The sequence below is a fragment of the Helicoverpa armigera genome, chromosome 27, assembly GCF_030705265.1.
Source record: "Helicoverpa armigera isolate CAAS_96S chromosome 27, ASM3070526v1, whole genome shotgun sequence".
NCBI classification, from domain to species: Eukaryota; Metazoa; Arthropoda; class Insecta; order Lepidoptera; family Noctuidae; genus Helicoverpa; species Helicoverpa armigera.
In genome coordinates, this window is record NC_087146.1 from 7,661,302 (window position 1) to 7,805,480 (window position 144,179).

Sequence of the window (144,179 nt, forward strand, 5' to 3'; positions counted from 1 at the left end):
CGCTCCCACACTCGAGACGTATTTCTACTGCTTGATAAAAATATTTACAATCAGACCCATGTATTAGCTTAATAAGACCTATATACGTTAAACTGTAGCTCCCAGCTGTCATTGAACATCCTTGGCAGACGTTACGGTAGTCAGAAGCCAGTAACTCTGACACCAGTTTAACCAAGAGGTATCGGGTTGCCCTGGTAACTGGATTGAGGAGGTCAGATAGGCAGTCGCTTCTTGTAAAGCACTGGTACTCAGCTGAATCCGGTTAGACTGGAAGCCGACCCCAACATGGTTGGGAAAAAGGCTGGATGATGAGACCTATCTACTCTAATATAATGTTTATATTTCTTTGTATACTTGAAGGCTACGAAACTACGGCACCGATTTGAAAAATCTTTCCCTGTTGAAAAGCTACACTATTCCCGAGTAACATAGGCTGCATTTTAACTGGGAAAAAAAGAAAAGCAGAAAGAAATACCTCCAGGACGTGGTGGAAACTGTGGGCAACTGCTAGTAACTAATAAGGAAGCAATTTTGCTTCTAATAGGTAGTAGATTCTATGCGCTACCTGGGATAATTAATCAGGTAGATATTTGTGCACAAAAAGAAAACAAGAAAAACTTACTCTCCCAAACAGAGATCAAAACGGCTGCTCCAAGTTTAAATGCTCGCGAACCGAGTGCTTTGAATCAAACTCCTTAGTCAAAACCTTTTTAGAGTATTCGAAGAATCCACGAACTTACACATGCACTCATTTAGAGTCTGCATTTTGACTAAAACTCATCTTTGTCACATTTCTCTATAGGGTACTTAATTAGCTTCTCTAACTCCTTCGTAATCATACGACAATTGTCTTTCAAATCGGGTATATCCGTCCATTGTATATCCGTATTCGTTGAAGCATGTTTCAAAATCTTAATTTTTGGTGTTACAGTTTCTATAACAAACTCCCCTTCTTCGATTATCTCGTCTGGGGTTTATAATAAGGTTGTCTGATGCCATAAATTGAGGTATTTGGATTGTCTTCTGAAAGACCGTCCTTTGTTTTTGCCATGACAAGTTTCAGTAAGTTCTCGAGACCTATCTTGTGGTCGTTTAGAAGATGCCTGTCTAAAACTGTTATTCTGAAAAATATTATGAGTTAGAACCTCATTTTACAGTACTAAAAACTAAATTGTAAAAGACAAGATATAGGAAGGTACCAAAGTATTATGCCATGGACATACAAAATGCATTTTTCTCAATTTTATATGTATGTATCATGTAAAATACTTTGCTTACGTAGCAAAACATAGGAAGTGGCAAAGGGCGTTTTGGGGATGTCTTCTATCAATGTTTTGCAGCATAGTTTGAATAAATGTTTTTGAGTATTAAGTCTATTTTAGTTGCCACCTGTTTTATCAGTTTTAAGACCAAAGATATAAAATTGGTGTACCTAATAGTAATCTTTCTTACCTGTCAGCATCAAAAGAACATAAATGACATCCAAACGTTTCTTTCACTTCTCTGATGGCTGTTATACCGGTTGAATGGGACACTGAGGGCTCGGCTTTAAGACCTTTGGAGGTACATTCACTGGCAATGGAAGTATCCTTAAATAAAGAACAAAAAATATTACAAGTTCATGTCTAGAAGTTAGAAAAGACGAATAACGATAGATTAGAGTTGAGCTGTGTTAATCACATTGAGTCGGTCTATCAATATAAAGATTACGAAAGACTGACAACCTATTGTCGTGAAAAGGTCTCCTTTGTATCGGTTTAATACCCTACTTTAATGCAATTTCTTAGCTTAGTAAGCTGGGTAGGACATGAGCATGAAAATGTATGTCTATAAAGAAATAGGACGACCAAAGAAACAGGAGATGGGTGATGTGAAAGACGATATTGCTGAATGTGGAAAGACAATCAATATCTGACATCCTAGGGCCAAAATAACTGGGCGACTCCACTAAACAGAGTGGAGAAGTTCTTAAACAACCAATAGAATTTCGTTATTATCTAATGGTTGCTTACAAATTTCTCCGTTCTTTGGCTTTGGCGGCGATTTAAACTTATTTCAGTCAAACTACACTTAATTTCATGTTTTCTTACCATGTTCATACTCACAATACCACTGCCTTCGTTCAAGTTTGCGTCAAAGTTCTCCTCGGGGTGAGAGAACAGCGTCCTGCTGCGACATATGCGCGCGCGCAGCTTGTCTAGCAGCCGCGTCGCTGATGATGTTCGACCTATCACTGGGGAAGAGTTTTATAGCAATGTAAGTTTGTGAATTAAGAGTATTTTCTTAGTTCTTTAACTACGTCGCGTTTTAATGAGTTGTCTAATAATATATTTTAAGTGTTATTTATATGCAGGACCTTGAGACATCTGTCAAAGATTGGTCTTGATTAATTGTTGCTTAGTGCTTGGGCTTAAAAAGGGCGGATTCCAAAGAAGGCGAACGAGAGCGTAACTTTCCTTGTTTCCCGAGTAAGTAAGTAAAGAAGATATTTAAAGGGAATACATGTTTATATCGGCCCTGCCCTGATCTCTCCTGTGATGTCGGTTTGCCATTGGGCTATGAGAGTGAAGGAATAGTGAGTGCACTTGTATCTGCGCAAATGCTTGTGCACTATAATATGTCCTGCGCAGCTGGCTGATCTCCTTACATGAGTACAGCCGCCGTGGTTGACAATCGGCTAGGACGCCAATACTTACACTTAGTTCCTTTATTCTTGTTGGAGTAAGTGGAGCCCAGTGTAGAACCTCTGGGTACTGTGTTGCATTTTTCCTGAAAGTTAAAAATTTCAGTTTTCAAAGTTTTCAATCAGTTCTCCTCAGTTCTTGTCGGGAAGATTTACATGTTAGAAGGTAGATAATTTTGGCTTTATATTAATCAAAATATACGAACAAAAAGGTTTAAAGTTATTTGATGCCATAATCATGAAGATGCCTTATATAATTTGTATATCTCTGGATCTCCTGAACCAGTTTTGAACATGATTGAATACTAATAATTTAATAAAAGCTACATTAATTGGCAGGGTATATTTTACTGGTGCGGGCTGTAGTTTAATAAGGGTGCAGGCGAAACCGTGCAAAATATTATATGTAGACTGTAAACAAGTCACTAACCATGACCAGCTTAGCGGCCTTGTTGATATCAGAACTGTCCTTAGTCTCATGATGCAGTTGCCGGTGCATCATCAGCGCACTCTCGAACTGCGCCGTGAAAGTGCATTGCGAGCAGCTGAAAATAAACATATTAAATTTATTAATAGATATAATGACACTTTTAAGGAAATAATCAAATGACCCCTCCCGCTATGCGTTAGCAGCGTAAGGGAGTGTCAGACTCTTACTGACTAAAAACATCATGTGTTCCTTTCAAGGCCTTTTATGCACCAGGACATACATAACATACACACCAAATAAACATAAATGTTGACTGTACCGGGAATCGAACCCTGGACTATCAGTTCGGTAATAATACATCCTACCGTTTACTGTATAAGATCAGCTCCTCATAAAATTATAATAGTCTGATTTGCATGAATGATACTAAAAGGCTTGCTTGATCATATTTTGGGCAGGCGGTATTCACTAACTAGGAACTTAATTTTACAATGTGTCTTTTGAAAGAACCGAATTCGGAAGGCAAGATAAACTGGAGGTCCCAGCTGTCATTGAACATCCTTGGCAGTCGTTACAGGTCGTCAGAAGTCAGTAAGTCTGACAACCAGTCTTATTTAATTTTGACCAATTTTATAAGGGTATTGGGTTGCCCGAGTTCCTAACTGTGTTGAGGTCAGAAAGGCAGTCGCGTCTTGTAAAATACTGGTACTCAGCTGCATCCAGTTAGACTGAAGCCGACCCCAACATAGTTGGGAAAAGGCTATGCAAATGAGGAATATAGTAAGAAACTAAGTCAATTACACTTAACCGAAATTGTTTTAAAACTTACCAATGCGTCATTTCTATAAATTAAATAGTTAAAATTATTTTGTAAACCTTCAAAATAACGTTTTCACTATGACAGAAATACTGAAAGTGACATTTAGTATGTCCATAATAAACAACAAGATGTGTGAGAATAAACAATTGTTATTCTATGACGACCTCGTTGGCGCAATGGTCACCATACTGCCGAGCTGATGGTCCCAGGTTCGATGCCGGGTACGGTCAACATTTGTGTTATGAGCATGCTTGTTGGCTGAGGAAGAATAACATAAAGTCGCTTTTTCTGTCCCTATATTCCTACATCCTTTTGTACGCTTAAATCTTCAAAACTACGCAACCGATTTTGATGCAGTTTAATAGATACAGTGGTTGCAGAGGAAGGTTTAATAATATAATAATAATAATAAAGTTTTTATTGATCCACAGTTACATTAATGAGTCACGTTTATAAAATTAAGGTAAATTATTACAAATGTTCGCTGTAACTTCTATTGGAGACATTTTCTTAGGTTCTGTGGTCCCCAAACCAGGCGCTGCCTGTATCTTGGGGACCTAACCTAAAGGGTTTATATTATAGTAACATACATTTAATAGTAGGGACATGCTGTTATCGATATATATGGTCGTATATATGTAAAGTATAAGTATGTAGTTTATCAGTTGTGTTAGCTAGCATACACAACACATGCGGGTAAAAACTCGTGCGAAGATACACGTAGCCTTAGAAAGAATTAGCCTAAACGAAATGAGTACCTACTCATAAAATTATTTCATTCAAATCGTTTCAGAAGTTTTGACAACAACCGGCTGATACTGTGATGCTTTAAATTTATCGTATCAAGAATTCGAGTCTCCTTTCTTTGTGGTTCACCGTGACATTTTACCTTCCGCGTGTTAAGAATGTGATTACAACAATATAGTGCCATATTGAGCAACTGTGGGTCCGTACCTAAATTATATCGAGACCCCTTAAACCTTAAAAGGAAATAAAGTAGTTGTCTGCTAAAAAGAAGTCAAATAGCGAAAAATTAATTCGGTAGCATATTTCAATCCTTTAGTTAGAACTAGCTGCTCTCCAGCGGTTACAAACGCGTCCCGAGACAACTACTGTCCGTGCCCGGATAAAGATAGCTTATGTTACTCGAGAAGAGTGTAGCTTTCCAACAGCGAAAAATTTCAAATCGGTTCAATAGTTTGAGGTACAGCAGGATTAAAGGCCTTAATATGCCTACAGTCCTTCTTGAAAAGTAGGCTACCCTATATACTCGGAAATGGTCCAGTAACTCCTCGCCAATGGGTCCTGAGATTAGCGTGTTCTACCAAATAGCTTTATTTCAGCTTTTAAGTTCGAGGAAACCTGGACTATAAAGTCTGAAATCAAAACCCGCATTGAGCAACCGTGGTGATTTATGCTCAATCCTTCTCCGTGTGAGAGGAGGCCGCAGCCCAGCAGTGGGACGATAAAAAGGCTGTACAAACACTAAATATATTTAAGTCCAGAGGTAGCATTGTTTCTTAAAACCCAGTGAGTTTTGTCCAGTAGGCCAAGGCGTGTTTCTCACGCTTTCAAACCTCTTGCATTGTGTTAGAACTAACAGTAAATTACTCTTGATTGCTTAAATCTAGCTTCAAAATCTTTTACTTATTTAGTACTAAGCGTTTTCCCGCGGTTTCACCCGCGTCCCGTGGTATTTTCTGCTGGTATTCAGATAAAACATAGCCTATGTTATTCAGGAAGAGTGTAGTATTTATTTCTAATCTGTCCTGCAATTCTGGGTACAAACAAAGAAGCCTAAAATGTTTTCTGTATATAATATTATAAGTTGTTTTGCGTAAATGCTCTAATTTGAAAAAACATACAGGGTCAAACACAAAGGAGGAAAAAAATGTTCATACAACTTAAAACCGTTTTTAAATATCATATCAACATTAAATCTCTTTAATAATTATTTCGTCTGGAAAACTTTTTCTGCATCATAAAACCAGCTTAACCGAATTTATTTAATTTTTCTCGCTTTTGAATCTGAAAAGATCTCCTTCTGTAGACTGTTCGGATGGCAAGTAGTTGAGTTCCAGTGATAATTAAAAATATATACAGATACTTTTGATACTTTTAATTCATTTTATTACATCAGTCATATTATCAAATATTCATAACATAACGAATAAAAAATATATAAAACTTAATTTTGAATTACACGTTATAAAAATGTTGTTCACAAATTTTGGGTCTACTTCTGTAGACAAATAAGATAAGCCTAAATTTGCTAAAGATGAACGCATCGTTATTATTTTGTGTCTTGTGTTGGTAGCATTGCATTCTCATTTGCTTGGTTGTAATTTTACGTAAAGTGCGTGTGATAAGAGAAACTCTTTATATTATTCAACTACACAAGTTTTCAGTCGAGATCAGTGTGTCTTTCCTGTGACTAGGAAACCTGAGTAAGTAACCTTTGCAAATATGTAAAACATAGATAGTAGGTGCATATGTGGGCGCGGTTTGCAAATATTATATTGCTTAAATTCTAACCTCTAATGGAAGGCTACCATCTTTGATTAATAAAATTTGTCTCTCCTGTAGACATCCTTACTGTAGACGTAGTGTCTACAGAAGGAGTTAAGTCAACAGAAGTGAATAATAAAGAACTTTCACTACCTACTTTTGAAAAAAGCAATTGTGTTAATCACTTTTAGCTGATTTATAGATAAGAGAGGTTCATCTTAATTCAAAATAATTCATATTATACACAGGTTAATTGCTCAAGATCTGATGATGATTTTTAAGATCATTTAAATAGGGTTTTGAAAAATATATTTTTGTGTTTGATATTAATTTAAGATTTTAAAATAATTTATTATATAAATGCTAATGTATTTGTGATCAAAATAAATGATGGTTTTGCACTTTTGTCTTCCACTTTAATTTATGTTTTGCTCTGCATTGTGTTGCTTGCTTGCTCTTAGCGCATGATGGTCCTTGTTTTTGCTCCAGTTACTATGCCACGAACAAGTCGATCAGGGAAGCTTTCGGAAGAAGAATAAAAGGAACGCAGACGCGAGCAGAAAAACTTAGTATATGCCGTGCGCGGCCAAAATGGATGATGCAGCTCTCGAAGAAAGAAGTAGGAAGGGATATTAGGGATTCAATAATGCCTGGCACATCTAGAACGATAGGCACTCCTGATTCATCCTCGTACAATTTGTCACCTGATTGCCTCGAAAGATCGGGATCATCAGGCTCCTTATCTGAGCGTGATTTTGAAATGGCTCCAGCCACACCTGATGCTTCGACTGAGCCAAATTCACCAGGACTTTCAGATAGACTGACACCAGACCTTTCTATCGAAATATTTAACCAGATGCATAAACCCCAGAAGAAAAGAATCTATTCAGATGACTCTGAAGCTTCTGAAGATTCACCACAGAGAAACGGCCGATGAATTTCATGTGGGACGATTCTGATGAATAAAACATTTTTAATATTCTGTATACTAAATTATGTTTTCCTATTATTGAAACATATTTTACTACACATAAGGATACGTCCACATCTGGCGAATGCGCAGTTCGTGAAAGAATCGCAATGAGATGTTAAATATGTTTTCATTCTAGTACGTCTACAGAAGCTGATTGTCTGTTCTGTGGACAAATGTCAAATATTTTTGTACTGAATTGGTATACGTTTTATTATGTTTTGTTTAGAGATCGAGGAGAACTCCATTTTAGTTTATTTTTCTATTTTTCTATTCTTGACCTTATTAATATGATTATAATAAAGTCACATTTTGTTCCCTTCTGCAGACAACACAATCTCTTCTGTGGACATGAAAAACAAAAACGTGTTTTTTCCTAAAATATCCAAGACTGATCTATAGTGATATTATTGTAAGAATATTAATATGGAACTTTAAATAGATACAAAATTTTATAAAAATAGTGAAGTTTTATTATAAATATTTTGTAATGTTCACTTTTGTGTATGACCCAGTAAGGGCATAAGCCAGCGGGCCCACCAGGGCAAGGCGCGAACAATCCCGCAGCACTGGGATTGTTCGCGCGAATTACCGCGGCCCTGGTACATAAAGGGCTTAAGAAGGAACATGATGGGTGTAGGTCAGTAAGAGTTAAGAGTTTGACACTCCCCACTCTGCTAACCCACAGCGGAATTGGATATTAAATGATTTCCCATCAAAAATGAATAAAGTTATTACATATAGGGTTTTATACAAATGCGGAAAAACCGCTGGCGGAAGCTAGTACCTACCTACATTACAACATTGAGAACGCGATGTCAATGCACTCTATTGTTGATACAGAAGCTTAACTTACATCTACAAACTATGTTAATATGTTATGTAGTTTCTTAGTAAAAGATAAGATAAAACTATACAATCCTGTGAAGTTAGCTTTGTGATAAGAGGCTTAAAGGACCCCGTGACTATATATGCTTAATTACATAGATCTGTTACTGTTACAGCCTTTTTATCGTCCCACTGCTGGGCTGCGGCCTCCTCTCACACGGAGAAGGATTTAGCGTCAATCACCACGCTTGCTCAATGCGGGTTGGAGATTTCAGACTGTAATTTGTTTTTGTTTTGTGTGTTTGTTTTGACTGTGTGTTTTTTTGTAATTACATCTATTTACACTAATATTGCAAACTACTGAACCGATTTGAAAAGTTCTGTCACTGTTGGAAAGCTACACTCTTCCCGAGTAACATAGGCTGTATTTTATCCCGGTACGGGAGTAGTTCCTACGGTGAAACCGCGGGCTAACAGCTAGTGTTTTCTAAGTAGGATGGTATGTGATGGTAAATGATTAGTTACCTCCATAGTGATCTAAATCATCCTCCGAGCCTTTTTCCAACTATGTTGGGGTCGGCTTCCAGTCTAACCAGATTCAGCTGAGTACCAGTGCTTTACAAGAAGCGACCGCCTATCTGACCTCCTCAACCCAATTACCGGGCAACCCGATACCCCTTGGTTAGACTGGTGTCAGACTTACTGGCTTCTGACTACCCGTAACGACTGCCAAGGATGTTCAATGACAGCTGGGACCTACAGTTTAACGTGCCATCCGAAACACAGACACACTCCATAGTGATCTAAATAAACGTTGAAAAATAACTACATTGTCTTTTCCTGCATATAAAATGCATATTACTAGTAGCATATAACGTGGTTCGTACATATAGTTGTATCCGTTACAAACCTTTACAGTTTATGCAACGCTAGGACGAAGCTACCTGCATGCCACACCGTTTGCCACCTGTCTGTGTTGCCACGTTAGAGCGTTGCCCCTGTTTGTGGGAAAAGTTGTAAGGAGAATGTTAAATGTTAGTGGGTATATAAGTTAGGAAGTATTTTTGAATGATAGATGATTGAGGTGATTTTAACTAAAAGTGTATATAAAAAATTGTTATCGTAATAAATATAATACAAATTTGACTTCAAATACTACAGCAATTTACCTACTAAAGCTGCTGTATTATTTAAAGTCTAGTTTGGTTTTATTTAGGGTTGATTTCATCTTCTTTTTATACGTATAAAATCTGAAAAATTTATAAATCGTTCCTATATCCAGAGCCCCATTTCGGTATTGAGGTTTCAAAATTAGCTACATCTGTTGCCTCTAAAACACAATTAAAATAATGATCTACAAAAAGTATACGGCGAGGAACACACTTGGCTATCATCTGCCTAGACTTTTCCGAACTATGTAGAGGTATGTTGGGGTCGGCTTCCACCAACACCAACCAGTGTGTCACATAGAGCGACTGCCTATCTGACCTCCTCAATCCTTATATACTTGTAATAAATATACATAATTTCTACATTGTTTTTCAGTTCACAGTTATGTAAGCAAAATTGAATATCTGACCGACTGAACAATATTTAGGTATTTGATTTAGACATAATTTAAAAATGGTTCGTTACTAAAAACTGCCAGCTATTAGCTGATACAGTTTTTATTGAGTTATCTTCTAACTAACTAGTTTAAAGTTGCAAAACATGTTGTTTATTACAGAATCAACGATTAGGAGGAAACCATTTTGCATCTAAATCATAACAAATCTCAGACTGCCACTTACTGATAATAATAATTATCGATTCTCAGTAAATTAATCTAACATTGTATCCAATAATTAACTTATCAACACATAGGAACATAAACGTGTGAAATCTTCATATTTTTTCCCTTTAATGTCATTCAATTATGTATTTTTATTCGTTTTCAAAACGATAAAATAGTCTTTGTACGAGTTCTATCACGATTATGATTAAATACAAAAATCTATTTTCTCAATAAACATGATTGCACACGATTTTGTACCTTACAGTAATCAATATAAGAAAGTCTGACAGTTTTCTTATGTGTATTGTTAAGTTGGTTTAGAAGCAAAACCTTCTTCGTGGGCTGGTAACACCGCATTGAACGAGAAGTCAGTTGTGTGCGGGGGTCGGAAGCTACGCCCGTCGAGTGCCTTTCTTTAACTCAATTTCGACACGCCAACAACATTTTTCATTGTAAAACAAATAAATAATACTGACACACTAATTCTAGTTACTAAACAAACTTACCTGTGAGTTGCTCGAGCTAATTTCTATAAAATAAACTCGTAAAAACTGGTTCAAACTATAGGAAGTTTATAACAGTTATATAAAAGTTGGTTTTCTTTACAAGTTTTAAATAAGGTAGACTACCGAGTTTTTGTGTGATTTTTGTAAAAGTTCTTTACCTTATTGTTGTTTTCAAGTGGTTTTTGACGTGAAATCAACGACAATTGATACAGGTGAGTTTTTTAATCTAGAGCGGTTTCGTCAGCTTTCTCTTGTAGGTTGGATATTTATGTCTTACTTTTACTAGTTAACTACTTATACACCGTTGATGCAAACTTGACTAAACTCTGTTTACTTAACTGACTTCTGCATATAAATATTGAGTAATCATTTGTATAATCAACCGGTTTTTGTATAACTAAACATGCGTGTTTTCGACGAGAGATTGGCGTGCAAAAGTCTATGTAGGTAGGTGGGTAATTATTTTTAGAAGGCTTCGCTTCCGGTAAGGGGCCCACGGCAGTAAAACACATAAAACAACAACGATTTATCATGACACAAAACAGCCATTGGAAATACAAGTCGTTATTCATTCGCCAAGTTGTACTAACTTAAGAAAAAGTTTGGAAGGTGATTGAAAACCTTTTTGAGTACTGGCCAGAAATTTGAAATGTCACTTTTTGTCATAGACAAAGAAAACAAAATCGTTAATGGCTGCATATTAAATTCGTTTAAATCAAATAAATCTTAAAATATAAAACAGCTTTGTTAGTAACCGGTCAAATCTAGATGTCCTAACTGTAATTTACAGTTATTTTAAAGAAAATTTAATGAGAATTCACAACTTAGGAACATTAGTTGTTCATTATCAAAAATATACCTACGTTTTGAGTTTCGAATATCGTCTTCCCAAAACCCTTGCACGGGTAACTGGGTTGCGAAAGTCAGATAGGCAGTCGCTCCTTGTAAAACACTGGTACTCAGCTGCATCCAGTTAGACTGGAAGCCGACCCCAACATAGGATAGCTTTGAAAAGGCTGAATGGATGATGCCTTCTAAAAACCTTACCAGCCATTATAATAGTACAAAAGAATTCTAGAAAACTCCATTCTTTTTCAAATTACGCGCCGTTCTAATGTTTTTGTTTTCATCGCCGCCATTTTATGAGTCACAGTTGCTGTGACTGTCAATTTGTGGTGAAAACTTAAATAGGTAGTTAGGTATTGCAATATAATGGTAGGTTGCCAACCCATCGGTTGCCTACCGGCTTTGCGGTTACTTTTCACTGCGTATTTATGATTGACTTGGAATTATAAATAGCTAGGTAGATAGGTATGTTCAAGTTGGGTTCATCGTCTTTGCAGAAACTGAGAATCTTGAGAAAATCCCACTAATGTTATTAATGAAATAGTAACTCTCTGTTTTGGTTTCATGCCAGAGATTTGGTAGGTACAAAGATAGTAAGGAGCCCAAGAAAGGACATAGATTCCTACTTTTATCCGAGTACCTGCTGGAAGTACTTGCCTAGGGTCTAAACTGGGGAAAAGCTAGCTCAATACAATGCTTACAACCTACTTTAAGTTTTTCTGTTTAAAATACGTTTCTTTGCGGCTGATTCGTTAAGGCCGTCAGGATTTGATAAAACTCTAAAGCTAGGGCTTGTTTCGTAAGGAAACTTTAGTCACACAATAACAAATATGTAGCCTGTATAGTTACCATGGCAACCAGTCATCAATCAAACGATCAAAACACCAATATGGCTTCTACAGTCAAAGAACGCAACAAAGAAATGATTCCCTTCGTAACAAAAGCGAAACCAGAAGACTGCATACGAATAATTGAATAAATCATAAAGTAAATGCATTTATTTACATGCTGTTATAGTCAGTAGTTAATGATTTTCATTCGCTTCCTGGTTATACATCTTTAATACTCTTTATTACCTGATTCTTAATCTGGCTTTCATCATCATTATTTCCAGCCTTTTATCATCCCACTGCTGGGCAAAGGCCTCTTCTCACACAGAAAAGGAATGAGCGTTAATCACCACGCTTGCTCAAATTGGATCGCCGATATCAGACTTCAAGTCCAGATTTGCTAGTTTTGTTTGGGTAGCCAGAAAGTCAGAACACCAGTCTTTCAAAGGGGTATCGAGTTGCCCCAGGTAACTCGTCTGAGGAGTTCCAAGGAGCAGTCACTCCTTGTAAAACACGGGTACTCAGCTGCATTCAGTTAGACTGTCCACATCCATCCTCCGAGCCTTTTTCCCAACTATGTTGGGGTCGGCTTCCAGTCTAACCGGGTGTAGCTGAAGTAGCAGTGCTTTGCAAGGAGCGACTGCCCTATCTGACCCCTCAAACCAGTTACAAGGGCAACCCAATACCTCTTGGTTAGACTGGTGTCAGCCTTACTGGCTTCTGACTACCCGTAACGACTGCCAAGGATGTTCAATGACAGCCGAGACCTACAGTTTAACGTGCCCTCCGAAACACAGTCATTGGTGTCTAAGATATACTTAGAAAGTACATACAAACTTAGAAAAGTCGCATTGGTATTACGCAGATCCACAAGATATTATTTCTCTAGGCTCAATTTTATATCATGAACAATTGGATTCCCGTTCGTCATACTTAGACCTTTGAACTAAAGAATGAGCATATAAGTATAAGCATTATTAGGTTTTATTTACTTATTTGATTACCCTCATCCATTTTCTTATTTATTTCGTATTGTTCATGAAAACAATGCCTGCTTAGGTCAAAGGTTTATAGAAAGGTATTTCAGAGTAGAATATAACATTTCTATTGATATTCCTGAAATAATAATATAGATGGATTCTTTTATGTAAGTATTTCATCATTTCATTCATTTGCGTAGCCTTTTCTCAACCATGTTGGGGTCGGCTTTCAGTCTAATCGGATGCAGCTCAGTACCAGTGTTTTACAAGGAGCGACTGCCTATCTGACCTGTTCGAGCCAGTTACCTGGTCAGTTACACAGAGCGACTGCCTATCTTACCTCCTCAACCAAGTTTTTAAGCAACCCTTGAACTAGTCTTACAAGTTCTCAGACTTTCTGGCTTCCGACTTTACGTAACGACTGCCAAAATGTGCAAATGACAGCCCCAATTTAATGTCCCTTCCGAAACACAGAGAAACTTTTCTAAGCAAGATGGTGACCCATAGACTTATTTTAGCTTGCTTGAAGTAATTAATATAATAGATTTATAGACTTGTACAGCTTTTACCCGCGATCCAAATATCCAGTTTTACTAAGACTTTTACTATTTCAAAGATCCATGAAATACTGCAACTAAACTGAACATATTCGTGTCCCTATAATCCTAAACTCCTAAACCTCTAAAGAACATATACTCATCACGCGCTGACATCTTAAATTACAATCAGCTGGCTACAACAACAAAATAGCTAGAACCCACTTAACGGTAAACTAGAATTACTGCGAACGTGCGCAAGAGACGGACATATAACTTAACCTCGAGGGAAAGAGACGACGAGTAGCCGCCATGGAGTCGAGTTGAAACTGTCATCTCCGGTTGTTTCACTGATGTCATGATCTTAGTTATAGAGGGACAGGATCTATTCATTTTGTGGACAATTTACTAGATGTTGAAGGATTTTTGGTCTATATTTGGAATATTCTAGAATGGTTTGCTTAGGATTTGATTAAAAAGTTGATATCGTCATGATGTAGGTTATAAGTCAAATCAAATCGTTTTGTGATTCACAGGTATTATAAGGTCCTAAATAAAAGTATTGTTCATGCCGTGATCCGCTAAAGAAGGCATACCATTCCAATATGATATGATGATCCATCAGTGTTTTTCGATGAGAGATTGGAATACCTAATTTACTATATGAAGTGAATGTCGAATTTCAATTTGTAATAGCAAAACCACTATTGGATCGGTTATTGAAATCTGCAGTAAAGATTTGCATGTAACTACCTAATTAATAAAAGATTTATTAACAGCTAATCGTTGCCAATATTAATAAGTTTTGCCGTCAATACAAACAATTTTCCACGTTTATTATACTCTAATCATTAACATATTTTATCTTTTGACTATTTTGACCTACTTGACCTAAACTATGAAAGGGATGGACAGCTATCGATGGTGTAATATACTCCTTAACACGGTAGGTCATTTTAGCTGAGTTCTGAGACCAAAAGATGATGATAGTTTAAACAGTTCTAAAATTCTTCTTCTTCTTCCTCCTGCCCTGTTCCCAATTTTACTTGGGGTCGGCGCAATATGTCATCTTCTTCCATTTTCCCTGTCACTCGTCATACTGACACTCACTCCCTTCCTATTCATGTCATCTTTCAGGCAATCTCTACAGTTCTAAAATGAATGCTACTTAAATAAGTATCAAAGGTTGAGATGATCATAATTTACGTATCGAGAACGTTAACGTTTGCAAAAGTCACACTAGGCAGTCTGGTCTCCAATACCCAGGAATTTTGAAGTGGGGAAGATATAACCTACTCAATGAAGTATTAATTTACTCAACTGCCAAAAATAATAAAGATCCAAAACTGTTTAATTTAAATAATGGACAATGTTGGAGGTCGTGAAGATTTCAGTAATCTTAATACCTAAGATGCTGGATTGATCGAAAGAGTTACCGCGGCCCTGGTACACAAAGGACACTAGAAAGAACATGATGGGTTTTAGTCAGTAAGAGTATGACACTTATAAATCTGTATACATATTATATTGAAACTAATTTAGACGTGGAAACGCAACAAAATTAGGTACTTACTTTCGTTTACATTTACAAAGTCAATATGTAAGGTTAACCTGACACTAAATCCAACTAAACTCAAACTAACCAAAAGCCCAACCAACAAAGTTAAAAGCCAATTGAGTGCAATACTCGATGACGTCAGTCTCACCGTGAGTCCTGCATACAACATACTTTAACTATGAGTCATCACTAGCTTTGTGTACAAAGGTTTTAGTTAAAGCTTTAAAGCCTTTGATTTCTTGAAATTTTGTAGTTATATTGTAAGGATGTTTGCTGGTTTCGAACGTGTTTTTAGATGTCTCATTTATCGAGAGGATGTAGGCTACTTTTGGATGGGTACGAGAGGTCTCATCCTTACACGAACATCGGTATATAGCTGGTATTAAATTAAGATGTATTTCAACGTTTATAGTATGTTCTACATATCTAAAAGGTTTAACTGAGTACATATTTCATAAAATTCTATCATTAGAATGGAAATCTCGTCTATGACTTATATTATCATCTTCTTTGCCTTTGCCAAACTATGCTTGTTTGCAGCTGAGTAGGTACCAGTGTTTTATATAAATATACTGCCTATCTGACCTCAACCCAGTACCCGGGCAAACCGATACTCCTTCTAAGACTGGTTGTCTGACTTTCTGACGTCTGACTACCCGTAGCAACTGCCAAAGATGCTCAAATGACAGCCAGGGCCAGGACAACTCATCATGATTGATCGGCCACGGAACTTTTTTTCCGACGTCAAAAATCATCAATGACCCTCCCGCTGTGTGTTAGCAGCGGTGAGGGAGTGTCAGACTCTTACTGACTAAAACCGTCGTGTTCCGTCATAGCCCTTTTATGTACCAGGGCCGCGGTAACTCTCAAACCGACCATCATCATCCTCCTCCGAGCCTTTTCCCAATCACGTTGGGGTCGGCTTCCAGTCTAAGCGGATTCAGCTGAGTACCAGTGCTTTACAAGAAGCGACTGCCTATCTGACCTCCTCAACCCAGTAACCCGGCAACCCGATACCCCTTGGTTAGACTGGTGTCAGACTTTCTGGCTTCTGACTACCCGTAACGACTGCCAAGGATGTTCACTGACAGCCGGGACCTACAGTTTAACGTGCCATCCGAAACACAGTCAATGGTGTCTAAGATATACTTAGAAAGTACATACAAACTTAGAAAAGTTGCATTGGTACTTGCCTGACCTGGGATCGACCCCGCGCCCTCATACTTGAGGTTGGTTCTTACCCACTAGGCCACCACGACTAACTCTCAAACCGACCATGACAAACTCATATACTTCAAACAAAGCGAGTTGATTAATCGATCAAATCATTCATAAGCAAATCAATGATGATAGTCAGTCAATAATTACTAAGATTATATTGCTTGCATGCAATTGAGCTGTGTATTTAGAGTTTTGACCTCTATGATAACCATTTATTTCTAGACAAGGTCGGTAAGCCTAGATCGTGGTGTGATGCGTTAAAACATTGACCTGAGTATATTATTGTTTCTGTTTTACATGACTTCATTTGCGAGGATATATATTGTCTGTACTTCTATGTCTATACAAAATAATAATGAGAAAAAATATGAGTTTGTTTGTAACCCTTAAGACTGAACCTGTTGAACTGATTTAAAAAAATATTTCACGCTTGAAAACTACATTATCCCCGTGTAATATAGGGCTATGTTTCCCCACGGGTAGCGAGTGAAACTGCAAAATATCTTGTATTTTATAAATTAGTGTTAAGACACCAATGACTGAGTAAAGGTGAAGGAAAACATCTTGAAGAAACCTGGACTTTAAAGTTTTAAATCGCCAATCCGCTTCTCGCGCACATGGTGATTAACGCTCATACCTTCTCTGTATGAGAAGAGGCCTGTGCCTTATAGTGGGACAATAATAAGGCTGATGATGTATACGTAATTAATTTGAGTGTAAGCGCCTATTGTAAACTACATATTTTTCTTGATAACGCTGCATTTCAGTAAAATATAATTATTTTTGTAGGAGTTATCTAATAGCAGAAACTCACAATCACGTTTACAATTATTGATGATTACATAAGAATGTTACATTTAAAACTGCAATTATACATCTCGAAATCTTTAAACAACGTGCAACTTATTTATTTATTAATTTATTTAATAGTTCATGTACACAGATACACACACAGAATACAGAAAAGAAGAAAGATAGAACACATAGTACATAGACACAGCTTACTTCAAGAGAAATTTCTTCTTTGTCTAAATCTGTGAAAAATTATTTTGATTATGCAAAAATGAATTAATCTATATTTCTATACCTACTAATATAATAATCTCGACCCCGAAAATACTGAACATTCTTTCGCTGAAAAGCTATAGGCTATATTTTATCTCAGTACGGGCAGTAGTTCCCACAGGACGCGAGTAAAACTGCGGGCAGAAGCTAGTTTAAAATAAAATTCATAGCTATACAATTAGCAAGAAGACCAAGGACGCTGTGAATACAACAACCTTTTAATTTCAAACCAAACGCATTGAATAAATCATGTAGATTACTTCAAATGCTATGCACGACCTACTCAAAACTGCATTTAATGTACCCTAGTACTTAAGAGAATGCATATTGTTCAGCAATGGAATATATCTGACTAATTTTGACTCGGAAACTAGGTCACGTCTTAACAATTTTGTCTAACAGTCATTTTATCGTCCCACTGCTGGGCTGCGGCCTCCTGTCACACGGAGAAGGATTGAGCGTTAATCACCACGCTTGCTCAATGCGGGTTGGTGATTTCTGACTTTATAGTCCAGGTTTCTTCATCTTTTTATCAGCCATTGGTCCAAGCAAGATATACTTAGAAAGTACATACACACTTAGAAGAGTTGTATTGGTACTTGCTTGACCTCGAATCGAACCAATATAGTACATAATACATTACCTTTGCTTTATTTACCCACTAGGCCACCACGACTTTTACAATTTTGTCTAACGGTAGTAAAAGAAAAATGGGCGACCTAACACAAACAGCGAAAGTCATAGACAATCAGAGAAAGCGCAATTGTCGTACGCCATTACGCTTTTGAGACTGACCAATTACGGGTCACGGTTAGTTTGTTAAACCAATCACGTGCGTCGAAAGTGAGTAGCGCTAAATTTGGCGGCACCCGATTGGTTGCGTTTTCAAATTTGAATTTCTATTCTTTTTCGTAGTTTTTAATTGTGGGAACGTTGTTTTAGGCAGCCTTAATAGGACCACCACAATGGTTTTAGAAGGCACGATAAACTGTAGGTGCCGGCTGTCATTAAACATCTTTGGCAGTCGTTACCGGTAGTCAGAAGCCAGTAAGTTTTAACCAGTCTTATCAAGGGGTATTGGGTTGCACTGGTAACTGGGTTGAGGATGTCAGATAGCCAGTCGCTCCTTGTAAAACACTGGTACTCGGCTGCATTTGGTTAGACTGGAAGCCGACCCCAACATAGTAGAGCAAAAGGCTCGGAAGATGACGCTACGTCAAGAGTGTGTTAAGTATGAATGTGGATGGATGTAGCGAAAGAGGTAGATAGAGATAGAGAAAAGATGGATTGATTGTCTGAAAGAAAGTGAAATGAATAAGAAGGGAGTTGATATTAGTATGACAGCTGACAGAGAGGAATGGAAGCGAAAACATATTGCGCCGACATGAAATAACTTGAGAACAAGGCAAGAAGTAAATATAGTTTTAAATTCTGTCTACAGTTTCAATTTCAACCTAACTTTAAACTTGAGACTTGACTTGTTTTGTTCTTTGAAGAATGCAGTTTATGTCAATGACAATGCAAAAATATGAGATCGAGACGTTAGATAGCTGACAAGGCTAGCTGTGAATACAGACAGTTAAGAGGAATATTTTTATTATTAAGACAAGTTATGATATCTTTATGCATACTTTTGCTTAACTTAGATATAATTTATTTTAAGAGTATAATGTATAGATAGACCGCGAAAAGATGGCGCGACGACCTGGACGCCTACAACCCTGATTGGTAGGAGGTATCAAAGGATCGACAGATGTGGAGACGAAGTGGGGAGGCCTTTGCTCAGCAGTGGGACAGTTCAGGCTATAAATAAAATGATATTAATGTAAAGATATCTACAACTAGGGTAAAGGCTCGGGAGATGATGATGATGATGAACGTATAGATGCAACCTACTATAATCTGTCTTCTTCAATAGATATTAACTAAAACGTTGACTTTGACTTTGAGAGCTGTTGGTTTGAGGGCTCGCACACCCAGATAAAAAGTATCGGAATGTTAAGTTGGACCCCATGTGCCTTTCAGCTCAAAACGGAATTACGGAACAAACATCCTATCCCACAAATTATCACATTTATAATATAAGTACCTAGTTAGTAGAACATTTAACAGACAAATGACATCTAGTAAAAGTCTAGAAATTGTCGGGGATTTCGATAACATTTTGACCTATCATCATCATCATCATCATGATGATGATATGATATGACCTATCTAAACCAGTAATTATCATCATTGCAACCAGGGTTCAAGACAGAAATATAAGACGTAATAACTTCTAGTATCCTGTCTAGAATTCTTCTTTAAGTATGCTGAAATTCTTCGTAGTAAGATAAAAGGTGGCCATTAGGCAACAGCAGATATTGAAGTTGGTGATTGATACACCCGTGTATCGGAGAGCACGTTAATGTCGGTCCTGTGCCTGATCTCTCTCCGGTCGTGTCGGATTGCCGTCCCATCGGGCTATGAGAGTGAAGGAAAAGTCAGTGCACCTGTGTCTGCGCAAATGCTTGTGCACTATAATAATTTAGCCTGAGTAGCTGATCTCCTTACTGAGAATAGCCACTAGATATCATTATTATTAGGCTAACAATAGAATTGAGAAAAAATATATTAAGTTTATGACTCATAAAACAATCACATTATTTAATTGAAAGTATAAATAAACTAATGAGAACGGATATAGAGTAGTGAAACTTGCATGTGTCATGGACTAGCTATATCTATGGTACGTGCACAGACTATCAAGCTTCGTCTATGATTGACACTTGATATCTCTATGAATGAAAGTCTATAATCTATGGTATTATGTATCGTCACTTTCTTGGTCATTGCTTTATCGATAGAAATATAGAAATTGAGTTACAGTAATCGCGTACATATAGAAATTGTTGTTACTTGTTACTAAAACACCTTTTCTTAAGCATACCTTGAGGGATTTCTTTTATGTATAGAATCATCTGCCTAGCTTTTGCCAAATAAATATGTTTAGTTTTAGGGTTTCAGTCCAACCGGGTATAGCTCAATACAATTATTTACCTACTTATAAGTATTTATTGGAGATCTAAGGGGAGGCCTATGTTCAGAAGTGGACGTCCTACGGCTGAGATGATGATGATGATGATGATATAAGTATTTTATAGAGTTAAGTTAGTGGGTTTTAGGGGTAATTCCTAGACCTACTGCGCTGACTAAAACAGTGTTGTCATAGGCTATAATTTATTTGAGTAGGAATTGAAGCGAAACCGCGGTAAATACATAGTTATATTACTAACATAATAATATTATTGGTTTACAACCACTTCCCAGTTATTTAGATAAGCGGGAAGTGGCGTATTTTGCTAGGAATTACCTACACTGTTTTGTTTACAATTTATATTTAATCTGTTTTTTTTTTTCGGAAATTCTTATCATTGCAGCTTCATGAACTTTGTATATCCGATATGAGTAATGTTTTATTATTAAACTGTTAGTTTTATGCGTAATACTTGTAATTATGATTATACTAGCTTCCGACAGCGATTCAATCCATATCCCAAGGGAACTACTCCATGCACTCGGAAAAAGTAGCCTATGATCTTCCTCGATAAAATATAGCATCTTTACAACATTTATAACATCTTTGCCAGTCGTTACGGGTAGTCACAAACCAGTAAGTCTGACAACCAGTCTTACCAAGGGTGTTGAGTTGCCCGGGTAACTGGGCTGAGGAGGTCAGATATGCAGTCGCTCCTTGTAAAACTCTGGTACTCAGCTGCATCCGTTTAGACTGGAAGCCGACCCCAACATAGTTGGGAAAAGGCTCGTTAGATGATGACACTGGTAAAACACGTTGAATACGCAATTTGATCTAAATATCTTGTTCCGGTTTTATGGGAATTTGCGTTTAAACACACGTTGAGTAATTAAAAGGATTACTGGATACGAAACGCCCCTGTTTTGCACGGTTTTACCCGAAATCGTGGATGATACGGCTTGGTACTGCATGATTACTGATGACGTATCGTGGGCCGGTTTATGCGGAAAGTAGTCAAGAACATAAATAAATAAAATGCAAATTTGTTTTCTTTTTCCTAGATCAATTCTTAGAATAAACCGAATATGTGTTTTTAAAAAGGTAATACATATTATATTCACTTACTAAGTATCATAGAAATAAATAAATAAATGAAAAGGTTCTTTCCTTTTATATCTACTGTTTTGGTATCATTGCAAAAAGGTTTTAAGTAACTTTTAATAAAAGAGCTGGTTTGTGTCTTTAGTTTTAGTTATATTTTAACTTGAAAATTTCATTTACACACATAGCTAAAGAAATAAACAAAATTCCTATGTATTAGTATCCATGTTCCTTTGGGCAAAGTTGTCAAGGACACTTTATGATACTTCCGAATTATTGTTCATTAAAACAATAGGAAAATCACAAATCTCAGTAGTTATCGTTACAGGATGTTATAAAACAATAAGTAAATACATTGTTTTTGCCTAGCCATCTATGTTTTGCCTGGCTTACAGGATAAAAGCAATATATTTATTTAACCAATCAATAACTAATTAAAATCTTGTTGAAAACATAGCAGGCATGTTTTTAATTTTGATTGTTTTCTGTAACTGGGTTGAGGAGGTTAGATAGGCAATCGCTCCTTGCAAAACACTGGTACTCAGCTGCATCCAGTTAGATTGGAAGCCGACCCGACATAGTTGGGAAAAGGCTAGGCAGATGACTTAAGCTGTATTTTATACCGGATACTAGAGGTCAGTTCAATGGGATGCGGGTGTAGCCGCGAGAAATAGTTAGTCAACAGTTATTCTATAATGAGACAATTGGATCTACTTGTCAACAATTTCATTGTTATACAAAAGAAGCGTATATTTATAACTCTCGCTTTCATTTTGTTGCGTATTTTATAAACAGTAGCTCTGAGGTTAGTAGATCATTGAAGATATGATACTTAGAGCTCTTGTACACGGCATGTTTTGCCGTGAAAATCTACGGTAAATTCGCTTTATGTAGGCTCGGTAATCACTTTCGTGTGAGTTACTTTACATACTGTGCTCTGAACAAGAATATTAAGCAAAGTAAAAGGAAAATACTTTCATAATCACAATAATTTAAAAATCACAAGTAAAAAGTATGATAGGTAAAACCCCAATCGACATTATGAATCGATGACGAATTAACCACTTTTGGTCATTGATCAAGCGAATAGTTTAAGGATAACACCGCAACCTATATGTATGAGGAAAACGGCTGTAATTTAATTTATTACTGTTTGTACAAGTAGGCATCTATATTAACTTTGTAGATTTCCAGTACTGTCTTAACTAGGCATGAAAAATAATAAAAAAAGAAAACAGAAATTGTATAGCTCTTTTTAACTAATCATTAAAAAATATGGTTAATCTGTGATTTTAGTTCCTATTTCACCTTCCAGTTTAACTGTGTGTTTTACAAGGAGCGACTGCCTATCTGACCTCTTCAACCCAGTAACTCGGACAACCCAATCTCCAATATTCCCGAGTAACATAGTCTATATTTTATCCCGGTACAGTAGTTCTCAAGCAAGAATCAGCGAGAAAGAGTGAATGAAGATGACGTTGAAGATTTTATTTAGTCATATAAAGAGAAACACCCTTTCAAATCGGTCATTTCTTCACACATTGCTGATATGAATGTGAGAGTACATGTGCACGGTTATAGCTACAATTGTAGGTTTCCAAGTACCGCCGAGTATCGCCAAGCGATATCACCGGCATGTTTTGTTTTGTTTGACAAATCGACGCGCGTTTTTGATGACGTACCTATATCAGGTGGTCTTGTTAACCTTTCATGTGGAGAATATAGCTTTAAAATGGTGGTTTGTGGTCTGTTTGAGGGGATTAAGTAATAAGGTAAATACTGTATATTTATTATTTATAAGGGTTGTTTCCAATAATCTATCCATTTGTTGCTAACTGGAGATAGAAATCTGACATCTTGTACTCGTATGAGGTTGATGTCAAAAATCCATGTCCAGTTATCAAGTTCATAAATATATAGGGAACGGCCATTATGTGGTAGTCCATTGAGAATAGTTTAAAGTTAACACTTAAAAGAAGATATATATAATTCTCCAGATGTCAAGGTCCTTTAAATATTCAAGGCCTAAATCTGTTAACAAAAAGACCTTAAAATAAACTTTGATTGACGGATTAATAGGTAAGTAATCAACAACTTTTTCTTAATACAAGTTGAATATAAATTAATTTGCCGTGCCCATCCGCCATGATTGGCTGTGATTCAGCTGTCTAGTAAATTTTCTACACACTACTCGTTCTGAATATTAACTCTTCTTACGGTGTTCCCAACAATGTTTGTCCAACGTTTGGATCAAAAGCAAGCATTGGTCTTAGACCCGACGCGTGTACCAATGTTTAGAGTTGGGCGGTAGATGTTGGCATAAAGGTCCAAAGGTTGGTACCAACATTTTCCTTTATGAGGACATTAGTCCTACCACGTGCACCAACGTTAGAAGTTGGCCGATAAATCATGTCCGAATATTGGTTCCAACATTTGAAGTCACCTTTCTTTCATCAGGAAATTAAAATTAGTCCTGACACGTGCACCAACGTTGGAATTGGGTGTTGGATGTTGGTTTCAATGTCCAATATTTGAAGTCTTAGAACCAGCTGCTTAACTCTCTTCAATGTTTTCTTTTGTAGTGTAATATCAATCCGGAAACACGCATAATGTGTTTGTCTGTGTATGTTACGTGAACACCTCAAATAGTTATGTATTTATGTATGTATGTATACGCCCAACGTTTGGTCAACTTATTAAGTAATATGTTAAGTGGGTCGAAGTAGTGGGAGGTCGGCCGATTGTTTTTTTTTGACAATCTCATTTGCACCTGCTATGTGTTTTAGGTATGTTTATTTATAAATATGGTCTCTTACGCTTTCGTAGTAAAAAAGAAATTCAATAATGCGTGTAATAACCTTCTCCTCAGTTTGAAAAAACTATGATGAAAACCTCATCCGAATTAGTTCAGCCAAACGTGAGATAATCGAGCACAAACACATACACAAATACAGCTCAAACTGAGAGCTGGCTCCATAGAAAAGGTATGCCTTATGTATATGCACATTTTTCCTAAGACATGTTGCTTTGTTAATAAAATCTGACGTCATATTATGATCAGCTGAATCAATTATAACAACTGCTAACAAAGAAGCGAATTAATTACCAAGTCTACAATAACAATATTACCTACATACATACATAATATGAGAAAAAGGTATCTAATGAAAATATAAGTTATTGTTCGTAGCATCACTTGCTTGTAAAGACTAGACCAAAATTCAAAATAAAAAATGCAAAACGATAAAATAAAGTGTTTATTCAGGTCGTTTTCTACTTTAAATTATGAGTAAATAAAAAATACTTGAAAAAAATTAGAAACGTTTTTTTATTTATTTTTACGAATAATTGTGTTTATATTTACACTTAATTTAATAGCCCTAAACAACGCAAGCCTCTACTTTAAATACCATATTTGACTCTATGAAAAAACTTATTTGTGCGTCACTATATCTCGCATAACCCCGTCCATTATCACAAGCACCGTCCACTGCCCATCACATGTTATCTGTACCAACGTCCATCACTACATTAACTTCAATAATATAATCTACGTAGAGAAACTACAGTCTCAGTGTTACATCGGACGCCGAACCGACCAGACGCGCGCGCTAAAAACAGTATTTACATTTAAAATAAAAGTAAATTCGAGTTCAAAAGTGTTTATTTAGAGTTTAGAAATTTCGAAATTCAATATGGCGGAAGGCGACATGCCTTTAGTTACTAGTTATGGCGGCAGTGAAATTGAATTTGGCGCGAACGGATCCAAAGTGACAAGGACGAATTCCAGGTTCGTTTTTTTTAGTTAATGACATTTCGTTTCAACTGTCATTGTTTTGTTTGTAGAAAAGTTTTAATTCGATGGTTTTTCCTAATTATGTTTGTGTGGTGTTGAAATTGAAATGAAATAATAATTGTTTTGTAAAGGTTATATGCTTAAAATGACAACGCAAACAAAACCTTGAATGCTAATCATGTGTTGACTTAGCGAAACTTTGTGTTTAATGTGGATTCTTTGTCTGTTACTTTTCATCTTTAAAACATAATAGAAATAAGGTTTGCATTTAATATTTACACGTATTCTCATGGCGAGTTTAGTAAATAGATGAATGGCGACGTGCACAATCATTCAGAAATAAAGGACAATGTAGTTATATCAAAACAAAGACCGTATAATGAGACTAGCGTCAGTAAATAAACAGAATGCAGACTGCCAACTCATTTTATTATTAATAATGATCGCGTGTATTATTTTTTCTTTTATGCTGTGAATACATTATGCATAGAAGCAAACTAATTCTTATTATTATTCATTAATACCGTACTGTCCAGTTAGGACGCGTTTTTTAGGTCAATATTTTTACGAAGTCATCAAACCTCTTTTCAACAACCATAGACATGACAACATTTTTATTTTCTGATATTCGAAATATGAAATGGATTAAATGGCGTCAAATATAACTATTTATTCAATCTTTCTGTTTATTAGATAGAATTTTGAAATAAGCACCAATCCTATCTCTAATAAATAAAACAACAGATTAATCATTAGCAAACTAATTACGCATCTATATAATGTCCTATTTAGCTTTTAATGAAACTTTAGCATTAATTAATAAAGTTCTCCTATCAGCTGATCGGTTTGACGGGAAACTGCTATCAGCGACAAATTGTATATGGCATTTGCGTAACAAAACTGCAATATTGCGTACTTATTATTTATTTAAACATGTGTTTTTCTGCATAATAAATTGCACTTTGTACTGATGCAATAATAATATGTCATCATTTCACTAAAGTTGTCTCAGAAGGGCTTCAGCGTCTTGGCTTCGGCCCCACGTTCGCCTCCCAAAATCCGGGACTCTATAGTCCCGAGGTCTGGTAGATACACTATGGAAAAAGTTTTATTACTTAACTCCGTACAATTTCGGTAGTCAGAAGCCAGTAAGTTTGACACCAGTCTTACCAAGGAGTATTGGGTTGCCCGGGTAACTGGGTTGAGGAGGTCAGATAGGCAGTCGCTCCTTGTAAAACACTGGTACTCAGCTGCATACGGTTAGAATGGAAGCCGACCCCAACATAGTTGGGAAAACGGCTCGGAGATGACTGATTATAGGTCATTGTCATTTATCATTAATTTACAGTATGGTTAGTCTTTTGGTGCCGTTGTCAATTCTGTCAGTCAGTACGAAGAATGCTATCATCCCTTTTATGGGAAATCATCAAATGAATCCGCTGTGGGTTAGCAGCGCGAGGGAGTGTCTTACTGACTAAAACCCACCATGTTCCTTCTTAAGCCCTTCATGTACCAGGGCCACGGTAACTCTTTTGAACAATCCCACAGACATGCTATCATCCATTGAAATTTGACAGTTGTCAAACTGTCAACTTTCTGACAACTGTCTGATCTAATTTTGACGTAAGAGGATTTTTTGCTAGCTGTGTCCAGTATGCAAAAGTTTTGATAAAAAAATAGTTAGGTATATTATTGTTATCAGGTTAACAACCGACAATGGGTGTCATCAACCCGTTCCGAGCTATTTTTATGAACTTGCAAATAATAATAAAGTATCTGATATTGATTTCCTTTCGAAGTTTTGTGTGGGTGGATGAAAGTTTGTTCAAGCAAATTACAAATTGGAATAAAATATTGAAAGTCTGTACTCAAAGTTAGAAAATGTATGAAAAGAATGGAACTGTTTTGAACAATCTTTTACCAATAAAAGCCACGATAATTTTCAGTCTCATAAACTTTATTTTATCCTGGTACGGGAAGTAGTTTTCTTAAGAAATCGCGTTCAGACTTCAGAGGTACAGCTTGTAGTATTATAAAAAATATCTCGTGAAATATTTGTTACACTCTTATGGTATTTAATTCTCGCGAGTTATTTACAGCTGTTTTCAATATTCTAACTATATGTTTATTTGTTTTCTTAGAGATTGAATGTTGACATTAACCCCATACCACAGATTATATAATAGTTACTACGTAACAGATAAATCACTCCATACAAAAAGTCCATACCTACTGTTATAAGCACCTACAAGTTCCCCAACTACCTACAAATTCCTAGCTGCGTTATAAAATGAACCTTAAAAGCTCGAGCGCTTGATTGTTATTCCAATGCGATAGCGCACAGTTCAGTGACCGCAACCGTGCCGCGGCCGTGCTAAGGGTTGCTTCTTACAATTTATTAATATTTAAGTAGGAAAACAAAGTTACGCTTATTTTAAGATAGCCTTTTTAAAACTGACTTTTAAAATAAAAAGTAATATCAAGAATATTTTTCTACCTACTTACACTCGAGATGTATTTGATCTACACAACTCACAATACAGTTCATATAACTAAGTAGCTATCTAAAGTAAAATAAGTAGGTACCTAATGATCTCTGTTGTTAAAATCATAAAGTACCTCTAGATAAGTATTAATTTATTTTAAAAATTGAATTACTAGATAAGTTCATAAATATAAAATGTTCCTAAATCTTACAATAGTCGCATATAAACCAACACTACTCAAAATAATCCATCAGTTTGTTAGGTAGCTTAAAAACCTAATAAAACCAACAGCATAACATGCCACGAAATAAAATAATAAAATTGAATGCGCGCGCGCGTGTGACTATTGAAAGCCCTGAGCCGCGTGGGGCTACCGGTAACCCAGCGAGCGGTAGGCATTTATCGCGCGCAAGTACGTCGAGTGAAAGAGGCCTGCCCATACAGAGAACGTCAAATTCCTATTTCAAGTGTAAAACCACACATAGATCGAATATTGGGATAGGCCTTTATTAGTCTAGTCTGTATTAGTACTAATGCTAAAGGTTGAAGGCTGTTTTTATTGTTCACAGCTTGTTTTAAAGATTTTCCTCAGACCATCCTTGTATTGACAAATGCATCTGCCTTATTAAGAGGACGAATTGGAATTTTTGGCGCCAAGGATGTCAATTTTCTCAGTAAATACAAAACGGATCAAAATACAACTTGGTTACCTGAAAGTTCATGATATAAACCTTATTTTGTTAGTTGTAGAAACATGATTAGGTAACTTTTATAACAGAGAAAAATATATCAAACATACCTCTTTTAAAAAGAGATTCACATATTATGGGCAAACGGGACCGATTTAAGCCTCTTAACTTTTTAGTAGTTGAGTATATACATACTCTTTAAAATTGTAGTAGGAATTTTTATTAAATTATCATTTCTAAATATTAAAATTACAAAACCATTTTGTCGCTTACGACTTTTAGTTATAAGCTAGCGCGCGTATTGTTATCCTCGCCCGCTCAGACGCTCCGACCCTTTGGCGCCTTAGATGCGCGTGCCGGTTATGGAATTATTGTTGACCACTTCCTCGCCTTAATACACTAGTCGTTTTCCGCGGTTTCTCACGCGTCCCGTTTGAATTACTGCCCGTACCGGGATAAAATATAGCCTATGTTACTCGGGAATAGTGCATCTTTCAATCAGTGAAAGAATTTTTCAAATCGATTCAGTAGTTTCAGAGCATTTATGGTATTAACAAGCAACAAAAATGTTTCGTCTTTAGTATAGATTCGCAGCATTTTCCCGTTTTATTTCTAGTAGAAAATATTTCACTAATAGTATTTTGTAAATTCATTTTTGAGTTGTAGGTATAATCAATATATTTAAAAGTGTAGATGGAATTTCTTGCCGGTTCTTCTCCGTGAGACCAACTCTTTGGAACCGTGCAACTAGCTTGACGATTTGAAAGAGCTTTCAGAGGCCTATTTGAAATAAAATATATAGACTTTGAATAGTAACCATCTTCTACCAAGCAAAGTTGTTTAACTTTCGGGGTTATTCACGGCCACTCCAAAGTTTAACAGTACACGAAACGTCAACTATAAATTGGAAAATTGCTCCGTTCACAAAGTAGGTCATCAATGCTTGAGCCGATTGACAACGGTCCATAGCCCTTGGCTTACTGGCTAGTTCGAAATGATTACCGACCTACTTGCATGGGTCAAATAAAAAGAAAAATATATATACCCGTCTGTCAGCAAGTTTGTATGTATGAATGCGTAACTGGGTTGAGGAGGTCAGATAGGTAGTCGCTCTATGTAAAACACTGATACTCAGCTGTGATTTGTTAGACTGGAAGCCGACCCCAACATAGTTGGGAAAAGGTTAGGCAGATGATGATGATGATATATGGATGAATGGATGATTATTCCTACTTCACGCAAAAAGTACTGAATGGATTTTGAAGAAACTTGGCAGTAATGTAGCACACATCAGAATCCATAGTTTCTTGCCGGCTTTACTGTATGGAACCTACTTTTGGAACCGTGCAACTTGTATGTCGTTTCATAACAGCCTGCAAAAGCCTATGATTTTGAAAATAATACAGACTGTTTTCGACCATATCTGAAACCTTTCTCGATGGCTATCTTACAGAAATAATAAATAAATGGCTGTTTAAGTCGGTCTATGTAGCTGAAAAATGTATTAAATTCGTACCAGTGGTTCCAAAGATGAAAACAAAGAAACAAACTCCTGATCTTTATAACATTACATCTATACTATATTTACACATTATGACAACTTGATACCGGTTGATATTAGCATATTATTCTGTCTGTGAGGTCGCGGACTTTGACGTAACGAATCGGCCATATGTTCCGAGATTTATATGTTTTTGTTATCTTTTAATATAAATTTTTGCGGATTTTACGTGTTTTTATTGATAGTATGGATCTTTTGTTTGTTTTGGGGTTTATTTTTGGGTCTCCCGAGCCTTTTTCCCAATTATGTTAGGGTCGGCTTCCAGTCTAACTGGATGCAGTTGAGTACCAGTGATTTACAAGGAGCGACTGCCTATGACCTCTTCAACCCAATTACCCGGGCAACCTAGTACCTCTTGGTTAGACTGGTGGTTGAATTTTGGGTATATTTATGAATTTTCTTGGTATTTTTGGAAAGGCCGTGATAAAAGGTTGGCTAACCCTACAATGTTGCCAGCTTCTAGGGCACGCTCCCAGTCGACAGCCATGAGCAGGAATTTTGAGTCTTGCTGTAAATACCTCTTTATAATATATGATGTAAACAAGACTGAATACATGTAGGTAATTGTGTTGCAAAATGACTTGAATTTGGAAAAACCGTGCCTTATATTTTTCAAGTTTTACAACCATCTTCTTAAATGTACATACCTACTTTTAATATTGTTGTTTTTGAACCGAACAAATTAAAATTTTTGTTCAAACTTTTAACTAAAATAAAGTATTGACCTCTCACTGAAATAATTCATACATACATACATGGTCATATGAATGTATTTACTTGTCACAAAAACCTTTTCATTTGAGTATGTGATCTAGATTCTGTGAGTTGTCTGTGGTTTTAGTTTCCCGCCAAATGTGTGTGATAAAAAATGTTTAGGCATAGATGTTCGGCTGTCTCTGGTTTGTGCGTTCCTAGTATGAGGTAAGATAACTAAAAGTATTTATTGAATAAATCATCATTTCCCGAGCCTTTTCCCAACTATGTTGGGGTCGGCTTCCAGTCTGACTGGTACCTACAGCTGAGTATTTTACAAGGAGCGACTGCCTATCTGACCTCCTCAACCCAGTTATCCGTGCAACCCAATACCCCTTAGTAAGATTTTTTGTGATATTTCTATGTGGCAAGTTTTACAAAAAAAATATAATATTGCTTACCGAATTTAGAGTGGTAATAGTATTAAACTATTTCTGTTGTTTACATATGAATTATTTAGATTTTAGATTAAAATAGTTTTTATGTTTTATTTATTAATTTACACAATGCTTACGAATCTTTTAAAAATCAACTTTTATTCAAATGTTGTGTTATCATAACAAAATCTGTGGTTTATTATGATTTTAGCAAGTTGCTCAATTTTGTTTATTTCATGTAGATTTTATGATGCATATATTTTTTATATATTTATAACATATTTCGTAAACATTCGTGTAAAATTCATATTTAGTTGTTTATTGACTAAGTTCGTGAAGTAGGTAATGAAATTATATTACTTGTTTCTCAGCTTAGTGGGTAAAGAACCAACCTCTCAAGTATGAGTGTGGGTTCAATTCCAGGTCAGGCAAGTACCAATGCAACTTCTAAGTTTGTATGTACTTTCTAAGTATATCTTGGACACCAATGACTGTGTTTCGGATGGCACGTTAAACTATAGGTCCCGGCTGTCACTTGAACATCTTTGGCAGTCGTTACGGGTAGTCAGAAGCCAGTCTGACAACCAGTCTTTCCGAGGGGTATTAGGTTTAGGTTGCCCGGGTAACTGGGTTGAGGAGATCAGGCAGGCAGTCGTTCCTTGTAAAACACTGGTACTCAGCCGCATCCAGTTAGACTGGAAGCCGACCCCAACATAGTTGGGAAAAGGCTCGGCAGATGATGAAAACAGTGGATTTTTAACCTAATTTCATTACATAAGTAGATAATTTAAGATATCGTGTATAAAGTAATGTTATAAAACATTGCTATTTACTAAATATAGCGTGTAACACACAACGTGATACACACGAAGGTTATATTATTATGAAGTTTAATACTTAGAGGTGGATCAAGGATTCCGTATATTTTTGAGGCTTTGAAAAATCATTATTGATTAAAAACTCAGTTTTGCATATCTTCTCACTGAAGATGTGTATTTTGTCATGCTTTTAGGTGACAGACTCCAGCAGATCATCATAACCGAATCTGAACCTTCCGCTATTGTGATAAGGTTGAAATTGGGCAGATTGAATTAGGTTGATGTGCTGTCATCTGTATATACCATAGATTTAGAACAAAAATTACATGAATATGGCTGAAACCTCTGAAGTGATCTAGTTTCCTCAAAAGAAAACACATCTTCCACGCGACTGATTAAAACCAGCCTTCATTGATGAATATAGGCTATCTAATAAAGACAGAACTTTTCAAATCGGTTCAGCAATTCCTCATATTAGTCCGTTCAAACGAACTCTTCAGCTTCATAATGATTTTTGACTTACAGAGCCCAAAAATATAACGCTGAGATCTAATTTATTTATAACAATTAACGTGTTTGCATATATTTCCAATATAATTGTGCACGAGAACATTGAATGTTTTCATTTGCAATATTTTGAGGTTATTTGCACACAACAAGGTTATTTTAATTCAGTGCGGGTCAAATGTTTTAGATTTATCGTTTTTATCACGAACAATTTTATGTAGATATAAACAGGATATTTAACTGAAAAATAAACAATAACAGAACTTTAGAACTAAGCTTTCGTGTAAAAATAACGCATACAAATTGGTTCATCCGTTTAAGAGCTACAGTAAAATATGAAGGATAGTATTTTCAGGACACATCATAATCATCTTCCGAGCCTTTTCCCAACTATGTTGGGGTCGGCTTCCAGTCTAACCGGATGTAGCTGAGTACCAGAGCTTTGCAAGGAGCGACTGCCCTATCTGACCTGCTCAACCCAGTTACCCGGACAACCCAATACCCTTGGTTAGTAAACCTGGACTGTAAAGTCTGAAATTGCCAATCCGCTTTGAGCAAGCGCGGTGATAAACGCTCAGTCCTTCTCTGTATGAGAAGAGCCCTCAGCCCTGCAGTGGGACAATAAAAGTCTGATGATGATGACTATTGGACTAAAGTTTGAATTATATCTCTTAGTTTATTGATATTTCTGATAAGGAAGTACTTCTAAGAATAGATTTAAAAGAAACTGCAAACCATAGTGGTCATACAAATGTGGTTATTTTAATGATCTTGAACTTTGGCTGCATCGCGACCCGGTGTTTCAAGTACGTACAAAACTTGTTTGTAAAACATTACATCATTGGCTGTGTGTTTATTTATTTATTAACACTTACATACATACATATGTGTGCTTGATTGTGCGTGCCCCAAGCTGTCAAATTTCTTCAATAGATTTTCAACCTTATTACAATAGTCGAAGGTTTCGATTGGTAAAATTGGACAGATTCGGATAGGTTGTCGTGCTGTCGTCTGTTCAAAGACTTTTGCTGATAGTTCTAGCTGAGTTAGAGGACTGACTAAAACCCATCATGTTCCTTCTGGAGTACTTCGTCTACCAGGGCCGCGGTAACTCGCGCGAACAATCCCGCAGCCTCTGCAGAATTGGTACATGCCTGACCTGGAACCGAACCAACACATTCATATTGAAAAGGCTGTTGCCTTAAACTAGGCCACACGACACAGGAGTTACGTAGACATTATATTTTTATATGGTGAACGTTTACATCTGTCATTGAACATCTATGGCAGTGGTTACGGGTAGTCTTACCTAGCGTTATTGGGTTGCCGGGTAACTGGGTTGAGGAGGTCAGATAGGCAGTCGCTCCTTGTAAAACATTAGTAGGTACTCAGCAGCATCCGGTTAGACTGGAAGCCGACCCCAACATAGTTAGTTGAGAAAAGGCCCGGCAGATGATGATAATTATTTATTTATTTTTAAACCAGATGAACAATACCGATAAACAGTTCTAATTGCCTAATTTTTAAATACACCCAGACTATGAAATCTGTAACACTTTTAGCCAAACATAATTAAATTATATTTAAAGTAACTAAATATTAGGAAGGTCAATGCAAGCGAAAGTACATCCTATGACGTCATTCAATGTCGAGTCTAAGCTGAACTTATTGTTGTAACTTGTACATGGGAATATGGACCTTATTGTTTAAGGATTAGAGTTCAAAGTGTGATGAGAGTGTCTAGCAGAATCCAGCTTTAATCATTGTTGTAACTAGATATGGAAATGTGAATCTTATAGTCTGAGTATTAGAGTTAGAAGTCCATTGAGAGTTAGCAGGAGTAGTTGAGATATAATTTATATTGTAAAATGGTGTATTTCTAGGTGTGCAGTTTAAACTTTGAACAGTTTGCAGTTGCTAAGATTTGGTTTAGTTAATATTATTCAGTTCCATACCAATAAACTATTATTTTTAATGATTTTCCAAAGAGATAACTATGGATTGATTGGGATTCTATAGATCCTACAGTATTTGTACAAAACTGATCCGAAGTTTGTTAATTTTAAGTGATTTGACTTTGATCAAAACACTGCCGCGCATGCGTGAGGTGTCAAATGGCTGACCTTAGAGGGGCAAAGTTATTTGATGAGAACTGCAAACAATAAAACAGTCAAAGTCAAAATTCTTTATTGAAAGAGATTAGCCATCATTTTCGATGTCAGAAAATTATTAAACTTTTACCACTTCCTAGAGTTTCTAGTGTTTTGCAATTTGAAAATCTCCTCCTTTTGGGAAGTTGTATAAAAGCTAGAAATCTTATGTAAAGCAGGAAAATTAACGATCTGAAACTTCTAAAACAGTAAAGGAAAATACCGATATTTTAAATGTACTTACAAGTTTATGTAAATACAGATAAATAAATGCAAAGGAAACCACTGAACCACATTAGTATTTTATTTGCGTAAACACAACCATCATTAAATTATTATTTATTTACTAAAACACATAAAACTTTATTACATTACTGCTTCTGCAAACAAAACCAACCTTATGATGATTCGTTCTTAGAAGACAATTCGTACGGTAGACTGCACATCAGTGGTAACTGTCATGCACCTTAACTCAATAGTAATGAGTACGATTTTCCTATAAAACTGTTACCACTGACCTGAAGTTGACTGTGCAAGTTTTGCTTAGATTTTAATAGACAGAATGTCATAAGTGCATATGGCAATAAAGTAGGTTTTCCCGTGACAGGTCACAATTTATTCAGTTTTGATTGAAACCTGGCGCCAAGGGGTTCAAAATGTTATATTCTGCATTGCATACAAAATGCATAGATATGCAATTATACCTATCTATAGTTATGTATGTTTGTCTTGCTTTTACGGTAGAACTGATTTAGGTATTTGAAACTACCAACCCGCCTCGGGTTTGCTACTGAAGAGTCTATTTGTTTGATCGGATTTATCTCAGGAATCACTGTTGCGATTAGCAAAATTCTTTCATAGTTAGATAGCTCAATTATTCAGAATGGCTATGTACTACGTCTTATCCGAATGAGTTTAGTAGTTTCTACGGAAAACAGGTGGAATCACTGACGAAAGCTTGCGAATAATAACTTTCTTCCCGAACACTTCATAAATGGAAATCAGTTTTCATGCAGTTTCCACCAATATCGTAAAAGTACCTACGTTTTTCGTAATAAAACCCGGGTAAACCCAAGGTACATCGCTAGTTATACCAAAGAAACCCAACAATACTATTTTGCACACAATCTGTGGTATAAACTGTTGTGCAACAACTTTCCACTATATTATCATAATTAGGTATTCTGCCTACCACAACACAACGTTTATTTGCATATCAGTTATTTAAACATTACTTTGTTAATATTCATTGTTAGTACTAATAGAGGGAAAACGTCATAAAAATAACAATTACTATATTTACAATACTGTAAAACAAAACAAAAACACTATAACTAAAGCGCGTCAAAATTCGTTCCCATCGCTGTCGACTGGGAGCGTACCCAAGAGCTGGCAGCATTACCTCGTTGGATCGCCATGCTGATCCTTTGTCCGAGGTAATAGCCAGTCTTATGTTCACGAGAAGCGTCAACCAGCCGCCTAGAGAGATCTTTACTTATTAAGTAGGTATATCATTATCATCTCCCGAGCCTTTTCCGAGCTAAGTTGGGGTCGGCTTCCAGTCTAACCGGATGCAGCTGAGTACCAGTGTTTTACAAGGAGCGACTGCCCTATCTGACCTCCTCAACCCAGTTACCCGGGCAACCCAATACCCCTAAGTAAGACTGGTTGTCAGACTTACTGGCTTCTGACTACCCGTAACGACTGCCAAAGATGTTCAGTGACAGCAAAGATTATTATTGTTTATGTTTGTTACTGCCTCAATTAATTCACTAACTGCATATAACGTGTCATTCCTTTGTGTAAAATACATTCACTATTTGCACAGATAACCTATAAGGTCAAATTGCGACTGTCGTGTTTATTTCTACGTAGTAGTTTAAATAGTCTTAATTTAATTTAGTTTAAATAGTCTTAGTTTAAGTAGTTTAAATAGTTTAAATAGTCTACGTAGGTATTTGATTTTTCCCTGGTTCCACCCGATTTAATGACACCTAAACTACAATTTTCACAAAGATTTTAGAATATTTTTCATGGTCAATTTTTAAAGTAATTTTTGATATTTTAGTTTGATAAATTATATTATCATACGGCTAAAAGAAAACCATTTTTTTAACTTTAGTTCTGACTCTTAATTGAAACGAACGAATGAAAAAATACTGAATGTTACTAACCATCATCAGAAAATTTCTATTGAATATAAAAAATCTTCTTTAACTCACTAAAAGTCTTTTGTTTCTTGTGAGTATAATACTTCTAGTTAAAAGTATCTGAAAACCAGGATATATGCTATCTCTATTTAAATAAAATCGGTTCAGTCATTTTACCGTGAAATCGTGATAAAACCTAATCGTGAATAATATTGCCTTGTTCTAATTTTAGACATCTAAAGCGGCCCATTCACGCCGCTTTTATTTCCTGTCACGATTAAAAGCCTTAAAAATATGTATTCTCTAACTAACTAAACATATGTATACCTATGAAATTATCACAATTATCGGTTTATTTTTGTCAGCAACATATTATTTTCTCTCATAAAAAAAATATTTTGCAGAGTAGCTGTTTTCTCATGGTTTCGCCCATGTCTCGTGGGCACTACTGCCCGTACCGGTATAAAATATAGCTTATGTTACTCAGGGATAGTGTAGCTTTCCAACATTGAAAGAATTTTTCAAATCAGTTAATTAGTTCCTAAGCCTTAAGGTTACAAGCAAACATACAAAAATGATCCCTATATTATATTTTAGCATAGATTATACAAAGAATTACTTTCTGCAATATCAAATTAAACATTGCCTTTTGTTTTCGTATTTTCGTAATAACCAAGGTAACAAACAAAAATATGCTCACCTACTTAAATTATTTTACAGCCCAAATATAAAATGTCTGAAACCGTTGCACTTCGCTAATACCCTTGAAAGTCTATCAAAAATATTTAGGCAGGTACCGACCGCTCACTTTTGGCAGATTTGAAAGTATGTACTATTGTTGTAAATCTACTCTTTGATACTTGATACTTTAGGTTTTAATTTAAATTTTGGTCTAGAATATTCTTTTTCCTACACTATTATTATAAAGAACATACCTACTTTGTTTGTTTGTAATGGATAAACTCAAAAGCAACAGGACTGATTTAAAAATTTCTTTGTTCCTATTTCACGGAAAACCCCACTGCATGGATTTTGATGAAACTTGGCAATAATACAGCTAACAGCTCCTAGGAACATTATTTTAGGCTAGGTACTTTTTATCCTGGTGCGCGAATTACTTCCCTCAGAAAACAGGTGAAACCTCTTGCAAAAGTCGTTTTATATGCCCAAGAAACGTGTAAGGCGCGTTCACACGACACGCGCACGCCCAGCGCACGCCACCCGCGTCCAACTCGCATTGAAATTTGTTAAATAAGAATTTGAGCCTTATAATGCATTAATAGATCTCAAATTGCATTTAACGAGGTCTACACGCGCACGCCATGCGCACGCCCGCGCCCGCCTCGCGCCAACCCTGCACTCGCCCTGCCCGCGCTCTGCACCCCTGCGTACGCGTTGTGATACCTGGAAGCCACTACGCCTAGTGAACGAAGTAGTCCAGTCACTAGTAGTTTATGTGGGCGCGAGGCGTGTGCGAGGCGGATGCAGCGCGTGTGCGGGTTTAAGGCGGGCAGAACGCGTTCACGGGTGCTGTGCGTGATCGGCGCGTGTCATCTGAATACGCCCTGATGCATGGTCTAATTATCTTAATTGCTCAGCGTCCGACAAACAACCTTTTGGTTTAATTTTCGTAATAAGACAAATATTTGACAATAATGATGTTTGGTCACCAGTCGTTCTGAGGGTCATTTTGCGGGATTGTTCGAAAGAGTTACCGCGGCCCTGGTACATAAAAGGCCTACGACGGAACACGACGGTTTTAGTCAGTAAGAGTCTGACACTCCCTCACCGCTGCTGACCCACAGCGGGAGGAGTCATTTGATGATTTTGACGTCGTTAAAAAGAGTACTTGTGTTGGAAAGTAACTGGGTTGAGAAGACCAGAGATGCAGACTTTTTGATAAAACAAAAACAACATTTATTTTGGTCTGGGGTCGGGTCCTCCTAATAAGACTGTAAGCAGACCACATTATAGTTTGTAAAAGGCTAGGCAAATGAAGACTTGAGAGTCAAATATCATTCAGTCTTCTTCATATACTATTACACATAGCTAAGTGCATTCCATATTATTACTCGCCCACGATATAGGATATCCTTGTAATGTATTTAATAATGATAAATCGTTTATTAAATGACTGATTGTAATCTGAAGGATCTGTGACAGTCTTCTGTTTGATGGAATACTATGTAGTATAGTCATGTGTATTAAGCTTTTATTTCGGAAGTCACGATAAACTGTAGGTCCCGGCTGTTATTTGAACATCCTTGGCAGTCGTTACGGGGTAGTCAGAAGCCAGCAAGCTTGACACCAGTCTTAGGATTATTGGGTGGTCCACGTTTGACACCAGTCTTAGGATCATTGGGTGGCCCAGGTAACTGGGTTAAGGAGATCAGATAGGCAGTCGCTCCTTGTAAAGCACTGGTACTCAGGTGCATCCGGTTACACTGGAAGCCGACCCCAACATAGTTGGGAAAAGGCTCGGAGATGAACGTCTATTAACAAAACAGTTCTACATGAGTCGTTCACCCGAGTTACGACAAGTCTCCAAAAATGTTTAATACACGGTTAGAAAATTATGCTTGTAATGATTACTTTATATTTTCTCTGCACATCATAAAACCGTAATTTGAAAGTTAACGGCGACTTTGACATTGCAGTTCACAAAACACTGACTTTACCGAGGTCATTATTCGTGGGTCTGGCCGCCATATTGAGCAAGATATTCAATATTTGTATTATCTGTGCTAATTGTTACGAGTCACTTATGCAATGCGAATATACAAACTTAAAGAGTTGCACAGTTTGTTTGATCGCACTAATCTTCGGAACTACTAATCTGTTTTCTTTTTTCATGAGATTTTTTTATATGGGATTAGATTTCTCGTTTTTAAGTGCCTTATAAATTGAAATGAACCCATGACCCTTAGAAATTATTTAGAATTGAAATTAATATTGACTTCAGGTGACTGAAACTGCACTGGTATACAAAATCAAATACTTAGCACCAAAATAAGTAATATACCTGCTGATATATGTTATTCAGATGTAATTAAGTTACCTTACTTAATAGTATGAAAATAACATAGGTAAAGGCTCTTTCTTTTTATCCATGCGCGGAAATTCTCCTCAGGTGTGAGAAACTGCTTGAAAGCATACCCCTAAAATTGCAAGACTAATAAATATTTACCACACAAAGAAGTTTACTCTATTTAATAATTCCTCTCTATGCGACAATTTGCATAACACTGACTTCGTAAATGATTTTCACGTATTTAAATAAACGCAGTTTTAGACCATGACGTCAATCGCCAACAGTAAACAAACATTATGATTATTATTGTGCATTAAACTTGTTAAAGCTGTTTCTAAGATTGTGCGTAGTATTTGGATAGATAAGTGGCAAAACGTACTGAATAAAACTTTGTACTGAAGTTACCTACTGTTTCCCGTGGCATCATCCGCGTCCTGTGGAAATTACTTCTCGTATGCAGATAAAATATAGCCTATATCACCAAGGGATAGTGTAGCTTTTCAACAGTGAAATATTTTTCGAATTGGATCTGTAGTTTCGGAGCTTTTATGGTAAAAAAATCATCTTCATCTTCTCAATGCAACCGATAAACAAATTTAAAATTACTTCCTTCCGGTTCCTACCTATTTAAATTCAAATCATACCAAAACCACGTTTTCAAGAAAACCATCAGAAACAAAGATACATTTACATTTACAACATGAATCAACCTTTTCTCTCATTTACCTCTTATCTAAAATCACCATACAATAAAAGATTAACAATATAATTGTAATTCCTTTACATAAAGAATCGCACACATTACGCGACAGACGAAAACAAAAGCCAAACAAGCAAGACAAATCGTCTTTATCGTAGCCCCTGTTCGGCGTTACGCGGAAATCGTCGTGTTCCGGAATCGTACGTGAATGGAGCGCTTTATGTGACAATTTGAATTGACGTTTGAGTTTTGTGACAATGGCGCTAGTGTCGATCGTGACCTAGTTATGGAGTTGTTTCCTGTGGTTAGGCTTGTATCCTGAGGGAACTAGATCTTGTAATAAGATACTATAGAATAAAACGTATAGTCGTGAAGGTACTTACTAACGTTCGTATAAATGTCACTCACACACGCATGTGCATTGAGGAGCTTTTAACCGGCGCTATCGGTGCTGTCAAAACTGAGTGTCGTGTATCGAGCACATGCGTGTGTCATTACGGGTAGTCAGAAGCCAGAAAGTCTGAAACCAGCCAAGGGTATTTATTGGGTTGCCCCGGGTAACTGGGTTGAGGATGTGAGATCGGCAGTCGCTCCTTGTAAAGCATTGGAACTCAGCTGCATTCGGTTAGAATGGAAGCTGAACAGAATATAGGTGTACTAAATAGTTGTGAAAAGGCTAAGAAAATCATGAATGAATTTCTTTTATTTCCGAGTATGACCTTCCACACAATAATAGCTTCAAATTACCCCTGAAATTATCAAGATTTAATTATAAATAACTCTATCTGTCCACCGAATGTCATCTAAAAGTGAATTCGTTCGACCGTTTAACGTGAAAGCATGACAGAATGACGGCGACACTTTCTTTCTTATTTATGATATTAGAAAGGGAGAAATGGGCGTTACTTCAGCTGTATTTTGTACGTCTAGAATTGTTATAAAAAGAGCTACATGTAACCTAGTCTTAGAGCCAATTTTCTCTTTCTAAGGAGGACAAAATGTCGTAGGGATATTGCTTATTGTTACGTTTGTATATTCAGAACCATACCCAAAATTCCATTTATCTATATAGTCTGAGTTTTAATTCGAGTCAGTAAAATGACATTTCCAGTGTTGCACAGTTTTAAAAATAGGGTCCCAAATAAATAGTGATGTGGAAAATCGAGATTTTAAATCGAGAATGAAAAGTTAGTCTAGATTCCATTCATTTATTTATTTGTACATACATTACATTTTTATTAATATCAAATTGGCTTTATATTAACATAGATAGCATATTAGAACCGGCCTTTAGAGGTTATGTTTATTTTCGCGCGCAATTTTAATGGCATCGCTACAAATGTCACCGGTGCGAAAGGATTCGTTGCGTCGGTCAGCAACCTGCTTTTAATGCTCTTAATTATTGTGAACTGAGAACTATTTTATACTTAACTGGCGATCCGATTCGGTTTCGCACGGGATCAAATTATATAGGTAAGTAGATACGAAGTGACACCAAGCGTGGTGATTAATGCTCAATCCTTCTCCGTGTGGGAGGAGGCCTGTGCCTAGCAGTGGGACGATAAAAGGCTGTAACAGTAACAAAGCCTCGAAAAGGGCCATAAATGCATATTTTCATACAATACAACATAGCTTTGTCAAAGCAATCTAAATTTTAGCAAGATTATTTCAACGTACGTTTTGATAACGTTTAATTAAAATTTTCTACTCTCTTGAATTATTTTGCGTCGTTACAGTATGGCTTTCCCGAGGTCAATAGATAAAAGAGTAGCTACTTTTCGTATTTAAGCCCTATGCCTATGAAATATAAGAATTTTCAGCCACATTTTACTCAAAATCAGTGTATTTTTCATCTTATCGAGTAAGCCGAGGGTTCAAGCACTTATGCTCTATTTTCAGTTTAGCAGGCATTTGACAAAAGGTACTTGTATGGGGCTTATGTCAAAATTATCTCTCTGACAAGCAAAGCAGTAGATGGAATATTGGGAATGACCATAACTGTATCCTATGTGATCTATAAGTTCCTCATTATATCAAGTTAAAATAAACTTTTGTATCCATCAATAAATAATTCGGTCCATTTTACGTGCGACTGCAGCTTATCACGCACAATGAATAGGAAGCTTTATCTCCAGTGTGAATTTTGACGCGAAATAAAAGGTTTCTCTATACTAATAGCACAGTTTAAATATCTTGCATTATTAATATTATCTCTGACTTAATGACCGTTTGCTCTCGTTTGTTTAAAATTAGACCAATGTTGATAGCTTAGTGACCCAGTGTGAAACGGAACGTTTTCATCAATGACCTTTGTTGTAATTGGGTTATTGTTATTATATTACGTATATTTTCAATAATTATGAAATGCAATGGTCGAACCAAGGGTATTGGGTTGCCCGGGTAACTGGGTTGAGGAGGTCAGATAGGCAGTCGCTTCTTGTAAAGCACTGGTACTCAGCTGCATCCAGTTAGACTGGAAGCCGACCCCAACATAGTTGGGAAAAGCTCAGGACATGATCTTCCAAGGATCATAGCGTCATGAAAATTAGCAGCTGTATGTAGCTCTGATGACAATACAATAATATGGTACTGTCGAACTGATCTGATGATGGAGCTGGAAGATATGAACTGAAACTTCATGATGGAACATCGTATCATAGCTGTGTTTATTTTTTTTATCTGGCAGTAATTTTAACGTGTATTATTTTATTCGTTCAATTTTAAAATTTCAAAAACAAACTTAACATTTGCACGTTTGAAAATAGAACCACCTGTGTGACCTATAATGGCGACCCGTTAGAACAAGCAAGCTCGCGTATTTGCGTTTGAATTAAAATACGGCCAGCTATTGTACTGTCAAGAGGCCGTTGACCCTTGCAGCTCCGTGTAAACATCTGTGTTTGAAAATCTAACGTTTTGACACCTTTTTTTCCACGTTAAAATCATCAAATGACCCCTCCTGCTGTGGGTTAGCAGCGGTGAGGGGTGTCGACTCTTACTGACTAAAACTGTCGTGTTCCGTCATAGGCCTTTTATGTACCAGGGCCGCGGTATCTCCTTCGAACAACCCGCAGCCCCGGCAGTGCCCTGCTGGGCCGCTGGCCTGCTGGGCCCCGCTGGACGTTGTGACATCTCTATTTAATTTTTAACACATATATTATTAGCTTCTTTTGTAACTATGTATGTAAGAAAATCTTAGAATCTTAATTTGACCCACTTCCCGGTCTTCGATTAGGATGAAATTTTGCACACGCTCTGAGTTCTGATGACAATACATGACTAGCGTGATTTTTAGTTTTGAACTATTTTTTTTTAATAATATGACCTTCTTTACTTACCTATTTCTTATTTCTTTCTGTCAAATGTCATAATTGTTCGCGCGGGTTACCGCGTCCCTGGTACATAAAGGGCTCAAGAAGGAACATGGTGGGTTTGAGTCAGTAAGAGTCTGACACTCGCTCTAAATCTAATCCTTTTTATGACAAATCATCAAATGACTCTGCTGTGGGTGCAGCGTGAGGGAGTGTCAGACTCTTACTGACTAAAACACACCATGTTCCTCCTTAAGCCCTTTATGTACCAGGGCCGCGGTAACTCTTTCGAACAATCTCGCAGCCCGGTAGGCTTACTCTAATCCTAGTACATATTAGTTTAGCTCCATTTACAAGCTCGCATATTCTAAGCCTAAAACAAATTGGTTCAGCTTAACTATAGTGGGTTGTGCCTAGGGCTGCCATCTCGAATTTCGCCAAACCCGGACAAACATTTAAAAACCCGGACATTTGGCGTAAATCGCATTTTTCCCCGACTGGGTACGATTTTTTAAACAAAATAATACCTAATATTTTGTAATCCATTTACTATTAACATATACTTTAATTCAATGAGGTGCTTCCTTACATGAAAAGTGTCCGGGTTTCCCCGGACACTTCTAAACCCGCCGGACGGCCCCGGACGGCCTCAACGAGGACAAATCCGGGAAACCCGGACGGATGGCAGCCCTAGTTGTGCCAAGTTGATTCAACGTTTAATGTTTACGTAGACCGGTATTATGGGATATTGCGAAATGATTATGGTTTGATATGAATTTGGACCATATTTATCTAGCTTCCATTCGCGGCTTCTCGCGCTTCCAAATGGAGTTACTTCAAGATCTTAGATAAAAAGCCAAGTTACTCTTTCTCGTAGTGACTTTAAAATCAGTCCAGCAATTTGGGAAATAAATCGGAACAGATAGAAAAAATTGTAACTGCTAGTATATACTAATACATATATCTAATAATAACATTTTGTGTTTATTTATTTGTTCAAAACTACTAGACTGATTTGGAAAATTCTTTCACTGGAAAGCTAGACTGTCCCCGAATAACATTGGCTATATTTTATCCCGGTACGGGCAGTATTTCCCACGAGGTTTTATTTTAAACAAAAGATATACTTACCCAACTTACTTTAAGCCGTGTGACGTCAAAATCAATGTCATCATCATCATTTATATATCTTTTATTTTACTATTAATAATGCATACCTACTTCTTACAAAGTAATAAATGGAATTTATAGCATTAACATAAGCTTATTCGTAATATCTTACGCACAACGCAAGACTTATGAAACAGGAAGAAAATACTTAATATGTGCGTGTGTCTGTTTGTTAAATCGATAATTTATCGAGTATTATAGCTTCTTTATTGTTGTGTGAGAATATTAGAATGTAATAGCTATTGTTAAATAATATAATAGTTAATAATAGGTGATAACAATGACTCATGTCAACACCATCATGCTGTTGTTGACAAACTGCTTATAACTTTAAAACGGCTGGGCCGATTTTCATATAACTTAGTCTAGAATGACCGCTGGAAAACCAGCTTTCTTCTAAAAAGCTGCATCCAAATCGGTTAAGCTATTTAAGAGCTACGGAGCCAAACGCACAGCGGTCAAACTTACCTCTCTTTTGTTTCTGTCTCGGGGATTAACAATTTTAAAGAATAATTGACTTAACTATTCAAGGTGTACTTTAAAACGATTTTTGAATAATCTATAGGTACAAACATACAGTATAGGTACTTGAAAATAGACGACCTTTAGCTCAGCTGTGTTTATTTTTGAATAACTAACTACATAAGTCGTTTTTGTCGAATAATATTTTAATGTATCAATTTGTTTGTTTACAGGTAATTTCTTAGTCTACGCCATGGAGAACAAAATGACTAGCGGAGATGTCATAACGCAAAATCTCCTAAGAAAGTAGCGCGACAACATGCGGGTGTTCGGGGACGAGGAACGTTACTAGCTTCTTACACGCCTTCTATGGAACCCCTCCATTATTTTCAAAATAAAATCACCAATCTTTGGTAGAAGCCTCAAGGAACCCGAACGCCTCGTTAGTTAACTATTATAATTATCGGCACGAATCTTGAGCTCTAACCTACATCTGCGCAGAAGTGATTTATTAGCAAAGAACCAATCCCGAGTGACGGCTATGACGCGATGCACTGCGGGCCAATCACCGCTTTAGCCCGCCCCGCGCCTCACTTCATACCACAAAGGGACCCAATAAATTACTTCTGCGCAGGTGAAGGTCAGAGCTCAAGATTCGTGCCGATAACTATAACTGATCGTTTTGGTCACGCCTGCCGTACGTATTTGACCTACAAGAAGGCGCTTGACCTACCAGCCTTATGGCATCTCCGCTATCTTTCCTTCCTCAGTCTACGCTAACCAATCACCAAGGAATTTTGAAGGTAACTTCTATAACTCTTAGATATAACCTTATTTTAACTTTTGTGGTTTAAGTTATTTTTCATCTTTTTGGTTTTGGTTGTGGCTTGAAACAAATTCTGTTCATGTGGAAACTTTTTTGTTGTATTTTAGTAATTAAAAGCCAAACGCTAAGTAATATTTGAAAAAATATTGACTTTTGTTGACTGCTCTAACGCCTGGTTCCTTCAAAGAAACGATTGGTATAATTTACGGATAGTCGTATTTTGATATAAGTAAGTCTCATCACCAAGAAAGATGATTTTTCAATAAGAACTTGCATAAGTGATTTGATTACAATTAACTACCAAAATTCTTAAAAAAAAAATACATTTTAGAATCGTAGGGGCCGAAGTTCAGCGAAAACATAATTTAAGTACGCCGTTTCTGTTAAATAAAACCACTAATTAATTCACAAATTGATTTGTAAGTTGTATGCTGACTCTTACCTTAGGCTTATGTATGGTCTAACCGTTTTGGTGCAGTCGACAGTTGCTGTCAGTTAAATCATGCGATTTTGTCATGAAACTTGACAGCTGTCAACGGCACACAAAACATTCGGTACCGCTATATGTCATAACACGCAATATAAACAAAAGTTACGTAAACTTTTTTAAATCGACCGACATTTTGAACGGTCAGCGCGTGACACATTGATTCAGCCTACAATCGAATCGTGTATCGATATTGTTCATCGAAATGACTAATCAATGCCTTTCATTGTATGTCAAGTATTTGGCCTTTCTCATTGGTCAAAGAATAATATTTTGTGTTTGTTTGTTATACAATGTGACGCTCAAATGTCATCCCTACTAATATTATAAACTTTTGCCCGCGGCTTCGCTCCCGTCAACTGACTCTCTACTTTTTTCTCTACTTTCATAAGAACCTTCTCCTGACAATAACAAACACAACAAAAAAGAATTAGCCAAATTGGTCCAGGCGTTGTTGAGTTATGCGCTTACCAACACATTTTGCGATTCATTTTATATTATAGATGCGAAAGTAACTCTGTCTGTCTGTTACGCTTTCACCATTGAACTGATTTTAATAAAATTTGGTACAGAGATAGAGTTGGCCTTGAGAAAGAACATAGGATAGTTTTATCCTGGACTTTTGAAGAGTTCTCTTGAAAACGCGATATAACCGAACTAGCGGAAGCTAGTATGGGAATTAATTTTCATATCACATAACTTTTAAGCAATGACTGTGATTCGAAGAGCACGTTAAACTGTAGGTCCCGGCTGTCATTGAACATCCTTGGCAGTCGTTACGGGTAGTCAGAAGCCAGTAAACCTGACAACCAGTCTTACCAAGGGGTATCGGGTAGCCCGGGTAACTGGGTTGAGGAGGTCAGATAGGCAGTCGCTCCTTGTAAAACACTGGTACTCAGCTGCATCCGGTTAGACTGGAAGCCGACCCCAACATAGTTGGGAAAAGGCTCGGCAGATGATGACGAAGAAATCTACTAAGTAAGTCTGCCAATGTTCTCGGTTTTCTCAAAACGGCTAAACAAATTAAAACACCTGATAGATTACGCCACATAGAGTTACGTATATATTTGCACGTGACCCACTTGTTTGTCCGTCTGTCCCTGTAAAGAAAGTTGAGTATTACGTTAAGATCAATTTCTATTCTAGTATCGTTCCGTTTAGGCTAAACTAGTTGTGAATATAAAGAGGCTTTTTTCTAGTTAGTAGATTGAAATCTTCAGAATGCAGGTCTTATTTATGTTACGAGAATTGGTTTGTCAAAGGGAAAAATTATTGATTGAAAGTAAGGTAAATAAATTAGTACTTTTTCACGTCAATATTCCAAAAGAACAGCACCCCAAAACGCCCTTTTCACCACTACCTAGTGTTATGGCTGGGAAGAAGTAAGAGTGATGAACAAACATCCCAACAACACAGCTGTCTACTACAATTAAATTAGGATTGGATTATAATATGTACTGATGTACATAATGTAAGAAAATCTTGGAATCCTAATTTAACCCACTTCCCGGTCTTCGATTAGGATGACATTTTGCACTCGCTCTGAGTTCTGATGACAATACGTGACTAGCTAAGAAACGTTACAAAGAGCATATTTTTTAACTATTTCTTTTTGCATATCGGATTAGTAGTTCCTGAAACTTGCGGGTACAAACAAACAAACTTCAGCTTTACAACACGTATTAGTATAGATATATTGCCACCAATTTAAATTAATAGTATGCACTCAATTGCGAGTACTTTTGTACAATTAAAAGTACTATAAACAGACATACGTTGTTATTTAGATGTATATCTACTTTCTGACGTAGTTCGGGAAAACCTAGTCGTTTGCTGAAATAAAACATAGTTAAGTATCGTAATACTTAGTTTATCGCGATGAGAACAAAAATATAGTAAGAACATGCACTTGCTTTGTTAAAAAAACCGGCCAAGTGCGAGTCGGACTCGCGCACGAAGGGTTCCGTACCATTTTTAATAAAATGGACAAAAAGTCACGTTTTTTGTATGGGAGCTCTCAAAATATTTATTTTATTCTAGTTTTCAGTATTTGTTGTTATAGCAGCAAAAGAAATACATCATCTGTGAAAATTTCAGCTCTCTAATATCACATGAGATAAAGCCTGGTGACAGGCGGACGGACGGACGGATAGAGGAGCGAAAACAATAGGGTCCCGTTTTACCCTTTGGGTACGGAACCCTAAAAGGGACTTTTAAACTATGTAGTGAATAAACAATTTTGCAATTGTTTTCCTAGGTTAGTCCGATGATGGGTGGCCGGAACACTGATTCAGAGTATCAGAGTAATAGATAACCGTGCATTCGTAAACACCATTTCCTAAGAGGAAAATCCGGTGTTCCGATGTTTGACTGAATATATTTTACCAAAACATCACATTTCATTGCGTGGAGTCGAATGATTCATGTAAAACGGAAAACTACTATCAAATTATAATATGTACTGAGAATTTTATTAATGAAACTAGCCTTCTCGGTAAATGGCCTTTTAATATTGAAAGAATTGCCAAATTGGTCCTGTAGTTCCTAAAATTTGCGCGTTTTAACAAAAAGTTTATTATACTATTAGTTTATATGTATATCTGACAGGTTTACCCATAGATTTACAATAGGTTCGCGCTCTGGTTTACCCGAAAATAATGCATTATAACATTAAATGTTACCAGTTTGTTTTACCAGTGTACAAATTGGCAATTTTACCTGTATTTTATTATTATTTTGTGGTACGGAATCCTTAAATGGTTTCTAAGCAGCATGTCTCCAAATATTCCAAGCCGCCAAAGGTTTTGTGAGCGCCCTAATACGAGCAGAAATAATGCATTCACGCTACAATGAACTTAAACCAAGCTTAAAAGTAATTCAATACTAAACCGATTATCTGCAAAATTGATTGAATTTACTGAATTAACAGTTTTCATACAACCTAATTTGTACCCTAATTTCTACGTCATACAGTTCAAATTCCATTGGAAATTTTCAAATCGTTTCACGGAAAACCCCACTGGATTTTAGACTGTATTTCAAATAGGAATAAAGGCGAAAGTTGCGTGTGAAGGAAACTCACTAAGTAGAGATATTGGATACAGACATTAATACTAACTTTGCTACGTTTTAAGTATTCCATTACTTTCATTAAAGGTAATACGATAGGAATATTAAGTTTTCTATGGAAAATTACAATTGTAGAACTCCATGAAATACTAGCCAAGTGCGAGTTTTCGCACATTTATCTGCAAAAGGCAAAAAATAACAAGCTTGTTGTATGGGATCCCTCTAAAATATTTATTTTATAGCAACTTTCAGTAGGTACAGGTTGTTAAACTGGCAACAGAAATACATGTTCTGTGAAAATTTCAATCATCAGTCTTTGGGTACCTACTGAACCCGAATTTAGTAATTAAAAAGAGGGCTTATCAGAGCTTTTATTATAGAATAAGATCATAATTCAGATAATAAACAACAATATAAAGGAACGCAGCAAAGGTCGCGTCTAACATAGCGGATTGGCGCCAAATGGCAGGCGTTTGAGGTTAAAAGTGAAAGATTGAACGCCCGCCATTGTTAAATTGAAAATTGTCTATGGGACATTCTTGTATTGTATTGTAAAAGAGGTTTTATAGCTACCATGAAATAATGTCTGCCTAGTCTTTCCCAACTATGTTGGGGTCGGCTTCCAGTCTAACTGGATGTAGCTGAGTACCAGTGTTTTACAAGGAGCGACTGCCTATCTGACATCTTCAACCCAGTTACCAGGGCAACCCAATACCACTTTGGTAAGACTGGTTGTCAGTCTTCCTGGCTCCTGACGGCTCGTAACGACTGCCAAGGATGTTCAAATGACAGCCGGTACCCAACAATTAATCGTGCCCTTGAAACACGGAAGAACCACCCACAGATAATCTATACTTTTTCACTGCACCAAACTACGAAAAAACTTCATTCACAAAATCACACTAATGATTTAAGTGTGGGTAATTAATCAAAATAATGATAGTAAATTGCATAGAATTCACTAATTACTACTTTTGCCGCCAAAAGTTGGTATAAAAACGATTCTAAATTTAAACTTCGCGCGCTTTTGCTGTCATGTCGTCGTCATTTTTTTTCTTGGTCATTGTCACTGCATTCAGCCTTAACGCATAGTTTGCGAATATCGACTAATTGATTTAGTTAGGTTTCCAGAACTAAGTACATAAGTAGATTTATTATTAGAAAAATTACCTATCAGGACAAAATGATCTTAAAATATGTAGCCTTTAGTTAAATACAAGATTAGGTGCAATTACTAAGTGCAAGATGCGAAATAAATATTTTCAAAAGATTCACAATTATCATTTGTAATAGTGGAAATCACCCTATCGCTGTGTGCAGCGTGAGGGAGTGTCAGACAGACTCTTACTGACTAAAACCCACGATGTTCCTTCTGGAGCCCTCTATGTACCAGGACCGCGATTCGTGCGAACAATCCAGCAACCCCAGTAGGAATTAAATACACCCCTACTGTATAAAGATTCTTCAAAACTTTTAAAATACCCGTAGCCATCAAAACAAACCATAAATAAGCTTTATTATTCTCAAGCGGTCAGTAGCATTGACATATGCGTTTAACGCACTAAGTATAAGAGTAGTACATAAAGTGTGTCTAGGTCGCTCGCTATTCGCTAAAAGAAGACGCGAGGCGTCAAATACAATATGTATATTGAGGTCATTTATATATCGTTGTATAATACTGTGGTCGTTTATCGATTTGAACTGTTAACTCGTACACTGAAGAGCGATGGTTGGCTGGCAATGCATTTTCAACGTAATAGAAGTAGAAACCAATTTTATCTAAGTAACTGAAGAATACTGGTTCTGGGGCCCAATGTTCTAGAATTTTCTCGTACGAAAAACGGTTAAACTTACTAATGGTATATAACAAGTACTTAAAACCATGGTATGTATTTGTTGCAAAAAACTAAATAACAAAGTATCAACATTTGACAATGGTACAGCAATGAATGGGCGTATCAAGGCCGCTTTAAAATGCCGGTATTGACAGTCTGTGTATCACAACAAAACAAAATGTGTTGTACAGACTCACTATTTAGAAGTAACTAGCTGTTCCCTGTGGTTCCACTCGCGTCCTGAAAGGAACTATTTCTTGTACCTGGATAAAAGAATAGTGTCCCTTCTCAAGCTCTATCTGTGGCTCTATCTATCTTGGACTATCTGTGTACCTTTGTACGAAATTTTAAGCTAGTCCATAGAGCGATTTCAAAACTATATCCAGGTTTTCTTTTATGACGCTTGTTTTAGTGGCTTCCACGGCTTCCACCTGTGTCCCGAAGGTACCATATCCCGAACAGGGCTAAAAGTCACCTATATTTTATCCTGATGTATATATGCTATATTATAGTCGAGTTTCAGCAAAATCTGTTCGGTTTAACATACATTTGAACTCATACAAACTTTCACGTTTCTAATATCATTAGGATATCCTAGGAGAATTCCTTGTTACATGCGTCATATTCTCAAAAATAAACACATTTACTTTCTCATCCTAAATACCCCGTAGCCACACCAATACACTAAGACTTCACTTACCTATAAATAACTCTTTAACCAACAACTACCTTCAAAATTTCATCACCCCGGTACCGCCTAGTACGGAATTGAACTTTAGACATAACGACCAGTAAATTGTCCTAATAATATTTGGACAAGTAACCGGGGTGACCCTAATAGACCACGGTTTGTAACTAAATTGGATTAGCCGTTCACACAAGTGGACCCGGTTTGAACTGATGGTGTAGTTTGTGTTGGGAAAGCGGGTGAGACTTGTATGTGTGTGTAAATGTAAATACACATTGTTTTTGTATGCGTTTCTAAGTTTGTATGTACTTTCTAAGTATATCTTAGACACCATTGACTGTGTTTCGGATGATGTTAAACTGTAGGTCCCGGCTGTCAATGAACATCCTTGACAGTCTTTACGGGTAGTTAGAAGCCACAAAGTCTGACAACGAGTCTTTTCAAGGGGCATTGGGTTGCCCAGGTAACTGGGTTGAGGAGATCAGATAGACAGTCGCTCTATGTCAAACACTGGTACTTAGATACATCCAATTACTCTGGAAGCCGACCCCAACATACTTCAGAAAAGGCTAAGCAGATGACCATCAATCCGTCAGTCCAAGAAACTGTCAGTTGTTCACTGACAATGACGAATCCTAGTAATACAGTGACGTACATAGTGACTAAAAATAACTGTACAGTCAACTTCAGATCAGTGGTAACAGTTTTATAGGAAAATCGTACTTATTACTATTGAGTTAAGGTGCATGACAGTTACCACTGACGTGCAGTCTACCGTACCTCTACGATAGACCGTCACAATGGCTGCTCAGTCGTCTATAGCCCATTCATAGATTCTTTCTAGTAATATGCAATGAAACAAATGAATATATCAGTGATATTGTAGGCGTGTGTATGACAAGTTATCATTAAACTATGTCATTCCAATCGCCTAACTTAGTTCCATCGTTACTGGGGTATTTTTCTTCAGATATTTTGTGTCATAAAGGCTCCGAAACTATGGAACTGATTTCAAAGATTCTTTCACTGTTGGGAAGCTACACTATCCCCTGGTGCCGTAGCTTTGATTTTATCTGAGTACAGAAAGAAGGTCCACTGGAACGCGGAATACCTAATACTCGAGATTCAGGAAATGGTCACATTTTTGATCCCATAAAAGAAGCAATATTTTATGAAATCGTGTGACTTTCAGGCCCTATTCTTTCAATTAAAAGTAGGTAGTCTACATCAAAAACATTCTTGACTTATTTTACTCCCAAAATGCAATAGCAAAAGGAGGTTGCGCAAATATGTTTTTCGCCACACCAATGAAAACCATTGTCTTTGGTACAGACACAGAGTAGCTAACCGTGGGAATACTATTTATAATCTGTGCATTTTAATTGATCTCAACACTATTGTTTTTGAGATAATTTTTGCATTTTCGTTTGTATTTTTGAGTTAGGGACTTAGTATGTAGGTATCAAAATTGAATGCATCGTTTAGTAGCAATTAAACCTTCAGAAACATTTTAATTTCATCTGGCTAGCTTTTTCTCATCTATCATCGTCGGCTTTAATCTTAACTGGATTACTGGATGCATCTGAGTGCGTAACATCTGAAAAACTGCCAATATGACAATTGAGGAACTCGTATGATTTAAATGGTCTTACATCAATGGATGGACCTCTCCAAGCATTCCTTTACCTTCTGACTCTTACAACTGTTAAAGTGGTCCAATTCCCAGAACTTTACATGGCTTTTCACCTCTCCCGCTGTGGGTGCAGCGTGAGGGAGTGTCAGACTCTGACTGACTAAAATCCACCATGTTCCTTCTTAAGCCCTTTATATACCAGGCTGCGGGATTGTTCGAAAGAGTTACCGCGGCCCTGGTACATAAAAGGCCTACGACGGAACACGACGGTTTTATAGTCAGTAAGAGTCTGACACTCACCGCTACTAACCCACAGCGGAGGATAATTTGATGATTTTTGACGTCATTTTTCGAACCATCCTGCAGCCCATAACCTCAATGCTAGATATATTTTAACCTATCTATGTCCTAGTTACGATATAGACTAGACTAATATCATTCAGACTGGCAACTCCTTTCACTTTTGCTATTGTCTTTCGACTACATTTCGTCAGAGGCACTCAATTGAATTAAAAGCGAATGCTAGAAACTTATATTTAAAGGATCCTTAATATTGCAAATGTACCTTTGTTTGTGAATTAATCAAAGCTTAGTGCTTCTACTGGCAGCGGAAAATCTATTAATTTATGAATAAAGAGGAAACATTGTTTTGTTTGTTTGTCTGTACTCTAAAGGCTTCGAAACTACTGAACTGATTTGAAAATTCTCTCACTGTTGAAAGCTACACTCTTCCCGAGTATCATCCTTACTATATAATATATAATATAATATATATAATATAATATAATCCTTACTATATAATATTATAAATCGGAAAGTGAGTTTGTTTGTTTGTTTGTTTGTTCCGCTTTCACGCCGTAACTACTGAACCGATTGCTTTGAAATTTTGCAGACGTAAAGTTAGAAGTCCGGATTAAATAATAGGGTACTTTTTATCCCGAAAAAAATAGATATTCCCGAGGGAAAACAAAATATTGTTTGCTTGATGGATGGATTGTAGATGGCGCTGTGTGTCGTTTAAAACAAGGTAATATATTGCAAACGAATATAAACATGTAAATTTAGAAGCTAAATGATACGATAATGAATCCCCGAAAATGAGGAATTCCCGAGGGATGATGTACAATTTGTTTAATCATCTAAACTGTTTTTACATCTACTTATATATTGCAAACGAATATGAACATATAAATTTAGAAGCTAAATGATACGATAATGAATCCTCGAAAATGAGGAATTCCCGAGGGATGACGTACAAATGTTTTGCTCCACAAGGAAAACGTATAATATAGTGTACCATTCAGTTTTGGTTTAACAACTAATCGTATCCAGCGTTACATCGCGCTTCTTAGATTTTTCCGTGGAATGAGAAGTTTTCTTATAGTTGTGATTTATACCGCAATATAACCGAATTTCACGCGGGCGAAGCCGCGGGCGGAAAGCTAGTATTCTATATTTTGTCCAGTTACGGGCATTATAAACTTTTAATACAAGATATAGCGATATTTCGGACGCAACGCTTGACGCAGTCAGTAAAATAGAAGGAATCATTAAAACAATACAAATCAAGAATTGACCTCACCCAACAAGTTTCCACAAGGAAGAACTATCTTAAAACACAATCGTCACGAGCCAAGCAATTCCCAAGATGTATCAACACAAACGAACAGCAATCAGCTGACAAACTGCGCAATAGTGATGTACTCATTATCGATATCGTAATATGAATATTTATCGACAACACGAGTTGAATATTGAAGAGGATCGATAAATATAATTATTTATGTATCAACCTGTCTTTTACTACTTTTGTTGTACATATCTGTGTAATGATTATAATGATTTTAGTCGATAATGTTGTGGAAAGATTGTGTGTGGATCTTAGGGTTGTCTCAATTACTTAGTTAATAAATATGCAGGGGCGTGACTAGGCTTCTTTAGTAGTAAAACATTTTGGTAGTACTTGCAAACCATATTAGTTATGTACTAGTATTCTTCTTCTTTGTTCTTTGACGTTTATCCCGTCTTGTGACGGGGTCGGCTTTCATTATCTTCTTCTTCCACTTCGCTATATCCAGGACATCTTCCTCTTCCAGTTCGCAGATTTTCATTTTAGTATGTACATACTAGTGTTTTTAATAAGTACTTGAGAAATTCTTGGAGGAAATTTATGTACCGTGCAAAAGTAATCTCGTGTTAATTCGGGCTACCAGCTACCTCTATAACAGTTTTCATTTAACTTAGTTCATCTGTTTGTTTGTGAAGAAATAACAAACATACACTCACAGAAATGTTCGACTTTATTAAAACTAGCTGATCCCTGCTATTCTAGAGGGAACTACATCCCGCATTTGTCAATGGTCAGCAATTTTGGCGTGCCAGCATGACATTGACAGAAATACTTTCGCATTTATAACAATTGTAAAAGAGACAACCCTATCTCCAAGAATGAAACGCATTCAATAAATGTCTACTAATTGCGATGGTTTTCCCCACACATATGATTAAATACCTATTCGAGAATATATATTGCTATTATTGATTTGCGCAGAACTTAGCTAGAATGAATAGACGTACTAGTTATCCTGGCTAAGTAATATCTAGTTAAGACGAAAGTAGGATAAAAATAATATTTATTACCAAATACCTACATTGCTTGCATTGCTCCAAAATGTTCCTAAATCGACGGCACTTTCAGCTTCATTTAAAAGATGTCGCCGTTCGGCGTTTCGGAAACCAAGCAATATAAGTATTATGCCAATTTGTATCACTATCCTCATCAATAATAAGGGTGGGTGGTTGCATCATTTGACTATGACCATAGCCGAAGCATTTTCAATTATCAAAATGGCTGATTATAGTTTGGTTATCGTTATAGTTAAATGGTGCAACCCACCTTTATTATTGTAAAGAATAGCGATCCAAATTGACATAGCATTAGGCCTACTTATGTGCCTCTCAGATCTCATGTGCAAACTACACTTTAACCAAGATATCTGGCCAAATTAGACCACCAATTTGGCTTTGACGAAATTCAATTCAAAACAACTATACATTGCATTTTCAACTCTATATAATACATGATAAGATTGGTTTTCAATGACTGATCTAAATAAGACAGTGATTTCTGTTTCACAAGATATTTTCGCGGTTTCTCGTAATTTGAAAATATAATAAGTATGGTTTCTTAACTTGAAATGAGGTTTCTATCATAAGGTAATAGATGACATCATGTCCCGAGCCTTTTCCCAACTATGTTGGGGTCGGCTTCCAGTCTAATCGGATGCAGCTGAGTACCAGTGCTTTACAAGGAGCGACTGTCTATCTGAACTCTTCAACCCAATACCCCTTGGTTAGACTGGTATTTGACTTCCCGTAACGACTGCTAAGGATGTTCACTGACAGCCGGGATCAACAGTTTAACGTGCCATCCGAACCGTCATTGGTGTCCAAGATATACTTAGAAAGTACATACAAACTTCGAAAAGTTGCATTGGCACTTGCCTGACCTGGAATCGAATCCACCACGACTTTTTTAAATTAGACCAATAGATAAATAATACACATGTCGTTCAAAGAAAATGGGTTATCAAATATCGTAATAAGTTCATGCTAATTTTTTAATCAATATTCTTGATAACCTTTTGATAATTAACATGGTTTTATTACGCCGTCGTAATATTTTCTCATGTCTCGTGTCTTTTTGACATAGATTAAGAGCACCGGCATTTGTAAGATTTTCTTTTTAAAAAATGGCAATATTTTTCAGGAAAATCTTGATTCTAATCAAGGTTTCCAGTCAGTCTGATACCGGCTAAATACCTGATCCTTGTTATTTGATTTATACCCATTCATTTTACATGAGCCCAAACAAAATATCGGCCGACTAAAAGTTTGCAGTGTGCTCTTAAACCATTAAAACAAAGAAGTATGATTAAATACTACTTGATATTATAAACGTCAAAGATTGAATGTATGTATAGATAGATGTTTCTTCCTCTTTCACCCAAAACTACCGCATAGATTTTGATAAAACTTAGCAATGATATAGCTTATAAATCAGAATGACATATAGGCTACTATTTATCTGGATGCGTGAAGTAGTTCCCTCGGGAAGTGGGTGAAACCGCTGTATTTAAATATATTCAAGATACTTTTACCTTATTCTTATTCAAAACAGCGGAACTATAAACTAGTCTAACTGTAGTTACGTAAAAACTAAAACTATATAAACGTAACTAAGTTACGGATTATATAAGTCTACGTAACCGATGTAGTTAAAGTTAACTGCTTCGGCATACGTGTTGGTATGACTCATCGGTTCATTTCGTAGCTTGAATGATAATAAACATAGAAGAAAGAACATAGAAGTGGAAGTCGTCAAATGACCCTCCCGCTGTGGGTGCAGCGTGAGGAGTGTCAGACTCTTACTGACTTAAACCCACCATGTTCCTTCTTAAGCCCTTTATGTACCAGGGCCGCGGTAACTCGCGCGAACAATCCCGCAGCCCAAAATTGATGGAACCTTGGTAGAATATGTATAGAGTAATTAGCTAGAAGAAGAGTGAAAACGTTTGTAACGTGAAAGTTACTCTGTCTTTCCTAAAAACTTACGAGCTGATAAATAAAACTTGGTACACAAATAGTACATTTACAGCCAAAGAAAGGACATGGGCTACTTTTTATCCTGATGCGGAAGTGGTTCCCTCGGGACTCGGCTGCAACAGCAAAGGAATAGCTAGACTTACATACAGCCACATCAGAATAGACTGTAATCCAATAATCTACATCATCCTCCGAGCCTTTTTCCCAACTATGCGGGGTCGGCTTCCAGTCTAACCGGATGTAGCTGAGTACCAGTGCTTTACAAGGAGCGACTGCCCTATCTGACCCCCTCAACCCAGTTACCCGGGCAACCTACAAGGCTAGCATATTCCCAGGTCCTGATTATCCTACTGACCTATTTCCGTCTACTGATTTAAAACAAGCAACCTCTTACAAGTAGGTATATCAGATAACAACCATTTAATTCCCACGCTATTTATATCGCTGAACTAATTAACAATTGTAGAAACGTGATCTAATAAAATTGCTTTTGTCGCTATACAAGAATATTGCGATAAGCAAAGCTTGCAATGAACTTTAAACTAGATACTAAATATTATTTTATTATGGACTGGCTGGCACCCTACTCTAGGTTGCGCTCGGGTTCCCAGATAACTTGGAGCACCCGGATAAAGTCTTTCGCGATAAACGGCCTATCAGAAAAGGTTAATTATCCTCAATTCGACTGTATTTTTGCTTGTTTAGTTGGTTTCTCGAAAACGCTTGGACTTATTCCCCTTACTACAAATACAAAATTTAAACATCTGTTGAACACTTGTCTAAAAAAGTAAAAGTGTGGCTGCAAAACGGACCTTATTTCAACGTCATAATTTGAATTTTTAAACAAGTGTTCAACAGATGTTTAAAAGTTTTTGTAAAAGGCTGATTTTGTTTATAATATGTACAATCAATTGTTGCGACTGACACTTGTAGCCAATTTCAAAGACGCAAAGATATTTGGTGAGATGTCTTCTAGCAAAAATCACGAGAAAATTGCTCATGAAAATGAAATAAGATCACTTCGCCTGTATCTACAATGTTGCAATACGAAAAACTGCAACACTGCAATCGATTACCTAATACTCTATACACTTCAGAAGAACACGCGAAACGCATTACCCTCCTTTTGTATGTAGGTAAAGAGGGAAAAGTGCGCTTAATAAGTTTTAGAACAACTATGTTCCCATACAAGTATGAATTCGCTTTTGTTTTTAATCTGTGAAGCGTAGAGAATTAACAGTTGAAACTAGATTTTCTAGGTATCTCTATCATCATCATCATCATCTCAGCCATAGGACGTCCACTGCTGAACACAAGCCTCCCCTTAAATCTCCACAGATACCTGTTGGAAGCGACCTGGTATCTCTATGCTTGCTTAATTTTATCGAAATATGTTTTACAAAGTCATGTGTTTATTGGAAGTTTTAAATCATCATCAGACTTCTTATCGTCCCACTGCTGGGCTGCGGCCTCCTCTCACACGGAGAAGGATTGAGCGTTAATCACCACGCTTGCTCAATGCGGGTTGGTGATTTAAGACTTTACAGTCCTCGAGATGTTTTCTTTCACCTTTAATCAGTCATTTTAATCCAAGAAATACATACCTACTTAGAAAGTACATACACTCTTAAAATAGTTTTATTATTACTTGCCTGAAATCTCATACCAACTTGAGAGGTTGGTTCTTTACATAGGCCACCTGAAAACACATAAAAGATAGTCATAGATATCCAATTCAAGCATTTCTAGCTTACCAAATAAAGGCATCTAAAGTAAAAGTCTTAAAATGACTCGTGACCACTAAAAACTAGCCTATCCGGTTCTATTCATAGACAACTCGATGTTTTAGACTTTATGCTTAGGTTATAGATAAGTCTATGCTTTTGCTTTCGTGTTTAGTAACCGGTTTTATTCAAAGTTGAATAAAATAGGTTTGTATAGTAATTAAAATCTCTGGTAATATCACTATGTACTAAACTTATATATTACTAGCCGTTTTCCCGCGGTTTCAGCCGCGTCCCGTGTGAGCTACTGCCCGCACCGGGATAAAATATAGCCCATGTTACTCGCAGATAATATAGCTTTCTAATGGTGAAATAATATTTAAAATCGGTCCAGTAGTTTTCGAGTTTATCCATTACAACCAAACAAAGTTTTCGTCTTTATAGTATTAGTATAGAATAGATGAAGCTAAATCTTTCGCCACTTTTATTTATCTGTCTGCTTTTATGCAAATAACTCAAGAACTAATTAGTGGATTTTCATGCGATTTACAGTATCAGATAGGATTCATGAATAAGGATGATTTGGTGTGTAATTTTTCATGTAAAGCCGGAACGGGTCGTTATCTTAGTCATAATACGAGGGCGGGTATAAGTCCGAGACTTTTGGAATAAAACACAGATTTTTGATAATTAAATCATTTCATTTTTAACGTAGTCCCCTTGAGCTCTATACACTTTGTCCAACGCTTCTCCAATTTTTATCCCTTCCAAAAATAGGATTTGTCGAGGTCCTCAAAATAGGCCCTTGTTTGCGATATGACTTCATCATTGGAGTCAAATCTTTTCCACCAACCTATTTCTTCAGGTTTGAGAACAAGAAGTATTCACTCGGAGCCAAATCTGGAGAATAGGGCGGATGAGGAGCAATTCATAGCCCAATTCATGGATTTTGCCATGGCAACTGCACATGTGTGCACCCTTGCATTGTCTTGGTGGAAAGAACTTTTTCTTGGCCAAATGAGGTCGGTTTTTAAATCGTCATTGAAGCGGTCCAATAAGGTGGCATAATATTCCCCATTAATTGTTCTTCCCTTTTGAAGGTAGTCAATGTGGATTATCCCGCGTGCATCCCAAAAACAGTCGCCATAACTTTATTGGCTGACAAACCCACCTTGGCCTTCTTTGGCGCCGATACACCCTTAGAAACCTACTGTTTTGACTGTTGTTTGGTCTCTGGTGTGTTGTGATGGATACATGTTTCGTCCACTGTTACAAAACGGCACAAAACTCCTCCATATTGCGATTAAACAACGCCAAACCTTCCTGTGAAGTTGTTACACGATTGCGTTTGTGGTCGACTGTGAGCCAACGCGGCACCCATCTTGCGGAAAGCTTTCTCATGCCCAAGTGATCGTTCAAAATTGAAACCACTGAGCCATGCGAGATCCCTATGGCTTCCATAATCTCTTGCACTTTCAATCTTCGGTCAGCCAACACCATACCGTGATTTTTCGATTGTTTCGGGTGAAGAGACTTTAACTGGGCGTCCAGGGCGTTCGGCATCTTCAGTGCTTGTACGGCCACAACGAAATTCAGTAAACCACTTTTTACCATTGAAATCGATGGTGCAGAGTCCCCATAGTATTTATCAAGCTTAGCCTTGGTTTCGGTAATGGTTTTTTCGCAAAAATAATGCTTAATGAGCACACGAAATTCACTTTGTTCCATTTTTCCTCAGATTACTGGGTAGTCTGATAAAGATAGCTGTAAAACACAATCTAACTGACGCAGCAAGTTCAAATTTTGTCAGGAGTCACCTGATAGATGCCTGTTAACAGGAGTAGTGTTGCTTTTTCAGTAAAGAGGTCAGAAATTCAAAAGTCACGGACTTATTGACCCGCCCTCGTATAACCATTAAAAACTGTAAATGGTAGTTTAAAATAAAGTGAATAATATCAATATTTACTTCTATGATAAAAAACATGTTTTGTTTGCGGAATTGTGACTCATGTGAATAAAGTACGGTTATAATATAAACAAGTTTGTCAGCAATTAAAATTATTATAACAACAGTATTTATAACTTAAATACTTGGGCGGTTTCCATGTAGAATTAATAAGCATTGGATTAATGAAAGATATTTTAATTGGCGTGCATCTCTTTAATGGATGCACGTAAAAATCATTACAAGACATTCTTAACAAGTCGTAACACAGCTATGATACGATGTTCCATCATGAAGTTTCAGTTCATATCTTCCGGCTCCATCATCAGATCAGTTCGACAGTACCATATTATTGTATTGTCATCAAAACTGCATAGGTACGGCTGCCAATTTACATGACGCTTACTATCTTTGGAAATGGTTTAATAAGTAAAATTAAATTAACAAAAATCTATTTATTTCAATTTCAATTTAGAAAAACAATATGGCGCTGAAAATGACAGAATGACAATTGACAGGTCAATTCCCGCCCATTTAACTTGTCATCTACCAGGCAAAGGTATACAACATACAGCCATGTTGCAACCTAAACCCAGCTCATGTTCAGTTTATCTCACGATTGTAAGCGTTTCTGCATATTTATGAGTTGACTCACTATGGCAACACCTGTTGTTATTTTACAATGCAGTTTTAGGAAGAAAACTGTAAAGGATCTCCTGAGCCTTTTCCCAGCTATGTTGGGGTCGGCTAGTCTTACCAGATGCAGCTGAGTACCAGTGCTTTACAAGGAGCGACTGCCCTATCTGACCTCCTCAACCCAGTTACCCGGACAACGAAATACGACTGGTTGTCAGACTTACTGGCTTCTGGCTATCCGTCTGCCATAGATGACCAAGTTCTTAGTGTATCATCATCATCATCATCTCAGCCATAAGACGTCCACTGCTGAACAATGGCCTCCCCTTAGATCTCCTTAGTGTATATTTTAGGAAATCCTTTGTTAATTTAAAACAAGACTTGCTACATAAATTACTTGTAATATTTCGATTTAAACTCAAGATAATTGCTTAAGGATATTTATCTATTAATAATTAACACCAAAATAAAAAAACTTGGGTATGTCCAAGCAATAATATTTAGTATTTCTCCTTATGGATTCCTTGAAATGACAGTGGGAAAAATAAAGTTACCAATTAGAATATTTTTGTGGGCAACAAAAAAATTTTCAATATAATTTTCCTTGTTCAAAAATCTTTGGTCTAGTGGTTGTAAACAACTGCTTTTATGTGGTTGGGTTCGATTCTTGCTTGCTTTTTCCTGTTTGACTATCATCATTTGCTATTTGCCTATTCCCAAATTACCTACATATCTTGAGTTCAACGTCTAGTCTAATCGGATGTATGCCAGTAAGTCTGACAACCAGTCTTACTAAGGGGTATTGGGTTACCTGGGTAACTGGGTTGAGGAGTTCAGATAGGCAGTCGCTGCTTGTAAAACACTGGTAGGTACTCAGCTGTGTCCGGTTAGACTGGAAGCCGACCCCAACATAGTTGGGAAAAGGCTCGGGAGGTGATGATGATGAAGGCAGGAAAGAAGATTGTTCGCAAGAACCATGATCTATCAAGGAAAACAGTTAAAAACAAAGTTATCCCTACACCGAAGTCACCGGTTATCTTCACAGAAACTGACCAATTAGATGAGGAAGACATGACTCATCTTTGACGTCACGGGCTGTCGGACAATCAGTCGTCCTGGTCCTAGAATAGTCAGTAGTAGGACAAATTACTTCGTGCTATAAAACCATGTATCAAAAGTCTTATATCGCCTTCTGTGTGCCGAAAACTCCAAAACTGAATATTGAACAGATTTTTATAAAGTTAAACAAAAGATTGACTTGCCTTTTCCGAACTCAGATAGAGGTAAAAATGTGGAAGATTCAAAACTTTTAATAGAGGGCTGTTTTGCAACTTGAATAGGGTCAGATAGGCAGTTGTTCCATATAAAGCGCTGATACTCAGCTGTATCTAGTTAGACTGGAAGCAGATCACAACACAAATAATCGTCATGCATACCTACTAATATTATAAACGCGAAAATAACTCTGTCTATCAGTCACCCTTAAACGCTAAAACTACTGAACCAATTTAATTAAAGGAACAAAGATAGCCTATAGCCTGAGAAAGGACAGCCTACTTTTACCCATATAGCTAGCCTATATAGAATAGTTATAGTCTATATAAATTAATGCCACTTTTCGTTGTAATTTTATAACTCAAGAAAGGTCTCACCTATCCAAACCAAATGTTTAGACTTTGTTCGGACTATTTAGTAGATGGTTTATGTCAAGTTTGTCCCAAATCCATCGAGTGATTCTTCATTTATACTAAGCGAAGATCACTACATAGTATAAAACAAAGTCGCTTTTTCTGTCCCTGTATCCCTTTGTACGCTTAAATCTTCAAAACTACGCAACCGATTTACATGCGGCTTTTTAATAGATAGAGTGATGAAAGAGGAAGATTTATATGTACAATAACATACATTAAATAGTGTAGAAATACTGTTATAACGTGCGAAGCCGGGGCGGTTCGCTAGTTTAGTATACGAGTAAATGCATGTAATTATAATTTACCCTACATTAACATGCAAAACAATGCTTGACTAAAATAACAAAGATCTGCTTATCTCCAGTATATTCTTAACTAAAGGATAGTTCGCAATAACCCAGTCTACTCGGCGTCCGGTGGCTGTGTGTGTGTCGTGTTATGCAAGCTCTAGTGATGTGCGCAGTCGATATTATCGTGACTATCTCGACTTTCGACACGAGTGTTTTGCAGATGATAAAAAATCTTAGTAAAATCGTGTTACTCGGTCTTAATATGTCTAGGTGATATTTTTGTATAATTGTGTTAGCAACCAAATCAAGGGTTGCTTATTAATATGACTAGCAATTACTGCCACTACCCGTATAGGTACAATACAGCCTATGTCATCCAGTGACAGTGTAGCCAAAGGAGCCCTCGGGGTAAAAAGCAAAAGAAATCCTTGATTTTATATTAGTATAGAAGTATAGATAAATGTTTTATACTATTTCCTTCACATATGTTTAATTTATGAAAACAAATAAAACGTTAAGACTTGACCATACAATTAAGAAAAAAAAGACTAAGATCTAAGTTGCCATAGCAACTGAATAAACATACACATAGTAAACAATAGGTAACAATATTATAAATCAAGTAAACGTCTACAAAACACAATAAATGTGACTGCGGTATCTTTCAACACACAATAAAACAATGATAATGGCATATTATATTTAATTATAAAACATTAAATAATACATTATTTTGATTTAATGCTACTACCTATGTTTATTGTCAATATTATTAATTTTATTTTCCATTCGCTTAATTAGTATGAGAGTTTGATTTTTATTGTTTTACCGTTAACATATAGATTTTATTAAAATAAAGGGAAAAGTTTAGGTTTTCCTAATTTTATTTCTTGTTTTTTGTTAGTTATTGTTGTTGTCAGTGTAATTAACAAAAATAACCTAAACTTTTGAGGAAAACTTTACATGAACTACACAAAATTTACAATAATTTTGGACAAAAAATATAAGAAACAGACAAAACCACACATTTGAATAATTTCAAACATATTTAAAGTTTGAGAAAACCCGACTATCATGTGGAACGGAATTGTTAACCAATGTCAAGACAGTAGTTAACAAAAAAAAATAAGCTTAGATTTTCCGCGGTTACACCCGCGTCCCGTGGAACTACTTCCCGCACCGGGATAAAATATAGCCTATGTTACTCGGGAATGAGAAACATTCGAATAGGGTAAGGATTTTTCAAATCGGTTTAATAGTTTCAGAGCAAACAAACGAACAAATAAATAATTCCCCTTTGTATTATATCAGGCATAGAAAACTAAAATAAATAATAAAAGAAATACAACAAAGTTCATTGAACGCTTACCCATAATATTGTATAATAACTTTATATCTCTCAAAAGGTTATTGTTAGCATAAATCGAGGCAGTCTAGGTTTTTCTAACTTGTTGAGTCATACCTCGTTTTGCCTTTATTTAGAATCGGTATTTGGAAAGTCCGATACAGATTTCTGAGAATTGAAGTAAACCATTTATGACAAAATAATTCATTCTGTTTGCCGTTCACTTCAAAGTTTTTTAATCCAAATACAATACCTACCTTACTTTAAGCAAACATCTTTTTCCACAACTCCAAAAATACTGATTTACAAAAAATACAGACAAGTTGCAGACTCTTAACATTTTTCTTTAATAACTTTCAAAGGGTTTTCAACAACTCATACTTAATAGATACCAGAAATCAAAACAAGTTTAAAGTTGCTCATAAAATGAAAATTATAGTTACCAAATTCTATCGACAAAACCACAGTCTCCAATCGTAGCTTCTATCGACCATCGCCCATCCCTACGCATGACAAGTGTGAATGAACGGCCACTTGCGCCTGTGTGCGTAACCGCCGTATCACCCCGTACTTAGTACGGAACTTCGACGCCATCCGCATTGCTATAACGTAACAACCGCCATGATAACCACCAAACGAATATCAACCTTATTCTTAACACCTTAAAGTCGATTCCAGATGTGACGGTGTCAAGAAACAATGACTGAAATTCTTTTGTTGAGCCCAACTTTATTGCTCACGAAATAAGGTTGATAGTCGCTTGTGTTTTGTAAGTTGAAGACTAGGGATAGGTTTACAAAGGAATTTGTGATCTATTTTGTAATGGTAAGGTAGAGTTTTGTTTGTGATGGTCTCGTGAAAACCAGATCCTTTAAGAACAGATGAACTGAGTTTTAAAGGTATCTTTGATAGAGTTCTTTATATTGTTTTTGGTTATTGTTATGTTTATATTGGAATATCATTATCATCATCAGCCTTTTTAATGTCCCACTGCTGGCTGCGGCCTCTTCTCATACAGAGAAGGATTGAGCGTTAATCACCACACTTGCTCTAGGCGGATTGGTGATTTCAGAGAAAGAAAGTCCAGGATTCCTCAAGATGTTTTCCTTCACCTTTACTCAGTCATTGGTGTCCAAGTTATTCTTGGAAAGATATCTCTTTTGTACCATCTACGCTAATTTTAATAAAAGGAATCATTTAGCCTGAATTCTCCGAAACTACTGAACCGATTTGAATAATTCTGTCACTGTAGGAAGCTACACTATCCCGGGACGACTTAGGCTGTATTTTATCCGGGTACGGAAAAAGGCTCCTTGGGTTACAGGTGAAACCTTTAGAAACAGCTAGAGACTTATAAACCCAATAAAAATGCTATATAAATCCTCCTAATTATTGTCACCCACATAGATAACATCAAAAAATCTTTCCCAACATTTAAGCAACATACTAATTAACTACATCCACTAATTACACAAAATAATTTATTAATTGGTCATGTGTTCCGCCATTTTGGTATTATCTCGACAATCTTTTTATTCTCAGTGTTGGCATCAGGGTAATTAAATGTAATTTTATCTGGCAACCCCGATTAGCGTAGGACACACGGAAATCGTTGCATAATTGTGTTATGTGAATATGATCATGCTAAGTCGGCATGCATGTATATGTGTGACCAAAAACTTAGCTATATGTATAAAAGCTATATTGATCTGTAAATTATCTGCCTAGCCTTTTCTTCATTATCCTGGGGTAGCGGTTGGCTTTCTGTCGAATGAAATGCAGTTGAGCGCTTTTGTTTTACATTGAGCGACTGTCTATCTGGCCTCCACAACTTATATGTTGGTTACAAGCTTCTTTAGCGGTTTCTCGTGCATGGGAAATACTGTATGCACACCCGGATAAAAAGTAGCCTATAGCCTTCCTCGATAAATAAGCTATCTAACACTGAAATATTTTTCAAAATCGGACCAGTACTTAATTCCTGAGATTAACGTGTCCAAACAATGAAACAAACTACAGATTTATAAAATATTGACCGTTGCGTGTCCATCTTTTCAGCGTCAAAGTTATGTAACGAGGTCTATAACTGTAACAATATCTGAAAACATTTTATGCAAATGTTATTATTCTGAAATCTGAATCACCTAAATGTAACGCACATTCATAATACTTACATACTTACATACATTTTCCTGTCTGTCGTTCTGACATAAGTTTCCTTTACATTTCGTCACTATCCGCTCCTAAGAACAGATTGAGAAATTGATTTATCTTGAACTAGTAATCCGATCGGATTTCAATTAACGGCTGATTTCAATATTCTATCCGTTGTTTTCCTTACTTACTAGAAATTTGAATTATTGTCATCCACGGCGACTGTTCTATCGAAGGAGATTAGCCAGCTCCGCAGGACATATTATAGTGCACGAGCATTTGCGCAAACACAGGTGCACTCTCTATTCCTTCACTCTCATAACCCGATGGGAAAGCAATCCGACACCACAGGGAGAGATCAGGAGAGAGACTTATATATGTACCAATTTAAACTGTGATGAAAAGAGAGTGGACAGACTTTTAAGTTTTTGGACTCTTTTGTCATAGAAATGTACTGAATTATACCTCTAGATACAAAACATATTTATGGCCGCTATATAAAGTTAACTGACTACCATATACTAGATAAGATCATACATAGGTGTATTTTACCTTCACATACCTGATGGACCGATGTATCAAGTATGAACCTACGTATGTATAAATAACTATCAATTAATGTATATTATACACAAACAATCGTGGGCCACAATCACGAGTTTTATTATATAATACGTATGTAAATAATAAATAATAGGAGTTAAGTATAAGGTACTTAAGTAAGAAGAAGCTAATACATCCTTTATATATATTTATAGAAACCGACATAAAACGTAGTATAAAAGCGAATGAATTTGTTGATAAACTCGCAAATAAGTACCTAGTCCTCGAAAAAAAAACAGAATTTTCGAAAGTGCCTAACGATGTCATAATTTCTTTACAACACAAACGCCAAAATTTTTGATTACAATTCGCCATAGAATGTCATAAAGTATATGCGATAGGATTTAATGTGATTGTGAACGACACACCCTGTATGAATGAAACTCTGGTACCTATCATAATGAAACTCAGTTTTGAAAATGTCGATTTGTCTACTTTTGATTCTGACTGCAAATGTAATATTACAGGTTTGAAACATTTTACGGCAGAATGATGCCGTTTTTATATAAATGTTTACATAAAAAATATTTTATATATCTATACATATAATAAAATGATAGGAAAGTCAAAACTGTACATTGAATATTTTTTAAAGAATACTTGGGGGTGATCCATAATCGATTCTGAACCCAAATATGTAGTTTTAGAATTTTTGTCTGTATGTCTGTTTATCTGTTTGTCTGTATGTTTGTCCCGGATAAACTCAAAAGTACTGCATGGATTTAAATCAAATTTTGCATTACTATTACCTGGGGCCGGTTCAACACATAGGCTATATATTATCACGCTATCACCTATGGGGTTGAACAATGAACGATTAAATAAACGAAACTGGAAATTCTAAATTGCCCACGCAGACGAAGTCGCGGGCAACAGCTAGTAATACATAATATCATAACAACCCATAGCTTCCGTATTTGATATCACACAAACACAGACAAACATGCACATTTTTTGCAATACATAATATGGAATTCCTACAAGCAACGTAGGAATTATCAATGAGATCACATATGATCATATATCATTGTATTATATGGTGCATATTTCCACCACACACGATCTTATTAAAATATTATATAAGTAAATAATTATGTTTTTATGTAAAACTAGCTGTGGCATTTGAATTTACCTATGTTTTGAGGGAATTGAGCAAGCGTCTGGTGATAACCCTCAATCCTTCTCCGTGTGAGAGGAGGCCGCAGCCCAGCAGTGGGACGATAAAAAGGTTGTAACAGTAACAGTTGAGGGAATTTTAGCTGTCACCGTTTTAAAGTTTCATCTAAATCTGATTATTTTAGTGCATATCCGATTTTTATGGACTTGTTTAGATGATTTTTACGTGGAAAACGTTTTTTAACTTCATCCAAAACAGGTCAGCAATTTTCTCGATAAAGTGTGACAGACAGACATGCACATTTTTAACATTCATAGGTACTATTACATAAGGAACATTTCCACCATCTTCACACGATCTTATTACAATAATACCGAGTAAATTATTATTATTAAACATAGCTAAGTAAGTAAATAATTAAGTGTTTGCATTTGTGCACGTGCAGTAAAGATTATATTAATTTTCCATGTTATTGTTATACTGTTTTTATGCGAATACTGAATAGCTGTTATTTTTGTTCCAACCTTCGTTTGTATTGGTGTTGAAGTTGATACAAACAAGACAAAATATTATTCAAGCTATATGTAACAAAATATTCTTAGTTTTAATTTTTTACCCCTTTTTATTTTTGTTAATATGTCTAAATATAATTGTAAAATAAATCTACACGGTTAAAAAGCAATGTAATTAGTTAGGTTAAGTACATACTATAATTAGTCCAAATCATAAAAATAATCTGAAAAGTAAAGAATTTTCTGTCTCAAATTACATATTTAAAATATTTAAAGAAAACTAAAATATGTGTTCGATTTTTTGCGTCTGGTAATTGCAAAAGAATTATCCAAAACAAAACGCCACAATAACAAAAAATAACTATATATTTCACACACCATGTATAATGTCATCGATAAATTCCATTCAATAAACACCATGTATAACTTTCATAATTTACGACACATTTAGCTCAAGTTATGTTTCAAACGTGTTTCGTGTGCTAACAATAGAATTAAAATTATTAGTAGTAAGTATTGGAGCTGAATGGAAATTGTCAATCAATGTCAATGAATTAAATGATAGTTCCTGTTTAGCGATTTGTATTTCGTTGATTTATTTATAAACTGTTTCTTAACTTACGGTGAGTTGCACCGTGTAGCTATATCGATAACCGAACCATTTTCAGCTGTTGTCAAATCGCCGATGTGACCAATGGGCGGCATTTTCACGCCTGGTTATCGTTGTAGTCAAATTGTGTAAATGGGTTTCATTTTCGTTGAAATTAAGATCAAAATTTTATCAAAATCGAATATCCCTTTGAAGCATAAGCTGAGTGGGATATTTTTACTTTGCGGTTCAAAATTTCACACGAATTGTGAATCAAATGAAGTTCTCCGAAACCTCAAAAATTACACAACAGTTTTTCAGTCAATTTTCACCAATAAATAGACGATGACAGATAGAGAAATTAAGTTAAAGAATTTGGGTTATAATGTCTAATGTCTCCTTTTCTTTGTTTCAGGATGTCAACCCTGTTGTTCTGGCAGGGTAAGGGCAAACAAAATGGTGCCCCCAATGGCAGGACTTGGATACACGCGCCCGACGCCCTCGTCAAAGGTCATGTGGCCTACCTCGTTAAGGTATGTGGACCCGAAGACAAAGACAAATGTTTTATTTCAAATAGACCTTTGAAGGCTTCTATGAAACGTCACACTAGTTGCACGGCTCCAAAAGTTGGTCTAATAAAGAAAAGCCGGCAAGAAACTCCATAGTCACTCTTTTAAAAGTACATTATATGTTCACAAACATTCTATTACATAACACTAATCTCCAAATCTTTACAATAATAAAATCCATCAAAATTCCTCATAGTTTCATCTTAGTTGCATTATTTCCAGCCATATCGTCTTTCATTATACAATCACCATTTTACCATTTCGAAATACTCAAACTTCACTTAACTTCAAGTTCTACTTAAAAGTAATGTAAGTATGCCGAGTGGTGCTTGAGCCGCCCTTCAAATTGAGTGGTGTTTCAGCATTAGGCCGTTAATCTATGTGAAATCTGAACATGGCAGTCGTTTCGGGTAGTCAGAGACCAGTAAGTCTAACGAGACTTACAAAGAGGTATTGGTATGCCTGGGTAATTGGGTTGAGGAGGTCAGATAGGCAGTCGCTCCTTGTAAAACACTGGTACTCAGCTGCATCCGGTTAGACTGGAAGCCGACCCCAACATAGTTCGGAAAAGGCTTGGGAGACGAAGAAGATAATTATAGGAGAAATAGCAGTACTAGGTAGAGGGACCTTACAGTAGTTTGTTGTATTCAAAGAGCCTTCCAAAAACAAAACAAAATAAACAATAGCAGTTTCTAATAACAAAACATTGCAGTAGATAAGTTTATCTCGCACGTGGCGGCCACAGATGGTTCGTATCTAAGGTATGTAGGGGCGTAGCGTATACGTCACTGATATCTGGCCTCTGGTTTCAGCTAATTGTTAGGGAATCTAATAATTTGTTTATTTGGTTAAATATATCAGGCTTAGATTTTACCAATAATCCGCCTATTTATTGTCTCATTGTAAGGCACAAGCCTCTTCTCATACAGAAAAGGATTGAGCGTCAATCACCACTTACGCTCAAGACGGATTGGTAATTTCAGACTTTGGAGTCCAGCTTTCCTCATTATGTTTTCCTCCGTCTTTACTAAGTTAAATGTGTCCAGGGTATACTTAGAAAGGAAGTACTTAGGACTTTAGGGATGTAAAACTTAGAGTAACGTAACATTGGTACTAGCTTGACCTGGAATCAAACCATCATAGCTTTGAACGGTGGACGGATGCAGAGGGACGACCAAACAAACGATGGATTGAGTGCTTTGCAATTTAAGTATTTTATGAAAAAACTATGAGGATTCAAGTTTCAAATAAGTTTATTTGCCAATCATCAAGTTCAATTGACTTGGCGCTTTTGTGATCATTAGGTTTTGCTTGTGGTAGTGGTTCCTTATAACATGGCTGACTCAAGGACCAATCCTTGTGGCCTATAGGAACGATAAAATCATAAATTCGAAAACTATTGATAGAAAAAAATTCTCACGGCCTCTCCGTGACCCCTAGTGTTTGTTATTTCAATAATTAAACAAAATGGCTGCCATTTATTATTTATCGTATAGTTTTATAGTTATAAACTATTGTTTTATTATGATTGACATGTAGGTATTTAATAAGCATTAATATTAATACTTCCTTTTAAAAATAGTTTTAATGACGTTAACACGCACTTCGATTCAGAAATTCGTCGTTTTTCAATTCAACAAACAACTGAAATTCTCCCTTGAAAACGGACAGCTGTCAACTGATCCAAACATTCGATACTCCTAACTTTATCTCTGCTTTATACATGATGTTGTAAATTATAAAAACGAAAAATGATTCCTGCGGCTAAACCATTGGATGGATTAGTTATTTTTTACAATTCGCCATAGAATATCATAAAGTATATATGCGATAGGATTTAATGCTCCAAAATTCTTAACCAACTTTAAGGCAGGAAAATTCCTTGATTTTTGTTTCACAGAATATTAACCAACCCTTACTCTTTCCAGTTTCTCGGCTGCACACAAGTAGACCAGCCGAAAGGCATCGAAGTCGTGAAGGACGCGATAAAGAAACTTCAGTTCACACAGCAACTGAAGAAATCTGAAGCGAAGGATGGCGCCAAGTGTAAAAGGTCGAAATTACCATCTCTGTTGATGGAGTTGCTATACAGGTAATTTTTGTTATATTATTCATTATTTTTGTGCTAGGCTAGCGGTTTTCAGCGATTTCTTCTGCGTCACATGGTAATCATTTCGCTTGCCTTGTGCCTTTCTAGATAAAGGCTATCTACGACTAAAATATTTTTCAAACCGACCATTAGGTCTTGAGATTAGTACGTTCAAACAAACTCTTCAGCTTTGTAGTAATTATTAGCTAGCTCTCGTCAGCGGTTTTACCCGCGTGTCTAGGAACTTTTTCTCGTTCCCGGATAAAACATAATCTCTGTCAAACGGGGATGCCAACAATGAAAGATTTTTCTAAATGGGTTCAGTAGTTTCGGGCGTTTAGACACAAACAAAAATATCCTCTCCCAGACAAAAACAGGGATTGTTAAAAAATTACCGCTATATGTGTCTCTTCTGAAGCTGACCCCAACACATAGTTGGGGTCAGCTGCTTCAATTTCCATCAAAACCCATCACATCATTAGGTATTATTACCGTCAAATGCGTTTAAAACCCGTGACAAACTCATTAGTACATACATACAGGCAAAATTCCCATCCCACAGCACGCTCAAACACTGCAAAATCAATTATTACTTAATACTCATTATCACTTTTACTCACATTCGTTCTCAACGACTATATTACTTACGATATTCTCACGCAAACTCTTCGTTTGTAGTGATAGCAAAAGCGAATCTATAGACTTACTTTCTTTGTAATAAATAAATAAAATAAACTACTTAAACTAAACTGGCTGTTTCACCCGCGGCCCGTGGAACTACTGCCCGTACCGGGATAAAATATAGCCTATGTTACTCGGGAAGAGTGTAGCTTTCCAACAGTGAAATCATTTTTCAAATCGTTTCAGTAGTTTTCTAGCCTTTAGGGTATTAATAAACAAACAATAAAAGGTGCATAGTGCTTATCTGGTCCTATTTGATAAAATCGTATTACATAAAAATTACATGATTGGGATCCCTATGTTCAGTTGTAAAAATCACGTTCAAGCAAACAATCAAATTCTTTAGATATATAAATGAGTTCTATATAACTACTTGGAGTATTTTCTTACTAAAACAGCTGTTTGAAGACACATTTTTGCTGTTTGTACAGATGATTTCACTTTTAACCGCTTGTGTGTGAATGTGTGAGTAAGCATTGTTTACATACACCACTATACATACATACGTAAATGTCACGTTTATTGACAAAAAGAATAAACACAGTACCTATTCAAGTACAAAACGAACTATAGAAAACCCATTCTGATTTCAAATCAAATCAAAAATCATTTATTCAAACTTGTCTGCAAGACAGCACTTTTTGAACGTCAGGAATTTACAATAGACTGCCCCCAAAACGCCCACCCACCACCACTTCCTTTGTGTTTTTCTGGGAAGAAGAAGTGGCGCAACAAACTCCCAGCAATTTGATGACTTATACCTACTATATTATTATAAATTACCATAATGCATAATCTATACAAACTGCTGCTATTGCTATTTAAATTAATAATGAAAAGATGGCATCGAAAACTCCTGCCCACCGGGAGCGTACCCAAGAGCTGGCAGCATTGCCACGTTGGATGGCAATGCTTAAATGTTGATAAAACCAGCCCTTGGGCCCTGGCACATAAAAGGCCTACGACGGAACACGACGGTTTTAGTCAGTAAGAGTCTGACACTCCTCGCCGCTGCTAACCCACAGCGGGAAGGGTCATTAGATGATTTTTGACGTCGTTAAAAAGCCCTTGGGTCACTTGAAGTGTCAGCAAGTCGCTTCACCAGATCTTTGTAAAGGAGATAAGATATTTTGATTACATATTCCTAAAGTTTTCAACCAGCCAGATTGAATAACGATACGAACAAAGGAAAAGGCTAGGCAACTGGTACACCAGCATTCATTCATGATTATCTAAAACGACCATGTTAGATATCGTGCAGGCTAACAAACTAAATAACTAGCATTATAAACTCAACACGTTCATAATTCGCTGTCTAACTACTATAATTGTTTCCTGCGATCAACTGTTAACCGACTTCGCAGAAAAAGGGTTAGGATCTGTATGTACTATTCTTAGTAGTTATTGGTCTGTTGACATTCATTTTCTGATGAATGATTGGTCCTGGGTGGCTAAAGCCTGCCGGGGTTGTGGGATTGTTCGAAAGAATTACCTTGGCCCTGGAACACAAAGGGCTCCACAAGCAACAGTGGTGGTTTTAGCCAACTTTTAGGATCCTTATACTACTCTTCTAGAGGGTCCAGTTTCTCAGATTTCCTAGTTTGTATTTCCAGACACAAAAGTTTAAAACCCAGTCGACCCCTGTGCAAAAGTCGAATCGTTTTATTTTAAATAGATATTACTAAGAAGCAAGCTTTGCGCTCTAGTTACCCGGTTCCAAAAGGTTTCAATAATTTTATGTAGAAGAACCGACAAGAAACTCCATGGACACTCTTTTTAAGAAAATTTCATAGTCTGGCAAAAATCTTGACCATTATCTTCGTATAGAACTAAGACCTCGTCATTTGCTTTTCGTCAAAATCCAAACAAAACGAGTATTTACTCACAAAACACAAGCAATTAGAAAGGATAACTACAGTCCACAATAGGCCTACTATAATCAATGGTGGTTGCGTTCGGGCGCACTCGGACACACTCGGGCGTTTCCGTCGCTTTCACGTCACGGTGGTGCTCGCGCGCAAGGTCATAAGAAATGAGCTCTCTATGTATTGTGGTTGGTCAGACACTTTGATTGGTTATGGAATTTAGTTTGACGGATGTCAGCTGTTTTTGTTTATGATGGTTTTAATCAATGGGTTTTCACCACGGCGAGTTCGCTGACAATATAAATGTATGAATTTCTTAACACTACTGTTTACTATGAATTTTAGTAGGTATTGCATTTTCAAAATTAAGAGCTGTTTTGATAAAACGTTATGGTGACAGTGAAATGAGTCTTATCATTTCATAGAAAACACGTGGATCTCACGTTTCTACCATCGATCAATACCTAGTATCGATTGATGGCCGTTTGATAGGTTTAATTTACATTGACAAAATCATAATCTTCATCATCAGCCTTCCTACTGTCAGGCACAAAGAGGGTTGGCAATTTCAGACTTTATCAAGTTATTTTCCTTTACCTTTTACTCAGACTTTACTAATGACTTCCAAGATATATCTACTTTAAAGATACATAACTTAGAAAAGTTACATTAGTAGGTACTTGCCTGACCTTGAACACAGTTGTCTACTTGAGAAAGAGTCTGGTGCTTTAATCACTAGGGTAGCAAGACTAAAAGTTATAATTGGGTTGACTGTCGATTGTGTCATCTGTCTAGATATATTCCTCAAATTATTCTAGCAGCCTTTCCATTCCAGACTTTACTTATCTAATAGTAGTACCTATCTCTCTTAACAGAATATTTGCATAGGTATTTCGGTATCTCACAAGCATTAATGGTTCATTTTTACATTCCAGGAACCGCGATCAAACAACATAATGTACCAATTCCCTCTGCACCGGATATCCTACTGCGCTGACGACAAGGGTGCCAAGAAATACTTCTCCTTCATAGCGAAAGGTGGCAGCACAGTCAACGCCGTCAATGGCCACGACGGACCAATGGAGAAGCACGAGTGTTTCGTGTTTATTTCTACTAAATTGGCGTCGGAGATCACGCTTACTATTGGTCAGGCGTTTGATTTGGCTTACAGGTTTGTATTTTTATAATTTTACCCGACTATTAAGAAGGGTTATGTATTTTACGTAGGTACTCCGTGTCTTAAATGGCACATTGACGTTGAAAGACGTCCCGATTCTTCTATGTTCTATTTTAAAATAAGAAAATGTTCTAAATGTTCCTAAATGTTCTGCGGCAAAACTTCTGCCCTAAAGTAGTACTTATGTCAAAAATACACATATTTTCAAAATCAAATCGGTCAAACACAGTACCTATAAGTAATTTTATTTCGCAAAGTTTTAAGTCCTCTATTATAAGGCAAGCCTTTGACATCAACATTAAATGCTGGCTAAAATTCTCAAAATATCACAAAAACACCAAAAATTTTAAACTAACACAGGTCAAAAACAGACAAATAAACATAAGATATTAGTTGGATAAAACTTGTTCCACAGAAATAAACAAAATCGCCCAAGCAATTATTATAAGATATCTCTCAAAAGCATTTAAAAACTTTGACACAAGTTTTTAGGGTCCCTACCCAAAGGACAAAACAGAACCCTATTTACTAAGACTTCAACCTTCAAACTATCAAAAGTCATTTATTCAAAGTAGGCTGAAAATCAGCACTTTTGAAGGTCAAATTTACAAAAGACAGCCGCAAAAACGCCCGCCCTTCACCACTTCCTATGTGTTTTGCTGGGAAGAAGAAGTGAGGAACAAACTCCCCAGCAACTTCCATTTGTCACCAGGCTGTATCTCAAGAACTGTGGTACTAAGACAGTTGAAATTGTCACTAAAGATGTATTATTATTGCCACTATAACAACAAGTACTGAAAACTAGAATATGATAAAGGAGCACCCATAAAACAAACTCGATCCTTCCCTTTTATAATTAATGGTACGGAACCCTTAATACTTTTGCCCAACTCGCAATATCCTGATTTCTTATCGGTTCACAAGAAAAGTCAAGAAATGGCTTCATTTTAAAAACATTTTTCCTCGAAATAATCACCTTTGCCTTTTAGTAAATAAGTGCATTCCTACTAAGGAACATTTAAATGACTCATGCACCCATAAAAGCATTATTGTACCTTGAAAAGAGGTTGGATGTATCTTTTTTTATAATATGACAATGGTTTTAAGATACCATCGTTGTTGTAACCTTGAAGGGCATCCCTTTCGGAATCAACCTTTCGTAGGTATATATGTAGACGACAGTTCTAAAATAGATGGAAATAAACTTTGAGTTATGGGAACACACGTTTACATATATAGGCAAATGGGTATTTGTAATCTCTTACAACAAGTAGCACAATATTATATTGAAGTAGTTTCCGCCCACAGTATGACCCACTTATTGGACCTCTTTTTCCCACACCCTAATAAAAGCAGCCAAGGTACAATAAATGTTAATCTGATGTGTGTAAACTATATTAAGTCCTAAGTTATTCTGATAAAATAAAAGCTGCTGAATTTCATCAAAATCCATAAGTACCGTAGTTTTAACGTGAATGAGTAAAACAAACACACACTACACATAAACTCACAAACGAATGGCAAAAATACCGAAATTCAATCTCACCTTCTCTTTAACAACGAAAACACTGAATATTAACTCTCTTAACATTTTTTTCTACGTTCCAGACGGTTCTTGAACGACAACGGCAAATACATAGAGATGCAGAAGATGCAACTACAAAACAAGAAGCTAGAACTACAGATGAACGCATACAAAACCGCTTACAGGTAATTATGGTGCCCTTATGTATAATTCTAGCGTCCTAATACATTTATATAGAAGTAGCCTAGATATTTTATTCTGGTGCATAAGCCACATAAAAGCTACTGTAAAAGTGTAAAGTTTCATCAAAATTCTTTGAATAGTTTTTATTTAAGCATCGTATATCCACACATCCTATGTATAAACCTAGCGACCACCCAAAGACCTTACTAAAGGTCTTAAGCGACCAAATTAAATCAAACCAAATGATTAATTTTGCTTACATATATTTTACCCATTATTCTAAGAGCTTTAAACTATTATTTGTTAATTCAAACTTGTCTGCAGCACTTTTTAAACATTAAAATTTATAAAAGGCAGCCCCAAATCTTACACCAGTGTCTTTATTTTTTATGGTAAGAAGAAGAGGCACAATAAACTCCCCAATAACACATGTCTGTCTGTAGGTTTGAATCAAAACAAAATGTTGATCTTAATGTGGCTTTCTCAATATTTCCAGGAGTTATCAAAGATCACATACAAGGACGACCTCTCGTCGTACCTGTCGCGCAACAAGTTGTCCGACATCACGGAGTTCAAGCCTCCCCGAGCTGGAGAAGCAGATCGCATCGCTGACTCTCGCCAACGGGTTCGCTAACAGCAACGGCAGTAACAATAATAATAATACTGAGACTGGTGAGTTTTGAGACCTTGTTATAAGAGGTATTTAGTTATGTGAATGTATGGAGAGAGAGAGGTAAACCAATAAAGGACCAACCTAGGCGGTCACATGAATGGATGTTAGTATGACGGCTGACAGAAGAGGGAATGCAGCGGAAAACTTATTGCGCCCTCCGGCCAAATAAATTGGGAAAGCAGGAATAAGAAGGCCCTGTTATTTCTTCGTCTTTTATAAAAGTTTATAGAAAAACAGGCCCTATTCCCATGAATATGATTGAAATGCACATCATAGCAGCCAACTAGCTAATTGTTGAATACAGTATAATACTTCATTTTGTAAATTACGATGTGTCACTTACCTACCTACTTAATTAAAGAAGGTAGGTAAGGTAGGTTTTGCATGTCGTAATGCGACAAAATGTATCTGGTACTTACTGTAATTATACTTAATACTTATCCACATTTAATGTAACCTGCATTTTAAGCAAATAAATTATTTGAATAGGTATTTGATTTGGTACACTTCTAAGAGTTTACAATAGGCAATCCTTTTGCGATGGAAACAAAAAAATATCAATGCTAATCAACAACCTTACTAAATTCCAGGCACAGACGCGTTGTCGAACAACTCGACGGACACGTTTAACTCGAGCAACGACAACAATCTGCTGCTGTCCACGCCGCCGCCGCAACATAATGGCAAACACAGCTTTGGCACTGGGTAAGAAATTTATTTTAATTAAGTTGCACCTACTTCTTCTTCTGAGCGAACGATTAAACCTACAGAGCAAGTTGCACCAATATACACCATAAATACAATATAACATACACATGTTCATTAAAAGTGCACGCAGCGTACATAGTTAAAATTAAAATTAATTACAACATAAAATAAGTACCTAAGGAGGAGATGTAAGTCTTCATTCTGTGGTGTTAGTATATATTTCGTAGACGCCAGATCTAGGAGAAGAGCCCTACACTCTATCTATCGAGTCATCTGTTAAGCCTTTTCTTAACTTTGTTGAGGTCTTCTTTGAGTTTGATCAGATTGCTAAGTACTAGTGTGCCACAAAGAACGACCACCTATTTACTATTACCTATTACCCGGGCAAGTTGATACACCTTGGTAATGGTTATAAAACTTTCTGACTATCTGTCTTGACTGCCAAAATGTTAGCCGGTATCTCAAGTAATATCACAATATATACCAAGTTTTACATATATCCGACAACCGGGAATGTCCGATCTTTATATTTCTTATGCGTCGTCTTATGGAGCTTAATTTTAATAATGTTTCTCCTTTTCCAGCAAACTCCTGGGTGATTTGTCGTCAAACAAGAACCCCTCTGTAGGCACCAAGCTTGAAGGTTTGCTGCTCAACTCCGATTCAGACAGTGGTGAGTCTATTTTTATTATACTTTTAATACGCTTATAGCAACTTCACTTGTAACTAACTATGTACATAATTTGTAAGAAAATCTTGGAATCTTAATTTGACCCACTTTCCGGTCTCCGTTTTGGGTGAAATTTTTCACACGCTCGGAGTTCTGATGACAATAGGTAGGTATATGACTGGCTAAAAACGTCATAACAAATCCAAAAGGCGGACTGGCTGTCTGAAATCCACCCTCATGATATGGGTATTAAATGAAAGGGTTTGTTGTCAGGAATACGAATAAAAGTATAAAAATAATAGTAAACCCGCAAGCGTGGTGATTAACGCTCAATCCTTCTCCGTGTGAGAGGAGGCCGCAGCCCAGCGGGAGGGCATTAAAAGGCTGATGGTGATGATACTTTTAGTTGATGCTGAATATTTTTTCTCGTAATTCCAGACTTCGACCCGCGTGCATTCGAGTCAGAGCCGATGTCGCGGTTCTCGGCGCCGCCGCACGACAACGCTCTCACCACCACGCCGCCACTTTGTAAGTGACACATTTTACTAGCTTAGAGTCGCTAGGAATACTTAGTAAGGGCGCTAGGAGTTATTCTATAGGGCGCTGGGGATTTTCCTAGGATCAAAGTCAAAGCTCTTTAATCTGTGTTCATAGGTTGCAAAGGTGTTTAATATTAATATTAAGTTTCACTATGCCCTGTTCGTAGCGATATAATTAGTACCTAAAACTAGGTAAAATCTAAATTGTTACTTACATTCATCATTATAATATGATGAATCAACACTAGATGAAGTAGTAACTCCTAGCGAAGATTTGTTAATCTTCGCTAGGAGTTACTTACTTTCAGTCGACCAGATCCGAGGAATATTTCGTAGAAGCTCTAGAGGTTATTTCATACGGGTGCTAAGAAGAAAATTCAAGGGCCAAAACGACCAGTTACGAGAAGTAATTACAATATTTTGAAACTATTTCACGAGAAATATACAATGTTTGAAAATGAAACTACTAAAATAAGAAGCCTTTTAAGTTAATGTAATGCTAATAATGTGTCTGAATCCTAACAACCCAATTTTTTGTCTACAGTGGCGCCCCCACCAAAAGCATCGAAACGCCACACACCACAACAGCAACCCGCCATCAACGGCAGCGACTTATTCGGTTCCACCCCATTTTCCCTTCCCAGCCAACAACCAGCCCCGCCCGCCCCAACCCTTCCCGTCAACCAACAAACCGAACTACGACATTGCAGATTTCAACCTACAAACATCGGTTTTAACACAACCTCTTTACGAACGGTCTCAGTGGTTTCGACCCGTTTGACACGCAGAAATCTGGCAATATTTTTGGCAATGGCTTCAATTCGACTTTCAATGGTTTCGGCAACCTTAGTGAGAAGCCTGCCGTTGAGTTGGACAGCAATTTCAATGGGTTCCTAGATAAAACTATTTCGGAAATGAAGGTGTGTATTTAATTCTATATTTTTGTATTTTGTTTGACTAATCTGTTATTTATCTGTGAAATATTAGGCAGAATGAATGGTAGAAATTTAGAGATGGTCAGCTAAGCAAAGTACCTATATTTTACTAATTCTGGCGTCTTTCTGAATACATCATAAGTAAAAACTTATAAGAACTTTCTTTGATCTGAGATAAGAACTAAACAATGTAATTTGTGATTATTCTGCCAATATTAAGTATTGCCATAACGCAAAATTATTGGTAATTCTAATAAAATAAACATCGACAATATTTTAAAATTATTTTTATTTAATTTTGACAGCTAGATGATCGGTAAGTTCAAGAAATAAATAAAATAGCAAGTGTGATCGTCTATGGTTACAGTTATTGTCAATAAATGTGTTTTTCTTGTTTTATGCGAATAATAATCATGATATAGTGCCTAGTATAATTTGAAAGTACATAATTGTTTAGGTACCTACATTATCATTTTACTACACAGTGTCAACTTAGTTCAGTAAACTAAAAGAAATAACAAAAAATATGATTTTTGTGAAACGTCAATTTGTACTGGGCACTAATCTAGCAAGCTGATAAACCTAAGGGGAAAAGGAAATATTTTTAAAATATGCTTATGTTTGTCTGTTTTTAAGCTTGAATATCATTATGTCCATATAATCATTGAATGGGACAAAGAAATCATTTTGTAAACCATGCCCCGTCGTATCTCGTAAAGACCACCAAAATACAAGTTTCATGTCAAGATTAGGTAATTTGAAACTTGTAAATCTGAAAAACAACATACAGTCGGCCATAAAAAATCTTGTGGCATTCATTATTTCCATCTGCATTCCATTGTCGTTGTTTTATACATATCATAGCTCTGTTTTTATGTATCTGTCTATTTATATCATTTTATTTTTCTTTCCAGGATGGATTCAGTCGAGGTATCACCTTTGGAAACGATGATTTTTCAATAGACAACCTCGATCCTTTGAAGAAAAATTAAACAAAAAACATCATTTTTCATAAAGTAAAAATTGAATAGTTAAAAAATTAGGTAAATTAAAACTTTTATTTTAGTTCATACAGCTTAATTTTAGACAAATGCAATAAAATTTATGATTTTTTTCGAAAAATGTATTTGTGGATTAATGAAATGTAGTTTTTAAGTGCTGTTTGAACTGAAATAAGGTTTTTTATACACATGTGCTGCCATGTTATTGGTTACAAAATATTTTTGATTTTTACGTGATAATAGACTAGCAATTTAAATATTCTGTCACCATTTTCCTAACTGCGTCTTGAATGTCAAAAAATAACCAGTAATATGACAAAACATTTTTATAATAATGAAAAAAAAAACTAAAATTTGTACGGTGATATATTTAATATTATGCGCGAAAACGCTCAATGTCATTCCAAAAGTGCCTTTATTGGATTTGTAATAATTTTGAAACATTATTTGTAATGAAAAAAAAATATTTCTCCAATAGATTTTAGGACTAAAAATGTATTTCGGTAGAGACAAACTTTGACTAAAACATATTTTAAGTAGGAGCAAAATTTTTACAAAACGATTTTTTGAAATTTGAAGATGGCCTCATAATATTCTGTGATAATTCTTTTCAAGTTGAGGTTCTTCAAATTGTTATTTTAAAATGAAATGTCCAAAATTCGACTGAATCGAAAATGATAAGAATCGTCTAACAGGGTGTAAATAAACTAACCTATTGTTAAAAATTAACGTCATTAATGTTAAGTTGTAACTGGCAATCTTGAAAAGTATAGAATTAAACGCAAATCTTTGCATGGGAAAACAGCTATATATTTAGTACTTTTGGAAATTGAGAGGAAGATAGAATCTATACGCAGCTAAAATCCCCATAATACATAAATATTCTTTTGTAAAATACAAACTAAGCAATTTTCTAACGTAAAAACAAAATGGCGGCTTGGCCGAATGTTGCCAGTTACAACAAAAAAATCGTAGAATATACGAATGACATTGAAGCACTTAGGGCCAACATTCCAAGAACATACCTTTTATAAAAAATAACTATTTTTACTCCTGATTATTATAAATAAATAAAATTAATGTTTTATTTTTAAACGTGTATGATAGTGGTCATAGAACTGTTGTATTGAATATTGTGTCATTAGTGTTATTTTTTTGTTTTAGTATTGTGTACACTAATGTTACTTTAAGGCCAAAAGATATACATAATTGTGTATTTTCAATAATAAATTTATATTTATAATAGTTTTTGTTTTATTTCTATGTACTAGGTAGATAGGTTTTTACCAAGACATGTCCTCTTCCTACCCTAAGAAGAAAATCTTCAGTAGAAAGAGTTATGTGTTCAATTCAAGTATCTGTCACTAACCAGTCTCCATATAACATAATGAAGTATTTAAGCAAGTACACAAGTAAATGATTACCGAGTACACAATGAAAGTAAATAATACTCAATATACCTACTCCATCTGCGGGGCACCCACTGGTTCGTTCAATTAAATGCTCTAACTGCCGTACCCTATATTTTGACAGAATTATGACATAATTCTCATACAACTAATGTTAAATTGGTAGCGCCAGCAAGCAAAACAACATTATAGGTAGAATAGAATATTGTCGACTCTTTTTACTCTGCTCAAAAGACTAGGTCTCCAACCCACCAAACATTAAAACTTGTTTTGTCGACTCGTCTAAAGTCGTCTGCCCGTATTTTTCTGGTCAAAGATTTTGATAAATCGAATAGAAAATCTTATTTAGTTTTAGTAAAATGGCATTTTTCATGATCTGAATTAGTTAAGTGACCTGGTTTTCTCAGTATTAAGAGGAAGGAACATCTCAGTATTACACAATGGTGGATCTTAGCGGTGGGTCGGAAGGCCCGTTAGAACATGCATTTTCTAACAGTGTTTTATCATTCCTGGGATTATTGTCATCAGTTTATCAGGTAAGTTGGTTTATTAAATATTTTTCTACAAGTACTTCGTCCTAGTGAAAAGAGAAACTCATTTTTAATTAGTTTTAATGTGAAATTGTTCAGTACGTTTTTCAATAATTTCTTACGATATTTTCGCGCATTTTGTCACGTCAAATTCTATTTCGTTTTATGTTTTCTAATATGGTATTTTAACTTTGTAAATAGGACACAATACAATTTAAGTATCATAAGATTTAAAAGATAAGAAAATATCTGTTGTATGCGAGGCTCCAACAATATATTTTAATTTAATTTTTAAATATTTGTTGATATAGCGGCAAAAGTAACGCTTTATCTGACAAATTTGAATTGTCCCACTATCACAGTTAGATACAGCCTGCTTACAGAGCAGACAGCAAAGTTTTAGTAAAAGGACCCGTCTTTACCATTTAGGTTCAGAACGTTAACAAACTTATCTATACTTATATAAAAATACACAAGAAATACTGACATATATAAAGGACAAAAACTATGCAATAGGCCTCCTCCTTGACATGACAAAAGCATACGACAAAGTATCCCACTCGATCCTATTAACTAAATTAAATGGAGTTGGCATCAGGGAGATGCACTTGACTGGCTTAAGTCATATCTTGCTGATAGGAAGCAGTATGTGCAGGTGGAACACCTCGATCACGACACATGTGAGCTACAAACGTCGCCGGACATCCTGACCACGAACTGGTCTATTCCACAGGAAGTGTGATAGGGTGTATACTATTCCTAGTATATATTAACGACCTGCCCAAAATATGTGACCACCTTTGTGTATTATTTGCTGATGACATCTCCATCCTCTTTAAAACCCCAACAAACAACCAAGAATACAACCATAAAATAACCGAAACATTTAACCTAATAAAATCTTGGCTCTTACATCACAACCTTGAAGTAAACAATAAAAAACTAAAATAATACAATTCAAACCATACCAAAACAAAAAATCAACCTCAAAACCGTAACTAGCAATATCCAAATTGAAGAAGTCGAAGAATTTAAATTACTAGGCATCACACTGGACTCACATCTAAACTGGAAAAACATGTCGAGCAGATAAAAACAAAACTATCACAATTTTCATATGGACTTGGTGTTCTCAAAACGAACACAAAAGCAGAGTGCTCTCACTGCCTACTACGCGTATGCCTACGCATGGCTACGCTATGGTGTGATCATGTGGGGCACAGCGTAGATGCCAAAGATATATTTATAGCCCAGAAGAAACTTGTACGAATAATATTCCACATAAAGCCAACAGACACCTGTAAACCCCACTTTATAAATAATAAAATATTAACTTTACCATCAATATACATATTAGAAATAGCCATTTTGTTAAGAAAAATCTAAAATGTTCAACTTTGAAAAGAACGAGCGCCGCAAAACTAAACTGATTTTACCAACACCTAGGATACAAATGTTTAAAAATAGCCCAGAATACCGAAGCATTCAAATCTACAATAAGTTACCTGAAAGCATCCGTTCCACGAAACCCTAGGCATATTCAAATCTAGACTTAAGTTATTACTGTTAAAAAATGCTACTACGTGTACAAGAATACTTAGAAGATAGAAGCTTAAAATAATAAATAACCTACTCTAGATATAATTTAATTTGTTGTTTTAAATGTATTTATAAATAAAAACAAAACAGTATTATGTCGTTCCTAAAACATTGTGCAATAAATAGTAATAATAATTAAGATATTGATAAACTAAAACTACTGTCATATACCTAAGTTGATATTGTAAATGTAAGCTTAACTAATAATTATTTCTAGATATTGTTAACTTCTTATAAATTAATGTTATATATATATATATATTTATAGTCTAAGTCATTATTGTAATATAGTTTTAAGTTAATTTGCTGCGCCCTAACAGGGTAATGTGTACCTAGCATAAGATGCATCTGTATACATTTTGCAATAAATAAATAAATAAAAAACAAAAATATTTCACCGATGAGAATTGAGGCTATTTCCTTGTACATACTCTTTATTTTATCTTGGTATAGGCAGTTGCTCCATGGTGAAACTGCAGGGAAATAGCTTGTACATCATTCTTATTAAAATGCTAATAAGCCAGCTAAAACTATCCGTCTTTACTGTGTTAATACTCCAATATTACTGTGGGAAAAATAGTGTATTTACTCAGTTGTAGAAACCATGCATTAACTGCTGTGGCCCTGTGCCTATTTAAATGTTATAGGCAGAGTGTATAATCTGCCATATTGCATTATGACTGGCTATGAGCTTTTGAATACAAACAGAAAAATATTTCCTCTAGGATATTAATTAAACAATAATATAAAATAATTTAATGATAAACATTTCTATAAAAATTAATGCCACTTTTCATTATAATTGTATAACTCAAGAATGGGCTCACCTATCCAAACCAAATGTTTAGGCTTTATTTGGACTATTAAGTAGATGACTTTTGTGAAGTTTGCACAAAATCGGTCGAGCGGTCGTACTTCATTTATCACATTTTGTAACAAAATGGTGGAATTTATATGTAGCAAACTACAAACTGCGAGCCACTGGTATTAGTATAGATTGTATGAAACTTTACCGTTTATGCACATATCTGACTCGAACTTGGCTGTATTTTTAATTAGGCATATTTTTACTTTACAACTTAGATAAGTGTCCACATTAATTTAAATAAATTAATTCTGAATTTGGCATAGCTACCTACACATAAAGACAGTAGGAAATAAAAGTAACTATCTTATATTTTATTTAGGAAATATAAGTAACTCCTATTTTCCTTAAATATTGTACATAATATCTATTATAAATTTTTCACTTGAGTTAACAGTTTTACATAGTACCCAATAACATTGGAAATAATAACAAAACACTTGTGTACTCAATACTATATATTAAGTCATTCTTTAAGCGCAATTCTTAAGAGGTAGCGGGAGGATATGTATATTTAGAGAGTATGAATAAAAATAACAAATAAGATATTTTTGTAGATTACAGAAATATTTTTACCTACTTATCGTAGCTTGATGATCCTGCTAACACTATAACGGCGAAAGTTTACTCTTTTAAACAAATATATTGAATGGATTTTGATAAAACTTTGCAGTAATATAGCTTGTTTAGCAAAATAACATTTATATATGTGGGGAACACAGCAACTTTTTATATATGTGGGGAAGTAGTAGTTAGGTAGTTTCTTATGGGCTCGGCTTGAAACTAATCAATTCAAAATTACTGCACCTGCAGTCCGGATAAAACGGGAAAAACTACTACTACTATTGAGAATATACCAGTCTATGAATTTATCTACAACCAGATTTTGTAAGAGTTATAACAGTCTACTGTGTATTTACCTGACTGCCCTGTCCACAAAATTGATATTTACAATAATTTAATAACTCACAGCACAAAACTCCTATCAAAAAGCAAAATACTACAAAAACAGTTACACCAGTACAAAATACAGTTTTACAAAAAGTCATTAACAAAACAACGACTGAAAACCTTGTACAAAACGTAATAGCGAACAAAATTATTTATAATTATCACATCAAGCCGACCGTATCTGACACCGCTTATCGCAACGCCGATATCTCATAACTTACTTATAGTCCAGGAGCCAGCGAATGCGAGACCTACGTTATTTTATAAAGGCTGAAACTTTGTTGGTGCATCTACTTTACTGTGGGTATAAACAATTGACTATTAAGAATTTGACTGAAGGTGGCTTTTGAAAGGTATAAAAATACTTTGCCTAACTTAATATTATTTTTGACATTCGTATCCTACTTGAAATTCAAGACCAGCCGTTTTCCCGCGGTTTCATCTGCGTCCCGTGGGAACTACTACCCGTACTGGGATAAAATATAGCCTAGTTTACACGCAGATAATGTAGCTTTCTAATGGTGAAAGAATTTTAAAATCGGTCCAGTAGTTTATGAGTAACAAACAAACAAAGTTTTTCTCTGTACAATATTAGTACATAATGATTATATCAATACATACAAATTTTTCGTATTGGTTCCGTATTTATAGTCTGTAAGTGTAGGACTGTAAAAATATATTAAGTATTTGTTTGTTCTATCGTACAACACAAAGCTTCCGCCTTTATAAAATAACCTACGTCTAGCGGTCGCTGGCTCTCAACCTATAACATTTACAACGTGGAATCCACGTTGCGTTGGACATTTTACGAAAATACTCTTCAAGAATGGACGGTTTTGACAAGGAAACCCTGGATAAACTCCAGCAATTGATGGACCAGACCACAGAACCAGGAAAAGGTCCAAACAGAAAGGCGATTATTGATATGCTTGATTCAGTGGAGTTGGCTGATGATGTAAAGGAAAATTTGAAAGCGATGTTGACCGGAGATGTTCCAAAAGTGTTCGGGAGTTATGGAGGAGGCACTTTTTGGCTATACTGTTTATTTTACTCGTTTTGCTATGCTGAGTAAGTTTTTTTCTAATTTTTGACTGTAAATTCAGTGTTTTTTTTTTTAGTTGAGTGTCGATTTTAATTTTTGTTGTGATTTTCTAGGTAGGGACATAGTGTTAGAGAGATCCTATGTTAAAAATATTATTTTCTTATAATATTGATTTATGATACTCGTGTTTCGTCTTTATTCTTGTTTCGTATTCCGGTTTTAATAATTACTTCTTAATTGACTTGTTCGTTACGACATTTTGTATGTTTTGATCCGCCGGGTTTGTGACCAACCAATCAAGTTAGTTAGAAATTCTGTCGCAAAGCTGTAATTTATATATCCTGATGGATATTAGTGGTAATCAGAAGCCAAAAGTCTGATAAATAGTCATACTAAGAGGCATCTTTCTTGTTACTCAGTACCGAATTTATTTGCTAACTTAGCTCTTTGTCGGTTTTCGCCGTATCCCCAGTTAACTACTTTCCGCACATGGATAAAAAGTAGCCTATATGTTATTATCATTATAAGCTATATTACTGCCAAGTTTTATCAAAATCCATTCTGTAGTGTTTGCTTGAAAGAGCAACAAACATGCACTCGTTAGGCATATGTTATCTCTATAGTGAACTATCCCAAAGATATGAAATATTAATTCAAAATATACAAAAATATTTATATCCTACTAATATTATAAACGCGAAAGTTTGTATGTATGGATGTATGGATGTTTGTTACTCTTTCACGCAAAAACTACTGAATGGATTTTAATGAAACTTTACAATAATATAGCTTATACATCAGAATAACACGTAGGCTACAATTTGTAAACATATTGTTCGAAATACTAAACCTGCGCAGACGAAGTCGCGGGCACCAGCTAGTACAAAATATATATATTAATATTATTTTAGGTTTTAGTCCCAGGAAATTATTTCAATTTTTTGTCAGAAAAAGTCGGCTTCACAACCACCTATTTTATAGATTCTTATCAGTTGTACAGTAGACCGCACATCAGTGGTAACTGTCATGCACCTTAACTCAACAGTAATAAGTACGATTTTCCTATAAAACTGTTACCACTGACCTGAAGTTGACTGTACGTATTATTAAATTCATATAATTAGTTCCGAGTAAAATGGATTATGTATAACGTACATTTTAATTAAACCTTTTACTGTTTATATTATGACAAAGTTCTTGGTATTAAGCGTAGTTTAAGGCCACTCTATGCTCCTTATCACCAACTAAAAGTCAGTTTTGTCAAAACAACTGTTAACTTTGAAATAAGAAACAGTTGAACTGGCGTTTATATTATCGTTGTTTACGCCCAAGTTATCGACAACATAAACTTCAGTTTTCTTAAAACAACCGTTTACTATGAATTTTCAAGTACAATTTTAAAGTTAACATAGGTTTTAAGGACAACGGACGATTATGTTATCGGTGAACTTGTTCCCTAGAATTAGCTTATCCCTTGTAAAACAAATGACCGTCCATCTCCGTATTTTTCTTGAAACAGACCTTTTTCTAAAACACGTTCGTATTCGCAAAATTTCGGCGGCTGACATTTAGTTTGGTTTGAACGCAGCCTATAGGTCAAATATTTATCAGGCTTTTACTTAGTAGCTACAAAATAGTATCTCTAGCAATTACATAAATACATTATATTAGGTACGTTTAAATATATTATCAATTATATCCACCGACTAAGTGTATAAAGTAAATAAGATATTGATAGTAAGCCGGTATTACGTATGCGATTGCTAACGATAGCCACTGCAAAGGGGCTCGTGGCTCGTGTGAGTCCACGTTAAGTACTTAACGAGGTTGTTTTGGATGGGTGGCCATTACATAAAAATACTATGCTCTTGGGCAGGGGAAAGAATAAAATGGTCATATAGCTATGCAAAAATTGAGTCGCAAATCTCTATATTATTTCTAAGTGTATCTTGGACACCAGTGACTGAGTAAAGGTGAAGGAAAACATCTTGAAGAAATCTGGTAACACTTATTCCTTCTCTATGTGAGAAGAGGCCGCAGCCCTGCAGTGGGACAGCAAAAGACTAATGATTAAGAGGTCTGATACCAAGAAAATCAAATATTATAGATGATAAAAGTACACAAACCATAATTATTTAATAACCATAAAGATCTTTCGCCGCACATTCAATTAATAAACTAACAAACAATTTTAATCAATTGTTTGTTTGCTCCTTACTACAATTGTTACTCAGAGAAAAACAGTTGAAACTTATGACCACGCATTGGTTTAAAAAGGAGAATCCAAAATGGTATTCAGCCGAAATAATATGAAATTAAATGCTTAATCGGGAACCTGAATTTGAGAAGCTTGGGCTGGTTTCTTTGTGGTTGCCCGGGTAACTGGGTTGAAGAGGTCAGATAGGCAGTCGCTCCTTGTAAAACACTGGTACTCAGCTGCATCCGTTCAGATTGGAAGCCGACCCCAATATAGTTGGGACAAAGGTTCGGGAGATGATGAGGAGATCTGCAAAAGCTTGAAGTATTGATTAAGCTGGAGTGGCAGTGGGCAGGCTCATAGCATAAATAGCTCGCTGAAGAAATGAAATGGCCTATTGGGCAGAAAAGGTATCGAGTGGCGACCATGACCCGGAAGATTTATTTAACTTTTATGCACACTTTAAAACGGTACATACACATACAATTGCGTTGAAGTTTCAAAGTAAACAGTTCTTTAAAAAGCGGACGTTTATATTGTTGGTGAGCTTGAGCCTAAGTCAGGCAGATTACCGTCCATAAAATGAAATCAAGCAATATTTTCTTTAGCCACTTTTGAAATTCTGATAGCACATTATCTGTGCGAGATAAATAATTTTCCAATTACATATCCACACGTATTTGGACTCCTGATAAGGCAGTCCTACCGATATGTTTACTAGTTTATCACTAGGTGTCAAGCGAAGTGGTAAGTTTAAATGCCTAAGCTGTATTTTGTTACTCTGTGGCCCCCGTATGTTTTGATAAGACAAGATAAAATTTGAGAAAAAATCTTTCAAAAATCTGTCGTTGAAAAAAGGGTATTTTTACGTAAGTCCGACAATTAAAATAATTAAATCTTAATTTTAGAAAATACAGGTGTATGGTGACAAGCGCAGGTGTTAATAAATAATGTTACTATCAAAATAATTAAACTTTCAACCATTATTTTTGTAAATATCTGTGTTAATGAATACCTAATAATTGAAATATTTCCTATTAAAATTAAAACTACTCTGGTAACAAAAGCAAAAAAATCGTCCCCATCTTTACTCAAAACCATTATTTTGAGTGTTTGCCGATTTGTACTTATTTCGTTTTCAATAAAATATCACTGTATGGAATGAAGTGCGTTGGCATCAGATAATATCTGTTCAAATCTAGGTTGATTGCAACATAGCGATAGACGTATTGTATAATACTTGGTATTCAGTTTAATTTGTACTATTTTGGAATACGTTTCATTCCCTTAATAAAAGGGTAATTAATTACCCATGAAAGTTTTGCAGTAATTTAATGTCACCTTTTATTTTGTACTAACGATTTTCACTCGCGTCCCGTGGAAACTATTACTCGCACCAGAATAAAATATAGCCTATCTTACTCAGGGATAGTAGAGCTTCCCAACAGGGAAATATTTTTCAAATCGGTTCAGTAATTTCAAGAAAAAAAAACTGTTATATTAGCTTAGATTACACATGCAAATGACCTAGATAAAGAAATCACACAAAATAGGTAGGTACTAGATTTATTTAATTAATCCCATAATTATCTCATACACGACTCGAACCTCAAACCTAGCGCTTCTCACCACCAGACTGCATCGAATTCTCAAAATAAATCTAACGACAGTATTTTTGGATGACATACATTATTAGGGCGCCACTGCACTCTCACAATGCATTTTCAATTCATACTCTCCCCACTGCACTCGCTAAAATAAACAGAAACTTCAAAAATCTATTCTTACAAAAACAGAAAATGGCTGACCAAGAACACTTAGATTTCCCTACAGAAGATGGACCATCTTTAGGCACGGTGATCAGCGAAAAGCTGACCGAATCTATAGCAAATATGGATCTTTTGAATACGCTACAAAAATGGTAGCCGTAGAACCGGGTGATGAAGAATCGGAGGTAATAAGGGATAAATTAAGAGGAGTTTTGGCTCAGTTCAAGGATATGACTGACGAAGATAAGGCAGAGTTTGCTAAGAAGATAAAAGAGGGTCTTGCTAGTAAATTGAGTATGAGGTTGAAGAATAATGAGATGTTGGCTGGAGTTGAGGATGCGATCAAAGAAGCTGTGATGACTAAGCTTTATATGGTGGCCGCGGCTGCGTTCGTCATTCTAGTTTTAATTGGTATGTTTTGGAGTTTAAGAATTCTGTGTTTGATTTTTGTGAGATTTTTATGTGTATTCTACAACCTAGTATTTGGGCCCAAGTTCACCTACGACAGAAACTACGCGTACTGTTTATGTGTACGTCGTGTGTAGCTAAAAACAGACATAGCTACTTCTATTTAATTTTCTCAAAACAGCTGTTTATTTTGATAATTCATTTTTCAAAGTTGTTTGAAGTAAACAGTTGTAGGGTATTTTATTGTGTCTGTTTTGACAAAAATATTGCTCTTTATAATTTTAAAACGAATGGATCCTTTAATTTTTTGAAGGTTTTGGCTTCTGACTACCAATATGGTATTCTTATTAAACAGGGACTTTCACTTGAATCTACCGACAGGCCTCAATGTGTATGGTCACCCATCTAAAAGCTATAGGTATATTTTTTTTTTTTTTATTATTTATTATTCAAAATATCAGATTTACAATTTGGTTACATAACAGTAAATATACCGACACAAACCATCGCGGGTTTAACAGTGGTATGTCAGCCACGGCAACTCGGTGACACATTTATACATAGGTATACATTATATATACATAAGGAGTTACTTTCTAGATCTCACTGCAGTCTAGAAAGTACTTCTTTAGTATCTTTTGACAGTTTTTAGGATTTATTTTACTGCAGAGTTCAATGGGCAGGTCATTTAAATATGATGGTAGCATACATTCCCACGTCCTTGCTCCATAGATATTATTAGATTTAGGTATGATAAATGTAGGTAAATATGTTAAACAACGCAACGACTTTAGCCTTTCGTATTTACGGATATTGAGAATATTGTGACAATTTTCACTTATAACGCGTAAACGTACCTTATCAAATACATTAACAATTTGACAGTGCTTAAATAAACATATTATTATTATTATTAATACATAGTAAGCGGAATATTATTTTGGAATAACCTATTTAGCACCTGTTTACAACTCGTGCACGGATTTATCTTTATCTTTGATAAAAATCTTAATTAGGTATTCACTAATATTTACTATCTAATTATGAAACTGATTTAAGTACGTATGAATTTGGTTGTGTAAACAATAGTAGTTTCTAATCTTTAAGAAGCTTAAAATTGTTGTCACCAATTTCATATTACTAACTAGGCAGACAGATTTTTACGAATATAGCCTATATGTATATTCTATATAAAAAAAATAATACATATCATAAACCTTAAACTGATTAGTAGACATTAGTAGGTGCCTAAAACTTCCTAGAAAATCACTATTGGTGAAAACCGTATGAAAATCCATGCTTGGGTCTATCGCGAGCACTTATAATATATATTTTAATTTCATAATTTACTCTCTTAATTTTATGTACTGAACAATTTCACATCCAATATCAGAATGAATACAATCTCGAAATTGATACCACCGTGTAAATATTAAAACTACAAATAATGATATCGGTACCTTAATCGCCTCATCGCCGCTGCATGTTTTCTCATTTCCGCTGTACCTTAGAAACCTCCCATAGTATGCCACTAATCTGGAACTTCAGCTCTCTTCCATATCAAACGTTCAACCGCTAAGTATAGTCTTCCCCATTGATTCAGAAAGACTGGTTAGAAACAGCAACTACCCGCAACCTCATAAAAATGTAATAAGTAATCTTTTTTCTTTTTTCCAGTATTCTTCGGCTACAAACTTTACAAATCGATAAAGGAAAAGGAAAAGAAACGCGAGGAAAAGAAAAAGCTAAGCAAATGAAGAAAAAGAAATGATTTGACCCTAAGGAAAACTGGAGCGAGGCAACTATGAGTTGTGTATGGGGAATTATGTAAATATTTTCAAAATTAATTAATACATTTTTTTGAAAATTCTTGTCAAAATCGGTCTAATAATTAAGGAATTTTTATTTATTTTGTGTAAGTACGGTAAAAATTGCTCTTTTAGCTGTGCGTAGTACATTTTGAATAGAAAAATCTACTTTTAATTTATTAATATATACAGCAATGGTGTAAATTACAGTTTTATCATTAGTATTTAATGATATATACTCTAAATTAAAAAATATGTTTAGTGAAATATTCAAAATTAAATTTTGTTTAGGTTCTAGAATAAACTTTATTTACAAGTAAACCAAAAATTGAATTTAAGTACTTGAAATTAAAATACGTAATTTTCCAAACACAACTCTAAATCGACTGATTAAAAACTATTTAAGATTAAACTTTTTATTTATTCCTGTTGTATTAGTGTTGACATAGATTTTTTGACTTTTAATATGTTTGCTGGCAACCCGTAGAACGCACAAACAAATGAAAATGTAATTTTACAAGTTGCTCAAAAATTGCACAATGTCTGAAAACTACGGGTTTTAGCAAAAACATTGCATGAATTTTAAATCGCATTTTTCAATTTATAAATGACAACTTAGTTAATAAAATAACTGAATAAATTACAATGTTACTATCAACTTTTAAAATTACCTATGTAACAGTGAAATTAAATTATGTAATTTTATTAATAAAATGCATTTAAATATTGTTAACTTTAATAAATATAACTTTTACATTCCTAAACATTGAAATTCCTGTAGATGTCGTTGTATTAAGTTTTACAACTTTGTTATACGAATGATTTGATTTTTTATAATTTTATGTGTGCCGATTTTCTGTTGACAATACAGTTTATTTTTACATGACAAGCTTGTTTTATTTTATCTTCTAAGTAGAAACCCAGCTACTAAATAGGCGCTCTGATTCAGAACTCAGAAACAACTTAGCAATAAATTGTGCGCAACTAAATTGCATAGCAATAGCGCTTTTCGTAACCACCTAAACTTGGTCGGGTTACCACGGTCATTCACTTCCTAATGACTTTAATCGTATTATTTCATTAAATATCCAATGTACTGAGCTGAAATTTTACTGATATGCAACTGATCTAAATAACTAATAATTGACATAACATTCAGATCATATATCCAATCCAGTGGCCAAATAACACCGCGCGCATCAAGACCGTGCTCGTGAAGAACTGAATATCATCATAACTTGTTAAATACTTACAGGATACTAATGAAACTTCACATACATTTGAAGGCACTTACAAGCTTTAAAATAACGTTTAAAGTAAGTCTTTAGACTTCTTATTGAGAGTGCTGGGACCAATTGAAATGTTTTTTCATTCAATTAAATAACCTTTAAGATATGCATTATTTTGGTTTTATTATTGCCGAACAAATTTAAACTAAGTCCTAGGAAGTCATGTGTATGATAAGAATCCGCTTAACCATTTCTGAGATCTAGCAAAACCAAAAAGGTTACCTCAGCAAAATCTCGAATAACTTCGCAACCGAAGAAAGAACAAATACAAATTATGGCACAACATTTACTTTATCTCGACAACTAATTTTATAGGTAATATTAAATATATAATTTTATTGGTAAATAGGAAATTGACTCCAGTTTTTTGTGTATGACGGCGCCACCGTCGATGTGTCAACCGTCGATCTGTCAACGGTGGACCTTATATAAAGCGGCGCGCGCGCACGACTCGGGTCACGACACCCGAGCTGGCTGCACCCATCTACACACAGCCAGCTCACACAACAGACACTCCACACACACGATATACATTCGGCGAGCGTCGTGTGCTAGGTTAATATAGGCACGACGCAACCCGCCACACAATCACGACTCCACAACATTGTACTCACGCAATACCGTGTCGCGCAAGCGCGCACACGGTGGCGCACTCACTGAGCGACGGTACACACACATACAAGCCGCTCATACATACACAATCGGCCCGTCGGCTGGAGCGTGACCGGCTAGCTCTGGAAGCGTTACAGTCGCGGGTCTAGCATACCCGTTGTGCAGGGGCGCAGAGCCGGCGTCTCTGTCGCTGGTCGTCACCCGCCGGGCCTCCCCCGGGTAACCGGGGGTCTCACCTGGCGGGGACTGACCGCCGAGATGCCGTGAAGAAGCGGCAATGTGCTGCCGCCAGCGCACCTGCAAACAAACACACGACATATTAACACATAGGGCAGCGTCGCACAAACGCTGTCCTAATTTGCCGCGCCTACATCGGCAACCCAATGACCTGCCCGTAGTAACGGGCAGCGGTTGGATCCCGCGGGAAAGGGGCATAGCCCCGTGGCCCGCCAGCCGCGCCCCCTTGCGGGGGCGCAGCGACTACCTCAGTTGGACTCGGGTCATTCGTTCGCCAACCGTTGCCGAGTGCACACCTCCCACAAATTCGTGATAAATAAGTGTAGTGACTAATATTGTGTTAATTGGAATAAACCAAGTGATTGTGTGAAGACCTCTTTGTTTTATTTAACAATGCCGGATCCTGACGCCGACATCAGAAGTGGATACAATCCGAATGCCCACATCTGTTAAGGATTGCCCTGCATCGCCCACGTGTTCAAAAAGTGAAGATTCTAGTGGCAAAAGTTGATACGCCTGATGCAACACTGCTATCGCATTGAATCAAGCCAGGCAAGCACAAGCAAGAATCCTGGGTGGTGAATCTCGTACTGCAACATGATGTTGGTTGGTTGGTGAATGACCAGACTGATTTCGGGAGAACTCGCCACGTGAAGATAAATTGCCTACCCACTAAAAATAAAAAAATGGAAGTCGATAATTTAAAATGGAGTTTGTAGTAGAAGATTTATTAAGAATTTCAGCGAAGGTGCAATATGGTAACCACGGTTATGGTAATGGTATCGGTTTCCATTGTTACATGTCAAGCTAGTTATTGAAGGTATGCTAGAAAATTTACCGAATTTGTCTTTTTTTTTTCATGTTTCAACAATGACGGTGATTATTGTGCAATATGGCGAGAAAATTACGACGTTGAATGGAGCATCCCAGCTGCCTGCCAGGAGCCCAACGTGTCATTGTGAGGTCGGAGTGTTGGTGCTCGTGCATCTCCGTGGCTTCACGTCCGCGAAAGCTTTGCTATACTGCGCGCCATAGCGATGTGCGATCGTCACGCACGTTGAGTGGAAAACCCGGTGAGACCAATCCATTGTTCAATCCATAGTTTTATGTTGAGGTTATTTTTTACACGAGGTTATTAAACGTGGAACTGCCTCGTTGACTAGGGGTATTGGTAGATATGAACTGCGTCGTTGGTTTACTTGTGCGACTGTTGTGCGCGGGGTCTCGGGTCGGGACGAGCTCGCTTTGGAAATTTTCACAAGGCAGCCCGGAGCCTGGAAGATGCTGATTGACGCACCCTTCATTGGAGAGCGCATTGACGTCGGTCCTCCTTGTGGTTTCACTCTGGTTGTGTTAGGCTGTCGCTATGAGATTGAAGGAATAGGGTACATCTTAATTGTTGTTCTTCTGCTGCTCTTTGTTAATAAAATTGCGTTTTTCTTGAAAATCACGTTTTGTTGATATCTCAAAACTAAAGCTGATACAGAAATTCTGACTTCAGATCTTCAATTAGCAGCCCAAAATATACAATATTAGTCGTAATATTTCATGCAACAAAAATCTTGTTCCCTTGTGTTATCTATAAGATTCAAATGACCATTTTCGACATCTGGCCTGGGTAACGCACACAGCCCCGGCAGGTTTTGGCCTTGGTGGGCCACCTGGGGTTTGTTGACTCTCCGAGGGGGCGTGGACAATTCACGAAAACGAGATTTTTAACTAGTAATAAAAATATATACGTGTACCTAGATGACTTTTAAGAAAAGATCTTGAAATTCGATTATCTTGAAACGGGTTAACTTTTGCCCAGTATATCCCATGGTCAAATTTGTCCGTATTGACCTATATTATACTATCACCTCATGAAAGGATGCGGACTACCTACTTACAAGTAACCCTATATATTATGTAAGTATAGATATCAACCTTATCATCATTTAATTAGGGCACATTTTGGAAAGGACACCCTAAGGGGTCTACTAGACATGGGTAGAAATAGAAATAAACTTCAAAAATATGTACTGGAATCATTTTTATTTGGAACATTTAGATTGACGAAGTATAATACAATGTTTTTATTTAGGTTTCTTACTTCTTAAATTATTACATTGGTACATTTGCAGACTAGAACATAAGATTCAGAAAAGGTGGGTATTGTTTTATTTTTTACAACATTTATAAAAGAGATTACATATGATATTTGGATACTTTTCTATATTAAAAATGCATATTTAACCAATAGTTATAAGTTATAGTACTTATGGTGAGTGGCATTATTTAACTATACCTATAATAATTTTCAGTTGTCAAATAGAATTTTCCCGATGGGCGACAATTTTTCAGCAATTGTTACAATAATACAGTTTATCTCACAAAAATGTTACATATTTATTTCTATATACCATACAATTTTTAAGCAAATTCCAAAAATTGATTTGTCACAATAACAAATCTATTTAGTTCTCTTAACTATCACAAGGTTTTGATTCAAGGCAAAACGTATCTTTCACATCACAATACCACATTAGTCAAGTTTAGTCACATTTCTCACTATTTATTATCACCAAGTTTAATTATATTATGCCTAGCCTTTTTCCATTTACGTTAGAATTTGAGACAATCCTAAAAACACAATTATTGGTTCACATAATAGTTATAGGTACTTAACACTGGTTTTCAGAAGTCTAGTAAAAGTTCAATTTGTCACATTAATTCATGATTGGAAAGTCATTTTTACACTTTATAAAGTATAACTGTTTTGGTATTAAATTGTCTCAAATACACTTAGAAATGCACTTTTAATACTTTTTATGCGTTTATTGTTTTAAACGAGATTCAAGTCACATTATCTAGTCAAATGATCATTTTAGCACTCATTTTCAAATCAACGTCAAGTCAGTCTTTACCTTTACACACCAACCACCTTTTATATTAAAGTGTCAATAATCCCATCACAATTAAACCACTCAATCATTTTTATCAAAGTTTTCGGTAAGTAACCAAATAAGCCCTATTGTCAGAGTTTCCACCATGTTACATACACTTTTCACTGAATAGTTTATTTGTTTAGAAAAGGTTTTGTTTACTCGACGTTAAACAATGTCATACACACATTGCACCTTTATGTACATAGTATCGCGTTCAAGTCCCGATTATCTACAAATATGTGTTCAAATCGCGAAAGTTAAAATACTTTTAAACACACTTTCGTGTCCACATCACAAACAAGTAAATTACTTATTTATCATACAAGTTTTGGTTAACACAAGCCTAATATCAGAGTTTCCACACCTAATTATGATACACTTTTCACTGGTTTCTTTGTTCACACACTTTAATGTCCAGCGTTCACATCGCAGACTTCAAAATCGTTATACATCTGGTAAACCAGATCAGCTATTTGTCATTCCTCCGTCATATCCTGGCTGTATGCGACTTCCAACTCCTGGACTTCCACTCTGTCTTCTTGGACCTCGGTTAGAGACTCTGTGAGGTCCGGGAGTGTCTCTGAAGGAGGGTCTAGCAGTTCGTCCGCGTGAGAGTCGTCTGATGTTGAGGGCTGTTCCGATTCTGTGTCTGACCCGTGTTTCTGTAATGGGAGAATTTTTTGTGAGTTTTGAAAGGTAAATGTGTTTTTTAGGAAGATTGAAGTAGAAATGAACATTTTGGAAGCGAGTGGCCGATTGCAACTACCGACCGTAAGTGCCGCAACTGCACTGCTGGATTCTATTATATCTGTATGTATTCTATTTACATGATACTATTTTGGATAGAAGCAGCTACAACACGTGGTGACTGCCTCAGATATCAACCGATTTCATGCAGTTGCACGTGGGGTCAGAAGTTGCAGTTGCGAATTAAAATTGTCGCGATTATGGACTTTCAAAGTCGGTACAGCAGATCTCTTGATTCCCTAATAATCTTTCTTATGCAGGGTGTCCCTTGTATAACACTGGTACAATCAACTTCAGGTCAGTGGAAACAGTTTTATAGGAAAATCGTACTTATTACTATTGAGTTAAGGTGTATTACAGTTACCACTGATGTGCAGTCTATCGTACTCGACTGCCTTTGACTGGAAGCCGACCCCAAGCTAGGCATATGATATGCCACAGTGTCCTTTGCAGTGTGGTAGTAGAAATTTACCTCTAAAGTGAAGACAGTATAGACGGGAGGGTCGGTGTGGTAGCGGCAAGCGGCTGACGGTAGTGGCAGCTTGGCGACCGGCTCCCGGCACGATGTTACGCCTCGAATGTCGCCGCATGCGTTGAAGAGTACCTATATAAAAATAAAAAATATTACATATTAAGACGAGATAAAAACTTAAGGTGAATGCTTCAACTGCTAGCGGGAAATAAACACTACTATTATAAAGCTGAAGAGTTTGTATGTTTGGTCCGATTTGAAAGAATCATTCATTCTTAATAATTGACTTCAAATAAAGAAGGTTCTCATTTTGACTAATTGTATAAAGAGGATAGATTTGATTGTTAATTGAACATGAATAAGCTCCGAAGCTACTTGGCCGTTTTGAAAAATTCTTTCGAAAGAAGCTACATTATCTCCTGTGAACACATGCTATATTTTATCCCAGTATGGGCAGTGATTTCCACAGGACGGAAAACGGCTAGTATTCATTAAAATTCCTTATCAACCAACTTCAAAAAGTTGGTCCTCTATATTTAGTTCTCACCTGTTGCCTATCATGCAATATATGCTTCAAACAATGTTTAGCTGCAGGTAACACGTGGGTAGGACATCTGACGCCGCCCTCAGTGAACGTACACCGGCCTTGCGACGGTATCGGACGATTGGGACACGGGTCGTTTAGCTGGAAATGTTAAATAGTTCATTATTAAAAACAAGAAGTAACATTCAGTAAAAAACAACGTTATTTTTAACTATTATATTATAGTTCTCGACAAACTTTTGTCCCCATAGAAAGCATAAACCATTTTCGAGTTCTATACAGAAAGGGAAAGTTGTATCTCGAAAAGAGTGATAAAGTTTGAAAATATACACAATTATAACATTGCACTACATGCAAGAAATACCTAGTGTGCTAGTGAAAACTAGAATAAAATAAATATTTTAGAGGGTTGTGCTCCCAAATATCATGCGTGCTTGTTTTGCTCTACTTATAGATAACCAATTTCATCCCATACCCAGATAAAACAGCCCATGTTACTCAAGAATTATGTACCTTCCTACAGTGAAATCATTGCTTTTTGTGTGTTGTGATTTCCTGTGTTGTTAATTTTCTTGGTGTTCAATAAAGAATAATCTGACTATCTAATTTATCATACTGGTTTGTGGTTCCGGACCTTTAAGGGTGCAAAAGTGTTTATTCATATTATATTAGTAAAGATGTACATACCTTAGCCCTCTTATGATGCATCTTCCTGGCTAACACAGCATCGTTGCCGTGTTTTCTATGGTAGCTGGCATACGCCTTCAGTTTGCGTAGTTGTCGCCTTTCACGAACCGTGAGTGGACCGCTTCGGGACTGAGAGTTTATACTGCCTGTAAGGAAAATATAATATATTAAAATATAAGAATATTGTTTAACCAAAATTATCATCATCATTTTAGCCATAGGACGTCCACATCAGAGTCTACCTCGCAATCTTTATTTAATTGTCTGATAGACAATGTTAATGAACTGACCTAGGTTCATGACTGTGTATAATAATAGGTACGTAGAGATGAAAATTGATGAAAGTTAGACACGCTTGTTTCAGATATGACATGAATTTGAACTGTTTTGGTGACGTTCGTCGACTGCAGCATCTTCAGTACTTCAAAAGAGTTTGTTCCACTACTTTTCTTCCCAGCAAAACACATAGGAAGTGGTGAAGGGTGGGCATTTTGGGGCCGTCTTTTGTTTTGAAAAGTACTGATTTATCAGCCAAATTTGAATTTAAGTTTTTGTGTTTGCTGGCCCCTGATCCCAGGGTACTCACAGTACTGATCCCTCTCCGCCTTGAGGTCCCGCAGGTACATCAGCCGCGCCGACTGCAGCAGCACGCGCAGCCGCGACATCTGTGTCACGTACGCCGACTGCAGCATCTTTAGTGCCGACTGTGCCACGCTCACCGCCTCCTCGGCCGTGTATACTCCTGCTTTCCTGGAAATTAAACAATAATATTACTAAGAAGACCTCATAAAGTCTTTTCTAAGTTTGTATGTAAATGTAGGACGTCCACCAACGAGGTGGACAGACGACCTTATGTCGGTCGCCGTCGACGCTGGATGCAGGTCGCCTCCAACAGGTATCTGTGGAGATCTAAGGGGAGGCCTATGTTCAGCAGTGGACGTCCTATGGCTGAGATGATGATGATGTTTGTATGTACTTTCTAAGTAGTTCTTGGACATCGATGACTGTGTTTCGGATGGCACGTTAAACTGTAAGTCCCGGCTGTCATTGAACATCACATCAACATTGGCAGTCATTACAGGTAGTTAGCAGCCAGTAAGTCTGACACCAGTCTAACCAAGGGGTATTGGGTTGTCAGGGTAACTGGGTTGAAGAGGTCAGATAGGGCAGTCGCTCCTTGTAAAGCACAAGCCGACCCCAACATAGTTGTGAAAAGGCTCAGAGGATGATTATTAAGAAGATCACGACGATTAGTTAGTTATCTCAAAATCTCGCGTGACAAATCCGTCGTCACGACCCGGAGGAAATGGTGGAGCATACAGTGCAGGTACAGTCCTCGTCGAGGCTTTAGGCGGCGGCGATCTCTCCGGCCCTGGTTCAGGCCATGGTCCGGGGCGAGAGGGAATGGGATGCCGAAAAACTCCTGTCTTGAGACAGATCACACTCACCACAGCGGCGTCTCCTCGCAGGGAGCGTCTTCAGCATCAGACAGATCCTCGTGGTCACCAGCGCGGCAGTCACCGCCGGGCCCCAGGGTCACGCTCTCGCCGTCACTGTCACTGCAGCTCGCGTACTCCATCATGGCGGTAGCGTAGGCGTTGTTGATTGATGTTGCGTCTATTTGCTCTAAAAATTAAGAAGACATTGTTAGGGGAAAATATACTTGGTTTCCTTCTGCCTCTCCTCTCTCTTCCACATTCATCTTAACACACTCAGGGATAAAGCAGCGCTTGGACAGGTCGACCCATTGATGGATGACCATCTATATCATAACAAGTCCCTCCGTATTTCAGAAGGCACGTCAAACTAGTGGTCCCGACCTCCTGACTTTCATATATCTCTGACAGTCAAGCCAGTCAGAAATCAAAAGTCTGACAACCAATCACCCTGATGAGAGGGTATTGTGATATGAGGAGATCAGATAATCAGATACCAACGTTCTCAATATTCTATCTAAAATATCTTTGTTTTGCTTACTTGAAGTGGGAATTTGATATGACTTGTATGGAGCTGATACCAACATTCCGTGTCTAGTAAATACTGGAACCTGTCTCCAACATAGCTGAGTAAACGCTAGGTAGATAGCATAACTAGTTACACTTACTGAATGGATCAACAATTTCTGGATCGGCCTGTTCTTGCTCAGCTGGGTCACTGACAACTGACACTGATGATGCACAAGATGTCGTCATGACGTTCTGGCCTGAAATATATATGTATATATTATCTTTATTTATTACTTGTTTTTCTTTCATGAAACCTATGATATATAGATAGTCCTGTAAAGTGATGAATTTTACTAATAACTCAAGAATAAACTAGTAAGTTTGTTCCAAACAAAACAGTGACTGGCAACGAAAAACATTTTAGGTATCAATAGAATGGTAGATATGGTACATAATACATAAACCTTGCCATTCCGTGAACATTTAGAATGTTTGCGGCCAATTTGCTACCGTTTGCTAGAGCGAGAAAACCAGAAGAAACATTTGTATGCCCACCGATGGAACTGTGGAATCTCGTCTTTACAGTAGATAAGTCTTAAAACATAACTTTTTGGCAGTCGGTTAAAAAGCTTAGTCATATAATGATATACAAATATACTCACTTAACATAATGCTGCAGCTGGTTAAGCAGTGTCTCGGTGGTAGTGACGGGCGGAGGCGGCGCAGCGCTGCGCTGTCGAGCGTATAGTGCCGCTCGGGCGTGCTCGAAGCAGAGGCTGGAAATAAATGTAGCATTTTAAATAATTGTTACATAAATACTTACTTAAATCTATACTAATGCTAGTGCCGTGGGTATGTGCTTATCTACATAGGAAGTCCACAATTTTATAACAAAATGTGATAAATTTTGTGCAAACTTGTCATAAACCATCCACTAAATAGTCCAAACAATGTCTAAACATTTGAATAATTCTTTCACTGGTAGAAAGCTACACTATCTGCGCTGAACATGTTTGCCCGGTATGCGTTACTGGCAAGTTTCATCGAAATCCATCCAGTGTTTTAAACTTTACATTTCTACATACTCTGTATCTCTATGATCTCTCTTTCAGCTGCATCTGGTTAGGTTGGAAGCCAATCCAAAAGTAGTTGGGAAAAGGCTAGGCAGATGATATATAGAAGACGTATAACATACCCAGTATCCCTATGATCCCTCCCATCACTCGGTGCAGGCATCGGACACCGCTCTCCATTGCCATACGTATGAGCACACTGTCGGTACGGTGCAGTTGGATCCTTCAGTATGTGACGATAGCAATACTGTCTTCCGGTCACCACTGGTAAGGGACACTCATAACTCTTGTATGCACAGGTCCGGCTCGATACTATTTCTTTTGTAGCTGTGGATTTTAAAGGTTATGGGTTAGTATTTGGAAATGTGCATAACTTTTGTGTGGAAACTGTGTGATTTATGTGCTTGTAATGTTTTTATATGATACCTGTTTGTTTCCACAATAAAATATTTTTTTACCTTGATGGAGTTGCCGAAATCATTATAAACCTATAGAACAGAGATAAAAATAACCTTTGGTATGTAAGTATGTGAGTAATTATAAATTAAATTACTTAGAGGCAGTTTAAAAATAACTGTCTTACATTTTATCTAGCTTTACTCTTCTTTTTTATTACCAACCTATTAGGCTCTATGATGGCAACATTTTATAAATGAGTATGATGGCAACACCAACACTGTCTAGAAGGGTTGCCAGATTAAAAAAAACAAAATTAAAGATACATACCTGAGCTCTAAGCTTGACTTCCTCCTGTTTCTTCACAGCCTCAGGGTCAGGTGGCCTGATGGACTTCACATTGGTGATGCGAACGCCTGAAGGCGCTCTGCCCCCTCGGCTCAGCATCCTGATCTTGGGCAGATGCACCACCTTTGAGGTTGGGGCTGAGACATAGCACTCGAAGAATCAACTGGAAAAATGGAAGTTAGAATGAGAGTGGCAGGTTCGCGTGGGTAGAAAACATGTTGGATGGTACATGATTTGTAAGAATATTGAATTTTAAGCAATAAAAATCAAGAAATTACATAAATATGTGTAGTTAAGCTACATGAACACCAAAATTAACGTAATGGGCAAGTAAACAGAAACGTAAGAGCTGAATAGCCTTGAAAAATGTGCGCAAAAGTTGTCTATGTGTTTGAAAACTTTTACATATTATGATTGCTGTGTGTTTAGATTCTTCACGGTTTATTTAATGCTTATTGCAAAACAGGTTACAGTGATCGGTTTTTGTCTGATTGGACTTACGTTCGGTAATCCGAATATTATGCGCATGCAGCTGGTTAACATTTTCACTTCTAAACGAATACATAGTTCTTTGGAAAATAAAATACTCTAATTATGTACACCAACACACAATACAGTAAATAAATATCGAACAATAAAGAAACACTCAATTACTTTATATATTACGTAATTAGAGCACACGAAAACTTATTTTTTATACTGTTTTCGTCGTAATCGCGCAAATCCACGTAGCCGCGCAAAATTTCACTTCATCGACTCAACAATAAATTGTCAATACTCATACTCATTAATTAATTACCTTTATTTCTAAAACTCTGATTACACTAAATCGCCTAGAAAATTAATTAATTATTTATGGTGTCATTAGCAGTAACTTCAGTTATAATCTAACGTTTTTTCACCAAAGAAATAGTAAAGTGTATTGTAAACAGTGGTGGGTCGGCCATTTGCACGGTGTGACAGAGTATTTAGGTCCGTAATTTTAAAGTTGTCTAATTTCCTTCAAAAGTTAATGAATCACGTCAAAAATATGCACAAAAGAAAGAGAAATGTTTATACTATACAATGAAACATAGTGATAAAGTGAAACATACCTGTGATTGTTGCAGATCAACATTCTGTCACCGGAGACCTCACTGCGTTAACCACCAAGTTTTACAATGGCGTCCGTTTGAGAATACCTATCGCGAATTTATGTTGAGACGAAAATTTCTCAATCGTTATATAATTAATTTGTTGTTTTCAAAAAACGTATTTAATTTTTAGTTCTTACTTAGTGATAAATATCAGTGTTGTACATTCAAAATGTTAAACTATTAGTTTTAAATCTCTCAAATGTTAACGTGGTCTACGTCCGGTCGCCGCTGTCATAGCGCTATCCCTTTCCCACTCACGCACTTAGACGGAGCTCTGCTCTCCGTCGTGCTTTCTCGCGGGCAGTCGGAACATCCGTTCAATGGCTGGAGGGCAAGAAAAATGGTATTTTACAAAAGAACAATTACTGAGTTCTCCAAGCAGAAAATGCGGTTTAGATGCAGATAAAGAATTAGCATATCGGCAGCAGGCCGCGAATTTAATACAGGATATGGGACAGAGGCTTCAAGTGTATCCTTTTTCAAAATGTGGTGTTTTCAGTTCAATGTTTTTGTCGAGTCATGTGCTTATAGTGCGTATAACACGCTAACGAAATGTGTTTTTACTTGCGTAACCATCGCTAGCATGCATTTAGATGCATAAAGAAGTGTATAAAGTGTGTTGTGACGGTGAAATATAGTGAAATGATGACGAAACTTCGGCTGGCCCGCGGCGTCACTGTGGCCACTTTCGCTCGGTAGTGTGGGATTTCCCGCGTGACAGTGAGTAACGGACCGTTTTCTAGAGGTAAGACAGTTATAATATGTATGAAAGGACCTGAAATGTACGAAATGTTTGTATTTAGGTTAGGGTCACGCATGATAGCGTGGTTTTTTCTCGAGGTCACTGATCTTACAGCTGTGAAGCTACGGGACGCTTGCGCGGATGACGTAGGGCCTCCGTGAGTGATCGACCTGCTTGCCCGAGCTAAATTTACTCGATACAAACGATTTTTACATACAACACGCGCGTGGCGCGCAATTCTACGTAAATCGTTCGTGATCTTCACCTTATCATGTTTTCCTGGTACATGCACGTTATAAACATAGATAACAAACGTAATTTCTTCTGTACTTTTGTTCGAAAATTGACGTATATGCCTTATCTTGATATCAAAACATGTATTTGTAGCAGAAATCTTGCATCTACAGCCACCAAGCTAAGTTTTATCTCGAAACATAGTCATGTTCTTTGGGTAAAACCCTGAATACAAAACATCGGTTATATTGTAAACACAAGCAGCGAAAACACTTCAAAATACAGTTTTTCCTGTTAAACTTTGACCTGACTATAAACGGCTAAAACATACTATTTTCAGTCGCATTTCCTAATTCTTAGCCAACGGAAGAGATAAAGTCAAGAATAAACCTTTTAATGTAAAAAAAGAAATTTATCGAGTGGCTGGCTGAAAACATGTTTTTGGGAAACTCTTGATTTAAAAGGAATTTGGGTTGGTCACTTTCTCTTCACAACCAATCTTTATATCTTCAGTATGTGGCAATACCCAATTTTAGGACAATTCTCATTTCTGTAACTCCTAAAATACTTTTAAGTCCATAAGAGGTTTTATTCTACTCTATTTTGGGGTTGGAATAGAACTAATCATATTGAGACCATATAAAATCGTTTCCTCGCCAAATTTTCTTAAAAAGAAGATCACAAACTATTTGTAAATAATGTAAGGATCTTTGTTCCTCATTCACGTTAAAACTAACAAATAGATTCTGATGAAATTTTGCAGTAACATAGCTTATACATCAAAATAACAAATAGGCTACTTTTATCCAAGTATGGGCAGTTGTTCCCTCAGGAAGTGGGTAAAACCACTGAGAATAAGCTAGCTTTTCAACAAAACATAGTTTTTGTCGACATTCCACTCATTATTGTAAAACCTTGTATTGTGAATGCCAAGGCAAGCTACCTTGACCCCATTGATTAAATAACTGACCTTCCAAATAGTTCTACATTGAAATTGTTAGTTTTTCATGGTAATTGTGAGAAAGTTGGTTCTAAGGTAAAATTGAAACCATTGTTTTGACATGGTGTAAGAATGAGCCATTGGGGTTGTATAGAAATGTTTAAAAGGTAATAATTAGGGGACTCTGTATCATTATCTTGATAAGTCTAGCTCATCATCCTCCAAGCCTATTCCCAACTTTGTTGGGGTCAGCTTCCTTCCTTCCTTTGATAAGTCTATCTGAATGTCGTGAATATTGTAAAACTGAATTAATCACGCTAATCTCATTATGAAATTATGAAAAATTATTTTAATGTTAGGTATTTGTCTATCAAGGAAGGCTATATAGTCTGCTATCTAGAGAGTTTTTGAATATTTGAAAGCAAACCAATAAACAGGATAGAAAAGTTTTCAAAATCTGTCCTCTTTATGACAAGATTTGAATTTCATGTCAAGAATAATTTCATTACATACATGCATTATTGTGTATAAGTATAAAAATAATCTCATATGTACAAGCATAAGATTATTTTTGATAATTTACTAACCAAGATGATCTAATTTGATAAATATTCAATGTTTTCTTGATACTGATACTTGCCTGCTTATCAGACTGAGACTAAATGCGTTATAATTTTGTATTTTTTATGAGTAGTTATTATGACATTGGTGTTTGATACAAGGGTATGGAGAAATGTTCAGCAGTAGTTAAATGCACATTTCTTACATGAGGCTGGTAGTAATAAAAATAAGCAGAAAAGTGATGGTTAAAATCCACCAAAAATCGACAAGAACTGCTTGTATGCAGTTTGCCTGTGTACATTTGAAGGGATATTATAGATTCTCCAAAAACATTGGATTCCAATTTTATTATGACTCAATTTCACATACAGTAAACAACCTATCCATGGCTATGCAAATCAGACTTTTATAGAAGTTCCATGCCTGGTTTTCTGACATTTAGGCCCTATATCACTGACAACAGAAACATCAGTTTTCTTCAAAATTTCACATTACAATTTCAAAGTAAACAATGGATGGTTATGCTGGCAGTGAACTTGGGCCACATCGGTTGGCTAAGATGAAAACTAGAATGATAAGAAAATGAAAGAGGTCACTGACCTGTGACAGTACTAATATTGCACTTCATAATGTCACACACAGTCAATGACGCATTTATGTTGCTCACGCGTAGATTTGTTTATGTATTTGTATTTCTTATGTAAAAGTTTGTTTTGTAACAAATGGGTAGATAGAGATATTGGCAAGTTAAGTTATAATGGATTATAGTGTTAGCTTCTTGTAAGCACATTTTATGTAGTAAAGGAAAATAATGTTTCTTCTTATTACTAGAAAAGTATTAATTAATTTGATCTTAATAAAATTGCTATCAGGTTATGCTTATGCTGAGTTTTGACATGTTAAAACCATGTAAGTACCTAATAGCATATATCTGAAGACAATCCTCTATTGAAGGGAGCCTCTATTTTATTCAGCTGTTATACACAAGCTATATTACAGCCAATTTTCATCAAAATCAATACACTACTTTTTTATGAAAGAGTAACAAACTTACCTACATGCTTTTTACAAACAGCCTGTTTACAAATATTAGTAGGACAAACACAAGTTGAATGTGAGTGAATGAATGAAAGTCCATTAATAAAACGGGTGTAAGTAGATAGTCAGGTCAGTTGCCCTAGATCCTTTAATGGACATACAACTGACCTTAGTATAGTCCTTCAAAAGGTCAGATGCGTAGTACTAGAGACGCGCGCAGGACCGGATGTGTGTAGGTGCTTAATTGAAAATACATTGTAGGTTATGTTAAGTTTGTATGTATAATGTAGTTGGATATTTCGACTTAACTGTTAAAAAGATTTGTTTATAATGATGAAGGGGCCATCCATAACACTGAAGGAATTTTTCAAATTGGTTTGGTAGTCAACCGTACTCGAGATAAATGCTGTTAAGCAGATATATATGTTCCTGTAGTAAAAACAAGAACAAAACCTGTGATTTTGCATCCATAAGTTACTTTATTTGTTTTACAATTTGAACCAGAAAAAATAAGTTTCGGACTTTCCCGTGAATTCGGAATGTCTTGACCTTTTATCGATAAAAATCACGCGATGGCGGCTGGTACGATACACAATAATAATATATTGTATACATAATATGTTATGTGATATCATATACTTAAGCTGTCAGAATTGATATCTAGAAATAGCGATTGCATTGTCTTACTCAAATTGAGCAATCATGCTGAAAATTATACTTTCTTTGTTTATTTTGTTTTCAATAACGATACATACTGATAATGCATCTTCAATTGCAAGTAGACAGTTTTAAAACAGCAGTATTATTGATCATAAGGTTAAGCAACCTGTGGCCCGGTTAACATGTGCATGGGTGACCATCTTGTCATGACAAGTTCTATTTGTTATCTGAATATCTTCAGCTGTCAATACAGGTAGTTAAAAGCCAGAAAGTATGAAAATCCGCCTTATAAAAGGCAAATAGTTTGAGGATGTTCTATAGGCAGTACCTCCATATAAATTACTGATACCCAGCGGTTAGACCGAAGCCGACCCCAACATAGTTAAGAACAGGCTAAGCAGCTGACCATCAGCTAATTAGACAACCTTATAACTATAGAAAAGTTCATTGACTCCCCAAACCTGACAAACAAAAATTATAAAATCCTTATCACTAAAATTTCCAAATCTACTCATAACATCGCCAAAACACTACCATAGCTAATTAATATAAAAGATAATGAGCAAAAAATAATAATATTTCCATAGCAGACTAAAACAGAATGTACAGTATGAATCACACTGATAAATTGGTTATAGGTATCCAGCCATTGTGTGTATGTAGTAGCGTGACAAACAGTTAGGAGGAAAAATATGAGTCATACGGTAAAAACAAGTTTGCCGCAAATTGCATAAGATTTCCTTGTATTTAATTATTCTATGTTGCATTGTAGGTTTATATTTCTTGTGTTAAAATATGTTATTTCCTTGTCTCTTTATTATGTTGCTAGTTGGCTGAAATAGTTAATTAATGACATGAAATAGTGTCACCGATAATTATTTGGTATGATTTGTTTTGTTGAATTATTTAGTATTATTTTTCGCATGATAAGCTCAGTTATTTGTTGAGACTGAATAATATTTTAACGTTTATTTATTCTGCTTATTTTTGCCTGTTGTGTGCATACATGGGATTTTAGCCAAATATTTTTTAATTTTATCGTAAAACTTCATCATGTCAAATAACATTGCCCATTTGTAGTGTATGGTATGGTATTGGACACATACTACCACCACTTCACATACCCTAGTCTAGTGTGTTTTTCATGCATTTTGACTATAGTGAATATAGCCAACTTGGGAGCGTGAAGTTGTGTATTTGTTGAGAACTGTTCACAGCTATACCTTTTTGGTCTGTATGATTGTTTATCTATATTTAAATTAGCTTCTGAACATAATAATATATTGTAGCCATAGGCCACCCTGTAATAAATTGCCTAACTGTACCCCATTTTAGAAAGTCAGTTACATGGTTTAGACTAACTTTCTCTCAGTGAAAGTTATCTCCCATCAGGCAATAGCACAACAATAGTCTATTTTCTAGAATGTTCCCTAAATGATTCTTAGGCCTAATGAGTGTAGAATATTTTTTTTATTAACTTTTACACAGAAAATTTCATTGTCAATGACATTAAAATATCTAAGTAACCAGTACTTGTCTGGACTGATGATGTCTTATTCCATCCTCCAAGTCTTTTTCCTAACTATGGTGGGGTCGGCTTCCAGTCTAACCGGATTCAGCTGAGTACCAGTGCTTTACAAGGAGCGACTGCCCTATCTGACCTCCTCAACCCAGTTACCCGGTGACCCATGATGACATGTTATTCCACAGATACATAATTATGTTGTGTGGCTTTGTACAGTGTAAGAAAAGTAAACTCATAGCGGTGTCTCTTACCCGCCTCTTTTCCGCATCTGGATATGGTCCTGGGAAGTTGTTCAAGCCAAGGCGAAATCAATAGTTGAGTATAGTTTCAGTCTTTGGCCGTAAGTCAATTTATGTATTCTAGGTACTTCATGTTGCTGGACTAACATGACTCATAACTTCAATAGAACCATATTTTTCCGTTTCTCGCGTATTTTAACTTTTTCTAAATATGGTAATAAGGTCATTGTCTTTAACATAGAGGTTACTCTCTGCCTTGACATTCGAACGGTTCGTATCTGGCTTCACAGCGATAAAATTATTGTTTAATTATACTGTTTTATGTAATTACTGAGATGAAACTAAGTAGGTACCTATATGCCACGTGCATGGAAACTTATCTAAGAAAATCTTGGCTTTACACGTGTATTTTCTAAGATAAAAAGTTGTAGAGAGATATAAGAAGTCATATTATAAAGGGCGGCAGGAACAACCAATTTGAAACAATCTTTCAGTGTTAGAAAGCCCATTTATTGAGGAAGGCTATAGGCTACTGTTTATCCGGGTGCGTGAAGTAGACCAAACGGGAGGGATGTGGGTGAAACCGCTCTCAAAAGCTAGCCAGATTTAGTGTATTTTACCGTTATTTCTCATAATACGCATGTATTATTAGGCTTACAAACAAAGCCTACGTATCTAACGGTTCTAGACGTAAGTTTCAACACATTATCTGGGGTGTTTATACAGTAGGTTCATGCTAAATATCAGGTTACAACTGCAGGTAGTTAGATTGTAACTCAAGCTTATCTTCACTGAGAAAAGGCTAGGCAAAACGTTATATAATGAGTCATCATCAGCCTATCGCAGTCCACTGCTGGACAGGCCTCTCCAAGTGCACGCCACTGAGATCGATTTTCGGCTTCTCGCATCCAGCTCCTGCCAGCCGTCTTGCACAAGTCATCACTCCACCGCACATATAATGAGTGGGGAAGAAATAAAACATCGTTAGAACAGAGACAGAATAATCTTTATAATACAACCCGTACCTCAGAGAGCACGGCAATGTCGGTCCTGCGCCTGATCTCTCTCGGTCGTGTCGGATTGCCGTCCCATCGGGCTATGAGAGTGAAGTAATAGGGAGTGCATCTGTGTCTGCGCGAATGCTTGTGCACTATATGTCCTACGCAGCTGGCTGAGCTCCTTATAAACAAGAACAGCCCCGTGGCCGACAATTGAACTTAAACGCCATTACTATTAAATACAACGTGCTGGTAAAGTCATAAAGTATGAAATACCTAGCGAACAATCAGTGACCTTGAGTTTTACGCTTTATTACGAACATTCCATAACTGAGAATTTTATAATCGCTGATTATAATACCGTCTCGCTCAACACACTTTATACACGCAGCGACATCTAGGTAGATGTGATCGAAGATAAGGATTCTCGCCACAGAGTGTCTTTGGTAAGCACGTGTGCCTAGAATTTTCAGCTGTTTTCAGTGTTTTAGTGATCTTTTGTGACTTATTTTTGTGATTGTGTGTTGTCCTTGTGTTTGTTACCAGTAGTGTAGTGTTATTTAGGTAATTAACTAGGCTTAACAAGCACTATGGAACTCAATAAACCCCCCGACCCCGATCCTCCCGACATCTCTGCATTTGCTGCTCTTTCCCCAATTACCCACTCTCCCAATTCGCCGATGTTGCTTGCAGCATCGCGGACTCTCACCTCATCACCCTCGAATGCCAGGAAACGCTCCGGAGATGATGCAAACATTGCCGTGTCAACCCCGCCACCGAAACAACTAAAGAATTTAATTGGCCGCAGCAGGTACTCTGCTACTGATAAGGCACCGTTCATTGTACACGTCTCTCGATTGGAACCCCAGCCTAACACCGGTACCTCTCTGCATCCAGTTACTTTTGGCATATTCCTTCAAAAACACAACATAACTTGCATTGTCCGCGATGGCGTTAAAAAAGTTGGCAGGAACCGTGTGTCGGTAGAATTCAAATCCCCTCAGGATGCGAATTCATTTATTATTAATAACATCCTTTCCAAAAATAGTTTTGTTGCGTCTATCCCTACTTTCAATATTACTCGCATGGGTGTTGTTACTGGTGTGCCCACTGATCTAAATGAAGAGGAAGCTCAAAGGTATCTACAAGTCCCCTCAGGTTGTGGTGAAATTCTAAAAGTGCGACGCATAAATAGGAAAGTGGTGATTGATGGAGTGACACAATTTAAGGCAACAGAAACATGTGTTCTAACATTTGACGGTCAGGTATTACCACAAAGAGTTTTCTGTTGTTATACTTCCTCCCAGTCCAACAGTATGTCTACCCCACCATCCAGTGCCGTAAGTGCTGTAGGTTCGGTCATGTGGAACTTGTTTGCCGGTCTAAACCCCGCTGCAGTAAATGCGGCCATGATCACCCTGGTGATGGTTGCAGCATTTCTGAGGCGGAGGCATTTTGTGTGCTCTGCTCGGGGAATCATTTTGCGAATAGCAAATCTTGCCCGGAGCTGGGCAGACAGAAGGCCATTAAGACCGTTATGGCTGAGAAGTCCTCTCATATGCTGAGGCCAGCAAAACTATCCCAATTGTTTCTCGCAACTACGCGAATGCTACAAAAGCAGTTCCTGCCCCACTCAGTCATATCGCAAAACCGTTTTTCTTAAGCCGAAGACCCATGCCCCTCTATCTCCCTCTTACGATAAAGCTGCTCATCAGCAAATCATTAACTCCCCTGCATCTTCACAGCCTGATGGCTGCGCTTTAAATAACCCATTCGTCGATAATAATACTTCATCACTGATAGAAATTCTTGTTAAACTTTTAAGTACAATTTTATCTTCTAATAATGCACAAATACCGTCCAACGTTGCCTATCAACTAGTTAACTTGCTCTCAAATATTAAAAATGGCGTCCCGTCAAATATTCCTACAATGGAATGTGAGGAGCGTGTGGCATAAGAAACACGACCTCATATTCCTTCTCAATAAATTCAAGCCTTTGGCTTGCTCAATTGCTGAGACTTGGCTTACCCCGAGTCTCAGTTTTAATATACCACTTTTTAATATTCTCAGATGTGACAGATCTGATGGCTATGGAGGGTCGGCTCTCCTTGTTAATAATCGTGTTCCACTCTCAACCCTAAGCCTTTCTGCTCTGGATGGTGACATGAATGTAGTCGCAGGTAGAGTTGAAGGTATCACAGTTTTATCTGTCTATATCTCCCACCCACAGCACAGGTTCTTAGGTACTATTAGAGACATTCTAAACAATATTGTAGGACCCGTCCTTGTTATGGGTGATTTCAACTGTCACCATTTTAGATGGGGTTCCAATCGCTGTGATTCTTTTGGGGAAGGTTTAGTAGAAATCTTGGATGACCTAGACCTTTGCATCCTAAATGATGGTAGTCCTACTCGTAGATCCCTCCCCGGTCAGCAAAAGAGTTGTGTAGACCTCACATTCTGTTCAGTAGAGTTGGCGGCATCAATTCATTGGGAATGTACTAGCCTTACGCATGGTAGCGACCATTACCTACCCTATTCTTATAACTTTTCTTAATAAAACCTATTTAGAGAAAACTTCTCCTCCACTATTGAAGTACAACCTGACCAAACCTGATTGGTCGAAGTTTTCATCTTTACTGGAGGAGAAAATCAGTTTGCTTCCAAATTTAACTTCGAGTTCCCAAGTTTCTTCTGGTCACTGCCATGCTAAGAGCTGTTACGATGGCTTTATCTCGGCCATTACTTCAAGTGCAGACACTTCCTTTTCATTGCGTAACTCTGCCAGAAATAAAATCCCGTCACCGCCGTGGTGGGATCAAGAATGCACATCGGCTGTCAAAGAAAGGAAAGAGGCCGAAAAACAGTACAATGAAGCGATGAATAGCGACAATCTCCTACGGTACAGACGAGTGTTTGCTCAATCTCGGCGGCTTCTTCATAAGAAGAAACGTCGTGGTTGGGTTAAGTTTTGCACTTCTCTATCCCCTTCCACTCCCATATCAGCAGTATGGAAGAGCATTAACCGTTTTAGGCGAGGCTGCTCCCCATCTATCTCCTCCCCCATCACGAGAGAAACTGCTGAATCCTTCTTCGACAAAATTGCTCCAGCCTATGTTCCTTCATTTCCAGAACTTCTGCTACCGCCTGTAAATATTTTGGACGATCCTATGAATGAACCATTTTCGTTGGAGGAACTTGATGCGGTGTTACGTCATGTTAGGGATTCCGCCCCAGGCATAGACGGCATACCGTACTCATTTGTAGCTCATTCCGGTTCTCAAGCTAAGCAATACTTCCTGGAAATTATCAATTATTGCTATCAATATGGTTGGGTTCCTGACCAGTGGAAAGTCCAAATAGTTATTCCGCTCTTGAAACCTGGCAAGACTGCTGATGATCCGAATGGCCTTAGACCAATTGCTTTGTCCTCAGTGTTGGCCAAGTTACTGGAACACTTAATTAAAAATAGGCTTGAGTGGTTGGTTGAGTCTAGGGATTTACTGCCGAGCCACCAGTTTGGCTTTAGAAAGGGGCTTAGTACCATGGATAGTGTGGCAATTTTGGTAACCGACATCCGTACAGCCTTTTCCAAAAATGAATCTGCTGTAGCCGCATTCCTTGACATATCTTCCGCATACGACAGCGTTCTTCTTCCAGTTCTCAGGCAGAAACTGCAACAGCTGAGGATTCCGGGTAAGATGGTACAATGTATATGCGCACTCCTTATGTCTCGCTCATTAATGCTCAGAGTGCAGGGGGAGGTATTCGAGGTGAGGCAGACGTGGAAGGGCCTTCCTCAAGGCTCTGTTCTAAGCCCTTTACTCTACAATCTTTACACGGCAGACATTGGCTCCAGCCTTAATTCTGATTGTCATTTACTGCAATACGCTGATGATCTGGCGTTGTATGTTGTCAATCCATCCATCGAGGATGCTGCCTCATCTCTCTGTCTCTCCCTGGACTCTCTGCACACATGGCTTCTGGACCATGGTCTCTCATTATCCGCCCCAAAAAGCTCGGTAGTGATCTTCTCCCGAAAACGACTGATCCCTCAGGTCTCAGTGAACATCCAAGGTCAAGGCATCCCCATAGCCAAAAAGGCAAAATTTTTAGGGGTTTATTTAGATTCAAAATTATCCGGTATTCACCACATAAATTATCTAATCAAAAGATGCGAACGAGTCATCTCCATTTTGAAAGCTCTTTCTGGGGTCTGGTGGGGGGCACACCCCTTCACTATGAAATTAATTTATAATGCTTTAGTCCGTAGCATTCTGGATTATGGGTCACACTTGGTGATTCCTGGTAACAAGGGTGCCTTGGCCGGCTTAGATAGGATCCAATCTCAATGCCTCCGGATCATCACAGGATGCATGAAGTCGTCGCCTATTAACGCCTTACAGGTCGAATGCGCTGAACCTCCTTTAGCCCTGAGACGTCAGTACCTTGCTTCCCGTTTTTTGTCCAGGGTTATTCCTAAATCATCCCACCCTCTCATCCCAAAACTCAGAGAGCTTGACACTCTTTGTCACAGCTCAAAATATTGGGAACATAAAGAAATCCCCTTATTCCTTAAAGCATTCCGATTTTTTCAAAATTTAGAATCTCCTATTGCATCACATCCCAGGCTTCCTTTATTTAATTATCCCTATGATGTACTCTGCTTCACTCCTAATATATTTTATAATATTGGCATATCTAAAAACTCCCCATCGGCAAATTCGACCTTTAATGCGGTTTTGGGTGAACGATGGTCTGGGTTTCAGAGGTTCTTCACGGATGCTTCCAAATTCAATGACGGTTATACTGGAGCCGCGGTTTATTACCAGAACTCGAAAATTATTATGAAATTCAGATGCCCAAAGGAGTCTTCTATATTTACAGGCGAGTGCGTGGCATTATTGGAAGCTTGTCACTTTATAGAGTCCCATGAGATCAACTTCGGAGTTATCTTTACTGACTCCCTTAGTTGCCTCCAAGCCCTATCCCAGAATCCCTTTAGATCTAAACTCCATTGTCCTATTGTCCTAGATATCAAAAAGTCCCTTTTCTCTTGCACTCGGCAAGAGAAAGTTGTCCACCTAGTTTGGATTCCCAGTCATTGCGGTATAACGGGAAATGAATGTGCCGACGCATTGGCTAAAGATGCATGCACATCTGAATCAGCGGACCTTGCACACTTCTCCTTCAAGGGCATGACCTACTAAACGTACCTAAATTGAGTCTTGAGACCTCGTGGCAGGAATGGTGGAATATCTCCAGCAGAAAGAAGGGTAGTTCGTACTACGCTATCCAACCGGCAGTAAAATCGAAACCGTGGTTTACTAGTTTTAAAAATACCCTAAACAAGTTATTTCGGTTCTATGCAGGATACGTTTAGGACATTGTTGTACTCCGGTCTTCTTGCGCAAAATTCGGGTGCAGGACTCGTCTCTCTGCGAGTGTGGACTGGATGAGGGTTCCCTGGACCATATATTTTTAATTGTCCCAATAACTCATCTTTTGATTTATATGGTCGTCTCCAAAACTGAAGATTCCTCTCCCTACTAATTTCCGTTCCTCTTAACTTACTCCTGTCCAGAACTGCTCCAGGCGCTATTGATGTCCATCCATCGTAATAATATTAAATTATAAACTCTGGCCTATCTATTTAGACCACTGTTTGTATAAATGTGGTATATATGTTACTTGTTTTATGTTACTAACATTTTGTTATTATTTATATATGTAAATGTATTTCTGTTTGTTTCAGTGCCGTCCTACTAACACGATAAGTTACACAAGTTTGACTACAACATCAACTTAATTTTGTCCTTTTGTCAATCACAAGCACTACTTGCTTCTCCTTCCACTTGTCATTGGCAGAATCGTCGACGTTTGCATCGACATGGATTGCCATAAATAAAAATAGAATAGAATAGAATAGACATCTAGGTACCTTTCTTTGTTAGAAAATCATTAAATGTTCCCTCCCTGTGGGTGCAGCGTGAGGGAGTGTCAGACTCTTACTGACTAAAACCCACCATGTTCCTTCTGGAGCCCTTCATGTACCAGGGCCGCGGTAACTGTTTCGAACAATCCCGCAGCCCCAGCAGGCTTCGCTCTGGGTACCGGGTTCATCTAGGTACTTATAAGTTTGGTATCTAGGCATGTGTTCGGGTAAGCCTAAGCACTTTCAATTTTATGGCCCAACGTGCGTAAATTTTAAAATTAGCTGAACGCATCCCATATTCGGGTCGTGTTTTTTCCAAGTATTCAATCCTGGTGGTACCGGTTTTTTCCTGATAAAACATTAACGAGTCCGAATTCCAAGGAATGATTAACGGTTTTGCAAAACTCGCTACCTGATTGGTGGTTTCTTGGTTGTATTTTTCCTGTGTACTCTCAGGTAATAACATGCTCAAAACTTTAGTGTTTTGAGGTCAGTTTTGTCCCGATATCCGCTCTAGAACGGGACAAATAAGCTATAGTAATGATATTATAAAGAGAAAACAATGTTTTGTTAGCGGCTTAAAGGCTTCAAAACTGCTGTACTGATTCATTCACTCCTGGGATTTTGGGAAGCTACATCCGGGTTACATAGGCCATATTTTATCTGGGTACGGGAAATAGTTTCCACGGGATGCGGGAAACAACTAGCGCACTATGTTTAATTAGATTTGGATTAAGTTATACCAGACGATTTAAGAATTTTTGCACATGCAATATTAATTTTTATGTAACTTGTACCAAAACGCATATGTTTCCTTAACCAGTAACCCACAGCTCTCAACTTTGCATCAACACGGCAATAGTGTATATGCACAGGTTCTACGCCTTCCACTCGTTCACGCAGTTCCACAGGAATGCTATAGCTGCTGCAGCGCTGTTCCTCGCTGCGAAGGTATGTATTTTTTATATTTTATTGGTTCACTTTATTTCTGTCAGACGGCTTCTGGACCAACAATAATGTTGTGCATTATTCCAAGATTAATAAGTCCAATCCCCAAAAATCATGGCACAATTATCAATTAACTCTACACAGTCTAATATTGCGCAATTTAATTGTTCGTCTAGGATGCGCCTGGTTATTTTTTATTGTCGAATCGAAAGACTATCCCATACGAAGTATCCATGAAAAACAAAAGAACTGGCTTCATATTCGGTTATGAAAATCCTGATAAAACGGAAGCCAACCCCAACACAGGAAAAACTTAGCTCATCATTACGATAATCCTAGCGTTTATGAATGACTTAATGAATGTTCCTGGACGATACTAAAATCTTGTAGCATGAAAAAATGCTATGTCTGGAATTTGCATGCCTATTCATTATGTAGAAGTCTAATCTTAGCACCAAAATTACACGATTGACTACCCAGAATTTGAACTTTGAACTATGAATAGTGAGCAGTATTTAGAACGAAATCAACTCTTGCGATCAAGTCGTGAATTTGTTTGCCATTCAGTTCACAACTTTTTGAAAGTGTATCAGGCGTTTAGTAGGTCAATGTGTAAGAATGCTTTTGCTGCCTATCGAAAGCTTGCTAATATTGTCAGCGGCTTTTCGGATTATAGGATTGAATAAAAAAGATCTCAAATATTCACATAATACCATTAAAAATAAATTAATATGGGGTGTCCATACAACAGGTAGGATTTTTGCCGATTTATAAAATTTCACGGCCTGTTTTTTTTTATAATCCTCTTATTTTAATGAGTTGAGTGTCTTTCTACCAATTAATAGTTAGGTAACGAATTCTTGGAATAAATTCTCATAAAGACTTTTCGAGTAATTTCCATTATGAAGCAACTGTGCCAAAATCACCAGACCGGCAAAAACTTCACGCTTGCAAACTATTTTGGATTCCTTTAGATATGAAAAAGTTACATTCTTTATTTCTTTGAGTTGTATCAACCTTTTGCTGCGTCCTTCTTGCGATATGTTTTTTTATTTGCATTTCATAATCTCTCATCTATCTCTCTCATATCTATCTAACATAAATATATCCAGTATATACGCGGAAATTACAACAGTTCTACCAAATTAATCACTACTTACAATATTCACCCACACTTCAAGGTCTCTGACCTACAAAACCGCAAAATCGCGAATAATACCAACTACATTGTTTGGTACATTCATCAATGTCGCGTTTGACCTTGATTCAACAGACTTGTCTGCCTGACTGGCCCATTTATATGTCTTACGTTTATTATTTGAAAAGAATTCTTCCTGTCCTGATCTCAATTTTATCGGCACAATATGTTTTCCGCTTCAATTCCTCTCTGACACTTGTCATAATAACCTTCACTCTCTTGTTTATGTCTTCTCTGAGGGAATTTATCCATCTTTTCTTGGATCTTCTCTCTCTCTCTCTCAACCGTCCACATTCATTCTTAGCACACTCTATGTCTCATGTTTTTCATCCCTCCTAGACACCTTGACAACCCTCGCAAGTTTAGAAAAATGTTTGGTCAAGTGTAATCCCAAAGTTGCTGAAAGAAATAAAATAATGTACCTGTCTATGGGTCTACCTGATATGGAATGTACAATTGTACAAAGAAACGTATTCGACAGTTTTTGTGGCTTAAAATTCATGTAGTCCGCAGGTACTTGGTCCTTCAAGTAACAAGTGACTTTTGAAATGTTTCAAAATGATCCACATATTATGTGCGAAGGGTGCGTTGCTATTCATCTTTTGTAAGCTCGTATCTGCTACAGTGGAATCACTTGTCCAAAATCAGGTAGTTTATTCAATAGTTTGCAAGTGTGTTGTCACCATTTTCGACCACTGGTTTTGATACCATTGTTACGGACTCACTGGACCGTTTAAAGATTGAATTCCCAGAATATCAATAGGATCGTTCAAAATAGTGGCGATGTTTGTTCAAACACAACATTTTTCTGCCAATCTTCTGCAAAGCTCTGATTTATGTATGACCTAACACAACAGAACTTACATAATCTTATTAATCTAGAATTAATGTAGGAAATGAGACCAACAAATGAATACCTACCTAAATTGATTCATGATCATCTTCCTGCCCTTATCCCAATTGCATTTAAGGTTAAAGTTGGCACAGCATGTCTGTTGTTACTGTTGCAGCCTTTTATCATTCCACTGCTGGGCACAGGCCTCCTCTCACACGGATAAGGATGTCTGCATGTCGTCATCCTCCGAGCCTTTTCCCAACTATGTTGGGGTCGGCTTCCAGTCTAACCGGACGTAGCTGAGTACCAGTGCTTTACAAGAAGCGACTGCCCTGCCTGACCCTCAACCCAGTTACCCGGGCAACCCAATACCACTTAGTTAGACTGGTGTCAGACGTCTGTATGTCTGCTTCCATATTATTTTATCTGCCGTCATATCGTCCTTTCCCTTGATAACAATCTACATTCACGTTCAAAATCTTAATTAATGATTTACCTCTTATTTTCAGGTGGAGGAGCAGCCAAGGAAATTAGAATATGTAATAAAAGTGGCACACGTGCCTCCACCGAGGTGAAAGTATCACCGCCCTGTCGCCTGAACAGTACCAAGAACAGGTGATTTATTTTTGTTAATGTAGAGTACTTTTTGTGCGTAACTGTCGGGTAAAAGGTGTACGGCCTGCGGGTGTGCATCATTTGAATGTAATGATTTTAGTTTATGTTCAATGAAAGAAGTAAACCTTAACGATATTAGGTCCCACTGAAAGTTGTGAAAACTGGTAGAAAGATCATCAACACTTAATTTTAACTGTGGAAAACTCAGTCGTTAAGCAACCGGGGAATTCCGGATTCAGCTTTACAACCAATGAGATTGATCGGTTATTTTAAAGCAAGTGTGTCTGACCACCGTTGCTCAGTCTATCTTTCTCAATACAAATATCCTACCATCCGCATACAGGTCATATTGACAAATGAGAATCTGTCGCACTCCGAATTAGGTCTCTAACGACCAATAAAAGTAATCCTTTAGCGCCAAGCGGGGATACATATAGGTCTCTGGCACTTTTATATTGCTATCAACAATACCATTTCTTCTTACGAGTATTAAATTTTCTACTCTACTATTCTTCAACAAAATGATGACCTAACCACCCCAAATTACTAGAAACACCAAAATCTAGAACATTGCGTGTCAACTAGTACTTCTGGAAGTTTTATGCGCGTCATATGGGAAGCCCGTGTTATACAATGTCGTATTCGTGTCTATCCGTACTTAGACTGTAATGGTCCGATCGGTGTTATTGTACAGTCGATTTAATGTACTATAGACATGAAGTTGTGACGTCAATATAGGTTATATTATGTAGGTATAGCTGTTCCCCGCGGTTACACCTGTGAACCAAGGGAATTAATCCCCGCAGCTGGATAAAATGTCCTTTCTCAGGCTTTAGATTAGACTACATCTTTGTACCAAAATTCATGCGGCACCTGTGACCCAAGGGAATAACTCCCAGCAGCTGGATAAAATGTCCTTTCTCAGGCTTCAGATTAGACTACATCTTTGTACCAAAATTCATTTAAATCGGTTGAGTAGTTTTGGCTAGCAGCACGACAGACAGTCATTAAGAATCAGAAAACCTGTATTATTGTAAAACTTTGTAAAAATCATGACTTATCAAGTGGCCTGAAACCAATAGTTGCCTATTTCCTTGCTTTCTTAGTATTTAGAATCTTCATTTTAAACCTAATGTTTATAGATTGTCGAATTATAAATTATTTTTGTTGCTGATACATATTCTTTTTCTTCTAATATATATTTTAAAGCTAAGAGAGTTACAACCACAATTTTTGTGTTTTAATTTTTTATGTAAAATTAATAGGGTGACCACAAAATCTCCTAACACGAAACTTTTCCTTTTCAGGCGCAGGACCTAGTATTCAACGAGAATGTCCTCCTACAGACCTTAGGGTTCGATGTTGCTATCGACCATCCCCACACGCACGTTGTTCGCACATGTCACCTTGTCAAGGTGAGACATGCGTCCTAACATTGTGTACGGTGACGTGACGTGCGACCGACGCGGGTCGGACGACTTGTGATATGCGACTTGCGACTGCGACTTAGTCGTGGATGGTTCGGTTTTGATGCGGCCGTGGTTCGGTTCGGACCGGGGTTTTGTTTTGTTAGCGGTTTTTGGTTATTTATTTACTTATGTTTATTTTTTGCCTGTTATGTAATTGTTTTGATGAGACAGGAATTAGTGTAATTTTTCTGTAAGCTTGAAAACTGCAGTTAAAATTGCACCATGTTTGTTATTTGCTTGTTCTTTGGAAATAACCTCAAAATGGTTCATGGATGGCTTTTCTTACTATTCAATTATTTCGCCAATATTAAACAAAATTGTGCAATATTGGGAAATAGATTGTTATTGTAGAAAAAGGATCGCACCCGTGTAATCATATTTTTGAAGTGACATAAAATTTCATATTTGGCATAATTTGTATAGAAACAATTACATAGTGCATGATTTATTTATTATTGTTATATATTTTGCAAATGCAGCGTTTGACTTCCAACCCTTGATGATTTTGATTGTAAAAAGAAAATGCGAAATAAAAAATATGTAAAAACAAAAGAAAATAAAATATTTTTCAGGAAAAATATCATATTATTAATTTTCCCTTTCTTCTGTTCAAAATTTCTTCTAACACTCTTTACTTAATACACTAAAACTACATCTTCTGACACAAAATATTAATCACCTTAGTCCAAGACACAAAATAAAAGTATTAAAAATACTATTTTCTCACCCTGTAAATTTTGAAAACCAATTTTTACAACTGATACTCTCTTACCAAAATCCAAACGATAATTTTACATAACAAATTTAAAACAAAATTATTAACTTACAAGTATCAAAGTATCTTCAAGTATGGAAGCCACACGTTGTACAAAAACGAAACAAAACCGGGACCGTCCTGTTAGCCGCACCGAACTTGTCCGGAGGCAAAAAATAAGCCGCGATTCAACAGGCAATGTATACACACTACTACATAAGAAAATATACATCAGGTATGTTATAAAACAGAAAATTTGCGTTTGTGTGTCATTCCTAATCACGTCCATGTTTTGTCGTATATTATGGTCACCATACTTCATGATTGCGTTCGCACCTGCCGCTCATATTAGTCTTCAATTTTACATGAATTCGTGTTACCCTTGTCAGAGTAAAGAATTAGCTTTTAAGTGTCGTCACTCATTTTAAACTTTTTTATGTAAGTTAAAGACCATATTTTCAAATAAAAATATATGTATTTCATGCCTTCAGTATACGATTCTCTGAAATTGCCAGCCCAAACCGCCTCGAGCAAGCATGTAGAATAACGCTCATTCCTACTCTGTATTAGAAGAGGCCTATAGCCTACAGTGGGACAGGAAAAATGCTGATGATGATGAACCTTTGATTGTAAGAAACCCCTAAAACCATACACCAAAACAAAATAAACATTTTTCAAAGGAAAACTCTCTCAGAAAAACTCATGCGCCTAAAACTGTTGACATTCTGCCAATTAAGAAGGTGTTAACTGGCGCCGTTTCCTACAAAAACTAGTGATAAAATGAGTGACGATTCTTCGCGTAGTTATGAGAAAATATTAAAATAGGATTGACCTTGGCTGTTTTGTGTTGTTAGTAAGACATTGCCCTTTGGAGCGCTTGAAGTTTGTTCGAAATTGTTGGTTTCGCCGTGAACTATGCTAAGAGTATGAGAAGAGAAAGGGTGATTTATTTTATTTATTTATTTGGGTCACCAATAATAATAGGAACATTCTTCATTAATATGAAGATGTTAATCTGTATAACAAAGCTTTTAGCTAGGTTTCATAAATTAAAGTTGTATTTTTGTATATTATGTGCAAGACAAATAAAATAAATAAAAACGTCGCCAAATATTATCAGTGGGTACCAAACGGTCAATCCTATTTTTAGTGTAAATAAAATCACACCTAATGATCATATAGATTTTGTATTACATGCACTATCAAGCGAATATCAATTTAGTCTTTGCCAAAAACAAGGTTCCAATTATCTAGCAAACCGCTTTATTCCTAAACTCCCATTAAAAGCTTGATTTAGGGCTGATTTTTCAATCATCAGATAACTTTTATCTGAGGAATAAATATGGCGGTTTGACATATTTTCCATACAAAAGCTGTCAAAACGTCAAATATATTCCTCAGATAAAGTTATCTGGCGATTGAAAAATCGGCCCTTAATTGTATTCTTAATATTAAGCAATAATTACCTTGTTCCTTGGGCTTTATTTGAAAGAAATATTAAAATAAAACAAATTATTTAATTAAATAATAATCATCCTTTGTGTCTTATAAGTTAATCCTTAAGGTTCAACCAATCACGGAATGGAATGGAAGCTACCAGCATAGCATAATGAACTTTATTGACTTACTAGCTTTTGCCCGCAACTTCGTTCGCGTGGAATAGTGACTACCAGCAGATTTTGATTTGACCAAAAGATGGCGCTTTATGTCCGGAATAATTGTATTTTTATTTTTTTGTAATAAAACTATCCTATGTCCTTTCTCAAGTTTCAAACTATGTCTGTACCAAATTTCACACAAATCGGTTCAGTAGTTTAGGCGTGAAGAAAAGACAGACAGACAGACAGACAGACAGACAGACAGACAGACAGACAGAGTTACTTTCGCATTTATAATATTAGTTTGGATTTTTCTGTACCTGATTAAGCTATGTATGTACAATTTTAACCTAAAACTTATATAGTTATGCCTCTATTCCATTCCGATGGTCCCGCTACAAGACACAGATTTGAGGAATTCAGAACTCAAAATATACCTATCAGATATTTTTCGTCTACGTAACATTGTTTTTCAAACAAACTGCACGTGTGTTAAGCCATATTACTACTTAAAGCCCAAGAAATAAGATAGAAAATAATTTTATTTTCCTAACACATAGGTCTTTATTATCATTAGCAATATCTTCATCCGCAGCCCCGAAGGATCTGGCACAGACTTCGTATTTCATGGCGTCAAACAGTCTACACTTGACTACGATGTGCCTTCAGTATAGGCCTACGGTGGTCGCCTGTTTCTGCATACATTTGGCGTCGAAATGGAGTAATTGGGCGGTGAGTTTATTTTGAAGTTTTGTATAGTTACCGCTAATATTGATGGCGGTCCGCTATTTAATACTGGGCAAAATTGGTATGGAACAGGCCCATACCCTTTCCGTACCTTAGCCACATGCTGATACCTACCTAAAACATTTTGTCAACCGTATCTAGTAAAGGTGTTCTACAATACAATACTTTGATACATCCCTCGCAACTTAATTTAATCTGTGTAATAGTTTAAACAAAATTAAACTTTGTCTGTAATGTAAAGAGTGTAAATCGTCTTAAAAAGTATCAAAAATTGGTAAAATTATTTCTAAAAGTTAAATTCTGAGCACACAGGGAAAAAACTAATATTAGGTTATATTCAGGGGTACATTTCAGATGAAGATAGGATACTTTTTCTTGGACGCTGTTGAAATCTAGTCCCTCAATAATTCTATAACCTGAAACTATGTAAATTATTTATGGACCGACACCTGAACCAAAACGTGTTTGTGGCCCGTATGAAAAATGGTCGAGTACCACTGGTCTAAGCCCACGACGCTATGCTCAGATACCGCAGTCGAACGAGGGTCGGCATTGGTTCTCCTACGTAGACCGGTCGGTGACCACGGAACTACTGGAGAAGTTGACGGCCGAGTTCCTGCTCATCTTCGAGAAGTGCCCCTCGAGGCTCAAGAGGAAGATGATGAATGTTAAAGCTGGTGAGTTGGTGTACTTTCTTTGTGTATATCTTTTGTTATTGGGAAATCATTAAATGACCAAAGTTAAGGCTCTGAAAGTACTGAACTGATTTAGTCGGATTTGAATAATTCTTTCACCGTTGGAAAGTTATATTTTATCCAAGTATTGAAGTAGTTTCCACAGGTTGCGGGTGAAACCGAGAGGAACAGCTACCTATTTTATTTAATATTTGCTAAGTTTCCTTTAGTCGTATTATGCTTATACTTTGTTTGATTATTTCTTAGCCATGATTTAACTCAATAAAAAAAATCAAGTACCTACATAGAAGAATGTGCCAGTACTTTTAGCTATAGCTAATCTTAAAAAAATATAAAGGTTCTTATGAAATGTCAGACACTAATTTCTCACCGTTGTATCTGTAAAAAGGAATGTACTCTCAATTTCACAGTTTTATAGTAGGTATTTCTATTAATTCTCACAGCGGATGGCAGTTCTCCACACTCGTTGCCAAACGCATCGGGCTCAGGCGTCGCCAACTCGCCTTTCGACAAGAAGCACCCGCCGTCCAGTGCCGATGAGATCGACAAATCCTTCGACAAAGGTATGTATTATTTTATGATTTTGTAGAAAATTAGTATATAAAAATCCCTATATCCGCCAGTCATGCCAACGTAAACTGCTTAAACTCGGCTAAGCTTAGACTCGGCAGAGAAGAACCTAGGATAGTTTTGTCACAATAAGGCTACGAAACACGGCACAACGCTAGTTCTATAATTCTATATAAAAGACAGAACTTTGTGTAAGAAAGAAAGAGAATTCTGTTTAAGAAATAGTAAAGATATATAGCCCGGATACGTAATAGCCGCACGGGTCGATCGATTATAAGGTTAATCAACGCTAAGCGAGGTCGATCCGTGCATACGTGACCATCTTATCTTATCATGACGCGTTCCTCGTAGTTTTTGCACGTGAAATTGGTTGGCCAAGAAAAATCAACGACAAATTTTTAGATTATTATTCAAAGCTTATGTATTTACAAGTCTGTATCTAGGCAGTCGTTTTACACTATGAGACATAGTAATAATTATCTTTTATTTGGTGCAGAATATGAACGGGAGAGGCGACGCCAACCTGTCCCGGGCGGCTATGTGCCAGCCACTACAGCCGCTCCACCCCAACCACAACCACAGAAGATAGACTACAACCTATACAGACAACGGGGAGAGAGGGAGGAACGAGAGAGGCGGGAGGAGAGAGAGGCGGCAACAGGCCATGCAGCAGCAGCAGCAAGCCAGGCCTGGAGCCCCGCAGCCCAGGCCCAACGCCCAGGCCCCTCCCCACCACCAGAGACCTTCCAGTCAACACGGCCACCACAAACAACACCATCCCTGGCCCCCACACAAGTCCCACCATCCCAAACCGCCTCACGACCACAGGCATCACAGGCCGCCCATCCCCGGACCCTCGACATCCACTACCACCACCCCAGCACCAACTCATCCGCCCCCGCATCTCAACCCGAAGTGGTTCCTCAAAGGACGAGGCCACCTTCGCTATTCTCGCCTGAGAATGCGACCACTCCCACCGCGGCGGCTGCGGCGGCTCCGCGGAGGCCGCAGCCCCAGCAGCCTCCTCCACACCGACCCAAGCCCGAGGTCAGGCCCACCCCGCCTCCCGCGCCGCAAGTACCTCAGCCCCTGTACAAACACAAGAGCAGAGGCCGCCCAGCCCGCACAGAAAGCGGCCGGACCCTACAGCGGCCATCAGAGAAATGCAACCCCAGCGATACTGTCACCATTCTCCTCTCCCCTCTAAAGAAATGCCGAAGCAGCCGAGACAACGGCTGCCTTCGTCCAGTTCCGAGCCAGAACTAGTGCCCGTCGTCAAAAGATTGAGGACACACCCGGGTACGAAAATGTTATACGCGACTCGCAGAGGGGCACGGCGATCAAAACTAGGGCTCCAGAACGGAAACCTGAGCTGCCCACTAGGCCTGTTAACGGCATCGAAACTGATCCTACACTAGTATCGAATCTACTAAAGGAAAGTTTAGCCAAACCAGCGCCTATAACGGTGGCGACAGAACGCAAGTCTCCCGAGGTGAAGCGCGAGCCGCCCGCCGAGCCCCTCCCGCGCCCGTCCTGCCCGCCCCAGCGGCTGTCGAACTCCCTCCCCGTAGAAGAAGTGCCCGAACACAGGCATAAGAAGGAAAAGAAGAAAAAGACAAACACAAACACAAAGACCGGGACAAATCGAAGGAGGAGAGAAAGAAACACAAAAGGACAAAGAGAAGAGGAAAGAGAGTCCTCCCCTCAGCCGGTCGAACCGCCGCAGCAGGACGGGGCTCTGAGGATAACGATACCTAAAGAGAAGTTGTCGACTAGTCCCGGTCTTAAGATTAAGATTCCTAAGGATAGGTTGGCGGCGCCGCCACTGCCGCCGCAGCCGCAGCCGTCGAGCCTGAAGATCAAGATATCTCGCGACGTGCTCGACGCGTCCACCCGCAGCGCAGCGCGGCGCAGGAGCCGCCCGCGCCGCCGCACAAGCTGCCGCGACACAACGGAGCTCCCCACCACCCCAAGGTAGGCAACTGGAATGTTCCCGTCCCTTACAGACAGCCCTTACCCTACTACATGGTACAACCGCCCCCGCCGCTGTATTACGGCATCGGTATGGACGGCTATTACTACGGCATGGAGGTTCATGTACCGGGGGCCTGCGTGCCGGGTCCCAGGCCCCGGGTCCCAGGCCCCGGGCCCCAGCCCCGGCCGCGCAGCCGCCCTCCCAGCCATGCCGCCCCGCCCGTGCCGCCACCGCCCCCAGAATAGTGCCACAAACTAGTACCTTTAAGTAGTCATTGCTAGTTAAATATTTTGACTGTTTATATGTGTTGAGCTGTGTTTGTAGTCAGATTTGTTGGGACACTACCGACTTTTATTTTAAAAAAACAAAATCAAAAGAAAATAGTACTTATTAACAGAGAAAAAATATACAAAAATACTATTTTTCTATATTGTGGTAGTTTCGTAACATATCTGACTATAAATTTTCAGATGCAAGGTTGAATTTTCTATACATATTGTTGTATTCGCATGGTGTTTCAAATGTTGTGTTTTTACTATGGGAATTGGTAGATTTAAGATATTGTCGGTCTAATATGAGACTGTATAGTATATAGTAATTCTACTAAATGGTAGCTTTTATAGAAGTACTGAGAAATGTTTATATTGAATGTTTTTCATATTCAACTTATGCTATTGAAAATATTTACGTTTTAAACTGCTGTGACCATAGCTAAGACTTCAAAAACATTAAAAGAAGTGCAGCCGTTTTGGTGTTTGTTTTGAGACAAAGAGACATACAAATATAGTTTTAATACTTACACTATTTGAAGAAACCATAAAAATATTGGAAATTACGATCGTTTGGTCAAAGCTATGGTTACACTGTTTGTCAAAAATAAGGAACATATTTGCCAAAATAGCTACTAGAATTTATAAAACTATTTACAATATAATAAAATGCAAAAACTATGTATACAATATTGTCGAGCTTTTGTAGCTTATGTACAAATTATATAGGACTGTACCACTTTACAGGGCGCTTAAAATATATATTTACACTGTCAAACGTTTTTAGGGGAACAAAGTAAAGAATCACAAAAAAAACAACTATATATTTTGCAACTATATATTTTATATATTCTGTCATTGAACATATTTGGCAGTCGTTACGGGTAGATAAAATCCAGTAAGTCTAACAGCCAGTCTTACCTAGAGGTATTGGATTGCCCGGGTAACTGAGTTGAGGAAGTCAGATGGGCATTCGCTCCTTGTAAAACACTGCTACTCAGCTGCATCCGTTAGACTGGAAGCCAACCCCAATATAGTTGGGAAAAGGCCAGGCAGATGAAGATTTTATATGTTCAATTAAACACCCTTTTAAGGTACGCTTTATATTAGCGTAATTCTAGAACTATTTGTCTTAAAATATTATTCAAATTATAATAGTTATACCAATTTTATAAAGGACATATCCAAAAACTTTGTTCTTCTAAAATGTTTGACAAATTATATTTAAAAAAACTTATCTGTACTATAAATGTTTACCACTGTTTTATAGAAATATAGTTTATTGCTATAATATATAGGATGACTGGTAAATAGTGATCGATACTTGAATACGTTATTTTAATTTTACCCATGATTATTACCAACTTTTCCAAAGAAAGTTTTGTATATACATAGTTATTAGTCTTATCACAATATAATAAAAAAATTTGGAAAAGTTGTTTGAAATTATGAGTACTATAACATGTTCAAGGGTTGTTCACTAATTACTGGTCACCCAGTATAATTTGACAGCTAATATATTTATAAAATATAAATATATACCATATACTACTCATAATAAATATATTTACAATTTTTACTCTTATAGTAGATACATCACATTTTGTGATATTTTTATTTAATCTTAAGACTAAAATATATACATATATGTATGTACTTAATGTTAAAGTGATTTTTAATGTAGCATTCCAAAAGGGACTTCTATTTCTAATTTCATAATTATTTATTTCTATAGATTTCTATTGCTCTAAAATTTTCTTTATTATGGTTATTTTTCTTGAGAGTATAGTTTTCTAAAAATATATTTATTTTATTACTTACTGTTATTTATTAAGTGGTTTACAAAGTTGCTGACTCGAAAATATATAAGTAAGCGACTATCTGAACACATTACCATTTCAGCTTTAATTATGTTTTTAGTTAAAATCGATTTTCGTTAAGCTTAAAGTTGACTTGTTAATTAATATTTTCTAATTTTAAGTTGTAAAAATGTAAATAAAATAAATGCTTGCTCAAAAATGATCAAAAAGTAAAAAAATGTTACAGGGTTTATCCTTAATGTTCCTTAAAACTTAAGCTTTTTATTTCGAAGCGAAATAGTATTATGGAATTGCTATTTTTATACAAATGTTTTCTTAGATTTATTATTAAAAAAAGAAAAAAGACCTTTGTCAATTACTTTTAAAAAGCTTCTATGGCAGTCTTTGATACAAACTATTTTAACTTTTTTTAAACTAACTGTTCTGCTATCTATGAAAACAATTGTATATTACATATTTTTTAAGTGTTTAAAATAAAAATACGAAACATCTGATTATGGTGCCATTGTTGTTACCATTTTGCTAAAATAGGAATAGTTTTTAATATTTTCCAAAACGAGAGTACTTAATTGCTTGTACATGATATTTAATTATGACAAGAAATATCTACCTTAATTTTTGTATGTTCATAGTTTATTGTAGTTATATAAACAATATTAGTTATGATTTTCTCAAAAAATTTGTGTCAATATTTTTTCGAATTTTCTAGAAACTAAAATATATAAAAATCCTCACATTATCACTATTTTTAAGTTTTTAGAGGCTAATTCAGTAGTTTATTTTTATATATTTTGGTTTTAGAAAATTCGAATTACGTTTTGTTGATTATAATCGTTTTATTACATTAGGCGTGCAATGTATGTTAATATTGGCAATATAATAAGTACATGGTGTTTTTATTAATTTTTATAAAAATATATTTTTTTCTAATCTAATTAGACAAAATTGACATATAATATTGACGGTACATATTGATTTATTTTTATATAGATTTTTAATTTTTATATCAAAAGTTCAGCCGTAATTCAACACCAATAAATACAAAATTATTTTAAATCAAGCAAAAGTTCTGAATTAACAGAAAATCAATGCAAATGTTTTTTTATATTTATGTCATGTGTCGAATTATGTCTTAACATAGAAATACTGAGATTACCATACTTTACGAGTTTCATAAATATAATTGTGAACTAGCATAACTGTTTGCATAAGTTGAATCTAACGAATTTATTATGTTTTCGAAACGATTTTATTTAATTAAAAGTATGATTTCGTAATTTGACGAGTTTTGCATTTTATTTAAAATTTTAAAATACCAGTACACAATTTTAACTTTTATTTAAAAAACATAGTTGAAGAAATGTTGCAATTTTATTTGAAAAGGCTTTTGTGAACATTATTTGTATTTTAAAACAAAATTACCGATGAATAGTTTATTTTTGTCTTGCATTGAAATGGTGAAGGTGTCATCCTAACATAAGATTTCACCAGTATCTATGAATAAATAATCAAAATAAAACAGTACAATTTATAAACTGTTTTTGGCCGTGGAATGGACAACGAAATAAAAACTTGTTCTAAATAACTTTCCTTTTTCTATCTGTTTTTAACCGACCTTACAAAAAGACCTATTTTTCATTTTATTTTTTCTTGTAAATTATAAAATACAAAATTTTTACTAACTTTTTTTCTCATAATTACATTGAATAGGTTTTATTTCGTTGTTCTTTCTAACGAGCATATCCTGATGATTTCGATTTTTCTTGAGCCTTAACAAAATATCAACATTAAAAATAATTATATGACATTCACTACCTCTGGATAAGTACCAGATAATTTTAAATGCCAAGAAATATTCCTATTTTGAATTTATTTGCTATCTGGATGTAGTGAAAAATGTTTTTAAATATGATACAATTACAAAATTAATTGTTATATGCATGACGATGTGGCTTGGACATCGACGCCATTTTTGTCATTGCTCGCGTGATAAATTTATCGATTTCTATAACGTATGTACCTGTCTACCGCCGGTTAGAGATAGCATTTTGACATTAGCTCTCCATATACCAATGTTTCAAATGTATATCTCTAATCACAGAATAGACGATGGATATGTTATAGAAATCTATAGTGAGATATTCAGTTGTTTTAACGTTTGGACGCAAGGGCGATGACAAAAGAACGGCGTCTACATTTCACTGATCTGTCAAAAGCACCGTTTCATTTATTATTTAGCTGTTATATTTTGTTTTACTATTTTTATAATAAAAATAATTTCCTTTGTTTCTTTTTTGCTTTTTATCAATAATAGTCTCTAATTTCTGTATTTTTTATGACGTGACATTTTTGATTTTACTGTTTTTTCTTTATAGTGAAATGAAATTAGAGATGTGTCCATTTTGTGTACATTTTTTACCATGTGAATGAAATGTCTTGAGTAATTTTCTGTGTAACTTTTTTATTATAGATGACGACATTTCTGTGGTTGTTGTCCTTTTCAGCCGAAAGACTGAACAACATTTGACAATGTCTGACGGCCATTTTGTTTTTGTTTTCAACTATTTTTGTCACGTGCTATGATGGGATAAGTCTGACTATTGCGCAAAATTTTTCATCGTTGCGCAACAATCGTTTACTTTTGCGCAATTGTTGCGCAAACGGTTTTCAGTTTATCTCTTTATAGTACGATTTAAATTAGTTGAAAACCATTCGATGTTTAAATGTAACAGCTAAATGATAGCTTGCGCGCAGCTGTGTATATCGTGACTCCTGGGGCTCAGGACTTTTTCAACAAAGAAATTGCGTACAATTTCTTTATTAAAAAGTCCATTCTGGGTTGCAAACGCACATTATTCGCTGGGAACCCTCGCTTTTTAAAACCCTGGTGGCGGGAGGCACATAACAATTGGTTTAGTAAATGAATTTTAAATCAAAATTCATTTAAAACCCGAGATGTAAATGTGTAAATAGAGCACGCAGCGGTGGGATTTTTCTCTCTATATCATTTTCCTTTCTTAGCTTTTTTGTACAACCAATTTGGTTTAAAGTTATTTTAAGTTTTAATGTTAATACAGTCCCATCGCTGTGCGTAGCCCTTGCAGCCTCATTGGGAAACGACGACACACGGCTGTGCGCTCAAATCGTCGTACGGTTTGCAGGTCGTCGAACAATCGCTGGGGAACGGTCACAAGTGACGTCTCAACCCCGCCAGCGCTGCGTGTGTCGACGTTCCTCAAGAAAACAACTATCGGACCTCAGTAGTGTAGTGTAACTACAGTTTAAAACCTTTTTCACTGTTTAACTGATTTTTCTCTTCTTTGTTTTTGAGCGCGCGATTTTGGCTCGATTTTGGTTAAAATTCGAATGTGTGACGTGTTACCACATAATAATCAGTACTACAGTTGTGAAGTTACCTACTAAGCTTCGTAAAATCTCACACACGCATGTGCATCGACGAGCTTTTAACCGGCGCTACCAGTGCTTGTCAGTACTGAGTGTCGTGTATCGAGCACATACGTGTGTGAGTGATATTATTACGAACGTTAGTACGTAGCTTTACAACTGTTTACCATGTATTTAAACTGTGGTATGACTGTCACTGGTCACTTGTAAATTAATAAAAATAAAGCACTTTGTAAATAAATTGCGTGTGTTTAACAGACTGATTGATTTTCTTTGGAGCCAAAATTGTGTTGCTAGATTAAAAAATGGCGGGTTTTAGGTGCGGGGTTGCTAGCTGTACTAATAAAACGGCATCTGACGCCGATACCCACCCTGCAGGGATGATTGGGCTTGAAATATCATTTATTTCAGTGTCGTATTTAACCGGTAATCTTTTTTCTTTTTAAGAAGTGATTTTGTACAAAATAATGACAGGTAACGTTAAAATGGGAGGGATTTTTCATTTTTTTTTCGTTTTTATTTCTTTAAACATGTAAATGCTGTTGAATATAAAATACTTGAAATTATTATCAGTGTAATACGACACTGATTTAACAGTTTTCGACATTAAACCGACAGTCAACCGGTGGTTACACAAATAAAAAATATGTAAATGAAAATAAAACTGACAAAAACAGTAACTTTCCGGTTGGCTGTCGAAAGTGACTGTTGTTTGTAAAATGGTGAGATTTTTTAAAGATAATTTTATATGTAAGTGTATATTTTGTAGGTATTAGGGCCTGTCTAGATTTTTATAGTATTTTTCCTATTTCTGGCTGGCCCAAGACTAATCGTACGATGGGGAAGCAGTCACATCGGCGGATTTGAAAATGGAGCTTACCAGAGACAAGCATTGATGACGTCAACTGTCATCTGTCAATGTCACTGCTTCCCGCATTGTTGAAGTGTCGATAAATTATTATATTATAGATATCGATGCTCTACGATACAAAAGCTTACATTATGTAAATGACGATTCTTATGAATAATTCTGATTAGGTGTTTAAAATTAAAAAAATACAAAACAAAAATATTATGACGTAGCGTTGAGTGATTGGACGAATGAATTGCAAAATATTAAAAATTAAAGCAAAACGATGTATAGGTATCGAAAAGTTAGTTTAAGGTTTCGTTAGTTAGACAATTGTGAATTTTAAAATAGTATCATTTAGGGTTGTTGCACACTGGCGATTAGTCGCTGCGACTTTTCGTGCGACTTAGGTAATTTTCGAAATGGATGGTAATACTGTAAATTCAACGAATAGTTTTAAGTTTGTGTTGTCTTGCATTTAGTGTGAAATATAAGGAGAAATACATTTTGTACAAGAAATATTCAAATTAGTATCATGTTCTTATTGGTCCCCTTTCCCTTTGGCTGTCTTATAAAATATTATAAAGTGTTATATAAAGCTTAATACACGCTTTAAATATTATTATAGGGCAAAATAATGTGAATTCGCTGTGTATAATTTTCATGGTATTGAAAGAAACTTAGTTTTTCTACCGCCACTTATCTTGTAAGGTAAATGTATAAAAAAATATGACTAAAAGTGTATTAGTTAGAAATGCCATTTGGAATATCCTATTTTCTATTATAACTCTACATATCGTTTGTATGTATAAAAAATATTATATGTATTTCCTTTTAATAAAGTCTGGGCGACAAAATCGCGCGAAAAGTCGCGTGAAACGTCAACAGCCCGACTTTTTTAATTAATTTTATTTAGTTAGACTTTAGCGATTTGTTAAAGAAAGTAATAAAAGTAAACTTGTTAATTTCTTTCCTAAGGCTAGGTATTATAGTAAGTGTACATAATTTTGTGTAATTTCAATTTATTGTAGTTGAAATTCTCTAGCCTTCGCACCTATTTTCGTTTTGAAACTGAATACAGTTTCCGAACGTAACCGCCAGTACGAACAAAGACCGTGTTTAGATTGATGCGTGGCTTCTGATTGGTTGATTTTGGTCACCTATAAAGTGTCAGTTAGTTATCTGATAGTTATTGCTATCTGCCAGTTGAGCTGCTTATAATTTCTGCTATCGGAGACCTGTGAAACAAAGTTATAGTTTATCTGTCAGATAGGCTATTAGAGACTACCAGTTACTGGTAAACTGGCCAATAGTGTCGCTTATCTCAATGGTGGTTCACAACTAATTTCCGACCACCTTTAATAACTTAAAACGGTTTCTGCGCAGCGACTTGCGCAAGGTTCCGAGCCGCCATTTTCTTTGGCGTGTATAGCACCTTTGACGTTTTGTACTCAAGTGCCTTGCACGGCTGGGTCGCTGGGTTTTGTCGTCTCGTGTGGACTTACCCTTATGTTGAGTTCTCGCAGATTTTGGTTAGACAGAGTGCGTAGATAGGGTTCATTTTAAATATGGGTTATAAAGACAATTACAGTTAAAATTGAGATACTTTTTCGAATTACAAATGGTTGCCCAACAATCGCCGAACAGTTGCGCCACAGTCGTCCCACTATCTAAACACGTTCAAATTTAGTCAATGTATTTATGAAAAAAGTAATTTTGTATTATAAATATAATAATATGAAAACAATATTAAGCAAAGAATCGGCCAGGTTTCTTAATAATGCGAAAAATGTGATATAATAAACGTTTCGATTCAGGTAAATAATGGTTGTAAACTTATATATTGTTGTATTGTCTATACGTAAGTTGATTTTATAACTACATGGTTTTAGTCCAGTTTTAATGCGGGATTCACAATTTCAAATGCAAAGAACTGTAACAGCTAAACAAAAAATATAACAATAAAAGAAAAATACAGCATATTTTTGTACCAATAAGTTAGTATTGGACGCTTCAAAATTTTCTTATTATTTTGAAGTATATAAAATACACTTATTGCTAAACCACATTTACTATAAATTAAGTGTAAAAAATCACATACACAAACTAAATATCACTCTCAACTCAATATATATTTAAAAATAATAATATTTCTGTATGAAAAAACTGGACTAAAACCAAATTAACCCAATTCTTACCCGAAAAATTGTCGTAGAATAAAGCTTTCTACGGATAACTAATGTCTGTAGCTTTTGTAAAGTGACCCTGAAAATAGTATCTGAAAATGACTGAAGATAATATCATGTTCATAAAGTAATATGCATATAGATCTCAGTCAGGAAGGTACTAATATAAATTTTAATTCTTTCCAAGTGTATCTTGGACACCAATGACTGTGTAAATGTGAAGGAAAACATCTTGAGGAAATCTTGACTTTAAAGTCTGAAATCGCCAATCCGCTTTGAGCAAGCGTGGTGATTAACGCTCATACCTTCTCTGTATGAAAAGAGGCCTGTGCCTTGCAGTGGGACAATGAAAAGATAGGAAATTATAAAGGAACCAGAAATAATGGATTTATGTTTATCTAGCAGACTTTGTATGTTCATATTTAAATGTTAAAAGGAGGGAAAGACAAATACCCTATGATAATATGGGTATTGGAAATAAAATTATGTAATAGTATCCGATTTCTCTTCTTATCGAGTGAGCTGCAGGTTTAATCACCTAACAAGCCCTAGTGTCAGAGTTTTCTCAAATCCGCCTGACGGCCTCTGACGTGGAATTGTAACAACGACTGCTACTGAGTAGCATTCGGGGACGCCGGCGACACGTGCCCTCCCAGGGTTGTCAGTTCTCAATAAAAAGTATATTTTAATAGAGAAAAGGTCAATTTTACAAAGCTACAGACCCCAAGCTTACATTATAATGTTTATATAAATATATACTTGGCAATACTCAATGGTTTGCATAAAACGAAATGTTTTAAACTGCTGCTCGTGTAGACAATTTATAATAATCAGCCGGAGATTTTGGGTGGACTCGTAAAGGAATGTATCAAGTTATCTAACCTTCCTATATTGAAAAAGATGTTTGTTTGTATGTAACTCTTTAACGGTGAAACTACTGCACTAATTTGGATGCAACTTTGTTTGGAGATAGATGTTATCCGCACGCTTTATGTAGGCAGTTCTTGCACGCGAGTGAAACCGCGGTAAACAGCATAAAATATATTTTTAAACACTGAAAAAGTTTTCAAAATGTGACTTTAATTTGTATATGCCATTATTGAATAACAAATATGTAGATACAAAAATGTCGCTTCAAATATTATCCATACAGTTTAAAGGTGGATTTCAATAACCAATCTCTATCCGCTGATTGACTTACCGGAGATAGGAAATTTGACATAACTCGTATGGGGCTTATGTCAAAATACTATCTTCAGTAAGCAAGCAGGTTAGGTTATTGAAATCCACAGTTAAGGCACAATGTTTGGCTTCAAAGGTCTTGCAAAAGAATTGTAATAAAATGCTCACGCAACTTTGTGACGCTGGTTAAAAACGGCGAAATATTACTTATATATGAAGGTTGTATCAGGATATTGTCAAGAAATGTATTGTAAATGTGATAAAACAATGTTTTCTGATTATGCGCGAATGCTATTTAAACGAAATAAAAAATTTCGCGTTGAAAGTATTTTGTTTCTCTCCTTTGAAGACCCTTTAACCGACTTTCCAAAGTGGAGGTTTCTCATTTCAGATGTTTATTTTCTCAATTTCCAATATTATATACTGTCGTACAAAATTACACAAAAAATTGTATGACTAATATTGAGAATTAGGACCTTCAAAATATATGAGTTCACCCAAAGTCAATATAGCTATTTTAATAAACATATATATTATTATAACATTTAAGCAAACTTAAGACTTTTCCAAATATTAAAACGCATTATCCAAAAAAAAAAATACTAAAAACATATTTATGAAACAATATAATTAAAAATTAATGGGATAGCATTCGCCTCCTAGTGTTTAGTTTTGAAAAATACTAGACGGTTAAATTTTCCTGCACTTTTCAGTATTTTTATAGTGAAATTGTAAATACCCTACATAGCTGAGAAATTATTCAATTACCACAAAGAAAAAAAAACATTTTTGGTGTGGTAGCAAAACAAAGATCGAAATAATTCGTATTTTTTTTCTAAATAAAATTAATCTTTAAAAGTTGCAGGAAATATTTCGTATTTTTAGTTTATTGTAACGAATTATTGGCTGGATTTTTTCATACGAGCGAACATTTTGTCTGTCCTTATCGATTATATTTTTTCTCTTATTGAACCTAATATTAAAGTTAAAACTGAAACATGAACTATCTGCAGTTCAATTTTGTAAAACCTACCAGGCTTAAAATCGGTAGGAAAGCGAACATTTTATAATTCTGCCCGGTTACACCTATATTTCCGTGGTTTCTCCCGGAACTACGGCCATGCCCAGATAAAATATAGCCTATGTTACTCGGGAAGAGTGTAGGTTTAGGATACAAAATAATGTCTGACACCAGTCTAA

The 144,179-nt window shown here is 36.5% G+C and overlaps 2 protein-coding genes and 2 pseudogenes across 2 annotated transcripts; 2 read left to right on the forward strand and 2 right to left on the reverse strand.

The window, feature by feature from the left end:
* Positions 1-735: 735 nt before the first annotated feature.
* On the reverse strand, positions 736-4,114 carry LOC135118980 (uncharacterized; annotated as a pseudogene).
* A 21,094-nt stretch (positions 4,115-25,208) lies between these two features.
* Positions 25,209-85,242, forward strand: LOC135118969 (PTB domain-containing adapter protein ced-6-like; annotated as a pseudogene).
* Positions 85,243-93,223: 7,981 nt separating this feature from the next.
* LOC110384617 (uncharacterized) lies at positions 93,224-96,569 on the forward strand. Its single transcript, XM_021345998.3, has 3 exons — positions 93,224-93,337; positions 94,387-94,770; positions 96,445-96,569. Exons 2-3 carry the CDS (start codon positions 94,509-94,511, stop codon positions 96,522-96,524), a joined length of 342 nt encoding a protein of 113 aa, XP_021201673.3. The 5' UTR covers positions 93,224-93,337; positions 94,387-94,508; the 3' UTR covers positions 96,525-96,569.
* Positions 96,570-101,431: 4,862 nt separating this feature from the next.
* On the reverse strand, positions 101,432-106,310 carry LOC135118967 (KAT8 regulatory NSL complex subunit 2-like). Its single transcript, XM_064042219.1, has 7 exons — positions 106,195-106,310; positions 105,539-105,716; positions 104,677-104,840; positions 104,091-104,236; positions 103,407-103,544; positions 102,860-102,991; positions 101,432-102,302 (listed from the first exon to the last, which is right to left on the reverse strand). Exons 1-7 carry the CDS (start codon positions 106,280-106,282, stop codon positions 102,117-102,119), a joined length of 1,032 nt encoding a protein of 343 aa, XP_063898289.1. The 5' UTR covers positions 106,283-106,310; the 3' UTR covers positions 101,432-102,116.
* Positions 106,311-144,179: the final 37,869 nt, after the last annotated feature.

Bases quoted from the DNA above. Each gene is read 5' to 3' on its own strand.
- LOC135118967 (XM_064042219.1), bottom strand. From the start codon at position 106,282: ATGACGACATCTTGTGCATCATCAGTGTCAGTTGTCAGTGACCCAGCT. The intron at 104,841-105,538 runs GTGAGTGTGATC...TTTAATTTCCAG, and splicing joins TGCGAGGAGACGCCGCTGTG to GAAAGCAGGAGTATACACGG. The intron at 104,237-104,676 runs GTGAGTACCCTG...TTTTCCTTACAG, and splicing joins GGCGGAGAGGGATCAGTACT to GCAGTATAAACTCTCAGTCC.
- LOC110384617 (XM_021345998.3), top strand. From the start codon at position 94,509: ATGGTAGCCGTAGAACCGGGTGATGAAGAATCGGAGGTAATAAGGGAT. The intron at 94,771-96,444 runs GTATGTTTTGGA...TCTTTTTTCCAG, and splicing joins CGTCATTCTAGTTTTAATTG to TATTCTTCGGCTACAAACTT.